Below are 101,988 nucleotides of genomic sequence, written 5' to 3'. Positions count from 1 at the left end.
CAAATATGTGGACTGAACAAATGAGATAAGGTAATACCACTGCAAATCAAAAATCTCAAGTCTACCATTAACCCATCCCTCCCTCACAGAAAAACCCTTTAACACAAACACAACCCACCCCATAGAACTTTTACAGACTGGGGTAAACACAAACCCCAGGCTGCCGCCCACCCTAGTCGTAGTCAGTGACAGTAACATGACAGCCTCTATAACACTGTAGAACACCGCCAATAGCCCTATTTTAAAAGAACAGATTAACTACGAATTCACAGGAGTAGCAAAGTGGGGGTAATACGTGAAGAAACTTTCAGTAAATGAATGACACATGAACTTCTAAATCAGCAAATCAGAAATAGAGTCACTCAGTATCCTCAAACCTTAGTGCCGCATATTCATACTAGGAGGATGAGAGCCGGGAAATTGACGCGCTTCATCCGGAGATTGCATTAATTTAGTTTCACCGTGTTTCAGGATGATCTTCAGCGTAGCTGGATACTGAAGAAAGGTCTGCAGACCTGCCTCTTTCAATTCTTTCCGTATTGCACTGAAGGAGCTCCTCTTCTTTGCCGTCGTGGGAGAGAAATCGGGGAAGAAGCTCAGCATCGCGCCGTCGCTTGCTTTTATCGGAGCGTGGCGTCTAGCTTCATTTAGAATCAGGTTCCTGTCGTTGTAGCGTAGCAGTTTAATGAGAAACACTCGCGGTTTAGAATGATCAGTTGAAGCTCTGGAGTAAACTCGATGCGCGCGTTTGATCTCGATATCTTTACCCGCAAGTGATGGAATCCAGGCCGGCAAAGATCGTTTCAGAAAGCCGGTCGGGTCATCTTTCTCGGCCCCTTCAGGTAATCCTAATAGCCGTATGCCCTTCTGCCTGTGATGCCTTCCCTGTACGCCCTTCTGCCTGTGATGCCTTCCCTGTACGCCCTTCTGTCTGTCATGCCTTCCCTGTATGCCCTTCTGCCTGTGATGTCTTCCCTGTTCGCCCTTCTGCCTGTGATGCCTTCCCTGTACGCCCTTCTGCCTGTGATATCTTCCCTGTACGCCCTTCTGCCCGTGATACCTTCCCTGTACGCCCTTCTGCCTGTGATGCCTTCCCTGTACGCCCTTCTGCCTGTGATACCTTCCCTGTACGCCCTTCTGCCTGTGATGCCTTCCCTGTACGCCCTCCTGCCTGTGATGCCTTCCCTGTACGCTCTTCTGACTGTCATGCCTTCCCTGTACGCCCTGCTGCCTGTGATGCCTTCCCTGTACGCCCTTCTGCCTGTGATGCCTTCCCTGTACGCCCTTCTGCCTGTCATTCCTTCCCTGTACGCCCTTCTGCCTGTGATGCCTTCCCTGTACGCCCTTCTGCCTGTGATACCTTCCCTGTACGCCCTTCTGCCTGTGATGCCTTCCCTGTACGCCCTCCTGCCTGTGATGCCTTCCCTGTACGCTCTTCTGACTGTCATGCCTTCCCTGTACGCCCTGCTGCCTGTGATGCCTTCCCTGTACGCCCTTCTGCCTGTGATGCCTTCCCTGTACGCCCTTCTGCCTGTCATTCCTTCCCTGTACGCCCTTCTGCCTGTGATGCCTTCCCTGTACGCCCTTCTGCCTGTGATGCCTTCCCTGTACGCCCTTCTGCCTGTGATGCCTTCCCTGTACGCCCTTCTGCCTGTGATGCCTTCCCTGTACGCCCTTCTGCCTGTGATGCCTTCCCTGTATGCCCTTCTGTCTGTCATGCCTTCCCTGTACGCCCTTCTGTCTGTCATGCCTTCCCTGTACGCCCTTCTGTCTGTGATGCCTTCCCTGTATGCCCTTCTGCCTGTGATGTCTTCCCTGTTCGCCCTTCTGCCTGTGATGCCTTCCCTATACGCCCTTCTGCCTGTGATGCCTTCCCTGTACGCCCTTCTGCCTGTGATGCCTTCCCTGTACGCCCTTCTGCCTGTGATGCCTTCCCTGTACGCCCTTCTGCCTGTGATGCCTTCCCTGTACGCCCTTCTGCCTGTCATGCCTTCCCTGTACGCCCTTCTGCCTGTGATGCCTTCCCTGTATGCCTTGCTACTGTACCACTGTTCATCCAGCTGGCAAATTGTTTCACTGCCAGCACCGTTGATATTAAACAAAACCATAGTGGTTATGGGCTGAATTGTCCAGGTATGCAGAAGGTTTGGACATAACACCAGTTTTTTTGTGGTGACGTGTTCCAAGATGTAATGGAAAGCCTTACCCAGAAGAGCAGAGACTGTTATACAAACAATGGACCAAGTAACTCCATATTAATACCCTTGTTTTCAGAATGAGAGGTCGGACAAGCTGGTGTCCACATACTTTTGCCCATATAATGAATATGCAGCATTTTAATACATCCAGGTCAGGTGTTCTGAGTCATGAAATGCTACATTATTACTGCATTATGCTAAAAATTATGCTTACAAAAGATCACCTGACGCTAAACACTCCATCGTTCATCACCAGACAGTAGTGTTGTAGTCAAGACCGCCTAAACCGAGACCAAGACATTGCCGAGACCGGAGGGTATCAAGACCAAGACACTGCCGAGACTTGAGGGTACCAAGACCAAGACCAAGACACACTAAGGCGAGACCAAGACCAAGACTGGTCGAGACCAAGACCAAGACCGAAAACAGACTAGGACTAGAATGGACATCATATTACTCAGATCAACTGTAGAGAAAATAGGCATTGCTGTAAAGTGTCATTACTCGTTAAATCAAATTCATGTTATCTTTTCAATTATATTGTCCATATGTCCATATGTCTCTCATTTAAAATCTTCCAGATTTGTCATAGTTACGAGGCCTGATGGAAAATAATACAGTATTCTCAGCAATCCTCTCCTATAACCATTTTATCAGACCTCGTCAAGGGAAAGAGATGGGATATATCAGAAAGATGTTCATATTAAGTCTCTTATACCAGGGAGAGATGCCTCGGGTAAGCTATGAATATGGCTTTGTAATGATCCTCTGCTTTGAATTGAAGAGAATGCTATTAGTGCTGGGCGATAAAACAATCTCAAATTTTTTATCGATAAAAAATAAGGACGATCACGTTGATACACACAGACTATAAAACTCGATCAAACAAATTTTCTCCGTTTTAGAGAATGCGCTGAGACAGACAACTCGATGGCCTATCGAGCAGAGGTTTACTGAACGCCAGCACAACAGCCAATCACCGACGACATTGTAATTTTGCCCATCCTCCCTAAAAGAAGCAATGGGTGCGTTCGACTTGGGCTTAGGTCTGTCTGCAGCTGACGCAACATGGAGCGCGATCTGCCGGTGACTGCAGGGGTGGAGTATAAACTGACTGCAGCCAAGTCGGATAACTTCTACTCCTCGTAGTCTGTGAGACCTGACTGAAATGGCACCACTTCCAGAAGGGTGTAGATAAATCTATACAAATATCACCTGCATGCCTTCTTCACAGATTGGAAGATTAAACAAATAAAGCAGCACAACATTACAGTAACTAACAATAAATAAACCACTAACTTACTTGTACTGTTTGAGCATTTATGTAATTTATTTAAACTTTATTTTACCAGGTAAATGAACTGAAACCAGTTCTCACTGCTTTATGTGCTTTTCGGGAGAAGTTGTGTCGTCATGGAGGCGGTTCCAGTTTGTGCTGCACGGTCTGTCTCAAGTCGTCTTGCTCTCGCAAGGATTTTGTACCATGTGACATGGTGACGCATGGTGACGTTTTGGAACATTTCTTTGCCGACTTCGATATCATGCGATGTGTATGAAGTGTGTGGACTGTGCACTGGCAGTGTCCATTGAGAAAATGTATCCAATGTAACGTTTTTAAAGTAGATGCATCTGACTGGTTGCATTTGAATTGAGGCGTGTAATGAATAATGATACTGTTCTGTGAGGATGTGCTGTTTTCTCTTTTTTTCCCCATCCCATCGAGACCGCTATGTCTGAGACCAAGACAAGACCGAGACCAAATAGGGTCGAGACCAAGACAAGACCGAGACCAAATAGAGTCGAGACCAAGACAAGACCGAGACCACAAAAAATTGGTCTCAAGACCAAGACCGGTCTCGAGAACTACAGCACTACCAGACAGCATCATCAAAGAGGCTTTGAGGTTCTCTAGTGCCTCCCTCAACATCCACTTTGCCAAGGAAGACTTCCTGCTACACTTAGAAGATCAGACTTACTGCATTCACAAGGATGATTCCATTGTTTTTTAAAAAGACCCCACTCCGTTGATTCACCTTGACCCAGAAATTTATGAAGACTCTCTGCTAATATTTCTTGGGGAATAGATGGGTTGAGCATTGTGGGGGTTGAGGTCTCCACCCATTTAAGGGGGTCCAGGGGGTTGTATTGGCTTATTCTGTATATTATAATTGACCTGCAGGCCGCTATGTGTATTAGCCGATATCGGGGCTGTATCGGCTTATTTTGTATATTATAATTGACCTGCAGGCCGCTATGTGTATTAGCCGATATTGGGGCTGTATCGGCTTATTTTGTATATTATAATTGACCTGCAGGCCGCTATGTGTATTAGCCGATATTGGGGCTGTATCGGCTTATTTTGTATATTATAATTGACCTGCAGGCCGACATGTGCGAGGGGTGTCAGAGCGGCATGGATATCCTGGCAAATGCAGTGGGCACAGTAGTTTATATGGGCCCTGAAATTTTACACTGGGGGGTCAGGTCAGCGAAATCTACTGAGGTCACTTTGGGGGGCCCATAGTGACATTTTGCCAGGGTGCTCAGAATTTCTGACTATGCCGCTGAGTTTTATTTAACCATTCAGTGACACAAAGACACTGTGTTTTGTGGCCTGATACATTGTCCTGCTGGAAGTGTCCATGCAATGAAGTCAGGAAGTGATACACCAGGTTTGGACATTCTCTGGTGTTTTAGATGGTATCAGTGGACCTCAGGTGGGCCAGGAGAACATTTCTGGAACCAATACACTACTGATATCATGCTACTTGTGCAAAATGCTGACCTTACGGCAGGTGTGATGGACCAAGATCCTGGATTCACTGGTCTTTTGCATTACATTTATTTATTTAACAGATGCTATTATCCAAAATAACATACTGTACAATTGAGAAAGCAGGTCATCCAGTCCCTGGATCAGTTGGAGGTTAATGGCCTTGCTCAAGGACCCCATGGTGACATCACTGTGCAAACTCTGCAATTTGAACCACCAACCTTCCCCTCACAAGCACAGCATCCTAACCCACTGAGCTACACATCAGGACCAAGAGATATTTTCCCATTGATGCTGTTTCCATGTCCCTACCAGGTTCTCCTTCTGTTCTAGGTGACAGAACCGGAGCCCAGCGAGTTCACCTGCTGCTGCAGCTCACCTGTGACAAGGACCAGTGGGTTGTGACCTCACTTTCAGTAACGCTGCTCTCTTTTTAGGCTAATTGCCACCTGCCTGTTAGCTTGATTCTTTCCATTGGATTTAAATCGGTGTCATAAATTATATCCTTTCATCTATTGGATTAGTGGATGTTTTATGTTTTGTAGCACAAGATAAATGTTTGGTAAACATTTCTTAGGAGGACGTCTTCGGTTTCAGTGACACTGGGACCAGCTCTGACTATTGTGCTAAACTAAAAGTTATTTATTTTGGTCATATTATCAATATAAATGGCCAGTAAAGGCTACTTAGAAACAATATGCCTTTACACAGTACTGTTTTATACAGGTCTGTGATCTGTCTGAAAGCGTATGTGCGGTTATCCTGGTCTTGGCTGCTGCAGTGGTTAGCGCTGTTGCCTCACCCCTCTGGGACTGGGGCTGGAGTCTCTGCCCTGGTTCCATGTGTGTGGTGCCTGCATGTTCTCCCCGTCTCATGGTCTGGTTTCTTCTGGATACTCTAGTTTCCTCCATGGTCCAAAAACACACTATGGAGCATCGAGGCTGCCTTACTCAAAGGGCCACAGACGAGACTATTTTGCTGAGGTCAGACACAAACCAGCAACTTTCCAATCACAGGTACAGAGGCTCAGCCCATTGAACCACACACTGCCCCGGATTCAGATTAACTTTATTGATCCCAGGGGAAATGCTTGTTCATACAGCATCAAGAACATAGAGTACAGAAGAACTTACATATAGTGCAACACAGACAAAGTGTAAAGACATATAGGGCAAACAAGTAAAAATTTGATTCATGTTCCACAAGCTTAGTTGAATTTACAAAATTAATCTCTGCCACTATCGCAGTGAGTGCAGTCCCCTACAGACAGCTGCAGCTGATCTCACTGGACCAGAACCTGTTGAGTTCACTAGTCAACCAACAGAAAGGCTATGGTGTGTCTTTCATGCACTTTTACTTCTGATCTCAGAAATGCACTCACCCTTAAGTTTTGAGTGATGTCATTTTAGGCGATCCATCCATCCATCCATCCATTTTCTGTAACTGCTCATGCTATTCAGGCTCACAGAGGGTTTGGAGCCTTTCCTGGAGGCCAGAGGCACAAAGCAGGGAACAACCCAGGATGGGGTGCCAACCCACTGCAGGACACACTCACACTCACACTCACACCTACAGACAGGTTGGTAACTCCAATTATCCTCAACAGGATAAGCACGTGGGGCGCCCCCTGGAGGCCATTGGGCCCTAAGCAGCTGCTCAGTTTGATTATGCCTTGGGCTGACCCGTGCCTGTAGCAACACGAATAACCAGTGCTGCAAATTCTTTGTGTGGAGGAAGTCTTATGTTGACGCCGCATTGGTCAGTGGCTGCACTGGTTAAAGGACGTGGTGCAAGTGATGTGCTGTATGTGTTTGGGAGTTCTTTCCTTTCCCTTAACTGCACATGGCACCTGAACAGGGCAGAATTTCAGAATTCAAGGGCAAAAACCTAGAGGAGACACATATTGACCCTGACGGTATGAACAAAAATGCAAATGTATTTTGTTGTTTTGTTTTTTTGTTCTGTTGTAGTATGCCAATCTAAATATTTTGTGTGTCTTATTTTTCAGAACAAGTGTATGTGGCCAGTGAGGTATCTGAGAGTGAGGAGGAAGATGAGACAGTGCAACTACAAAAGGAATGATATCAGCCACCATCCATGTCCATGGGTAATCTGGGACTCAGCTAACTGCGCCTGCAGCTCGGGCTGAAGGGCCCTAAAGGCTTCCAGGAGCTGCTCCTCTCCACCCTAAAACTCTTAAAGCCATCAAGAAAGAGTCACTGTTGATATTGGAAAGCACCTCAACGTGGACTGCCCTTGTGGTGAGGCACTTAAAGAGTAGTCCCCAGCGTTTCTCATGCCGACGGCGTATCGGGACCTGAAATGGGCCAAAGCAGTCCATCCCTGTCGAGTAGAAGGCTGGCTAGTGCAACCTGAGGCGAACTGGGGGTAAGTCCGCCATTCTGGGGGTGACTGGTTGGGCCCTCCCCCTCTGGCACTCTATGCAGGAACGCTGTTCTCACCTCACAGCCTCTCTTCCACACAGGATCCAGTATTTCCTCCTGAGCTCTGCAAAGAGACGTTCGGAACCTGGGTGCTTCAGATCACTGTCAGTCTGCCTGATGAGAAGCCTTTTAGTAGGATGACTTGAATCCAAGATGATTGGATGTATGACCTCTGATTCTACGTCGGGGCGATGACACAATCTGCCACCTTCTCTTATTAGCTGCATTTCGTCGTCCAGTTCTGGCTCTAGCATGATCAAGCGGCTAGACTTCGGAACAGGCTTACCGGCAGACAGATACTGGAATTACTCCTGAAAACTGCCTTGTTGTGCCCTTAACCCCATCCATCCATACTGCATGTACTGCATCATGTGACCACTGCTTTATATGATGCATGAGTGTGTTTGCTGTTTTCTTCCTCCCCAGGTCTTCCTGAGGAGGTTCCAGAGAATCAGTCTGAGGGCAGGAATTCAAAAGAACAAAGGGACACTTCAACTTGCAGAGGTAGTTTGATTCCATCTGAATCAGATCACACTTTGCTAACCACTGACCACTTTGTATGTCGTCTCACAACCAAAGTCCATTCGGAAGGAATTCAGAACTTTGCTTACCCCGTGTTTTATCTTACAGAATTACAACAAAATTAATAATTCTTTCCCTTCACAATCTACACAGTAATCTATAATAACAAAATATAAAAGGTATTTACATATTTGTACATTTTATTAAAAATAGAAAACTGAAATGTCACATTATAATAACATAAGATTTGGGGAATTGAATAACTGAATACATTGCAAATGCCAGGAAGGTCATGTCATGTTTTCCTGTTTTCAATAAGATTATTTTACAATATAGTGATAAATATTGACATTGAGAGAATCTCTTAAATATTGTGATATGATTTTTGGCCTTATATATCTTAATATATACATATGTCTCTTATCTTGTTGTAACATCATTGGCAGTGTCTAAACCTGTACGTTTGGGGAACAACGGCTCTGAAAATAGAAGCCAAACCAGTGAAGCAGGAAACTCTTCACAACAGCCAGTATCAGGTCTGTAAAGCATCCTTCCTTTGCGCGTGACTCAGTAGTCAGGCTCATTTCTCACACTCACACAATATAAGATTAGTTAATAATTTAGCTTTAAAGACAGACTCTTTTGCTCTGTACTATACTGTAAGTTACCATAGGCTGCAATAGTGTTAACTTTGTGTTTTATATATTACTGTGCTGTTTGACTGATTACTGTTAGTCTTTCATGACTGCTGACACATGTAACTGGTATATTTGCATATATGTTCTGACAAAGCGAAAATTGTGTATGACTTTATTTAGGTTACAAAAACACAATAAGAAAGAAATGGACAGAAGATGAGGTTAAAGCAGTGGAAGACATGTTGATGGACTACATCACATCTGGCAGGGTTCCAGGTAAGACAGTGTGAAGAATGTATTAGGTCAACTCCGGAAGCTCTCAGAGATAGAACCTGGGAAGTCTTTAAATTTTATGTCAAGAACCAGATTGTGGCGCTTCAACGGGAGTGTAAGGAAGGATGAAAAGATGCAGTGTGGATTTGAGGACTGAATTCCTCTGATTTTTTACAGTGATAATTATCTCCTCGTTTTTTTTCCTTCCAAAGGTATCTAAAGGGGAGTTTTTACCGGCTTTTTATATATATTTATAATAATATTTGACCTCCCAGGATTTTTTTCTCCATTTACATAGATAAATATTACGAAAGGGAAGATTTTTTTCTTTTTTTTACTGTTAACAGTGTTAAAGGTAGTTTCATTAACGGAGATAATTGTTCGTCCATTTTTTTTTTTTACCTATTCACAGTAATACATGTTTGAAAAAGGCAGGTTCTGTTTACTATTTATGGTGTTAATTGTCATTCCAAATGTGTCAAGGGGGGGATTTTTTTGTTGTTTTTTTTTTTTTTTTTGCTTTTTACAGTGTTAAATGTTTTTTTATGTTTATACTGATAGTCAACCTCCCAAATGTGTCAAAAGGGGAAAAAAAGTTTGTTTGTATAACATCACCTGCTGAATGAATACAAATGATTATTAACTTTTGTGGCCCTGTGTTAATGGCATCTTCTGCCTTTCATTCACTATTAATTGTTTCTATTACTATTGTTACCATAATCTTTTGCTTGATTCTTTTTCAACCACTTTATGTGACATCACTGTATAATCACATCATCACTAGAATTTAAATGTCATTTGAAAGGAAATGATCTGATTTGCTTGACTGGGGGGGGGGGGTGATGTCTGTTTGGAACCTGTATAGAAAACTCACCCAACCAATTAAATAGCTGCCATTTTCACATCTTGGTTCTTCAATACCTGCAATGGGTTTGCACCCCATCTTGGGTTGTTCCCTGCCTTATGCCTGTAGCCTCAGGGATGGGCTCTGAACCCCCCGCAACCCTGAATAGGATAAGAAGTTTCAGAAAATGGATGGATGGATGATATTTAAAAATCAACCATCAAACAGATGTAAGGAACTCTTTTCTCTTTTCTTCTCTGAGTTGGAGGTTGAAATGGCCACCAAAGACAGTTTGCTCTGTATCAGATCACGGTGGATTTGAGATAAGGGGTTCAGATTTGTTACCCTGAAGCTGCCAAACACAACAGGGCTTGGGCTGTTACATGGTGCTGATTTCAAACACTTTGTCAAATATCCATCCTCTTACCCAGTACAGGGTTACTGGGAGTCTGTTACAGGAAGGCAGGGGAGCCCAGGAAACTAGGGAGACCATGGAAACCACACACACACAGAGCAGGAGTGGGACTCAAACCCACAACCCTGGAAGTGTGAGGCTATAAGCTACAAAACCAGGCCCTGTACCAGCTGGCTTTGTTAAACATCCAGCAGCACAAATTTCAGAATAAGGACGTCATTGTATTTAGTTAGTTTGGGCTGTTAATCTGTTCTGCTTTAAGGTCTCTCTGTTCAGATGACCTGAGGTCCAGGAGGAGCTGATTAAGGCCTTTTCCAGCTATGATAAAATAAAACTTCTCCTAGTGACAGCCACAGTCCATCTTCATAGTGTTTCTCCAAAACAGAGCCTTCTTCCCAGTCTGTGTTTGTGTGCATGTCTCCAGTTCTGGCTGGAGACTGAGATGGGAAGCAGCTTCAAAGCGGCCTTATCTCCGGCTTTGTGTTTTCTCCACTTGCAGTATTCCAGACATGCCCAGCGTGGGGTATATAGTATTCCGGAAATAAATCTGCCTTCAGATAACTATCTCTTCCTCCCTGAAAGTGCTCCTGAGAAACTCCCTTTTCAGAGCTATAACTCTGTCATTTATGACGGCCATATTCCTGCAAGTGAATCACAAACTATACCCTCCTCAGGTCTGTACCTTGGGCTTCTGATTACTCTGTCTATGCAGGCTGACATGAACTCATAATATCTTCATAATATCATTAGATAGCTGATCTGCAACCAAACACATATTTACACATTTTTTTCTACAAGACTGACAATCAATAACTTTTTCAGGGAGAGTGCAGGTGATCAAAGGGTTGCTGATTCAAATCCCATTGTCATAAGTTTGCTGGAAGGTTGCTTGTTCAAATCCCCTGGTTGGAAAACTGATTTCACTGTTGGGCCCTTGGGCAAGGCCCTTAACCCCAGCACCACCTGACCCTGCTTTCTGAAGTGTACTTCACTGGATAAAAGCATTTGCTAAATAAACAAATATAATGAAATCGCCAGACATCGATTCTACATCCTTAATATAGTTGTGGACACAGAGGCCCCACAGAAGGTCTTATCTTGATCCGTCAAGGCACAGGGTTTACAGGGGGAACAGAACGTTCTGCCTGAGTCCATTTCGGTTTTGGGGGGCTGCATGTGTAGAAGCCTGAACCCCTGTTAGTGTGTTACCTGCCTCCTCTCTTCACGGGACCCCCAGTGTGCAGAACGGTGAACAGGACATAGATATGTGATTCCCATGGCGGTGTTCCAGGGACTGACCGGGGGGGCTGGGAATTACCACTGTCGCCCTAAAAACCCACATCTTGTCTGAGTGGCGAGGAACTGACATACATTCTGAGCCCCTCCCTCTGGGATCAGGGCTGCCATCATATTTCATGGTTCTGTTTAGTGAGGGGAGGCGTGGCCTCAGTCTGGGTCATACCTGAACCCGGAATGTGATGAGCAACCACTTCATTAACAGATAAACTTTAGCAATCACACTTACTGTAATTTAGTGACATATGATTGAGAAAGCAAGTCAGAGCGTCTCTGGGTCAATTGGGGGTTTAAGGTTCTTGCCCCAGGGTGAGTCAGACCTTCATGCAACTTCAACAAAACATGGGGGGGGGGGGGGACAAGGGACGTCGCGATATAATGTAATCATACGATTACGTTTGCAGCAAAATAAAGGGACAGTGAAAATTTCGGAAGAAAGCAGAATTGAATATGGGAGTATGGGAGACGGTCCTTTTATAGCATCCAGATTTTTTAATGTTTGCGAGGCTGAGTTTGTTTATATGGCGAGGAGCCCAGCACCAAGTTACACAAGATAATAAGCTGGAGGAAAGCAGCAGGCAAAAGCCCGACCCAGACGCAGCCCTGATACACGCTGGTTGGCGGCTGGGGAAACTTGCCGCGCATCAGCCCTCCGGCGGCTGTTTCTGTTCACGGCAGGAAACCGCCATCTTGTGGTGGGCTTTGGGAATTGCATGTAGCGCCAGAGTTCCTGGATATTGTTACAGTATCATGGACCTAAAGACTGATTGAGGTTTGACTCAAAACACAATATTGTGCAGTTTGGGGATTTGCGTGGGTGTTTCTGTTTTCATAATCACAGGTCCTGAGGGCCCATACATGCCGGCGTTGAGCTCTGATATTCTTAAGTATTATTTTTTATAACTGATGCGCTTGGACTCGATCTTTGATCCAATGTTTTGCTGTTTTTAATCTTTCCAAGCACTTCGGGTACCGGGGTGACGCCCAGCACCGTATGAATTTGCTTCCTTATTTGTATGTTGATTTGATAAAAGCGTCTGATAAATATGTAAAATGTAAATAAGTATAAATGTAAATACAACACTAAATATGAAAAAAATGCTGGTAGTTTTCTCTCTGGTAGGTCTCTCTAATCTGCCATCCCTAGGAGAAAAGCCTAGTGTCACATGGGGTTAAATGTAAATGTGTAGTTTTCTGGATCTTAATCTGAAAGTCAGTTCATCGTTTACCCAGAAGGTGGCAGCACATGAACACTGCAAAACTGCAAGTTTGGCATGTCGCTTCGTATACAATAGTGCGCTATCCGTATATTAAAAAGACTACATAATTACATGCATAAATAAATATTTTTCCTTCAAAAAAGAATAGAAGCATGTCTAAACAATATACTCAAATATAAGAATCGCCCTTGGCAGCATGTTATGCTGTAGTTTGGTTTTGTTTTCAGCTCCATACTTTCCCAGAATTACCCTGGACTGCTTCCAATACTGAAGACCAAAGAATCAAACACGGAGCTCACATAACTTGGCATGAGGTCCCTGAATTACCTAAAGTGTATGTAGTTTTGACTCCGGCCCATGGGGATTCAGAGCAGATACAAATGATCGCGAACCCATGTCTGATTTACGGTGAAAGGTGGTTGAACACAATGCACAACCTCTGTAATGACTTCACTGTCCAGCAGGGGGTGCCACATGAAAGCTGCACAGCAGGAGTAAACAGGCTTCCAGAGATGATGCACCACAGTCGCACAGTCCTCTAGTCTTAAGTGCTCTAATCTTGTGGTCCCTCTATACCAGGGGTCATCAACTATATTTGTCAGAGGGCCAGAGTTTTACCAGACAGTCTCCTTGGCGGCCGGACCCCCAAAAAGAAAATCAAATAAAAATCTAATTTTGGCTTAACATTATGTTTAATGTTTATACTTTTTCCATTTCATTACAAAACTGAAGGCATTTGATTCAGGCTCCCATACCTATACCACAGTCAACCACTAGGAGTGATAGATATTTTGCCTCAACTCAATTAGGCTAAGTCAACTTTATTTATAGAGCACTTGAAAAACAAACATGGAGGAAGTGACAGGAAAGGGTCTCTTAACGGAGGTAAAATGGCACTCTCAAAGACCATGAAACGTTGTGTTGAAAACAAATGTTAAGTAAGGGCATGAGGAATAGTTATGCGTTCGTTTTTTTTTTATATATAAAAACCTGTTTGAAACAATAAATGCTTAATGCCGCATAGTCTGTCTGAGTCTGTCCTCATTTCGGAGTGTAGCCTAAATATAGTCATAAATGGTGGTTATTCTGACAAGAGACTCAGTTGTTGTTATTTTTAGTTGCTTTAATAGTGTGGACCACTATTTTCTTTTTGATCCTCACAATTTTGGAATCCAGTCGTGGGCCGGATTGAACGGCTCAGCGGGCCGGATTTGGCCCGCGGGCCGCCAGTTGATGATCAGTGCTCTATACCCTAGTCTCATAGTCCCTAGTGCCCAACTCCCCCTTTGCCCCACTTCCATGATCCACAAGTCCCTAGTCTCCTCGTTTCTTAGTCCCCTTGTTCCTAATCCCATAGTCCACTACTCCTTAGTCCCCTAGTTCCTAATCCCATAGTCCACTATTCCTTAGTCCCCTTGTTCCTAATCCCATAGTCCACTACTCCTTAGTCCCCTAGTTCCTAATCCCATAATCCACTACTCCTTAGTCCCCTAGTTCCTAATCCCATAGTCCACTACTCCTTAGTCCCCTTGTTCCTAATCCCATAGTCCACTACTCCTTAGTCCCCTTGTTCCTAATCCCATAGTCCACTACTCCTTAGTCCCCTAGTTCCTACTCCCTATTCCCCTTGCATTGACAAATAGATACTTAAATGCAAAGACTAACGAGGGGCAACAGGCATGAATCATCAGGGTCTCGCTAGGGAGGAGACAGGAGGGTCAGGCAGATGTGATGGGTAGGACATGACAGTGGTCATGTGACACGGGCTGTTGCAGTCGCCATGAGGAACTGCAGGAATGTAAACAGCTTGGAAAAGGCAGCTGGTGTTTTTCTCCTTTATTTCTGTCTGAGCCTATAGTGGGTCCCTTGTTGGATGGGATCCTGTTTCTACTGTGTGTCAGTCGTAAGCGGATCACACTTCTTATCGTCAGGGTGATGCCTGTGGTTTATGGCATTGGCCAGAGTTATTTGGATTTGCTGGAAACTCTACAAACTACACAAACACAATAACCAGTAGCAGGACTTGTAGTCTTTCAGGCACTTGGCCCCAGATGTTTAATTACTTTGACTTTATATCTGAATGTGAATTTTTTGTAATTGACCAATATGGTTCTTATTCATGACAATATTCAGTCAATGTTCTGTTTAAGAATTGCATTGATTAAGGATTGGATAAAATTTATTGATCTCGGGTGGAAATTCTTTTGAAAGCAGCAGATACAAACATACATGTAGTGCATCAGTTGTAAATAACAAATGGAAACTTGCTTCCTTCTGCACCCCCCCCCCCCCCCCTTATGTCACCAGAGGGATAAATATCCCTGTTTGCATGTGTGTCACTGTCTGTAAGTATATCACAGATGTGAGAGAAATGCTTGTGCATATAGGCTGTAAACCCTCATGCTCATGCATTTTAGTCTCTGTAAGTGTTACGTTCCGGCTGCTGTCAGGCGCAGTATAAACGCACTCAGACCCAGGATGGCTCGATTGTCAGGGGTAATTTATTAACAAAGAGCACAAACAGGAGAGAACATAACAGAAAAGGGCAAATAAACACTGATGCAGAGCCAAAGCCGGCGTGGTGGCTGCCACAGGATCGATTCCTCCCCCCTTAGCCGGGAACCCACCTTATACACCCACCCCCAGGGGAACAGGTGCATCACATCTAAATTAGACAGGGGGGAGAGAAACAAACAAGCCACCAGCAGAGGCAGCAGCACAGAATGTGGAGCTCATCACCAGAGGAAGGAGAGGGACGTCAGAGTAAGAATCCACCTTTCCACTGTGTTCAGGGGTATATCTGTATAGCTGCAATGACACTGTGAGTGTATTGTGGGACACATTGTGGCTGACAGTGTCATTCCTAATATATATATATTAGGAATCCTAATGAAACTGAATTTATATTTTTTCTGGTAACTGGTAATCACCTACACTGCATCATTGATGATCAGGTGTTTTTTTTTTTCCAACATCACAAAAATTTTGATGTAGTACTAATGTGATTTATTAAGATTTTATATTATTTATCTTTACTTAGTTAACATATGATTAATTTGATTATATTACTTATCTTTACCTCAGGACCGCTGTAGGTTTTGAGCTAATAAAATGTCTGCCGTCTGCCGCCCCCTGCTGGCCAAAGCATCGCCGCTGCGATATCAGGCTGCTGCGCTCAGTCACCAGAGAGCGCGGATTAAGTGTGTTACTCAGTTACGCTCTGGGCAGCGCTGAACCGGGACATTAATAGGATAGAATATGAAGCCTTTATTGTCAGTGTACAGGTAGCAAATACAATATACAGACAGAAATATATAAAATGTACATATAGAGGGGAGGGGAAAAGCCCCCCCCCCCCCCCCCCCCCCCCACCAATCATCAGGATTGCATTTCATTACATTTTATTTTATTCATAATCAGAATTCACTTTATTGGTACAGCTACATGTACTATGATTTTGTTTTGGCAGTTTTTGTGCATTCACAGTCAACATAGAACAGAAGTCAGAGAAAAACAGTCATATTCTGCATGGGTTTGGCAAGCTGAACAAACATTCATTTTTGTCTAACATACGTCACACTTCAGACAGAGTAAAAAGGGTTATACTGGTTAAAAAGCAGAGATTTTACCTTTTTGCCATGGAGAAGCAGCGACATGTGACACTCTGATAAGGTAAAAATGATTCCTCCAGCACACAGTGAGCTATCCCAGCATGCACAGCGACACGGAGGAGTTATAAACCGCAAACCCTGGATAGAGGGGTTCAGTGAATGAGGAGGTGAAGCTGTACAGGAGGGTCAGTCCATCAGAGGAGACTCTGTAGAAGGACAGAATACCAGCCGCCCAGTCCAGATACACTCCTACTCTGCGGGAGCCTGAGGGCTTTATGGGTATGACAGTCTGTTTATTATTGTGCCAGACAAAGTAACTGTCAGGAAACCAGAACAGCATCCATGACTTGTCATTGACTCCAAGCCAACAGTCATCACTGTCTCCTTTCCTCCTGATTCCTTTATAAGTCACTCCTATCAGGGCGTCATCTCCACTCCACTCAGCCTCCCAGTAACAGCGACCAGTCAGACTCTCTCTGCACAGAACTTGGGGCCGGCATTCAAATCTCTCTGGATGATCAGGATATGGCTGCTTTGCCCCCCATGTCACCTTCCTATTCCCCTCTGACAGAGAAAGGTCTCTGTTTGCTGTGTTGGGGTCCAGCGTCAGCTGGCAGGAGTCTGTAGGCAAGAGGAAGAGCGATTAATCCCATCACGAAGCCCAGCATCTCCATCACCATCACTGTCACACCTCACACACTCACTAACACAGAACTCGCTCCAATACACACATTTTATTCCCAATATACTCATGTAGCCGCCCGAGTCTGCGGCGCTCCGGCTGCCCCCTGCGCTGTGAGACACGCCGCGCTGAGAGACTCGCTGGGGACCGAACTGCACTTTAGCCTGCGCTCTATTATTCTGTACGATACACAAAATATAAAAACGAAGCAGGAATTCAAGTATGTGAAATACCTCAGGAAATGTCGGACGCCCGCGCGCCGCCGGCGGGAAGACGCGCCAAAATGATGCGCGTGTTAAACTAATAGGCATAATTACTGGTAGATAAAATTACAAACAGCATTTATCAAACATGTTAACCATAAAATTATACGACACAGATTACCACTAAAAGTAAGCTTGTCTTTACGTCACAATATGAACTTCTTTCAAACCACTTTGGACACACACCTCTCTCCAGCAGCGAGCCGACGCGATGCTCCCAACGCGGACGCGGACGCATCTAGGCTGGTTCTCCGCAAAGCGCAACACTCGCGTATCTGCACCGCGCATGCGTACACGGAAACGTTCATAGTTCTCCGGTCAAGCTGTGTACTTTGCTCTTGCCATATTTAAGTATTATTATTAGTAAATTATTATTCTGATATTCCCTGCACACGTACCACAGCAGTGAGGTCTGTGCATATTTCCCTACGTTTTACAAATTCTTTTGTTTCCCCTCCACCACCCCCCCTCTGCGGAGGACTGCTTTATTTCTATTTAAATATTTATTTATTTATCTATCTATTTATTTATTTGTTTTTATTTACTTCCTCATACTTCCTCAAGAGAAGGAGAGGGAGCGAGGGGGGGGGGGGGGGAAAGGAGAAGAAGGGGGATAGAGAGAGAGAGAGGGAGAGAGAGAGAAAAAGAAAAAAAAGAAAAAACTGAATCTGCTTCAATGTCTGCTGAAGAGAGAAAACAACAACCAACATCTGTACGAATCCCATCGAAAATCAAACGTTAAATGTTACTGAACAGCACACACACCCAGCATTACAACACATGCCCAGAAGCAACAGCCGATCAAGACAGCGCGCGTCCATGTGCACCTGTCGCACACCTGTGTGCACACCTTTGTGTGTCAGTGCACTGGTGTTCATAAGGTTTCTCCATGTAAATGTCTAGTAGTGTGTGTGGGGAGCCACAGCCCCGCCCCCCCAGGACATGAAGCTGACATGGAGGAGACCCGGGCCCCAGACACCCAGAAAAGGGCAGATGATAGTTCCGGCGGGGGGGTCATCCGGCAGCCACATCGCAGGAGCCCCAGGGGGCCGTGGCGGCGAGCCCGCAGGCTCCGCCGACAGCCGGCCACACCAGGTCAGACCGGAGCCCGGGTCCAGAGATCCAAGGGCCCCCCCACCCCCCAGCCAGTGCCCGACAGAGTCGGGAGGGCCAGGCCCCGCCAGGCAACCGCCGAGAGTGAGCCAGCACACACCAGAGCATCCAACCCCGGACATCGAGAACCACCAACGCATCGGCAGCCGGAGGCCCCATCCACCGGCAGGGAGTGTGGCGGGGGGGAATAGAGCCTGAGATGTTATTCCAGGTGGAGTCTAAGACCCAACCTGACACATGCGTATAGACAAACAGGCGTACACATACACAAGCATGCTTGTGTACGTTTTACAAATTCAAAGCGCCAGTTCACAGGGTTGCCAACTTTGATCAACTGGTTGGCGTGAGATTTTCAATTCGGAACAAGGCTGCACACACATGCATACGCATTTATATGTATGTAGCAGTTTTATCACCTTGTAAATTGCCTGTAGGGTTTGCAAACTACCGTGCTTCGTCTGTGCAGCTACATGAGGTTAACGCGACGCATGCGCAAGGTGCAGTACCACCAGAAATTGGGGTGGCAGTATGGTCACGTTTTGTCACGGGACATTGTCTTTACATACGGTACAGATAGTATTAAGTATACCTGGCTTAAACTGACGTGTATTGAGAAAAGTCTACCTTATATGTAACGTGTATTTTATCTTTAATTGTGGCATTCAAAACAATATTTGTTCATTTTGAGTGACTAAGAGAAAAAACTGATTTGCAAATTTTTATTAGTGTAATCTGAATGTAGTCATATCGCCACTGTGCTGTTTGTAGCAATTTCAGGTATAAAAATACAAATAACTAATATTACTAAATAAATACACTTAAAATATATACTTTAATAAACTAAAAGTGGGCCAATTTAGTCCCAAGAAGTATACTTAATAAAATGAACTTTAAGTATACTTTTTTTTTTGGTAAGGGGAGCCATGTGACCGACAGGGAGCAGGGGAAAACACAAAGACAACAGGAGGGACGGGATGAGCAGCGACACCTGCTGGTCAAACGGGGAAGGGACACAAAAGGCTGGGACAACAGGAGCTGACCCTGACAGGAAAGTACCAAAAGTACCGTACCTGGTGCAGTGGAAAAGCCCCTGAATAAATTTGCTTTGCTTTGCAATTAGATTAAAAGGTTACTGACATAAACAGCTCATGCAAATGTAAATGACCAGGAGGCAGCGGGAGAGAGAAAGAGAAGCTCCACTAGCAGAAGAAAACGAAACACAATAAAACACACTCCACCTCATACAGGGAGAGAGAAGTGTGTGTGTGAACAGACTTACATTGTAAGAATTCTGATCTGGTCCTGGGCACTAATACCGGTAGGATGGTGTCTTTGATAACTAGAAGGAGACAGATTGTAAGTTTCACTTAATACAGATTTTTGTTTCTATAATGTAGAAGAAACATGTTTCATGTGATCTGGGTCTTGCAGCCAGTAGAATGTGGAGCTCTTTCGCCAGTTATCACAAAGATTCAAACTTGCTGAAAACAAACTGACTTGGTCACACAAATGTGAGGCTGACTGTACTGCAAACTCTCTCTGCATGGTCTACATCAGGGGTGGCCAGTCTTACCCGCAAAGTGCCAGTGTGTATGCAGGTTTTTGGGATAACCTTTAGGTCAGCTGTTCGACCCCAGGTATGAGGACTCTTCAGCCAATCAGTCCTCTAATTAGTAATCCAGCAAAAACCAGCAGACAGCAGCCCTTTCTGGGTAAGATTGGCCACCCCTGGTCTATATTAACATGAACAGACTAGAAAATGTATTAACCTGTATGATGGATCTCTGCCATTTTCTTTCTGCAAACATTCTCCAGTTGATCTTTCAGTTCAGAAACCTCCTTCCTTAAATTCCCAAAATCAGATCTTGGACTGACAGAGATTCTGGGTCCAAATCCAGCTTCAGGGGTTACAGGAAGACCCTGGCACCTCTACAGACACACAGTCTAATTAAACAGCTTCATCAAAACAAATGTGTATTGTAATATAATTAACAGGACCATTAACATCTGACAAATGACAGACTAGCTGAAATACAAATGAGAACATGCATCCATTTGAATACTCTGGTTTTCTTATTGTCAAAGTAGCTGTTCTGTTACCTGGAGGAAATGGATGTGATCCTCTGTGTGTGAAAGCTGCTCCAGCTCAGAGTGTCTCCTCTTCAGTTCATCAATCTCCTGCTTCAGTCTCTCCATGTCTCCTTCAGCCTGACTCACTGCAGCCTTCTCCTGATCTATGATCAGCTTTGTCACCTCAGACCGTCTTCTCTCAATGGAGCGGATCATCTCAGTGAAGATCCTCTCGCTGTCCTCCACTACTGACTGTGCTGATCTCTGTTGGTGATACAGGGAGCAGAGGAAGGTAAATTAGAATTGGCCTCTTTTGACAGGAGGTATAAAAACAGCACAGGTCTGGGGTTTGGAGCATCACAATGCTGGATGCCTCAGGTACTGAAACCCAGCCAACACTGATTGGAAATGATCACTCATTAAGCTCATACACTGTCAGCTGCAGGGATTTGGCAGAGACTGGTGGCTGTATGGGGCAGGTTGGTTGTCACCATTGGGTCTTAGTTTAATAGGTGACTTTTTGGTTTATATTTCCATTACACTGGATTGTGCAAAGTTGCATTTTTCTCAAATGGGCCTTTTATGGTATTTTTCTAAATAAATAAGGTACTACTGCTGCAATGCCTGGTTAAACCCTGTTATCTAGCAACTTTGTCCCATTAAATCACTGACCAGAATAACCCACAGCAGCACTAATTTGATTAATACCTACAAGTCTGTAAATCTGCAATCTGTTGAATCTGAAAGAAGATTCAATATGATCACAAGCCAGCTGTTATCTTCTCCTCAGGTTCATACTCACTGTGATTGAAGCCACAGCCTCTCTCAGCTCCTGCAGCTCCTTCTCTCTCATCTGCATTCTCTGCTGAAATTCCCTCTGTGTTTCACCCATTTGTTTCTACAGATAGGAAACAAGATGACGACAAAAGTTTGTTTCATTAGCTGAGATCATATTCATTAATCATCCTGTCCACGGTGGACCCCAGCCTTGGGCCCTATGCTGCCTGGGAAAGGATCCAGGCACTCTCTGTGACCCTGACCTGGATTACTGGTTAGGAGATGGATGGATGGATGGATGGATGGGTGGATGGATGGATGGATATTATTAAATGATTTATTGACTGTAGGTAGGATAAACTGACCATAAACCCTTTGGTCCTGTTTCCATCTGGTATTAACATGCGTCCTGGGTGATCCAATCACAAGTGCACAGCGCTAATTACAGGTGTGAAGGCACCCAGGACACATTGAAGATGCATTGAGATCCAATCACTCAAACTACATTGGGAGGTGGTCTGGGCCGCATATGGCCACATTCTTATAGCAATGTGAAGGCGAATGTGTCCTGGGCTGCATTGCAGGACCGGCTACTCAACTGACATCCTATTTGATTTATGTCAGATTGCATGTCAGTTGATAATGGGCCACTGTGCAGTAAACTGCACTGTGAACAACAACAATAATGCATCTTTTCTCCTGCGACACTAAAAACTCTGAATCTGCTGGGAAGTTGTTTTAATATTGGACTGTTGTGACCCAGTCATACAGAAACCGTGTCATAGTGTGCATCACTGATGTTTCATGCAAATTCAGAAAAGACAATGTGTAAGATGTGATTTATTAAAGATGTTTCAGAATTTGCACAGATCATATGTTTAATGAGCATGTTGGGGCCCGGCCTGGTGCAGGCAGGGAAACAAGGTGACGATCCACTTAAAAGCTCCAAGACAAAGGGATTTAAGGAAACTGAAGAAAACTAGAAAGACATAAAATAAAGGAACAAGAGGTCAAAACTCACCAGGGAAAAAGTAGCTAAGAAAACGACACGCAGACTAACAGAGGGAATGGGGCAGCTAGTGATGTTAAGCTTGACACTGAAGCTCCGAGGTATGTGGCAAAAAAACTATTCACTACATTCTGAAGCACAGCTTGGAGGTTTCCTCCATTCCACCCTAAACATGTGACCATGGTCATCCGAAGCTTTGTTTTGCACTCAACCATCTGACTGCTTTGGAAACCTCATTACCGGTTTCGAATGTCGGCACACACACACTGCAGCATAAGTTTTAATCATAATAATGGTTTAATGATAATTTATCAATAATTAAATAATTTAGAAGTACAATGAACACAATAATGATTATTATTATTAAGGTTCAGTTTAATTGTATGAATACATAATATCAGATATGGGTGAGGGTATTACCCAATAATCTGTATAATTTTCCCAGTATAGAGACCAAGAAACAAATGATTGATGAGGCTTTGGTCAATATGATTGTGAAGGATTCACAACTATTCACCATAGTGGATGATGCTGGATTTAGGGAGTTTGTGGGAATCCTGGATCCAACCTACATTCTCCCATCCAGGCAAACATGAAAGGGTCTGGTGGCAGAAATATTTAAGATAGAAAAAGAGAAAGCAAAGGAAGAGGTGAAAAAGGCCTCCAGAAAAAAGTCTAACATCTGACATGTGGACATCCATACATATGGAAGCTTATTTAGTCAGACACACAACCTGCCTTGTACAGGCACTGAATTTGGTCGTGATGAAGGCCATTGATCAGACACAAGGACCTGACAATATCAGATCCAAGGCATGACAGATTGTGCGTGACAAACTTCAGAACCAGTATAACTGCTAGAGAAAGGCTTTGTGAAATCCAACAGCAGATGGACAGACCCACTCTCAGAATGATTCAAGAAGTGGAAACCAGCTGGAATAGCACCTATTCAATGCTGCAATGATCACATGATCAAGGAGAGCCAGTTGGTGCTGCATTGGTCACTCTGAAGACAGAGCTCACAACCCTGACCTCAGAGGAATATCACATAATTTTTGATTGTCTGGGTGTTTTATGACATTTCAATGAGGCAACTATTCCACATTTTGAAGAGAAGAGAGTATCAGGATCCAAAGGTTGGTAGCCTACTGTTCCAACCTTTCACATTTTAATGATAATGTTCAATTAAACTGAATTGGGATAAATAATTATTATTGCACAGTACAAAATGCATAGTGTATATAATGATTCATGCTTTATCATTTTAGTTCCAGGTCTGTAGGATCTTCTGGACAGTGATGTGGGGGAGAGCAAACGGGTCAAGAGTCCTACAGCAGATGCTACTGTGGAGGTTCAGCAGTACCTCAGTGACCCAAATATACTGCGTTCTGAAGACCCTTTGCAGTTCTGGGATATGCAGAAGGCTGTGTATCCACACTTATATGAACTTGCAGTACAGTTTCTCTGCACTAATGTTCACCATTTAGAAAAGCTTTGATTACAGAATCATTTTTTGACACACTTGCTTCCAAAAGCTTTGTTTTGCCATCACTATGGGCAACTAAGGGAAGATAACCAGGAAAAACAAGCAGGTAGAAAAACAGGCTGTGACTAAAGACAATGACCTAACATTCCACCACCAACACACAAACAATGAATCAGCAACAAACAGGAGGACAAACACTTAAATAAAACAGACAACCAAACTAACGAAGAGGCAGCTGTGACACAAGACAATTAACCAATAACAACGGCGCAGGGAAAACAGGCAACAGGTGCAGTAACTTATACTAATGAACACAAGACTAGGAAAACTCCAACAAACACGGAAGGTAAGAAACACTAATCACACACTAGGAATTCAACACTTAGAAAATACAGAAACATGTGGAACATAATAAAACAAGGCACAAGCTTCACAAGGAGAACACAGAACTAATGAACACTAGGAAGAATAGAAAACCAATAATTAAATGAATAATTAAACCCATGACCAGCTGAGACACAAGGACAGCGATGGCTGCTGGCCACATGGGGAAGAGACACAAGGACAGCGATGGCTGCTGGCCACACGGGGAAGAGACACAAGGACAGCGATGGCTGCTGGCCACACGGGGAAGAGACACAAGGACAGCGATGGCTGCTGGCCACACGGGGAAGAGACACAAGGACAGCGATGGCTGCTGGCCACACGAGGAAGAGACACAAGGACAGCGATGGCTGCTGGCCACACGGGGAAGAGACACAAGGACAGCGATGGCTGCTGGCCACACGGGGAAGAGACACAAGGACAGAGATGGCTGCTGGCCACACGAGGAAGAGACACAAGGACAGCGATGGCTGCTGGCCACACGGGGAAGAGACACAAGGACAGCGATGGCTGCTGGCCACACGGGGAAGAGACACAAGGACAGCGATGGCTGCTGGCCACACGGGGAAGAGACACAAGGACAGCGATGGCTGCTGGCCACACGGGGAAGAGACACAAGGACAGCGATGGCTGCTGGCCACACGGGGAACAGACACAAGGACAGCGATGGCTGCTGGCCACACGGGGAAGAGACACAAGGACAGCGATGGCTGCTGGCCACACGGGGAAGAGACATAAGGACAGCGATGGCTGCTGGCCACACGGGGAAGAGACACAAGGACAGTGATGGCTGCTGGCCACACGGGGAAGAGACACAAGGACAGCGCACTGTGACGAAGCTTCATTATTTATGTCAAAGCTGCTCCACACTTTATTAATATTAGTGAAATGTGCCGGTAAAAATTACATGAAGGTAAAATTAAAGCGTGTAGGTAAGAATGTGTGTTCAGTAGCCTAGAAAATGGATGTGTGAATAGAAACATATAATAACAGTGTAATTGTTTATGTAGTTTTATATTGGGCTGTCAGGGGGCTTGAATTCCTGGTCAGAAACTCAGTCCCACTCCAGCCCTGACTACTTTGCTCCTTTTACTTCACTTGTTCCAAGTCAGACATATAATTCAGCACATGGGCGTTGCTAGAGATTTTGGGCCCCATGAAAGCATATCATATTAGGCCCCCCAGTCTAAACCAATCCAGTTATTTTCCAAATTTTTCAGGGCCCCTGTCACTCAGGGGCCCTTGGAATCGTCCTATAGTTTTCCTCCCCCTTACAGCGCCCCTGATTCAGCATATCATACAAAACAATGAACCTCTTTATTAACATTTTCACAGGCTAAACATGGGAATTTGACGGCAGAAGTTAAAGGGAAATACTACGGCGACTACTTAAGATTCGTATTTTTCTGCACTGGAGATGGTGAGGATTCGAATCCGCACTCTGTCCTGTGCTACGACATTTTGGCCAGTGAAACCGGCGAAACTTAAGAGGCACTAAGAGACGAAGCACAAAGATTCCATTAGCAAACCGTTGGCATTTTTCGAGAGAAAATGCGAGGTACTTAAGTTCCACATGCGAAAGGAAGCCACGCGGTATTTTATCCCTGGGGAAAATGCTAAGGCTACAGAAGCCTCTTTCAAGGTCTCTCATCTGATCGCAAAAAGGGCAAACCTTACTCAATAGGCCAGACTTTAATCAAACCATCTGCGAAATGAATGGTGAATATAATGCTGGGAGACAAAGCAAGTAATGAACTTAACAAAATACCTCTGTCCAATGACACTGTCCAGCGGCGCATAATAGCCATGGCCGAAAATGTCCAAAATCAGCTGATATATCAGCAATGAGGTAAACCTTTTTCTACGGGAGATATATATATGATGGCACTGTACATGATGATTTTCTTTTTTGTCATTCCCTACAAACGAACACCACAGGAGAGGCAATTTTTGATTTTTTGAATACCTTCATTGGCCAGAATGGCCTTGATTGGAGCAGGTGTGTCGGCATTTGCACTGACAGTGCAACTGCGATGACTGCAAAACACAAAGGCCTGGTTACGCGTGTATGCGCAGTCACTGTGTTTGCCGCAGCAACGCACTGTTGTATTCACCAAGAGCAGCTGGCAGTGAAGAAAATGCCAAAGTCTTAAAACAGTCTTGGACGAGGCTGTTAAAATTGCTAACATGATTAAGGGCAAAGCACTGAACACGCACATTTTTAAAGTTCTGTGTGAGGAAATGGGAAGCGAACACACTTAACTACTTTTCCACACAAAGGTTCGTTGACTGTCCCGTGGAAAAGTTCTGACCCATTTTTTAGAGCTGCGCGATGAGCTTAAGCTGTTCATGCATCAGACTGATGAACTCTGTGACAGAATGTATGACTTTCAATGGCTTGCGAAGTTGTCATACCTTGCTGATATTTTCAGTTTCCACAACACATTGAATTTGGCACTTCAAGGGGAAACAGTCACAGTCTTTACTGTACAGGACAAAATTAACGCAGCACGCATGAAGACGGAATTGTGGTGCACTCGCCTCGATCGCTTAAAAATCGACAATTTCCCTACTTTGGCAGACTTTCTCCTCACAGCTGAGGAGGTCCTGGACAGCGATACCATTGCAGCTTTTAAGGAGCACCTGCGTGGCCTTCACACGCATTTGGGAAGATACTTCCCAGAATTAGACATGGACTTTGAGTGGATCAGAAATCCATTTGGAGACCAAACCCACATTGAGCGTGTCAGTCCTAAGTTTTCTGCAAGAGAGGTAGACAGCCTTGTGGACATTGTATCTGATGGATCACTGAAGTCTGCTTTGAAAATATCAATGCCGTTTTCAAACACCTACAACTGTGAACTTGCATTTTCAACACTGGTTGGTTTGAAAACAAAACAGCGCAACCAGATCAATGTGGCCCCCAGTATGAGATTAAGACTGTCCAGTTTAGAGACAGACATTCAGTCAGTGATGCGTAATATGCAGCAGCATTATTAGAGCTGTTGTGGATAGGCCTACCTAATTCCTCACAACCATACTGTAGGTTTTACCTGGATCTTTCAAAAAAAATGTAGTTCCAAACAAATTGACCTCTTTTGAAGTATGTTCCTGTATATATGAGATCATGTGTGTGTGTGGATGTGGGTTTTGTGGGTGGGGTGGGGGTCGGAGGGTAGCAGTACGTGGCTCTGGGAGGGAGCGCCGTCGCAGGTGGTCTCTGAAAAATTTTTTTTGGACAAAGTGGTCCTTGGTCTGAAAAAGTTGGAGAATCAGTGATCTAGGAGGTATATGTAAGTACTGAAAGACCTTTTTTAATACGTACATTTGTACTGTGTTGAGGTAGGTAAGGTAAGGTAAGGTAGGTAAGGTAAGGAGCACACGCTGATTACAGTGCCTTACCACACCCACCACACGACCAACCACCTCAGGGAGGAGATCCTGAGTGCAGCCGTGCAGTGGGTGACGCCTCAGCACCACACCAGTCTGAATGGACCGGTGTGAGTTTTTTCAAGAGGCTGGAGTGTCAATCCTGCAAAACAACTGTGTTGATATAGTTTCACAAGAAATATAATTATTTAAGTAACCACATTTACATTACATGAAATAATATTTTATAATAATGACTGTCTAATAAAAATCGCAGCATTATTATGAAATACAATTTTAAAATTATACAAAGAAGACAAGCGTTATTATGAACTATAATACCTTTTATGGAATTATTTAAAAATAAAAGGACACATTATTGATATATTTATTTATTATTTTATTTATCTTTAGATATAATTTATTCCTTTATTTATTTTTTGATATACTTATTTATTTTATTTGAGTATCATGGCGTTCCATACAAACATCTTAGGCATTTTTATTACCCTAAAATGTGCTAATAGCTTCTGATTTCTTCTTGTCCTTCTTTTAATGTTCGGCAGATTCTGCATACGGAAGTTATTTACCTGCTTACTGTATTTTAATTACTGCGGAAAGTGAGATCCAATTACAAACGGTCAGTCGAGATGCGTGTGGAGACGCTTGTTAATACCAGGTGTGAACAGAGCCTTTGACTCACCACTGTTGTACTGAGCTCATAGTTTTGCATTTGTGGGTTTCCTGTCAGCTTAAACAGGGCTGGTCATTCTCATCAGACCTCTCTAATTAACAAGGTGTTTCAATAAAAACAATAATTGATACCTTCACTGATCCCTGTGGGGAAATTCTCTTAACACCCCCCTACTTGCTCTCTGTAGGTGAGAGTAAACTGGCTGCAAAGGGCAGCCACCCATAGCAGCACCCAGGGAGCTGGGGGTTAAGGGCCTTGCTCAGGGACCCCCAGATGTACCAAGGCCAGGCTTGAACTGGCAGTCTTCTGATCATAGGCAGAGAGGCTTAGCCCACTCAGCCACAGGCTGCCCCAGAACTATCACACTCTGGCTGTTTCATGTTTACTGCACCATTCTCAGGAAACTCTACACACTGCAGTGGCTGTTTCTGAGATGATGGAGCCGCTACTCTTATGCTGAGCTCCATTTACCTCGGAGGTCGGAACTCTGAGCTGGGAATGACGTCACAGACGAGTTAAACACTTTCCAGTGCAGCCATTTAGAAAAACCAGGGACCAGTTTCAAAAAGAAAAATTTCTTGTTTACCCAGATAACTTATAACTTGTTAGATTTAATGTGCCATATTTAAAACATCTTAGCTCACACATCTCAGCCATTCAGATGCTCAGCCAAACAGTAAGTGAACCTCTTCACCCTGTTTGCTTGCTGTATATATTCAGCTGCAGCCACATGATTCGATGTTTGTAGGAGTTTCAGTAGGAATTCAAGCAGAACTTTTTAAACTTGCACTTTCAATTAATTTTTCTTTCATTTTACCAAACCAGACGTGTTCTGAGTGTTTTGTAGCAATTACACTAACATCTCTTAAGACAAAATCCATTTATTTAAAATGAACTTTATATTTATATAAGAAAACTTCTGGTCTGACCTGTATCTCCTCCCTTTGTGCAGCAGCTGAGACTGTATCATGGCCTCTGTGTTTATCCATCGTACAGAGATAACAGATACACTGCTGGTCGGTACGGCAGTAGACCTCCAGGGGTTTGTCATGCTGGGAACAGACCTTGTCCTGCAGACGTCCAGTGACATCAGTCAGCTTGTGCTTCTTAAAAGCTGGAGACTCATAGTGAGGCTGGAGGTGAGTTTCACAGTAAGAGGCCAGACACACCAGGCAGGACTTGACAGCTTTGTGTTTTCTCCCAGTACAGAAATCACACTCCACATCTCCAGGTCCAGCATAATGGTCAGTGGGAGTAGCTGCTTGTAGTCCAGTATTCTTCAGTTTCTCCACCACTTCAGCCAGTATGGTGTTTCTGGCCAGAACAGGTCTGGGTATGAAGGTCTGTCTGCACTGGGGGCAGCTGTAAACTCCACGCTGATTCTCCTGATCCCAGCAGCTCTTAATGCAGCTCATACAGTAACTGTGTCCACAGGGAATAGCCACTGGATCCTTTAGTAAATCCAGACAGATTGGACAGCTGAACTGGGTCTGATCCACTGCAACACTGGCTTCTGCCATTTTACCACAAACACTGATATGATTAAGTTTTGTTTTCTCCCACTTCCTGCTTCTCAGGCTGCAGTAGGTGTGGTTTTGGACTGAGGCCAGACTGAGAAGAGCAGACTGAGCAAACACTGGAGTTGGAGTTTGTAACTAAAATAGTATATTCTGCAAACTATACACACAACAGACATTTATTTAGCTTGTATGAGAATAACTGTTACTTTTCTGTAAACAAGCTATAATCCTACTCTTTGATTTTGTACCGTAGATATAAATTAGGTAGAAAGGTATAAGAAAGCAGTTCAACTGAGAATGAATTTCTGTGTCTGTTTAGAAACATGTTTGGGATCATGTGGTTTCAGGTGAAACATGCAGGTATGTGCAATTATAGACAGACTATGTCAGGATTAGACAGAACAAGCTTTGACAAATACTGTCAATCCACAGATTTGTTTTTTATATTATTCTATATATAGTATTCATGAAAATAAAGGGCGTAGCACATATATGTCATATATCTTCATTTTCTTTCTGTGTGTTTGTGCTGGGAGTGTATTTGTGTTAAGAAGGAGAGTCAGGTGACCAGGTTTGACTGATATTTTTTCCCACCCAAAATTTTTCCATAATCTAATAATGAAAGTTTATTCTAGATATTCATTAAACACTATTAAGTTAAAGTCTCACATTTAAGCCAAAAGTTTCAGCTTCAGCCACCCGCAGGAACAGAAAGATAAAATATCAAAATAGTATCCAACAAATTACAATAACCACGTATCCAGTACAGGGTTATGGGACACACACATCACAGGAAGCACAGGGCACAAGGCAGAGACACCCTGGATGGGAAGCCAGTCCATCACAGGACAAACACTCACTCACACGCTGAGCACAATCAAGAGACACTAATTCACCAAACTGCATGATCTTGGACAGCAGGAGGAAACCTGAGGAAACTCACAGGAACACGGGGAGAACATGCAAGCTGTACATGCAGAACCAGGAGTGGGAACCAGACCCACAAGCCTGGAGGCGTGAAGTGAGAGCAGCTGGTCTGAAGTCCTGAAGGGAGCTGGAGCCCTTTCTTTGGAACAGTGTGGATCCGTCCTCCATTACTGCTTATCCTGTACGGGGGGGGAGCCTGGAGCCTGTCCCAGGGGGCACAGGGCGGGGGGCACGATGGATAGGATACTAGTTTATAGCAGAGCACAAACTCACACATACAGACTCACACTAAGGGCAGCTTAGGGATCCCAATCGGCTGATAGCAGTTTCATGTTTTCCAAAGCAGGAGGAGAAAGTCCACATTGGAAGAACATGCAAACTTCACACATACAGCAGGAGGGACAGGAAACAAGCCCAGAGCCAGAGGTTACACCCTGAGACCCCACAATCACACATACTGTTAGGATCTATTTAAAAGTTACATTTTAATGCTACAAAATTATGACTGACTATGAACTTCATATTCCAGAACTGTGTTGGAATGTAAGCTGACTTTAAAAATGTTACCTTACAGGATTTACCTGTTTCCCCACCCTGTACCTAAGCAGGTGTGATCTTTGTTCCTTCAAAGCAGACACACTCATTGCGTGACATTGCGGCCTTAGAAAAGGTGCAACGTAGGGCCACAAGAATGATTCCTGGTCTTAGAGGAATGTCATACGAGGAAAGGTTAGTTGAGCTAAATCTGTTCAGCCTCAAGCAAAGGAGACTGAGGGGGGACATGATCCAGGTCTATAAGATTCTAACAGGTTTGGATGCTGTTCAACCGAATAGTTACTTCAGCATTAGTTCAAATACAAGAACTCGTGGCCATAGGTGGAAATTAGCGGGAGAACATTTCAAACTGGATTTAAGGAAGCACTTCTTTACACAGCGTGTAGTCAGAGTATGGAATAGTCTTCCTGATAACGTAGTGCAAGCTGAATCCTTGGGTTCCTTTAAATCAGAGCTAGATAAGATTTTAACAACTCTGAGCTATTACTTAAGTTCTCCCCAAGCGAGCTCGATGGGCCGAATGGCCTCCTCTCGTTTGTATAGTTTTTATGTTCTTATATCATTACATTTACATTTCCAGTATTCATCAGATACTGTTGCTGAAAGTGGTGAACAAGTGAGGTAAACATGACATTGCAAACATGCCGCTGTCAAGGTGCTGCTTAGGCACTAGTGCAGCTAGGCTGATATTTCTGGGTCCACAGAGATGTCACTGGCGGTCAGTGTCGTGTCACCGTGATGAAAGACTCGTGGAGCAGGTGTCAGGCAACTAACAGGGACTTATTGGGATCAGGATGGGAGGCTAGAGAACAGGCAACATGTGAGGCACAACATCAATGATCCAACTGGGGAACAGAGGACCAGGAAGCACTTAAATACAGGACTAACGAGGGAACAGACTGGAGGCAGCTGGGAGTGTTTAACATGAGGGCTGGAACGAGACGTGAGACCAACAAGCACCAAACATGGCTTGTTAGAGTCAAGCCAGGGAGGAGGCGGGACATTCAATTCAGTTAATTTATTTTTATATAGCGCCTTTCACAGCAGAGTCGTCCCAAAGCACTTCAGATGAATGTGTTGTGATGCATTAAAACATCATTAGGGAGAGTAATACAGAATGGGACAAAGGTAGGAAAGAAATAAAATAAAGAAAGCCAGATGACAACGGAGGAGAGGAAGCAGAAACTCTGAAGTAAGTATAAAAACAGGGGCACAGGATGCACAAGACAAGGAGAGATACAGGCGGGACAGAGCAACAAGACAAACACTGAGGCACAGAAAGGAATAACATGGGGCATCCGGGGAGTTTTCATAATGCAGGGAAGCTGGGCGAAGACTCGGGGCTGGGGAGCCTCCTAGGCCCCTTTCCAGGTGAGGCTGAACTCCGGTGCATCACAGGACCAGAAGGTCTGGGAGGGCCAGCAGGACCAGAGGGTCTGGGAGGGCCAGCAGGACCAGAGGACGTGAGGGGTCAGCAGAGTTGGGGGGCGCTGAGGGAACTGCAGAGCAGTCGGGCAGCAAGGTGACAACAGAAACTGAAGAGGAGGATGGCAAGGGACCTACAGGGCAAGAGCAGAGACTGGCACCCCCTCTCTGGGAGACAGAGATTCATCCTGGCCCTATCTTGGACCCCTACTGATACCAATGACCACCCCAGACACTGGGACCAGAGCAGCCCGAGTCTGGGATGGAGGCTGGGGCTCACGTAGCTGGACCCAGGGCAAGTCCAGAGGGTCCCACTCTAAGTCCTCCAGCAGGACATCCTCTGGGTCCATCCTCTCTGGGCTGGTGGCAGCCTGGAAGTTGGGCACAGGGCTGGCAGCGGATTGTAGGCAGGCGCTGGTGGGACATCAGGATACAAAGCAGGTACCAGCAGGCAGGAGGCGAGATGGGTGCTGGCTGGACATCAGGGAGCAGTGTGGCAGGTGCCGGCTAGATATCAGGGAACCGTGCCAGATTCAATGAGGGTGTGTACTTCCTGAATAAAGAGTTCAAGTCAATGTTGTCAATGACCTTATCAGGTCCTGATCTTATCTCCTCACTAAATTTAAAAGTGGGATCCAAAGGTAGGTGCTTATACTGTATGCAGAAGTGTCCATGAGCTGCCTTTCTGTTTCATCAAGGTAAGATGACATATCCTGAATAACTATAGAGCCCCCCCCCCCCCCCCCCCTTATCGACAGGCTTAGTGACAATATCGTCGGCAGACATTAACTCACACAATGCTTTATTTACTGAAGACTAATTATTTTACTGTATACTGTGTACTATTAAACTACAGAAGAGGATTAGATTAAAGTCAGAATTCTGACATTAAAGTCAGAATTCAAATAATATTTTCATGGGGGCCCTAATCCTCTTCCGTACTGATGGGGTTAAATGTAAATGTGTAGTTTTCTGAATCTTAATCTGAAAGTCAGTTCATCATTTACCCAGAAGGTGGCAGCACATGAACACTGCAAAACTGCAAGCTTGGCATGTCGCTTCGTATACAATAGTGCGCTATCCATATATTAAAAAAACTACATAATTACATAAATCAATAAATGTTTGTCCTTCAAAAAAGAATAGAAGCATGTCTACACAATATACCCAAATCTAATAATCGCCCTTGGCAGCATGTTACACTGTAGTTTGGTTTTGTTTAAGCTCCATAAATTCCCAGAATTACCCTGGACTACTTCCAGTACTGAAGCCCAAAGAATCAAACACGGAGCTCACATAACTTGGCATGAGGTCCCTGAATTACCTAAAGTGGATGCAGTTCTTACTCCGGCCCATGGGGATTCAGAGCAGATACAAATGATCGTGAAGCCATGTCTGATTTACAGTGAAAGGTGACTGAACACAATACACAACCTCTGTAATGACTCCACTGTCCAGCAGGAGGTGCCACATGAAAGCTGCCCAGCAGGAGTAAACAGGCTTCCAGAGATGATGCACCACAGTCCCACAGTCGTCTAGTCTGAAGTGCTCTAATCTTGTGGTCCCTCTATACCCTAGTCTCAATTCCCCCTTTGCCTCACTTCCATGATCCACAAGTCCCTAGTCTCCTCGTTCCTTAGTCCCCTTGTTCCTAATCCCATAGTCCACTACTCCTTAGTCCCCTTGTTCCTAATCCCATAGTCTGTCGCTGCGATATCAGGCTGCTGCGCTCAGTCACCAGAGACCACGGATTAAGTGTGTTACTCAGTTACGCTTCGGGCAGCACTGAACCGGGACATTAATAGGATAGAATAGGAAGCCTTTATTGTCAGTGTACAGGTAGCAAATACAATATACAGACAGAAATATATAAAATGTACATATAGAGGGGAGGGGAAAAGCCCCCCCCCCACTCATCAGGATTACATTTCATTACATTTTATTTTATTCATAATCAGAATTCACTTTATTGGTACAGCTGCATGTACTATGATTTTGATTTGGCAGTTTTTGTGCATTCACAGTGAACATAGAACACAAGTCAGAGAAAAACAGTCATATTCTGCATGGGTTTGGCAAGCTGAACAAACATTCAATTTTGTCTAACATACGTCACACTTCAGACAGAGTAAAAAGGGTTATACTGGTTAAAAAGCAGAGATTTTACCTTTTTGCCATGGAGAAGCAGCGACATGTGACACTCTGATAAGGTAAAAATTATTCCTCCAGCGCACAGTGAGCTATCCCAGCATGCACAGGGACACTGGGGAGTTTGGATAAACATAAAACCCTGGACAGAGGGGTTCAGTGAATGAGGAGGTGAAGCTGTACAGGAGGGTCAGTCCATCAGAGGAGACTCTGTAGAAGGACAGAGTACCAGCCGCCCAGTCCAGATACACTCCTACTCTGCGGGAGCCTGAGGGCTTTATGGGTATGACAGTCTGTTTCTTATTGTGCCAGACAGAGTAACTGTCAGCATAGTAGATCAGACTCCATGACTTGTCACTGTGTCCAAGCCCACATTCAGCAGTCGCTCCTTTCCTCCTGATTCCTTTATAAGTCACTCCTATCCAGGCTCTTTTTCCACTCCACTCAGCCTCCCAGTAACAGCGACCAGTCAGACTCTCTCTGCACAGAACCTGTTGCCACCAGTCAAATCTCTCTGGATGATCAGGATATGGCTGCTCTGCCCCACATGTCACCTTCCTGTTCCTCTTTGACAGAGACAGCTCTCTATTTGCTGTGTTGGGGTCCAGCGTCAGCTGGCAGGAGTCTGTAGGCAAAAGGAAGAGCGATTAATCCCATCAGGAAGCCCAGCATATCCATCATCACTGTCACACCTCACACATTCACTAACACAGAACTCGCTCCAATACACACATTTTTTTCCCAATATACTCATGTAGCCGCCCGAGTCTGCGGCGCTCCGGCTGCCCCCTGCGCTGTGAGACACGCCGCGCTGAGAGACTCGCTGGGGACCGAACTGCACTTTAGCCTGCGCTCTATTATTCTGTACGATACACAAAATATAAAAGCGAAGCAGGAATTCAAGTCTGAAATACCTCAGGAAATGTCGGACGCCCGCGCAACGCCAAAGTGATGCGCATGTTAAACTAATAGGCTTAATTACAGGTAGATAAAATTACAAACAGCATTTATTAAACATGTTAACCATAAAATCATACGACAAAGCTTACCACTAAAAGTGAGCTTGTATTTACGTCACAATATGAACTTCTTTCAAACCACTTTGGACACACCTCTCTCCAGCAGCGAGCCGACGCGATGCTCCCAACGCGGACGCATCTAGGCTGGTTCTCCGCAAAGCGCAACACTCGCGTATCTGCACCGCGCATGCGTACACGGATACGTTCACAGTTCTCCGGTCAAGCTGTGTACTTTGCTCTTGCCATATTTAAGTATTAGTTTTAGTAAAATATTATTCTGATATTCCCTGCCTCCTCCTTGGATTGCCACCTTATCGTGGTGGAGGGGTTTGTGTGCCTCAGTGAACCTGGGGGCTATGTTGTCGGGGGCAATAGCCCCTGGTAGGGTCTCCCAAGACAAAAAGGTCCCAGGCGAGGGGCCAGACAAAGAGCAATCCAAAAGAACCCTATGATAAAGTATAAAAACAAAGTCCCGTTTCCCTCGCCCGGACTAGGGTCACCGGGGCCCCACCCTGGAGCCAGGCCTGGGGGAGGGGCCCGTTGGCGAGCGCCTGGTGGCCGAGTCTTAGCCCATGGGGCCCGGCCGGGCACAGCCCGAAAGAGGCATGCGGGACTGTCCCCAGGTGGGCCCACCACCCGCAGGGGGAATGTCAGGGGTTCGGTGCATTGTGGATCGGGTGGCGGCCAAGGGAGGCCCTGGCGGTCCGATCCCCGGCTGACAAAACTGGCTTTCGGGACATGGAATGTCACCTCTCTGGTGGGGAAGGAGCCTGAGCTTGTGCGTGTGGTTGAGAGGTATCGACTAGATATAGTCGGGCTCACGTCTCCTGGAGAGGGGCTGGACGCTCTTATACTCTGGAGTTGTGGCGGGTGAGCGACGTCGGGCTGGGGTGGGGCTATTGGTGGCCCCACAGCTCGGTGCATTAACAACGGAGTTTACCCCGGTGAACGATAGGGCTGTTTCCCTGCGCCTTCGGGTCGGGGATAGGTATCTGACTGTCATCTGCGCTTATGCGCCGAATGTCAGTTCGGAGTACCCGGCCTTCTTGGATTCCCTTAGCGGTATGCTATTTGGCGTGCCGCGGGGGGATTCCGTCGTTTTGCTGGGGGACTTCAACGCTCACGTGGGCAATGACAGTGTGACCTGGAAGGGGGTGATTGGGAGGAACGGCCTCCCTGATCTGAACCCGAGTGGTGTTCTGTTATTGGACTTCTGTGCAATGCATGGTTTGTCCATAATGAACACCATGTTCCAGCATAAGGGTGTCCATAAGTGGACATGGTACGAACATGCCCGGGGCTACAGGTCGATGATCGATTTCATAATGGAACACTCGGGTAAAGAGAGGGGCAGAGCTGTCAACTGATCACCACCTGGTGATGAGTTGGCTCAGGTGGCGGGGGAGGAAGCCGGTCAGACCTGGTAGGCCCAAGCGCATAGTGAGGGTCTGCTGGGAACGTCTGGCAGAGGCTCCTGTTCGCTGGAGCTTTAACTCGTGCCTCCGGCAGAATTCCAACTGCATGCCAGGGGAGGTTGGGGACATTGAGTCTGAATGGACACTGTTCCGGACCTCCATTGTGGAAGCGGCCGTACGGAGCTGTGGCTGCAGGGTGGTTGGTGCCAGTCGTGGCGGTAACCACCGTACCCGATGGTGGACCCCAGAGGTGAGGGGGGCCGTGAAGCTGAAGAAGGAGGCTTACCGGGAATTATTAGCCCGGGGGTCTCCAGAGGAAGCTGACTGGTACCGGCGGGCCAGGCGGAACGCAGTTGCAGAAGCAAAAACCCGGGCGTTGGAGGAGTTCGGTGCGGCCATGGAAAGTGACTTTCGGTCAGCCTCAAAAAGGTTCTGGCAAACCATCCGGAGTATCAGGATGGGGAAGCAGCTCCTGGTTCCTACCATTTATAGTGGGGGGGGGGTGCTGTTGACCTCACCTGGGGACATCACCCGGAGGTGGAAGGAATACTTTGAGGACCTCCTCAACCATGCCTCAGATACATCTACGCACACTGCCTTTGAGACATCTGAGGGCACAGAGCCCGAGGGTGCTGGGGGGGGCTTGCACATCACTGGGGCTGAGGTGGCCAGGGTGGTTAAAGAGCTCCATGGTGGCCGGGCCCCGGGGGTGGACGAGATCCGCCCGGAGTACCTGAAGGCTCTGGATGTTGTGGGGCTGTCGTGGCTGACACGCCTTCTCAACAGTGCGTGGAAGTCAGGGACGGTGCCGCTGGATTGGCAGACCAGGGTTGGTGGTCCCCTTATTTAAGAAAGGGGACCAGAGGGTGTGTTCCAACTACAGGGGGATCACACTTCTCAGCCTCCCTGGGAAAGTCTATTCCGGGGTACTGGAGAGGAGGGTGAGATCGATAGTCAAATCTCGGATTCAGCAGGAACAATGCGGTTTTCGTCCTGGCCGTGGAACACTGGACCAGCTTTATACTCTTGCAAGGGTACTGGAGGGGGCCTGGGAGTTTGCCTATCCAGTCTACATGTGTTTTGTGGATTTGGAAAAGGCTTATGACCGGGTTCCCTGAGGTGTTCTGTGGGGGTGCTTCGGGAGTATGGGGTCCGGGGACCGCTGTTGTGGGCGATTCGGTCCCTATATGAACGGAGCAGAAGCTTGGTCCACATTGCCGGTAATAAGTCGGACGTGTTCCCAGTGCAGGTTGGGCTCTGCCAGGGCTGCCCTTTGTCATCGGTCCTGTTTATAATATTTATGGACAGGATTTCTAGGCGCAGCCAGGGTGTTGAGGGTGTCCAGTTTGGTGGCCTCAGGATTGCCTCGCTGCTTTTTGCAGACGATGTCGTCCTGTTGGCTTCATCTGCTGGGGATCTCCGGCATGCACTGGGGCGGTTCGCAGCCGAGTGCGAAGCGGCAGGGATGAGGATTTGCACCTCCAAGTCCGAGACCATGGTTCTCAGCCGGAAACGGGTGGTTTGCCCTCTTCGGGTTGGGGAAGACGTACTGCCTCAAGTGGAGGAGTTTAAGTATCTCGGGGTCTTGTTCACGAGTGAGGGTAGGCGAGATCGGGAGTTGGATAGACGAATCGGAGCGGCGTTTACAGTTTTGCAGGCGCTTAACCGGTCCGTCGTGGCTAAGAAAGAACTGAGCCAAAAAGCCAAGCTCTCGATCTATTGGTCCATCTTTGTTCCTACCCTCACCTATGGTCATGAGCTATGGGTAATGACCGAAAGAACGAGATCGCGAATACAAGCGGCCGAAATGAGGTTTCTCCGCAGGGTGTCTGGGCTCTCCCTTAGGGATAGGGTGAGAAATTCGGATATCCGGGAGGGCCTCAGAGTAGAACCGCTGCTTCTTCACGTCGAAAGCAGCCAGTTGAGGTGGTTTGGACATCTGGTGCGGATGCCTCCTGGGCGGCTACCTGGAGAGGTTTTCTGTGCATGTCCTACAGGGAGGAGGCCCCGGGGCAGGCCCAGGACTCGCTGGAGGGATTATATCTCTCGGCTGGCCTGGGAACGCCTCGGTGTCCCCCCCGAGGAGCTGGTGGAGGTAGCTGGGGAGAGGGAGGTCTGGGTGCCTCTCCTGAAGCTGCTGCCCCCACGACCCGAACCCCGGACAAGCGGTAGATGATGGATGGATGGATGGACAATCTCCAATTTGCCTTTTAGTTTTCAAAGTCTGTGCACAAAAATCCTGCAAAAATGAAAATTAAATTGAAATAGCACCATTTGCATTTTAATTTTCCACTCATGTATGAGCTTCCGACCGGTCGTGCAGAGTTGTCGGAAAACCAGATTTTTGAAAAGAAGATTTCTGTGTCAAATCTCACACAGTCAGACAGCCACAAATCAGGTGTAAGAGGTAGACACAGTCAACTGTGGCTAGTTACTTTTCTGTAACCAACAACGTAATGTCTTCAGCAACTACAACAGCACAACTGCAGCTGTAGTGAACACTACCGTCGGAACATCGAGCACCGAGTGCGACTCTGCAGGGGGAGGTTCTCTGGTGTCTGAACACTGCCGTGCAGCACCACTCATCCGCATCCATTGAAGGTGTTTCTGAGTTGTTCTAGGCAATGTTTATGGATTCAGAAATAGCCAAATCTTTCACCTGTGGAAAAGACAAAACTAGCTACATTTTAAAGTTTGGACTTGCCCCACACTTCAAAAACGAACTGATTTCTACAGCTAACAATGCAGGACCATTTGTACTGATGTTTGATGAAAGTTTCAACCGGTCAACAAAAAATAAACGACTAGATGTCCATGTTCGATTTTGGGAGGCTGGTGGTGTCCAGTCACGTTATCTTGGATCATTCATGGAACATTCAAAGGCTGAAGATCTGCAGCACCATTTAAGTAAGTGTAGTTAGAGTTTTTGTTCATGGAATGTTATTTGGATGATTTAAAGATACAAGATGTGTTCATTTAATTGAAGCTTATTGCTTTTAGATGGAGTTTTAAAATATTTCTGAAATTATAAGCAAATTTGCAATCAAACATGGTGTAATCGTTTCAGTTTTTCTTTCTCATGTCAAATTGTTTAAATAAAATATTTCTATTCTTAGGATTGTGTGTGCCTACTAGACAGGAAGAATCTCCTTTCCATCAGTATGGAGGGGTTAATGTGAACTGGAAGTTTCTTAATAATTTCCAGTAAGAACATGCTGAACTACATGGAGGTCGGCATTTAATTAATGTTGGAAGCTGTGGATTGCACACGCTTCACAATTCACTCAAGACTGGCTTCTCTACATGGAATACTGAGAAACTGTTGAGAGCAATGCACTTTGTTTTTCACAATGTCAGTGCAAGAACAGAAAATTATACAAAACTTACAGGCTCATCTCTTTTCCACTCCCATTATGTGGACACAGATGGGTGGAAAATCTGCCTGTTGCAGAGAGCCATTGAGGTATGGCCACAGCTTAAAGAGTATGTGGAGGCAGTCCATGGAAAAGAGCTACCAAACCCTGCAACCTCCTCTTTTGATACTATTCAAGCAGCAAGATCCCCTGATAGTAGTTTGCTATCAGCTTCTGGATGCTTGATGGTACATGGAAAAACTCCAGGGCGAAGGTGATGAGCTGGTGGGGAACTGAGCCGAAGGCGTTTGCGAGGTCTAACCAGACGACATGCAGGTCCGACTTGCTGTGCCTGGCTCTCTGGATTTGTTCCCAGATCATCGTAGCGTGTTCCACGCAGCCAGGGAACCCTGGGACGCCTGCCTTCTGGCAACCAGTATCGATGTAATTGTTGACTAGGAGGAAGTTGGTTAGGCATATAGCCAGGATTGAGAAGACGATTTTCCCCTCCACATTTAGCAGGGCAATGCCTCTGAACTGGCTGAGGATTTTGGACTCCTTTTCCTTTGGGATGAACGTGGTAACTGGGATGCGGAAATTACGCACACTATGCTGCAGTGCGGCGGGAGTAGGGGCCAAAAGTCGTACTAGGCGGAATTGGCGCACAGAAAAAAAAAATTGATGTTGCGGACAGGAAATGGGAGCCCAATGAACACAATGTGGACTTATCCTATTTGTTCGTATGTCTGAAAGTTCGTAAGTAGAGGAACGTCTGTAAATCCAACATAACGGAATACATATGAACCTTTACTCTTACTTTCACCTACATTAATTTTTGAAACCGGTGGAAACGCAGGCAGGTTCTCAAAAGGCAGCAAGTGAAAACCAGCCCAGCACCAGTTCCGTGTTGGTGGAAATGAGGCATCAGTACAGTGTTCCCAGGTCCAGCCAAATGTCTGCTTAAAATCTACCCAGTGGAAGCTGAAACTAGCCCAATATGTGAAATCCCAGTATACTGTATGTCAAAGAAATAAACCAGTTTGTTGCATCCTTATCATATTCAAATACTGACTCCTGTCTTCTGCAATCCCCCCCCCCTTGTGAAACTGAACAGGTAAGAAGTGTGTGCACATACATTAACACGTAGACATCCCTCTGTATAAACACACTGGGTTAGAGGGCGAGTGCCACCTTCTTTATTTATGTTCGGGTGAGTAAGCCTAGTGTAGTCTGGGTTTTTATTTTCTATTTTTGTTATTAGTTAGAATCTTAACTAAACAGGGTAGGGAAGATGTTTTGTTAATTTCTTTCCTCTGACGCGCCCATGTTCTTTTCCCTGGGTCTGGCCCATCCTCCCGTGTTCCCAGCACCCAAATCCCTGTATTGGTTCAGTTAGAAAGACTGAAAGCTATTGCTCACCATGAAACCATGACACTGAAATCTACTAATCAAGCCAGAAATCAGACCTAAATATCAACAGTTACATAAAGACAATTACAAAATCAGCCTCCAACCCCCTTAAAAACACAGCAAGAATTAGAGGATTTCTCTCTAAACCAAATACAAAAAAGCTTGTTCATGTGTTTATTTTCAGAAGGCTAGACTATTGTAATGGTGTCTTCACAGGTCTTGGTAACAAATCAGTCAGACAGCTACAGCTCATCCTGAATGCTGCCACCAGAGTCCTCACTAACACCAAGGAAGTAATTAATAATAATGCTGATTATTAATCAATTGTTATGCCGAATGGTCGCCTCCTCCAAACTCGATTGCGGTATCCCCGTGAGTCTGTTAATGTGAGACTTAAATGGGATTCACTAATTACCAATATCACTTAGTAACCTGGATTAGAAGGCTCGTCCACCGAGCTGCATCACCAGGTAATGCACACGATAGGTAGCGAAGCTCCCCTCACGGCCAATGAAAGAGAGTCTGTACTGTTCAGGCGAGTTTGAGGTTCAGAGCGTGTAGCAAGATCGCACAGAGGCAGGGACTTAGTGTGAGTACTCAATGACGGAGGCTAAAGTTGTGTAAAAGACATGCATTTATTCCTAGCTAACACATTAACTAACATAAGACAGACATTACACCTAACACAAACAACAAACACGAAATAACGGAATAAAACAAACAATGTAATTATGAAAATGCATTGACCGGATTTAAATGAGTAACCTTAAATGGGAAATACTGTTCTGCAAAGCAAGCACAGTTTGTGGAAACACGACCCTAAAGTCTTATAGCAGGTTAACAGAACAGCTGAAGTTGTTAGAATGAAAGGAAGTTGGTTTACTTGGTTGAAGAGTGGGGGGGGGTCTTGGCAGTTGACGGCAGAGCTGCTGAGCCGATGGCACTCAGGAAGGCACGGCGTTTGGAGCAGTGGAGTGGAGCCCCTTTGGATTCTCTCTCCTGGTGAAGCTTTGTCTTGGGTGCTGTTCTCTGTTCAGCTGGGCCTTCACTGGCAGGCTTCTTGTGGGCTTCTCTTCTCCCGGGCTGATGGTCTTTTCGGTACTGCTGCTGGGTGTTCTCTACGCTTGATGATCTGTTTGCCCCGGCTGCTGTTCTCCTTCGGGCTGGCGGTTATCCTCTGCGCACCTTTGTTCTGAGGTGCTAGATTTTTATGGTCTAAAGTTCATGAATAGGGATGACCAGGAATTCGACTCCTGGCCCAATGGCTGGCCATCCATTTGGCGGGCTTTCGGAAGGGGGTCTGTATCAGTCCTTTTGGGATTTATGGCCCGACTGATTCTCCCTTTACTGATGATTTTCATTAAGCTGTTATAACTTTTGATACATCCACTTTTATGGTAATCACTGACCAGATTTGGGAACAGGAGTGATTTTCCATCAGTTTGACACCAAATATGCCATACCAGCTTCACAGGTACATACCTCATACCATCTGTATTAATTGATTAAACAATTAATTATTTTATCCATGTGACTGATTCATATCAGTATAGGATACAGGTGTTTTGGGTTGCACCTCAATAGATGTTACACTTTGTGCGGATATTACATTAAATATTCATATTACAAACAGCACATCTTATCCATAGATAGACATGGCCATTAGTTTGTGGTAATATCAATATAAGTTGCACATCTGGAAACAACATATTTTGTTTGGTGTGGCTTATGCCAATTGATATTCTCCAGAATGGATAAGATACACCTTAATTCAGTTCTTTTAACATAGCATGGTAGAAACAAAGAAACTTGGTGACTGTCCACCAAGATCAGATAAGGACCACAAAGGAATGTTGGAAGAGAAGGGGGGGTTTTAACAAAGAAGACTCTCTAAAAGTTAGGACACATTGGTTACACTCACTTTCCAGATTCTTCTGGTATACCATGAGAACATATATACAATGGTAGTTATGCCTATCTATTTAAATTTATGTGTTCAAGTGCAAAGGGGTAAAATAGGTGATACTCCGTGAACATGGTTATAAGGGTGGCACACAAAACACTAAGATTGTCTAAGGACACATACAAACATAACATATCTGTATATTGAGACTAGTAGTCGTGAGTAAATCAATATACAGGGTATACAAAAGCCAAACTTAACTGAAATTTCCTTTAGGGTGTTTGTCTGTTGGGTGAGTGAGATGTAAGGCAGAGTGTATGGGGAGGGGGTTGTGTGCCAAGTCGAGGGACCCCTGTCCGTGAAGTCCACTCTGCTTGTCTGTAGATCCCTAAATCTTTGGGCAATAAAAGTTGGAGTGCTAGCCTCCCTGGTTCTGTGTGTGTGTGTTTGTGTGTGTAACCCCCTTTTGGTGCCTCTCGTACCAGGCTCGGCCTTGTCTCAGGCCACCTGGAATTTAGGCCCTGTGATATGTGCATGTGTGATCCTACAAATGTAACTTTTTTTTGACTGTTTGTTTTTTTTTTTTTTGGCTTTTACACTTTTTAAAATTGTCTTTTAAAAATTGATAGTGAACCTTCTTGTAAGTGCCACACCACAGTTCTGAAGTACCTAAAAAGTACCCCAGCTGCGATGGTACTTTGGGTACTGGAGCATTTGGTACTGGTACTCGACCAGAAGTCAATGGAAAAGGGAAAGTGTCAAGGACTCAGACAGCTTGGGCGCGAAGGCAAGGCATGGTGCAGGCAGGAACAGAAATGTGGACGACTCACTTGCCGCTCACAGGAACAGAAGGGGTTTATTAACGAAAACAGAAAACACTAGGAGTACTACAAAATAAATGGACCGCAAGAGGTCAAAACTAAAAGGGGAAAAACAAAGACTAACTACAAATATGGCAGAGAAACAAGGGGCAGGTAGGCAGGCAGGCAGGGTACAAATAACAGAACATTCAAAGTCAGTAACATACATCAAACAATGAACCACTAAGGGACTGAACTGAGGCAGGGACTTACTAAACAGGAACTAAACAGGGAAACTAAGAACTGACAAAGAAACAAAAAAAAACCAGAATCTAACACTGGGAATAACGAAGACCGGTAAAACACAACTAAGGCACAATGCAAGAAACCAAAACTGAATACAAATCACAGGACTAAACTGACACAAATGAAACACTAGAAACAAAATATGAAAACTGAGGAGGCAGAATTCCAACAGTTGACCCTTATGAAAAAGAAGTATATTTAAGTGTACTGTAAGTATAATTTTTCTAAACTAAAAATTAGTATACTCTCATTAAACTTCTTATGTACTTAAAAGAGATATACTAAACAAAGTCTGTGCTTAAGTATACCTGGCTTAAACTGACATGTATTGAGAAAAGTCTAGCTTATATGTAACGTGTATTTCATCTTTAATTTTGGCATTCAAAACCATATTTGTTCATTTTGAGTGACAGAGAAAAAACTGTTTTGCAAATTTTTATTAGTGTTATCTGAATATAGTCATATCGCCACTGTGCTGTTTGTAGCAATTTCAGGTATAAAAATACAAATAACTAATATTACTAAATAAATACACTTAAAATATATACTTTAATAAACTAAAAGTGGGCCAATTTAGTCCCAAGAAGTATACTTAATGAAATAAACTTTAAGTAAACTTTTTCTTTGGTAAAGGGAGCCATGTGGCCGACAGGGAGCAGGGGAAAAACACAAAGACTGACAACAGGAGGGACGGGATGAGCAGCGACACCTGCTGGTCAAATGGGGAAGGGACACAAAAGGCTGGGACAACAGGAGCTGACCCTGACAGGAAAGTACCAAAAAGTACTGTACCTGGTGCAGTGGAAAAGCCCCTGAATAAATTTGCCTTGCTTTGCAATTGGATTCAAAGGCTACTGACATAAACAGCTGATCTAAATGTAAAAGACCAGGAGGCAGCAGGAGAGAGAAAGAGAAGCTCCCCTAGCAGAAGAAAATGAAACACAATAAAACACACTCCACCTCATACAGGGAGAGAGAAGTGTGTGTGTGAACAGACTCACATTGTAAGAATTCTGCTCTGGTCCTGGGCACTAATTCTAGTAGGACGGTGTCTTTGGTAACTGGAAAGAGACAGAGAGAAACAGGGATGTGAGTAAAAGGAATTTACTTGTGCGAGATGGACTTCACTCACTGTGGAGACAGCAGCAATAGGGGAACAATAACAGGCATTTAACAGACTGCAAATCATTGTAAGTTTCACTTAATACAGATTTTTGTTTCTATAAAATGTAGAAGAAACATGTTTCATGTGATCTGGGTTTGGCAGCCAGTAGAATGTGGAGCTCTTTCACCAGTTATCACAAAGATTCAAACTTACTGATAACAAACTGACTTGGTCACACAAATGTGTAGCTGTTTGCTATCTGCAAACTCTCTCTGCATGGTCTACATCAGGGGTGGCCAGTCTAACCTGCAAAGTGCCAGTGTGTATGCAGGTTTTTGGGTAAATAACCTTTAGGTCAGCTGTTCGACCCCAGGTATGAGGATTCTTCAGCCAATCAGTCCTCTAATTAGTAATCCAGCAAAAGCCCGCAGACAGCAGCCCTTGCTGGGTAATATTGGTCTATATTAACATGAACAGACTAGAAAATGTATTAACCTGTATGATGGATCTCTGCCATTTTCTTTCTGCAAACATTCTCCAGTTGATCTTTCAGTTCAAAAACCACCTTCCTTAAATTCCCAAAATCAGATCTTCTGGGTCCAAATCCAGCTTCAGGGGTGACAGGAAGACCCTGGAACCTCTACAGACACACAGTGTGATTTAAACAGCTTCATCAAAACAAATGTGTATTTTAATGTAATTAACAGGACTATTAACATCTGACAAATGACAGACTAGCTGAAATACAAATGAGAACATGCATCCATTTGAATACTCTGATTTCCTATTGTCAAAGTAGCTGTTCTGTTACCTGGAGGAAATGGATGTGATCCTCTGTGTGTGAAAGCTGCTCCAGCTCAGAGTGTCTCCTCTTCAGTTCATCAATCTCCTGCTTCAGTCTCTCCATGTCTCCTTCAGCCTGACTCACTGCAGCCTTCTCCTGATCTCTGATCAGCTTTGTCACCTCAGAGCGTCTTCTCTCAATAGAGCGGATCATCTCAGTGAAGATCCTCTCGCTGTCCTCCACTGCTGACTGTGCTGAGCTCTGTTGGTGACACAGGGAGCAGAGGATGGTAAATTACAATTGGCCCCTTTTGAGACTCCAGAGAGCCTCATTGTACAATAGTGATGTGAGCTGACAGGAGGTATAAAAACAGCACAGGGCTGGGGTTTGGAGCGTCACCATGCTGGATGCCTCAGGTACTGAAACCCAGCCAGCACTGATTGGAAATGATCACTCATTAAGCTCATACACTGTCAGCTGCAGGGATTTGGCAGAGACTGGTGGCTGTATGGGGCAGGTTGGTTGTCACCATTAGGTTTCAGTTTAATAGGTGACTTTCTTGGTGTTTATTTGCATTATGCTGGGTTGAGAAAAGTTGCATTTTTCTCAAATGGGCCTTTTATGGTATTTTTCTAAATAAATAAGCTACTACTGCTGCAACACTTGGTTAAACTCTGTTATCTAGCAACTTTGTCCCATTAAATCTCTGACCCAGAATAACCCACAGCAGCATTACTTTGACTAATACCCATAAGTCTATAAATCTGCAATCTGTTGAATCTGAAAGAATTAATATGATCACAAGTCAGCTGTTATCTTCTCCTCAGGTTCATACTCACTGTGAATGAGCCCACAGCCTCTCTCAGCTCCTGCAGCTCCTTCTCTCTCATCTGAATTCTCTGCTGAAATTCCCTCTGAGTTTCACCCATTTGTTTCTACAGATAGGAAACAAGATGACAAAACAAGTTTGTTTCATTAGCTGAGATCATATGCATTAATCATCCTGTCCAGGGTGGACCCCAGCCTTGGGCCCTATGCTGCCTGGGAAAGGATCCAGGCGCTCTCTGTGACCCTGACCTGGATTACCGGTTAGGAGATGGATGGATGGATGGATGGATATTATTAAATGATTTATTGACTGTAGGTAGGATAAACTGGTTATATACCCTTTGGTCCTGTTTCCACCTGGTATTAACATGCGTCCTGGGTGATCCAATCACAAGTGGGCAGCGCTAATTACAGGTGTGAAGGCACCCAGGACACATTGAGGATGAATTGAGATCCGATCACTCAAACCACATTGGGAGGTGGTCTGGGCCGCATATGGCCACATTCTTACAGCAATGTGAAGGCGAATGTGTCCTGGGCTGCATTGCAGGACCGGCTACTCAACTGACGTCCTATTTGATTCATGTCAGATCACATGTCAGTTGATAATGAGCCACTGTGTAGTAAACTGCACTGTGAACAACAATAATGCATCTTTTCTCCTGCGATACTAAAAACTCTGAATCTGCTGGGAATCCGGACCGTCGAATTGGAGCAACATTGAAATGTTGTCTTTGTATTTTTTAACCTCATATTTTTGCACGTGAATTCAGACCATCGAATTTCCGATGCATATTTCCAATGCATAAATATTCAATGTTAGAATTTCAGTGGCATATAAAATTCAAATTCTGATGACACACAGATTTACTTCCATAAGTTTCAGTACAAATTCAATCAGAACTTTTTAAATGTGCATTTTCTGTTAATTTTTCTTTCATTTTACCAAACCAGTATTTTCATAGCAATTATACTCACATGTGTTAAGACAAAAGTCATTTTTATTTAAAATAAATTTTATCATTTATATAAGAGCACTTCTGGTCTGACCTGTATCTCTGTCCTTCCTGCAGCAGCTGAGACTGTATCATGGCCTCTGTGTTCATCCATCACACACAGCAGACAGATACACTGCTGGTCGGTACGGCAGTAGACTTCCAGGAGTTTGTCATGGTGGGAACAGACCTTGTCCTGCAGACGTCCAGTGGCATCAGTCAGCTTGTGCTTCTTAAAAGCTGGAAACTCATAGTGAGGCTGGAGGTGAGTTTCACAGTAAGAGGCCAGACACACCAGGCAGGACTTGACAGCTTTGTGTTTTCTCCCAGTACAGAAATCACACTCCACATCTCCAGGTCCAGCATAATGGTCAGCAGGAGTAGCTGCTTGTAGTCCAGTCTTCTTCAGTTTCTCCACCACTTCAGCCAGTATGGTGTTTCTGCCCAGAACAGGTCTGGGTACGAAGGTCTGTCTGCACTGGGGGCAGCTGTAAACTCCAGCATGATCCTCCTGATTCCAGCAGCTCTTAATGCAGCTCATACAGTAACTGTGTCCACAGTTGATAGTCACTGGATCCTTCAGTAGATCCAGACATATTGGACAGCTGAACTGGTTCTCATCCAGTGTGGAACTGGCTTCGGCCATTTTACCAGGAACGCTGATAGGATTCAGTTTCGTTTTCTCTCACAGTCGTCTGTGTGTGAGAGTGGGAGGAACTTCCTGCTTCTCAGGCTGCAGTAGGTGTGGTTTTGGACTGAGGCCAGACTGAGAAGAGCAGACTGGGCAAACACTGGAGTTTGAATGTGTGCATAAAATCAAACATCAGATTAACTATAGAGACACACACACAGTTCAGACTACATAATCCACCTGAAGTTAAGCTGGTTAAGGCCTGGCCAGTACTTGGATAGGAGACCAACTAGGAAAGTTAGGTTGCTGCTGAAGAGGTGTTAGTGTGGCCAACAAATTAGCTCAACCTGTGGTCTGTGTGGATCCCAGTGCAGTGATGGGGACACTGTGCTGTATAAATGGTGTGTCCTTTGGATGAGATATAAAACTGAGGTCCTGACTCTCTGAGGTCACACGACTAAAAAATTGCCCACTATGGCCCTGTGCAATCTGGTCTCTTAATCCTTCCCTATATCAAATATTCTTTCTTACCTTAGTTACTGTCTGGTTTGCGTACTGGTGCAGAATGGCTGCTGTCACATCATCCTGGTGGGGGCCACACAGTGGTGGTGATTGAAGTGGCTTCCCTTTGCTTCTGTGAAACCCTTCATTCATTCATAACTGTTATTGACATTGTTTTTCCCTAAACAAGCTATATAATTTAGGTAGAAAGGTATTAGGGAGCAGTTCTATTGAATTAATTTATCTGTCTGTTTAGATGCTTGTCTGTTTACAGACAAGCATCTGAAGCAGATGTACCGCAAAAATTTGAAGCTGTCATGTGGTTTCAGGTATAACATGCACATATGTGCAATTATCGATAAACTGTGTCAGGTTTAGACAGAACAAGCTTTTTTTTTTTGTGTTAACAATTATTTTTATTGTCATTTCAGAATGGTAGAGAATACAGTACATTATTTTAGACTAATATCATACCCCCCACCCACCAACCCACCCACCCGGTAAACTTATTCAGTACAGAGGATATACAGGATATTGCAGTGGAGAATGGTACAGAATGCAATACTCAACCACAAGAAAAGTAAAAAACTATACATCAATACAAAGTAAACTGTACATCAGAAAGAGGTAACAAAAGATTTAACAATATCAAAAGTAGCAGTCCAGGTCTTTAAAGTTTTTGTCTTTGCTCCATGGATGTGGGCTGTAGATAATTCCAAAGCGACAATGTCGAGCAGGGATAAGCCCCACACACGTCTAGACATTAAATGAGGAGGAATCCGGCGACTGACCAACATTTTCTTAGCAGCAGTGAGAGCAGCTAAAAGTAGATTTCTCTGTTGCTGTGACAGAGCCAATCCAGAAACGTTATTTAAAAAAAAAAGATCCAGAGTCAACACCACATCTTTCTCTAACAAGAGTGAAATGTCATGAGCAAGCTGAGACCAGAAACGAGAAAGTGCAGAGCACTCCCAAAAAAAGTGTAAGTATGTGCCGAGGGCCCTCTGCGGACATAGATTACACTCCGGGGAAGGTGACACATGCATATAAAAACGTTTTAAAGGAGATAGATAGAATCTATGTAGTAATTTCCAGTGAATCATCTGATGATTTGGGTTTTTTGACGATGACGTAATTGTCTTCCAAATTTTATCAGAGAATAAAGTTTGTATGTCACCACTGATATCCTTAGACCAGACAGTTGTTATTGATAATGGTTTGTATGAGTTTTTGGAGAGAAAGGAGTAGATATCCGAAGCAGCAATAACAGAGTTCTCAGTGGGAAGAATAACCTTCCGCAAGGGATGTATAGGCAATTGTGCATCCCAAGGGACTCCATATGCGCGAAGAGCTGATCTAATGCGAAGATACATAAAAAAGGAGGTTCCTGGTAGATTGAAAAGAGCCTTAATATCTTGAAATGACTTCAGGCCTTTATCATCATAGATGTCACCAAAGGAATTTACTTTACATTTGATCCATTGAGGACAGTAAAATGGGGATTTGCCTGATAGAAAATTATAATTATTGAACAGGGGTGAATGACGATGCCACTTCCAATTTGGCTCTATCTTTCTGGTCACTGATCTCCAAGTAGAAAAAAAATGTGTTATAATAGGGCCAAAGCGAAGTTTGCATTGTCTAAGTGAGACACCAGAAAAAAACACATACTTTATATTATGAGGAGAAACAAGAGAGTCTTCAATAGCCCACCATGAGGTTGACACATTTGGTTTAAACCAGGTTGATACAGTATGGAGAGTGAAGGAATCAGCATATAACTTGAAATTAGGAAAGGACCAGCCCCCATCTGATCTGCTACGCTGTAAAGTAGATAGTTTAATTCGTGGGCGTTTACCATTCCAAATATAATGGGATATTGCTGAACTGAGTTTTTTCCAATAGCCAACTGGTGGGGGTAAAGGAATCATGGCGGAATAGAAATTAACGCGAGGGAGGATGTTCATTTTAACAACCGAAATTCTTGCATGGAAGGAAATAGGAAGATGCATCCAATTTGCGAGATCTGAGGTGACTCTAGCCAGACTGTTATTCAAATTTTTAGAGGCAATATCCTGTAGAGATGGATAGATATCTACACCTAAGTATTTGAAGGAATGCACCACCGGAATAACCCCCGAGAAAGTCGTGGACCCAACACAAAAATTTAATGGAAGCAGATATGACTTTGTCCAATTAATTCTGTATCCTGATAGGGTACCAAACTGATTAAACAAGTTTAAAACGTAGGGAACTGAAAGAACTGGATTGTCTAAGAAAAGCAATATGTCATCTGCAAATAAAGATATGTGATGTACAGTATTCCTAACCGATATAGGAAGTATAAGTTCGGATTGACGTACAGCTTGAGCAAGGGGTTCTAGAGACAAAGCAAAAAGTAAAGGTGAGAGAGGACAACCCTGGCGGGTGCCTCTTCCAATCGGAAATGATTGTGAACTTATCTGACCAGTAAGAATGGTAGCTGAGGGATTAGCATAAAGAATTTTTATCATATTTATAAAATTACGGCTAAAACCTAGGTGGTCTAGCACTGCCCACAAATAGTTCCACTCTAAATAGTCAAATGCTTTCATTGCATCTAAAGAGAGTATAGCAGAGGGAGAAGTCAATTGTTCAGATGAAGAAATTATGTGAAGTAGTCTCCGTAGATCATCTGAAGCAGAGCGAGATTTAATAAACCCTGTTTGATCCTGATTGACAAGCTTAGTCATAAAGCCTTCTAGGCGGCTGGCTAAAACTTTGGCATAAATTTTAACATCTGTACCAATCAAAGACAGAGGGCGGTAACTGGAACATAAAGTAGAATCTTTATCTTTCTTTTAAAGAAGAGATATAATGGCCATGTTCGTATTTTGTGGAAAAGACCCTTGAGCAATTGAATATTGCATCATATCTAGCATAAGGGGCCCCAAATTGGACCAAAAGGTCAAGTAGAACTCAACTGGTACGCCATCTAGGCCTGGAGATTTCCCTTTGTTCATAACTTGGATTGATGATTCTAATTCAGTAAGAGATAAGGGTCTAGCTAAGAACTCAGAGTCTGATTCTGACAAATGTGGAAGATTAAGAGTAGATAAAAAGAAGTATAAGATGTGGGTTCACATTTAGAGTTGGGGGTATATAGTTCATGATAGAAGGAACAAAAAGTGTCGTTTATTCTCTTCTGGTCAGTCAGAACCTCAGCGGTTTGAGATTTTATCGCTGAAATATTAGCAAATTTCTCATTATTACGTAGTCTTACAGCCAGTAAATGGCTAGGTCTGCTATCTTGAAAATTTTGTTTTTTTGTTCTGTTGTAGTATGCCAATCTAAATATTTTGTGTGTCTTATTTTTCAGAGCAAGTATATGTGGCCAGTGAGGTATCTGAGAGCTAGGAGGAAGATGAGACAGTGCAGCTACAAAAGGAATGATATCAGCCACCATCCATGTCCATGGGTAATCTGGCACTCAGCTAACTGCACCTGCAGGTCGGGCTGAAGGGCCCTAAAGGCTTCCAGGAGCTCCTTCTCTCCACCCTAAAACTCTTAAAGCCATCAAGAAAGAGTCACTGTTGATATTGGAAAGCACCTCAACGTGGACTGCCCTTGTGGTGAGCCACTTAAAGAGTAGTCCCCAGCGTTTCTCATGCCGACGGCGTATCGGGACCTGAAATGGGCCAAAGCAGTCCATCCCTGTCGAGTAGAAGGCTGGCTAGTGCAACCTGAGGCGAACTGGGGGTAAGTCCGCCATTCTGAGGGTGACTGGTTGGGCCCTCCACCTCTGGCACTCTATGCAGGAACGCTGTTCTCACCTCACAGCCTCTCTTCCACACAGGATCCAGTATTTCCTCCTGAGCTCTGCAAAGAGACGTTCGGAACCTGGGTGCTTCAGATCACTGTCAGTCTGCCTGATGAGAAGCTTTTTAGTAGGATGACTTGAATCCAAGATGATTGGATGTATGACCTCTGATTCTACGTCGGGGCGATGACACAATCTGCCACCTTCTCTTATTAGCTGCATTTCATCGTCCAGTTCTGGCGCTAGCATGATCAAGCGGCTAGACTTCGGAACAGGCTTACCGTCAGACAGATACTGGAATTACTCCTGAAAACTGCCTTGTTGTGCCCTTAACCCCATCTATCCATACTGCATGTACTGCATCATGTGACCACTGCTTTATATGATGCATGAGTGTGTTTGCTGTTTTCTTCCTCCCCAGGTCTTCCTGAGGAGGTTCCAGAGAATCAGTCTGAGGACAGGAATTCAAAAGAACAAAGGGACACTTCAACTTGCAGAGGTAGTTTGATTCCATCTGAATCAGATCACACTTTGCTAACCACTGACCACTTTGTATGTCGTCTCACAACCAAAGTCCATTCGGAAGGAATTCAGAACTTCGCTTACCTCGTGTTTTATCTTACAGAATTAGAACAAAAATTAATAATTCTTTCCCTTCACAATCTACACAGTAATGTATAATAACAAAATATAAAAGGTATTTACATATTTGTACATTTTATTAAAAATACAAAACTGAAATGTCACATTATAATAACATAAGATTTGGGAAAGTGAATAACTGAATACATTGCAAATGCCAGGAAGGTCATGTCATGTTTTCCTGTTTTCAATAAAATTATTTTATAATATAGTGATAAATATTGACATTGAGAGAATCTCTTAAATATTGTGATATGATTTTTGGCCTTATATATCTTAATATATACATATGTCTCTTATCTTGTTGTAACATCATTGGCAGTGTCTAAACCTGTACGTTTGGGGAATAACGGCTCTGAAAATAGGAGCCAAACCAGTGAAGCAGGAAACTCTTCACAACAGCCAGTATCAGGTCTGTAAAGCATCCTTCCTTTGCGCGTGACTCAGTAGTCAGGCTCATTTCTCACATTCACACAATATAAGATTAGTTAATAATTTAGCTTTAAAGACAGACTCTTTTGCTCTGTACTATACTGTAAGTTACCATAGGCTGCAATAGTGTTAACTTTGTGTTTTATATACTACTGTGCTGTTTGACTGATTACTGTTAGTCTTTCATGACTGCTGACAAATGCAGCTGGTATATTTGCATATATGTTCTGACAAAGCGAAAATTGTGTATGACTTTATTTAGGTTACACAAACACAATAAGAAAGAAATGGACACAAGATGAGTTTAAAGCAGGTGAAGACATGTTGATGGACTACATCACATCTGGCAGGGTTCCAGGTGAAGAATGTATTAGGTCAACTCCGGAAGCTCTCAGAGATAGAACCCGGGAAGTCTTTAAATTTTATGTCAAGAACCGGATTGTGGTGCTTCAACGGGAGTGTAAGAGAGGATGAAAAGATGAAGTGGATTTGAGGACTGAATCCCTCAGATTTTTGTCCTTCCAAAGGTATCTAAAGGGGAGTTTTCACTGGCTTTTTATATACACTCACCTAAAGTATTATTAGGAACACCATACTAATACGGTGTTTGACCCCCTTTCGCCTTCAGAACTGCCTTAATTCTACGTGGCATTGATTCAACAAGGTGCTGAAAGCATTCTTTAGAAATGTTGGCCCATATTGATAGGATAGCATCTTGCAGTTGATGGAGATTTGTAGGATGCACATCCAGGGCACAAAGCTCCCGTTCCACCACATCCCAAAGATGCTCTATTGGGTTGAGATCTGGTGACTGTGGGGGCCATTTTAGTACAGTGAACTCATTGTCATGTTCAAGAAACCAATTTGAAATGATTCAAGCTTTGTGACATGGTGCATTATCCTGCTGGAAGTAGCCATCAGAGGATGGGTACATGGTGGTCATAAAGGGATGGACATGGTCAGAAACAATGCTCAGGTAGGCCGTGGCATTTAAACGATGCCCAATTGGCACTAAGGGGCCTAAAGTGTGCCACGAAAACATCCCCCACACCATTACACCACCACCAGCAGCCTGCACAGTGGTAACAAGGCATGATGGATCCATGTTCTCATTCTGTTTACGCCAAATTCTGACTCTACCATTTGAATGTCTCAACAGAAATCGAGACTCATCAGACCAGGGAACATTTTTCCAGTCTTCAAGTGTCCAATTTTGGTGAGCTCGTGCAAGTTGTAGCCTCTTTTTCCTATTTGTAGTGGAGATGAGTGGTACCCGGTGGGGTCTTCTGCTGTTGTAGCCCATCCGCCTCAAGGTTGTGCGTGTTGTGGCTTCACAAATGCTTTGCTGCATACCTCGGTTGTAACGAGTGGTTATTTCAGTCAAAGTTGCTCTTCTATCAGCTTGAATCAGTCGGCCCATTCTCCTCTGACCTCTAGCATCAACAAGGCATTTTCGCCCACAGGACTGCCGCATACTGGATGTTTTTCCCTTTGCACACCATTCTTTGTAAACCCTAGAAATGGTTGTGCGTGAAAATCCCAGTAACTGAGCAGATTGTGAAATACTCAGACCGGCCCGTCTGGCACCAACAACCATGCCACGCTCAAAATTGCTTAAATCACCTTTCTTTCCCATTCTGACATTCAGTTTGGAGTTCAGGAGATTGTCTTGACCAGGACCACACCCCTAAATGCATTGAAGCAACTGCCATGTGATTGGTTGATTAAATAATTGCATTAATGAGAAATTGAACAGGTGTTCCTAATAATCCTTTTGGTGAGTGTATATTTACAATAATAGTTGACCTCCCAGGATTTTTTTCTCCATTTACATAGATAAATATTACAAAAGGGGAGATTTTTTTTTTACTGTTAACAGTGTTAAAGGTAGTTTCATTAACGGAGATAATTGTTCGTCCGTTTTTTTTTTTTTTTTTACCTATTCACAGTAATACATGTTTGAAAAAGGCAGGTTCTGTTTACTATTTATGGTGTTAATTGTCATTCTAAATGTGATTTTTTTCGTTGTTTTTTTTTTTTTTTTTGCTTTTTACAGTGTTAAATGCTTTTTTATGTTTATACTGATAGTCAACCTCCCAAATGTGTCAAAAGGGGAAAAAAAGTTTGTTTGTATAACATCACCTGCTGAATGAATACAAATGATTATTAACTTTTGTGGCCCTGTGTTAACGGCATCTTCTGCCTTTCATTCACTATTAATTGTTTCTATTACTATTGTTACCATAATCTTTTGCTTGATTCTTTTTCAACCACCTTATGTGACATCACTGTATAAGGGGGGGGGGGGGGTGATGTCTCTTTGGAACCTGTATGGAAAAATGACCCAACCAATTAAATGGCTGCCATTTTCACATCTTGGTTCTTCAATACCTGCAATGGGTTTGCACCCCATCCTGGGTTGTTCCCTGCCTTATGCCTGTAGCCTCAGGGATGGGCTCTGAACCCCCCGCGACCCTAAATAGGATAAGCAGTTTCAGAAAATGGATGGATGGATGAATGGATGGATCGATGGCTTCTTTGATATTTAAAAATCAACCATTGAACAGATGTGAGGAACTCTTTTCTCTTTTCTTCTCTGAGCTGGAGGTTGAAATGGCCACCAAAGACAGTTTGCTCTGTATCAGATAACGGTGGATAAGGGGATCAGATTTGTTACCCTTAAGCTGCCAAACACAACACGGCTTGGGCTGTTACGTGGTGCTGATTTCAAACACTTTGTCAAATATCCATCCTCTTACCCAGTACAGAGTTACTGGGAGTCTGTTACAGGAAGGCAGGGGAAACTAGGGAGACCATGGGAACTACACACACACAGAGCAGGGGTGGGACTCATACCCACAACCCTGGAAGTGTGAGGCTATAAGCTACAAAACCAGGCCCTGTACCAGCTGGCTTTGTTAAACATCCAGCAGCACAAATTTCAGAATAAGGACGTCATTGTATTTAGTTAGTTTGGCCTGTTAATCTGTTCTGCTTTAAGGTCTCTCTGTTCAGATGACCTGAAGTCCAGGAGGAGCTGATTAAGGCCTTTTCCAGCAATGATAAAATAAAACGTCTCCTAGTGACAGCTGTCATGTTCGGAAGGCAGGCGAGCCGTGGAAGCAGGCGAGAGCAGCCAGGAAGTCAGGTAAACAGGGTTTATTAGGCGAAAGACAGACAGGCACGGACATCTACGGACACTACAATGACGAGTCTGGGGAAGACTGACTCAGACGAGGACTAAATACTACAGACAAGCTAAAGGTAACGAGCAACAGGTGAGAACAATCAGGCAGAAACAGGAGGTAACGAGGTGGGCGTGGCACACATTAGGATCGGACGGAGCGGGGCGTGACAACAGCCACAGTCCATCTTCATGGTGTTTCTCCAAAACAGAGCCTTCTTCCCAGTCTGTGTTTGTGTGCGTGTCTCCAGTTCTGGCTGGAGAATGAGATGGGAAGCAGCTTCAAAGCGGCCTTATCTCCGGCTTTGTGTTTCTCCACTTGCAGTATTATAGACATGTCCAGTGTGGGGTATACAGTATTCCAGACATGTCCAGTGTGGGGTATACAGTATTCCAGACATGTCCAGTGTGGGGTATACAGTATTCCAGACATGTCCAGCGTGGGGTATACAGTATCCCGGAAATAAATCTGCCTTCAGATAATTATCTCTTCCTCCCTGAAAGTGCCCCTGAGAAACTCCCTTTTCCGAGCTATAACTCTGCCATTTATGACGGCCATATTCCTGCAAGTGAATCACAAACTATACCCTTCTCAGGTCTGTACCTTGGGCTTCTGATTACTCTGCCTATGCAGGCTGACATGAACTCATAATATCTTCTATCATCAGACAGCTGATCTGCCACCAAGCACATATTTATAAAAAATTTTCTACAAGACTATCAATCAATAACTTATTCAGGGAGATGCAAGTGATCAAAGGGTTGCTGATTCAAATCCCATTGTCAAAAGTTTGCTGGAAGGTTGCTTGTTCAAATCCCCTGGTTGGAAAACTGATTTCACTGTTGGGCCCTTGGGCAAGGCCCTTAACCCACAGCTGCTCCAGGCCCCAGCTGACCCTGCTTTCTGAAGTGTCCGTCACTGTGGATAAAAGCATTTGCTAGATAAACAAATATAATGAAATCGCCAGACATCAATTCTACATCATTAATATAGTTGTGGACACAGAGGCCCCACAGAAGGTCTTATCTTGATCTGTCAAGGCACAGGGTGTACAGGGGGAACAGAATGTTCTACTTGAGTCCATTTCGGTTTTGGGGGGCTGCGTGTGTAGAAGCCTGAACCTCTGTTAGTGTGTCGCCTGCCTCCTCTATTCACGGGACCCCCAGTGTGCAGAACCGTGAACAGGACATAGATGTGCGATTCCCATGGTGGTGTTCCAGGGACTGACCGGGGGGGCTGGGAATTACCACTGTCGCCCTAAAAACCCACATCTTGTCGGAGTGGCGAGGAACTGACATACATTCTGAGCCCCTCCCTCTGGGATCAGGGCTGCCATCATATTTCATGGTTCTGTTTAGCGAGGGGAGGCGTGGCCTCAGTCTGCGTCATACCTGAACCCAGAATGTGATGAGCAACCACTTCATTAACAGATAAACTTTAGCAATCACACTTATTGTAATTAAGTTGCTTTTAACAGATGCTTTTATCCAAAGTGACATACGATTGAGAAAGCAGATCAGAGAGTCTCTGGGGCAATTGGGGGGTTAAGGTTCTTGCCCCAGGGCCCAATGGTGACGTCATTCTGCTGACCGCGGGATTTGAGCTTCGTGAGTCCATACCTGCTTAGTCACACCGCCCTAAGTTTGCTGCTCAATTCGCTGCTTTCTCAATTGTAAATCGCTCTGCAAAAAAAAAGTCAGTCAGACCTTCATGCAACTTCAACAAAACATCGGGGGGGGGGGGGGGGGGGGCAAGGGACGTCGCGATATAATGTAATCATACGATTACGTTTGCAGCAAAATAAAAGGACAGTGAAAATGTCGGATGAAAGCAGAATGGAATATGGGAGTATGGGAGACGATCCTTTTATAGCATCCAGGTTTTTTAATGTTTGCGAGGCTGAGTTTGTTTATATGGCGAGGAGCCCAGCACCAAGTTACACAAGATAATAAGCTGGAGGAAAGCAGCAGGCAAAAGCCCGACCCAGACGCAGCCCTGATACACGCTGGTTGGCGGCTGGGGAAACTTGCCGCGCATCAGCCCTCCAGCGGCTGTTTCTGCTCACGGCAGGAAACCGCCATCTACTGGTGGGATTTGGGAATTGCATGTAGCGCAAGAGTTCCTGGATATTGTTACAGTATCATGGACCTAAAGACTGATTGAGGTTTGACTCAAAACACAATATTGTGCAGTTTGGGGATTTGCGTGGGTGTTGCTGTTCTCATAATCACAGGTCCTGAGGGCCCATACATGCTGGTGCTGAGCTCTGATATTCTTAAGTATTATTTTTTATAACTGATGCGCTTGGACTCGATCTTTCATCCAATGTTTTGCTGTTTTTAATCTTTCCAAGCACTTCGGGTAACGGAGCGACGCCCAGCACCGTATCAATTTGCTTCCTTATTTGTCGTTTTGATAAAAGCGTCTGATAAATATGTAAAATGTAAATAAGTATAAATGTAAATACAACACTAAATATGAAAAAAATGCTGGTAGTTTTCTCTCTGGTAGGTCTCTCTAATCTTACATCCCTCGGAGAAAAGCCTAGTGTCACATGGGGTTAAATGTAAATGTGTAGTTTTCTGGATCTTAATCTGAAAGTTAGTTTATCGTTTACCCAGAAGGTGGCAGCACATGAACACTGCAAAACTGCAAGCTTGGCATGTCGCTTCGTATACAATAGTGCGCTATCCGTATATTAAAAAGACTACATAATTACATGCATAAATAAATATTTTTCCTTCAATAAAGAATAGAAGCATGTCTACACAATATACCCAAATCTAAGAATCCCCCTTGGCAGCATGTTATGCTGTAGTTTGGTTTTGTTTTCAGCTCCATACTTTCCCAGAATTACCCTGGACTGCTTCCAGTACTGAAGCCCAAAGAATCAAACACGGAGCTCACATAACTTGGCATGAGGTCCCAGAAATACCTAAAGTGGATGTAGTTTTGACTCCGGCCCATGGGGATTCAGAGCAGATACAAATGATCGCGAACCCATGTCTGATTTACAGTGAAAGGTTACTGAACACAATGCACAGCCTCTGTAATGACTCCACTGTCCAGCAGGAGGTGCTACATGAAAGCTGCACAGCAGGAGTAAACAGGCTTCCAGAGATGATGCACCGCAGTCCCACAGTCCTCTAGTCTTAAGTGCTCTAATCTTGTGGTCCCTCTATACCCTGGTCTCATAGTCCCTAGTGCCCAACTCCCCCTTTGCCCCACTTCCATGATCCACAAGTCCCTAGTCTCCTCGTTTCTTAGTCCCCTTGTTCCTAATCCCATAGTCCACTACTCCTTAGTCCCCTTATTCCTAATCCCATAGTCCGTCGCTGCGATATCAGGCTGCTGCGCTCAGTCACCAGAGAGCGCGGATTAAGTGTGTTACTCAGTTACGCTTCGGGCAGCGCTGAACCGGGACATTAATAGGATAGAATAGGAAGCCCTTATTGTCAGTGTACAGGTAGCAAATACAATATACAGACAGAAATATATAAAATGTACATATAGAGGAGAGGGGAAAAGCCCCCCCCATTCATCAGGATTACATTTCATTATATTAAATTTTATTCAGAATCAGAATTCACTTTATTGGTACAGCTGCATGTACTATTAAATTTTTTTGGAAGTTTTTGTGCATTCACAGACAACATAGAACAAAAGTCATTTTGCATGGGTTTGGCAAGCTGAACAAACATTGATTTATTTCTGTCTAACATACGTCACACTTCAGACAGAGTAAAAAGGGTTATACTGGTTAAAAAGCAGAGATTTTACCTTTTTGCCATGGAGAAGCAGAGACATGTGACACTCTGATAAGGTAAAAATGATTCCTCCAGCACACAGTGAGCTATCCCAGCATGCACAGGGACACGGGGGAGTTATAAACATAAAACCCTGGACAGAGGGGTTCACTGAATGAGGTGGTGAAGCTGTACAGGAGGGTCAGTCCATCAGAGGAGACTCTGTAGAAGGACAGAGTACCAGCCGCCCAGTCCAGATACACTCCTACTCTGCGGGAGCCTGAGGACTCTATGGGTATGTCAGTCTCTTTATAATTGTGCCAGACAGAGTAACTGTCAGGAGAGCAGCTCAGCATCCATGACTTGTCATTGCCTCCAAGCCCACAGTCAGTACTGTATCCTTTCCTCCTGATTCCTTTATAAGTCACTCCTATCAGGGCTCCATCTCCACTCCACTCAGCCTCCCAGTAACAGCGACCAGTCAGACTCTCTCTGCACAGAACTTGGAGCCAGCAGTCAAATCTCTCTGGATGATCAGGATATGGCTGCTCTGCCTGCCGTGTCACCTTCCTGTTCCCCTCTGACAGAGACAGGTATCTGTGTGCTGTGTTGGGGTCCAGCGTCAGCTGGCAGGAGTCTGTAGGCAAGAGGAAGAGCGATTAATCCCATCACGAAGCCCAGCATCTCCATCATTATCACTGTCACACCTCACACACTCACTAACACAGAACTTGCTCCAATACACACATTTTATTCCCAATATACTCATGTAGCCGCCTGAGTCTGCGGCGCTCCGGCTGCCCCCTGCGCTGTGAGACACGCCGCGCTGAGAGACTCGCTGGGGACCGAACTGCACTTTAGCCTGCGCTCTATTATTCTGTACGATACACAAAATATAAAAACGAAGCAGGAATTCAAGTATGTGAAATACCTCAGGAAATGTCGGACGCCCGCGCGACGCCAGCGGGAAGACGCGCCAAAATGATGCGCGTGTTAAACTAATAGGCTTAATTACGGGTAGATAAAATTACAAACAGCACTTATCAAATATGTTAACCATACAATTATACGACACAGATTACCACTAAAAGTGAGCTTGTCTTTACGTCACAATATGAACTTCTTTCAAACCACTTTGGACACACACCTCTCTCCAGCAGCGAGCCGACGCGATGCTCCCAACGCGGACGCGGACGCATCTAGGCTGGTTCTCCGCAAAGCGCAACACTCGCGTATCTGCACCGCGCATGCGTACACGGAAACGTTTATAGTTCTCCGGTCAAGCCGTGTACTTTGCTCTTGCCATATTTAAGTATTTTTATTAGTAAATTATTATTCTGATATTCCCTGCACACGTACCACAGCAGTGAGTTCCCTACGTTTTACAAATTCTTTTTTTCCCCCTCCACCACCCCCCCTCTGCGGAGGACTGCTTTATTTCTATTTAAATATTTATTTATTTATCTATCTATTTATTTATTTGTTTTTATTTACTTCCTCAAGAGAAGGAGAGGGAGCGAGGTGGGGGGGGGGGGAAGGAGAAGAAGGGGGATAGAGAGAGAGAGAGGGAGAGAGAGAGAAAAAAAAGAAAAAACTTAATCTGCTTCAATGTCTGCTGAAGAGAGAAAACAACCACCAACATCTGAACGAATCACATCGAAAATCAAACGTTAAATGTTATTGAACAGCAGACACACCCAGCATTACAACACATGCCCAGAAGCAACAGCCGATCAAGACAGCGCACGTCCATGTGCACCTGTCCGCACACCTGTCCGCACACCTGTGTGTGTCAGTGCGCTGGTGTTCATAAGGTTTCTCCATGTAAATGTCTAGTAGTGGGTGTGGGGAGCCACAGCCCCGCCCCCCCAGGACATGAAGCTGACATGGAGGAGACCCGGGCCCCAGACACCCAGAAAAGGGCAGAGGATAGTTCCGGTGGGGGGTCATCCGGCAGCCATATCGCAGGAGCCCCAGGGGGCCGTGGCGGCGAGCCCGCAGGCTCCGCTGACAGCCGGCCACACCAGGGCAGACCGGAGCCCGGGTCCAGAGATCCAAGGGCCCCCCCACCCCACAGCCAGGGCCCGACAGAGCAGGAAGGGCCAGGCCCCATCAGGCAACCGCCGAGAGTGAGCCAGCACACACCAGAGCATCCAACCCCGGACATCGCGAACCACCAACGCATCGGCAGCCGGAGGCCCCATTCACCGGCAGGGAGTGTGGCGGGGGGGAATAGAGCCTGAGATGTTATTCCAGGTGGAGTCTAAGACCCAACCTGACACATGCGTATAGACAAACAGGCGCACACATACACAAGCATGCTTGTGTACATTTTACAGGGCTGCCAACTTTGATCAACTGGCTGGCGTGAGATTTTCAATTCGGAACAAGGCTGCACACACATGCATACGCATTTATATGTATGTAGCAGTTTTATCACCTTGTAAATTGCCTGTAGGGTTTGCAAACTACCATGCTTAGTCTGTGCATCTACATGAGGTTAACGTGACGCATGCGCAAGGTGCAGTACCACCAGAAATTGGGGTGGCAGTATGGTCACGTTTTGTCACGGGACATTGTCTTTACATACGGTACAGATAGTATTAAAGTAGCATCTGATTTTTTAAGAATGAGTGGCCAGAAGACCTGTACTGTATATTTTCAGAGGTAAGAAAGAAAATATTCCAAACATTATTGTGTCCTTCTGTGTACAGCGGCTTCAAAATTTAATGGCAGTATAAGTTTATAAGAAAGCAGTGTCATATGTACAAAGTACAATGGAATTTTAACTTGAAATTCTTACTTGCCTACTTTCATAAGTAGCGCTATTTTTCAATACAGTTCCATCCATCCATCCATTTTGTGCCATTTATCTAATCTAATATATATAACATATAAATAATATATAATCTATAATGTAGTATATATTATATATAATCTCTCAGGGTATATATAATATATAATCTCTGGGTCTGCCCCGGGGCCTCCTCCCAGTTGGACATGCCCTGAAACACCTGAAATCCGAGATCCAGTTGCAGAGAGTGGTGTTCAAGCTTAACCCCCTCAGTTCCACAATCAACCTTTGAGGGACATATTGAAGTCCATGAATAACATTGTAACATATGTGATTCTCTTATCCAAATGTCAGGGAAAGGTGACGGGCAGAGGCTATGGTGTCCCCAGTAGACCTGTTGGACCAGTATGCAGATTGGAGAGGGTCTAGAGAGGTAGGAAGATTGGTCTTTATGTCTGCCATGACCAGTCGTTCGAAGCGCTTCATGATGATTGACGTGATTGCTATGGGGCAGTAGTCATTCAGGCCTGTCACTGATGGCTTCTTCAGCACTGGGATGATGGTGGTTGATGTGAAGCATGCTGGGACAGACGACTGGCTTAAAGAGGTGTTGAAAATGTCTGTGAGGACACCAGCCAGGTGGTCAGTGCATTCTCTCAGCACACGGCCAGCTATGTTGTCAGGTCCTGCAGCTTTGTGTGGGTTGACTCTGGATAGAGTACTCCTCACATCAGCTGTGGACAGACAGAGTAACTTGTCGTCGGCTCCTTATTCTGTACATCAGAGTCTGCAAAAAAGTTGTTTAGCTCATCTGGAAGGGAGACATCACCGCCACTGATGTGTGGGTTGGGCTTGTAGATCGTGATTGGCTGAATGCCCTGCCATATGCGGCATGTGTCTTTGGTGCAATTAAAGTGTTCATTGATCCTCTGTGCATGTGTCTGATTGGCTATCCTCATAGCTCGGGACAGGTTGCCTCTCGGCGTCCTGAGGGCAGCCTTGTCTTTAGGTCTTAAAGCTGCATTTCTGATTCTTAGCTGTGTGCGCACTTCCCTCATCATCCAGGGCATTTGGTCGGCTCTCGTGGTCATCGATCACAGAGTTTATATACTCCTCCAGGTTAATGGCATCACCATTTATAGCAGCCTCCTTTAAAATGTCCCAGTCAGTAGATTCAAAGCAGTCTTGGAGAGCTGAGACGGCACCAGCTGGCCACACTCTTACTGACTGGTTTGTTGAGCTTCAGCAGGGATTTATACGCAGGAACCATGAACACAGTGACATGGTCTGAGTAGCCGAGGTGAGGGGGGGGGGGGGAGGGCCTTGTAGGTCACAAACGTTGTACAAACATCGTCCCGACAGATTCTCTCTCTAGCTGGGAAGTTCACATGTTGGAAGAATTTGGGGGAAACTGGCTTCAGATTTGCCTGATTGAGGTCTAAAGCAATAATAAAAAAGACTCTGGATTAGTTTAACGATCTAGTCATAGGAATGGAACTCGGCCGTTAAGTGAGGAGTGTCTGTATAGAGAATGTTACAGCAGTACCACAAAATTAGCAGCTCACTGTGTAGGCAGTGATTGTACAACATTTCTCCCCCAGTTTTATTGAACGTTGTATGTCAAAACTATGGGAGGTATTTTCTGCAAAAAATAAAATGAAAATGATAAAAAGAAAATACAATCTCCAATTTGCTATTTAGTTTTCAAAGTCTGTGCGCAAAAAACCTGCAAAAATGAAAATTAAAGTGAAATAGCACCATTTGCATTTTAATTTTCCACTCATGTATGAGCTTCCGACCGGTCGTGCAGAGTTGTCGGAAAACCAGATGTTTGAAAAGAAGATTTCTGTGTGAAATCTCACATGCAGTCAGACAGCCACAAATCAGGTGTGAGAGGTAGACACAGTCAACTGTGGCTAGTTACTTTTCTGTAACCAACAACGTAATGTCTTCAGCAACTACCGCGACCACCACAAACAGCACAACTGCAGCTGCAGTGAACACTACTGTCGGAACATCAAGCACTCTTCGAGCGTCATTTGGATCGAGTGCAACACTGCAGGGGGAGGTTCTCTGGTGTCTGAACACTGCTGTGCAGCACCACTCATACGCATCCAATGAAGGTGTTTCTGAGTTGTTCTAGGCAATGTTTATGGATTCAGAAATAGCCAAATCTTTCACCTGTGGAAAGGACAAAACTAGCTACATTTTAAAGTTTGGACTTGCCCCACACTTCAAATTTCCCCACACTGATTTCTGCAGCTAACAATGCAGGACCATTTGTACTGATGTTTGATGAAAGTTTCAACCGGTCAACAAAAAATAAACGACTAGATGTCCATGTTCGATTTTGGGAGGCTTATCTTGGATCACAGTTCATGGAACATTCAAAGGCTGAAGATCTGCAGCCCCATTTCAAAGTAAGTGTAGTTAGAGTTTTTGTTCATGGAATGTTATTTGGATGATTTAAAGATACAAGATGTGTTCATTTAATTGAAGCTTATTGCTTTTAGATGCAGTTTTAAAATATTTCTGAAATTATAAGCAAATTTGCAATCAAACATGGTGTAATCGTTTCAGTTTTTCTTTCTCATGACAAATTGTTTAAATAAAATATTTCTATTCTTAGGATTGTGTGCGCCTACTAGACATGAAGAATCTCCTTTCCATCAATATGGATGGCGTAAATGTGAACTGGAAGTTTAATTTCCAGCAAGAACATGCTGAACTACATGGAGGTCGGCAGTTAATTAATGTTGAAAGCTGTGGATTGCACACGCTTCACAATTCACTCAAGACTGGCTTCTCTACATGGAATATTGAGAAACTGTTGAGAGCAATGCACTTTGTTTTTCACAATGTCCCTGCAAGAACAGAAGATTATACAAAACTTACAGACTCATCTCTTTTCCACTCCCATTCTGTGGACACAGATGGGTGGAAAATCTGCCTGTTGCAGAGAGAGCCATTGAGGTATGGCCAAAGCTTAAAGAGTATGTGGAGGCAGTCCATGGAAAAGAGCTACCAAACCCTGGGACCTCCTCTTTTCATACTATTCAAGCAGCAAGATCCCCTGATAGTAGTTTTCTATCAGCTTCTGGATGCTTGATGGTACATGGAAAAACTCCAGGGTGAACGTGATGAGCTGGTGGGGAACTGAGCCGAAGGCGTTTGCGAGGTCTAACCAGATGACATGCAGGTCCGACTTGCTGTGCCTGGCTCTCTGGGTTTGTTCCCAAATCATCGTAGCGTGTTCCACGCAGCCAGGGAACCCTGGGACGCCTGCCTTCTGGCAACCAGTATCGATGTAATTGTTGACTAGGAGGAAGTTGGTCAGGCATGTAGCCAGGATTAAGAAGAAGATTTTCCCCTCCACATTTAGCAGGGCAATGCCTCTGAACTGGCTGAGGTTTTTGGACTCCATTTCCTTTGGGATGAAGGTGGTAACTGGGATGCTGGGAGTACGCACACTATGCTGCAGTGCGGCGGGAGTAGGGGCCAAAAGTCGTACTAGGCGGAATTGGCGCACAGAAAAAAAAAATTGATGTTGCGGACAGGAAACGGGAGCCCAATGAACACAATGTGAACTTACAATCCTCTTTGTTCGTATGTCTGAAAGTTCATAAGTAGAGGAACGTCTGTAAATCCAGCATAACGGAATACATATGAACCTTTACTCTTACTTTCACCTACATTCATTTTTGAAACCGGTGGAAACGCAGGCAGGTTCTCAAAAGGCAGCAAGTGAAAACCAGCCCAGTCCTGGCTCCGTGTTGGTGGAAATGAGGCATCAGTACAGTGGTCCCAGGCCTAGCCCAAGGTCTACTTAAAATCTGCCCAGTGGAAGCTGAAACTAGCCCAATATGTGAAATCCCAGTATACTGTATCTCAAAGAAATAAACCAGTTTGTTGCATCCTTATCATATTCAAATACTGACTCCTGTCTTCTGCAATCCCCCCCCCCCCCCTTTGTGAAACTGAACAGGTAAGAAGTGTGCGCACATACATTAACACGTAGGTCCTCTCTCTGTATAAACACACTGGGTTAGAGGGCGAGTGCCACCTTCTGTATTTATGTTCGGGTGAGTAAGCCTAGTGTAGTCTGGGTTTTTCTTTTCTATCTTTGGTTTTAGTTATAATCTTAACAGGGTAGGGAAGAGGTGTTATGTTTTGTTAATTTCTTTCCTTTGACGCGTCCATGTTCTTTTCCCTGGGTCTGGCCCATCCTCCCGTGTTCCCAGCACCCAAATCCCTGTATTGGTTCAGTCAGAAAGACTGAAAGCTATTGCTCACCATGAAACCATGACACTGAAATCTACTAGTCAAGCCAGAAATCTTGGTGTAGTTCTGGACTCAGACCTAAATATCAACAGTCACATAAAGACAATTACAAAATCAGCCTCCCACCCCCTTAAAACACAGCAAGAATTAAAGGATTTCTCTCTAAACCAGATACAGAAAAGTTTGTTCATGTGTTTATTTTCAGAAGGCTAGACTATTGTAATGGTGTCTTCACAGGTCTTGGTAATAAATCAGTCAGACAGCTGCAGCTCATCCAGAATGGTGCCACCAGAGTCCTCACTAACACCAAGGAAGTAGAGCATATTACACAGGTCCTTAAATCACTGCACTGGCTTCCTGAGCATCACAGGATTGATTTTAAAATATTATTACTTGTCGTCAAGGCACTAAATGGCACTAATTTCCTTGAACGTTGTGAAGCATCCAGACCCGTGAGGGCATCTGGGAAAGGTTTACTCAGTGTCCCAGAATGAAGACCAAGCAGGTGAAGCAGCTTTTAGTCTCTATGCTCCCTGTCTGTGGAACAAGCTTCCTGAAGACCTGAGGTCTGCTAACACTGTCAGCTCATTACAATCAGGGCTTAAAACGTTACTGTTTGCTGCAGCTTTTCAATAAATTAAATCAGCAGGAGTTTAGTCATACGCTGCCTCTACAATGTAACTTCTTTTCAGTTAACAATTTGTTATTTGGGCTTTTAAAAATGATCTTTTAAATCAACAATGAATGTTTTTGCTATTCCCATCCCAAAGTTCCGAGGTACCAAAAAAGAATGGGGACTTTGTGTACTGGAACTTTTGGTACTGGTACTCGACCCGAAGTCAATGGAAAAGGGAAAGTACCAAATGTACCATACTGTACATGGTGCAGTGGAAAAGCACCCTGAATGAACTTGCCTTGCTTTGCAATTGGATTCAAAGGTTACTGACATAAACAGCTCATGTAAATGTGAAAGACCAGGAGGCAGCAGGAGAGAGAAAGAGAAGCTCCACTAGCAGAAGAAAACGAAACACAATAAAACACACTCCACCACATACAGGGAGAGAGAAGCGTGTGTGTGAACAGACTCACATTGTAAGAATTCTGCTCTGGTCCTGGGCACTAATACCGGTAGGATGGTGTCTTTGGTAACTAGAAGGAGACAAAGAGAAACAGGGATGTGAGTAAAAGGAATTTACTTGTGGGAGATGGACTTCACTCACTGTGGAGACACCAGCAGTAGATTATTATCATTATGAGGGACAATAACAGGCATTTTAACAAACTGCAAATCATGGTAAGTTACACATAATACAGATATTTGGATTCTGTAATGTAGAAGAAACATGAATCGTGATCTGGGTTTTGTAGCCTGTAGAATTTAGAGCTCATTAGTTTTCATAAAGATTTAGTCTTATTGGAAACAGAAACTGACTTTGTCACACCAACATGAGGCTGACTGTACTACATACTCTCTCTGCATGGTGTATATTAACAAGAACAGACTGAAAAATGTTTTTATTTATCAACCTGTATGATGGATTTCTGCCATTTTCTTTTTGCAAACATTCTCCAGTTGATCCTTCAGTTCAGAAACCTCCTTCTTCACATTCTGAAAAGAGCAGCGTGGACTGACGGAGATTCTGGGTCCAAATCCAGCTTCAAGGGTGACAAGAAGACCCTGGCACCTCTATAGACACACAGTCTGATTAAACAGCTTCATCAAAACAAATGTGTATGGCAATCTAATTAACAGGATCATTAACATCTGACAAATGACAGACTAGCTGAAATACAAATGAGAACATGCATCCATTTGAATACTCTGGTTTTCTTATTGTCAAAGTAGCTGTTCTGTTACCTGGAGGAAATGGGTGTGATCCTCTGTGTGTGAAAGCTGCTCCAGCTCAGAGTGTCTCCTCTTCAGTTCATCAATCTCCTGCTTCAGTCTCTCCATGTCTCCTTCAGTCTGACTCACTGCAGCCTTCTCCTGATCTCTGATCAGCTTTGTCACCTCAGAGCGTCTTCTCTCAATGGAGCGGATCATCTCAGTGAAGATCCTCTCGCTGTCCTCCACTGCTGACTGTGCTGATCTCTGTTGGTGATACAGGGAGCAGAGGACAGTAAATTACAATTGGCCCCTTTTGAGACTCCAGAGAGCCTCATTGTACAATAGTGATGTGAGCTGACAGGAGGTATAAAAACAGCACAGGGCTGGGGTTTGGAGCGTCACGATGCTGGATACCTCAGATACTGAAACCCAGCCAGCACTGATTGGAAATGATCACTCATTAAGCTCATACACTGTCAGCTGCAGGGATTCGGCAGAGACTGGTGGCTGTATGGGGCAGGTTGGTTGTCACCATTAGGTCTTAGTTTAATAGGTGACTTTTTGGTTTATATTTCCATTACACTGGATTGTGCAAAGCTGCATTTTTCTCAAATGGGCCTTTTATGGTATTTTTCTAAATAAATAAGCTGTTACTGCTGCAATGCCTGGTTAAACTCTGTTATCTAGCAACTTTGTCCCATTAAATCTCTGACCAGAATAATAACCCACAGCAGCACTAATTTGACTAATACCCATAAGTCTGTAAATCTGCAATCTGCAATCTGAAAGAAGATTCAATATGATCACAAGCCAGCTGTTATCTTCTCCTCAGGTTCATACTCACTGTGATTGAGGCCACAGCCTCTCTCAGCTCCTGCAGCTCCTTCTCTCTCATCTGAATTCTCTGCTGAAATTCCCTCTGTGTTTTACCCATTTGTTTCTACAGATAGGAAACAAGATGATGACAAAAGTTTGTTTCATTAGCTGAGATCATATTCATTAATCATCCTGTCCAGGGTGGACCCCAGCCTTGGGCCCTATGCTGCCTGGGAAAGGATCCAGGCGCTCTCTGTGACCCTGACCTGGATTACCGGTTAGGAGATGGATGGATGGATGGATATTATTAAATGTTTTATTGACTGTAGGTAGGATAAACTGGACATGGACCCTTTGGTCCTGTTTCCACCTGGTATTAACATGCATCCTGGGTGATCCAATCACAAGTGGGCAGCGCTAATTACAGGTGTGAAGGCACCCAGGACACATTGAAGATGCATTGAGATCTGATCACTCAAACCACACTGGGAGGTGGTCTGGGCCGCATATGGCCACATTCTTACAGCAATGTGAAGGCGAATGTGTCCTGGGCTGCATTGCAGGACCGGCTACTCAACTGACGTCCTATTTGATTTATGTTAGATCGCATGTCAGTTGATAATGGGTCACTGTGTAGCAAACTGCACTGTGAACAACAATAATGCATCTTTTCTCCTGTGACACTAAAAACTCTGAATCTGCTGAGAATTTGGTTTAATATTGGACTGTTGTGACCCATTCATACGGAAACCGTGTCATAGTGTGCATCACTGATGTTACATGCAAATTCAGAAAAGATAATGTGTAAGATGTGATTATTAAAGATGTTTCAGAATTTGCACAGATCATATATTTAATGAGCATGTTGGGGCGCGGCCTGGTGCAGACAGGGAAACAAGGTGACGATCCACTTAAAAGCTCCAAGACAAAGGGATTTAAGGAAACTGAAGAAAACTGGAAAGACAAAAAATAAAGGAACAACAAGGGGTCAGAACTCACCAGGGAAAAAGTAGCTAAGAAAACGACACGTAGACTAACAGAGGGAATGGGGCAGCTAGTGATGTTAAGCTTGATTTAATGAAAATTTATCAATAATTAAATCATTTAGAAATACAATAAACACAATAATGATTATTATCATTAAAGTTCAGTTTAATTGTATGAATACATAATATCAGATATTGGTGAGGCTATTACCCGATAATCTGTATAATATTCCCAGTATAGAGACCAAGAAGCAAATGATTGATGAGGCTTTGGTCAAAATGATTGTGAAGGATTCACAACTATTCACCATAGTGGACGATGCTGGATTTAGGGAGTTTGTGGGAATCCTGGATCCAACCTACATTCTCCCATCCAGGCAAACATGAAAGGGTCTGGTGGCAGAAAAATTTAAGATAGAAAAAGAGAAAGCAAAGGAAGAGGTGAAAAAGGCCAAAGCAGTAAGTCTAACATCTGACATGTGGACATCCATACATATGGAAGCTTATTTAGTCAGACACACAACCTGCCTTGTACATGCACTGAATTTGGTCGTGAAGAAGGCCATTGATCAGACACAAGGACCCGACGATATCAGATCCAAGGCATGACAGCAGATGGGCAGACCCACTCTCAGAATGATTCAAGAAGTGGAAACCAGCTGGAATAGCAGCTATTCAATGCTGCAATGATCACATGATCAAGGAGAGCCAGTTGGTGCTGCATTGCTCACAACCCTGACCTCAGAGGAATATCACATAATTTATGATTGTCTGGGTGTTTTATGACATTTCAATGAGGCAACTGTTGCACTTTCTGAAGAGAAGAGAGTATCTGGATCCAAGGTAATTCCTCTTATCCACATGCTTAGACATGCTGTGAATCTGAAACTGTCCCAGATACAGAATGTTAAGGCCCAGCAGTTGTGCAAGAACCTCTTGAAGTTGCTCACTGAGAGGTTGTCAGTCTATGAGACCATGAGCATAATGACACTGGCCACACTGCTGGATCCAAGGTATAAAACCTCAGGTGTCTGTAACCAGTCTAATGCTCAGGCTGCTGTGAAACGCCTTACAGCAGAGTGTGCATCCAGCATAAGATTACAGGAGGCCCAGCAGAACCCATCCACACCAACATGCATCCAGGCACCAGAACCAGAGCCTGCAGGAACCTCATCTGGTACTGCAATACACACTGGTACTGTTCCAACCTTTCACATTTTAATGATAATGTTCAATTAAATGGAATTGGGATACATAATTATTATTGCACAGTACAAAATGCATAGTGTATATAATGATTCATGCTTTGTCATTTTAGTTCCAGGTCTGTAGGATCTTCTGGACAGTGATGTGGGGGAGAGCAAACGGGTCAAGAGTCCTACAGCAGATGCTACTGTGGAGGTTCAGCAGTACCTCAGTGACCCAAATATACTGTACTGCGTTCTGAAGACCCTTTGCAGTTCTGGGATATGCAGAAGGCTGTGTATCCACACTTATATGAACTTGCAATACAGTTTCTCTGCACTCCAGCAACCTCTGTTCCGTGTGAGCAGGTATTCTTTAAAGCAGTGAATAATTGTGAATAAAAAACGTAACCAACTTAGTCCCCACGCTGTTCAACAAATACTGTTCCTCAACAAAAATCTGTAGTCCAATACCCCCTCTTGAGTTACACATGCATCCCTTCCCAGTTAATTCAAATGTTGCCCAATCCACAAGACATTGCACAGCCCAACTTAACCAGTACATTAATGTTCATAAAGCACTACAGACCACTTGAATGTTTGCCTATTTGTATATATCCTGATGCACTACACCGAGTCAAAATGAACTGCTATTTACTTATTTGACCACCTAGCGTCACTAATGTTCACCATTTAGAAAAGCTTTGAGTACAGAAACATTTTTTGACACACTTGCTTCCAAAAGCTTTGTTTTGCCATCACTATGGGCAACTAAGGGAAGATAACCAGGAAAAGCAACCAGGTAGAAAAACAAGCTGTGACTAAAGACAATGACCTAACATTCCACCACTAACACAAACAATGAATCAGCAACAAACAGGAGGACAAGCACTTACAGTAAATACAACAGACAACTGAACTAACGAAGAGGCAGATGTGACACATAAGACAATTAACCAATAACAACGGCGCAGGGAAACAGGCAACAGGTGCAGTAACTTATACTAATGAACACAAGACTAGGAAAACTCCAACAAACACTGAAGGTAAGAAACACTAATCACACACTAGGAATTCATCACTTAGAAAATACAGAAACATGTGGAACATAATAAAACAAGGCACAAGCTTCACAAGGAGAACACAGAACTAATAAACACTAGGAAGAATAGAAAACCAATAATTAAATGAAAGAGGTGAGGTTGGTTCCTGACCAGCCTCAAACCCATGACCAGCTGGTCCCAGCCTCAGTGCTACACACTCAACCCACTGAGCCAAATGCAGCCATGAGGGGAAAAGGAAGAACACACTAGGGCCAAAGACAATGAGACGACAAAGGGGATGGACAGCGATGGCTGCTGGCCACACAGGGAAGAGACACAAGGACAGCGATGGCTGCTGGCCACACGGGGAAGAGACACAAGGACAGCGATGGCTGCTGGCCACACGGGGAAGAGACACAAGGACAGCGTACTGTGACGAAGCTTCGTTATTTATGTCAAAGCTGCTCCACACTTTATTAATATTAGTGAAATGTGCCGGTAAAAATTACATGAAGGTAAAATTAAAGCATGTAGGTAAGAATGTGTGTTCAGTAGCCTAGAAAATGGATGTGTGAATAGAAACATATAATAACAGTGTAATTGTTTATATAGTTTTATATTGGGCTGTCAGGGGCTTCCTGGTCAGAAACACACGAAACTATTTTTCCACACAGAGGTTCGTTGGCTGTAACGTGAAAAAGTTCTGACCCATTTTTTCGAGCTGCGCGACGAGCTTAAGCTATTCATGCATCAGACTGATGAACTCTGTGACAGAATGTATGACTTTCAATGGCTTGCGAAGTTGTCATACCTTGCTGATATTTTCAGTTTCCACAACACATTGAATTTGGCACTTCAAGGGGAAACAGTCACAGTCTTTAATGTACAGGACAAAATTAACGCAGCACGCATGAAGACGGAATTGTGGTGCACTCGCCTCGATCGCTTAGAATTCGACAATTTGCCTACTTTGGCAGACTTTCTCCTCACAGCTGAGGAAGTCCTGGACAGCGATACGGTCATGGTTCCGGGCGGCTCGGACACGAGGACGTGGCATCGGGCACAAAAAGGGTGGACGACCCACTGGCGGCTCTGAGACAGATGGGGTTTATTTAAACAAAACAGAAAACAATACAAACACAACAAAACCAAAAAGACCACGAGGGGTCAAAACCTAAAAAAAAAAAAGGATTAATTAACAAAAACCAGATACACATCTAACATCAACAATGAAACACAATCCACAACAGCACACACACATAATGAACCACTCAGGAACTAAACAGAAACAGGAACTAAAATACTAAAGTGGTAACGAGACTAACACAGGACAGGTGAGACTAGATAGATAGATAGATAGATAGATAGATAGATAGATAGATAGATAGATAGATAGGACTTTATTGATCCCACAGTGGGGAAATTTGTGCGTTACCAGAGCTCTACACAGAATAAGAATACAAGAAAAAAAGAAAAAATAAATAATAAAAAATACAATAAGATCAACACTAAATACAGCAGTAGTGCCTATGTACACCCATACACAGTATGTAATATATGGATAGTGGGTTGTGGGGAAAAGTGCAAGTAATAATAAATAACAACTATTTCACTATAAGGTGCCTTATGTATGAAGTGGTAAGTAGTGGTGACCATAGAGGTAAGTATCTGGGTGACTCATGACATCATGATATGTTATAGAGTCTAACTGCTGTCGGGATGAATGATCTGCGAAAGCGCTCCTTCCTGCAGCGAGGGTGTATCAGTCTCTGACTGAAGGAGCTGCTCAGCACACTCACAGTCTCATGCAGAGGGTGTATCAGTCTCTGACTGACGGAGCTGCTCAGCACACTCACAGTCTCATGCAGAGGGTGTATCAGTCTCTGACTGAAGGAGCTGCTCAGCACACTCACAGTCTCATGCAGAGGGTGATGTGGGTTGTTCATGATGGATGTCAGCTTTGCTAACCTCTCACCCACCACCTCCACAGTCTCCAGAGGGCATCCCAGCACAGAGCTAGACTTCCGCACCAATTTGTTAATCCTGCTTCTGTCCCTTTCCGTGCATCCGCTCCCCCAGCAGGCCACTGCATAGAAAAGGGCGGATGGTACCACAGAATCGTAGAATGTCCTTAACAGAGTCCTGCATACTCCGAAGGACCTCAGTCTCCTCAGCAGGTAGAGTCGACTCTGGCCCTTCTTATACAGGACGTCTGTATTTGTTGTCCAGTCCAGTTTATTGGTGAGGTGAACACCCAGGTACTTGTAAGAGTCCACTACCTCAATGACTTTTCCCTGGATGCTCACCGTTGTTGGAGGGGGTGCCTTCCTCCTAAAATCTATGACCATCTCCTTCGTCTTGCTGGCGTTGATTTGGAGAGCATTAGTCTCGCACCAGCCGACAAAGTCACTGATGACCCCCCTGTATTCCTGATCGTTCCCGTCTGATACGCATCCGATGATGGCTGTATCATCCGAGAACTTTTGTAGGTGGCACTGGTCTGAATTATAACGGAAGTCAGAAGTGTACAGGCTGAACAGGAAGGGTGAGAGAACCGTGCCCTGCGGCGCGCCCGTGCTGCAGATGACCGTCTCGGACACACAGTCATGGAGCCTCACATACTGCGGTCGGTTGGTTAGGTAGTCGATGGTCCATGCAGTCAGCTGCTTGCCCACACCGGCTCCCTCCAGCTTCCCTCTCAGTAGTGCAGGCTGGATAGTGTTGAAAGCACTGGAGAAGTCAAAAAACATGACCCTCACAGTGCTTCCTGCCTGCTCTAGGTGAGAGAGGACTCGGTGCAACATGTAGATGACAGCATCATCCACCCCTATTCCAGACCGGTATGCGAACTGCAGGGGGTCAATCGCTGAGCTCATCAGTGGGCGGAGGTGGTGCAGGATGATCCTCTCCATGGTCTTCATCAGATGAGAAGTCAAGGCCACAGGTCTAAAATGGTTGGGCTCCTTGGGGTGTGCAATTTTCGGCACCGGGATGACACAGGAAGTCTTCCACAGTTCAGGAATCCTCTCCAAACTCAGGCTCAGGTTGAAGATATGCTGGACCACCTGACAGAGCTGGTCTGCACATTCCCTGAGCAGTCGGGCGCAGATTCCGTCCGGACCTGCTGCCTTCCTTGCCTTCGTCCTCTTGAGCTGGCTTCTCACCTGATCGACTGTGAGGCAGATATCAGGCTGGGCTGGGTTGGGGGATGGGGCTGGCTGTCTTGTGGGTAGATATGTAGATGAGGGTGAAACTAGGTGGTGGTGTGAGGAGAGCTCAGGTAACAATGGGATTGCACCAGGACGGAGGGGGGGCAGCATAACGAGGGGGGTTGATGGAAGCTGGGGGGTGGGGGAGGTGGTTGATGGCCCCGAGTCGAATCTGTTGAAAAAAAGATTCAAGTCGTTGGCCCCCCCCTGGTCAGCAGACACTGTGGCTCCTCCAGTGTCTTTGAAGTGTCCAGAGATTTTTTTCATGTTCCTCCAGACTTCTCTGACGTTATTCTGTTGGAGTTGGTTTTCCATCTTCTTCCTGAAGTGCTTCTTGCCACCTCGGATCTTATATTTGAGATCCTTTTGAACTCTCCTCAGCTTTTCTTTGTCTCCAGATCTGAAAGCTCTCTTCTTCTCATTCAGCAGAGCCTTCAGTTCTGAGGTCACCCACGGTTTATTGTTAGAGAAACACCGTACCTTCTTGGTAGGAACAGTATTCTCAACACAGAAATTTATGTAGTCCGTGACGCAGTGGGTGAGGGCGTCGATGTCCTCACCGTGGGGCCTGCAGAGTTCCTGCCAGTCCGTGCATTCGAAACAGTCTCTCAGGGCCTTACTGCATTCCTCAGACCACAGCCTTATTACCTTCCTAGTGGGGGGTTTCCTTTTCACCATAGGGGTGTAAATAGGTTGAAGGATGACCAGGTTGTGATCTGAGTGGCCAAGCGGGGGGAGGGGAGCTGCGCTGTAAGCCTGCTTTGTGTTGGCAAACAATAGGTCCAGGGTTTTGTTGTCCCTTGTCTGGCAGTCCACATACTGGGAGAAGTTAGGGAGAGTGGCAGGTAGTGAGGCATGATTGAAGTCCCCAGAGATAATAATGAGGGACTGCGGATGTGAAGTCTGTAGCTGTGAAACCGTGGAGTGGATGTGTTCACAGGCTGTCGTAGCATCGGCCGAGGGAGGGATGTAGACAGTCAGCACAATAACATGAGAAAACTCTCGGGCCAGGTGGTATGGCCGAACGCTAACCGCTAACAGTTCGATGTCTTTGGTACAGCGCTGCTCCCTCACAGTTATGTGTCCCGGATTGCACCATCTCTCATTGACGTACATTGCTAGTCCCCCACCCCTCCTCTTACCACTGTAATTAACAAAGACCACGGAAACAGGGCACAGGTGAAACTAATAAACTCAAAGGAACTTAAAAACAGGGAAACTAAGAACTAACCAAGGAAACATAATCCAACACTAGGGAATTAAACAGGTAAAGACACAAGCAGGGGCACAAGGAACAAAACCAACTACAAAATCAGACACAAGAACTAGAGAAACTCAAATGAAACACTAGGGAGCAAAATACAAAAACAGAGGAGGCGGGATTCAAACACAAGACAGAAAGGTACACAAACAACCACATGCTCAACACATTGAGCCACATGACCAGACAGGTAACAGGGGAGAACAAAGACTAACAAGAAGGACGGGATGACCAGAGACACCTGCTGGCCAAACGGGGAAGGGACACAGAGTGAGACAACAGGGGCTGACCCTGACAGATACCATTGCAGCTTTTAAGGAGCACCTGCATGGCCTTCACACGCATTTGGGAAGATACTTCCCAGAATGAGACATGGACTTTGAGTGGATCAGAAATCCATTTGGAGACCAAACCCACATTTAGCGTGTCAGTCCTAAGTTTCCTGCAAGAGAGGTAAACAGCCATGTGGACATTGCATCTGATGGATCACTGACGATGGCATTTCGAGAAAAATCCTTGACTGACTTCTGGATCGACATCCAGCCTGAGCACCCTGAGCTCGCGGAGTCTGCTTTGAAAATATCAATGCCGTTTTCAAACACCTACAACTGTGAACTTGGATTTTCAACACTGGTTGGTTTGAAAACAAAACAGCGCAACCAGATCAATGTGGCCCCCAGTATGAGATTAAGACTGTCCAGTTTAGAGACAGACATTCAGTCAGTGATGCGTCATATGCAGCAGCATTATTAGAGCTGTTGTGGATAGGCCTACCTAATTCCTCACAACCATAGGTTTTACCTGGATCTTTCAAAAAAATGTAGTTCCAAACAAATTGACCTCTTTTGAAGTATGTTCCTGTATATATGAGATCATGTGTGTGTGTGTATGTGGGTTTTGTGGGTGGGGTGGGGGTCGGAGGGTAGCAGTACGTGGCTCTGGGAGGGAGCGCCGTGGCAGGTGGTCTCTGAAAAATTTTTTTTGGACAAAGTAGTCCTTGGTCTGAAAAAGTTGGAGAATCAGTGATCTAGGAGGTATATGTAAGTACTGAAAGACCTTTTTTAACATGTACATTTGTACTGTGTTGAGGTAGGTAAGGTAAGGTAAGGTAGGTAAGGTAAGGAGCACACGCTGATTACAGTGCCTTACCACACCAACCACACGACCAACCACCTCAGGGAGGAGATCCTGAGTGCAGCCGTGCAGTGGGTGACGCCTCAGCACCACACCAGTCTGAATGGACCAGTGTGAGTTTTTTCCAGTGGCTGGAGTGTCAATCCTGAAAAAACTGCGTTGATATAGTTTCACAAGAAATATAATTATTTAAGTAATCACATTTACATTACATGAAATAATATTTTATAATAATGACTAAAAATCGCAGCATTATTATGAAATACAATTTAAAAATTATACAAAGAAGACAAGCATTACTATGAAATATAATATCTTTTATGGAATTATTTAAAAATAAAAGGACACATTATTGAAATATTTATTTATTATTTTATTTATCTTTTAATATAATTTATTCCTTTATTTTTTTTTTGATATACTTATTTATTTTATTTGAGTATCATGGCGTTCCATACAAACATCTTAGGCATTTTTATTACCCTAAAATGTGCTAATAGCTTCTGATTCCTTCTTGTCCGTCTTTTAATGTTCGGAAGATTCTGCATACGGAAGTTATTTACCTGCTTATTTTAATTACTGCGGAAAGTGAGATCCAATTACAAACGGTCAGTTGAGATGCGTGTGGAGACGCTTGTTAATACCAGGTGTGAACAGAGCCTTTGACTCACCACTGTTGTACTGAGCTCATAGTTTTGTGTTTGTGGGTTTCCTGTCAGCTTAAACAGGGCTGATCATTCTCATCGGACCTCTCTAATTAACAAGGTGTTTCAATAATAACAATAATTGATACCTTCACTGATCCCTGTGGGGAAATTATCTTAACACCCCCCAACTTGCTTTCTGTAGGTGAGAGTAAACTGGCTGCAAAGGGCAGCCACCCATAGCAGCACCCAGGGAGCTGGGGGTTAAGGGCCTTGCTCAGGGACCCCCAGATGTACCAAGGCCAGGCTTGAACTGGCAATCTTCTGATCATAGGCAGAGAGGCTTAGCCCACTCAGCCACAGGCTGCCCCAGAACTGTCACACTCTGGCTGTTTCATGTTTACTGCACCATTCTCAGGAAACTACACACTGGAGTGTGTGAAATTAAAATCCCAGGACGGTGGCTGTTTCTGAGATGATGGAGCCGCTACTCTTATGCTGAGCTCCATTATCCTCGGAGGTCGGAACTCTGAGCTGGGAATGACGTCACAGACGAGTTAAACATGTTCCAATGCAGCAAGTCGGACAGTCATTTAGCAAAACCAGTAACCTGTTTCAAAAAGCAAAATTTCTTGTCTAGCCTGATAACTTGTTGGATTTAATGTGCCCCAGTTTAAATGGCCTTTTTCTTCATTCACTTATATTTAGTCCAGACTACCTTAAATACGTCTGGCTGAGCAAGACATCCTGCTTTCTGAAACGGGCCCCAGTTCCAGCCCAGTTAATTGTTAGCCACTATGTGTGATCACCATTTTTAAACCCTCTTAGCTCACACACCTTAGTACAGTTACCAACCATCCCGAATTGTCCGGGACATCCCGAAATATGGGTGATTTTGATTTGTCCCTTCAGGGGCAGCTCCAGTCCCGTATTCCAATCACAGCCTCGTCGGCCAATAATAGACCACTGTAAGCATGGCAAAACTCATGCAAACGTTGCTATGAGACACGGTTGTTGGTGTGCGTGTGTGCACTGGCCACTAGTGGCTTGTCCTTTTACACTGTGAAATGTGTAGATTTATAGTATGAAACCTTTTTCCACTATTGTTGGTCAGCTGCTCTGCGCGCACCTGCGAGAAAGTGTCCCTCATTTGGGGTTGAGAAAGTTGGCAACCCTACATCTTAGCCATTGAAATGCTCAGCCATACAGTAAGTGAACCTCTTCACCTTGTTTGCTTGCTGTATATATTCAGCTGTAGCCACATGATTTGATGTTTGAAGGAGTTTCAGTAGGAATTCAATCAGAACTTTTTAAACTTGCACTTTCAGTTAATTTTCCTTTCATTTTACCAAACCAGACTTGTTCTGAGTGTTTTGTAGCAATTACACTAACATGTATTAAGACAAAATCCATTTATTTAAAATTAACTTTATATTTATATAAGAAAACTTCTGGCCTGACCTGTATCTCCTCCCTTTGTGCAGCAGCTGAGACTGTATCATGGCCTCTGTGTTTATCCATCATACAGGGATAACAGATACACTGCTGGTCGGTACGGCAGTAGACCTCCAGGGGTTTGTCATGGTGGGAACAGACCTTGTCCTGCAGACGTCCAGTGACATCAGTCAGCTTGTGCTTCTTAAAAGCTGGAGACTCATAGTGAGGCTGGAGGTGAGTTTCACAGTAAGAGGCCAGACACACCAGGCAGGACTTGACAGCTTTGTGTTTTCTCCCAGTACAGACGTCACACTCCACATCTCCAGGTCCAGCATAATGGTCAGCGGGAGTAGCTGCTTGTAGTCCAGTCTTCTTCAGTGTCTCCACCACTTCAGCCAGTATGGTGTTTCTGCCCAGAACAGGTCTGGGTATGAAGGTCTGTCTGCACTGGGGGCAGCTGTAAACTCCAGCATGATCCCAGTAACTCTTAATGCAGCTCATACAGTAACTGTGTCCACAGGGAATAGTCACTGGATCCTTTAGTAAATCCAGACAGATTGGACAGCTGAACTGGGTCTGATCCACTGCAACACTGGCTTCTGCCATTTTACCACAAACACTGATATGATTAAGTTTTGTTTTCTCTCACTTCCTGCTTCTCAGGCTGCAGGAGGTGTGGTTTTGGACTGAGGCCAGACTGAGAAGAGCAGACTGAGCAAACACTGGAGTTGGAGTTTATAACTAAAATAGTGCATTATTGCAAACTATACACACAACAGACATTTAGCTTGTATGAGAATAACTATTACTGACATTGTTTTTCTGTAAACAAGCTATAATCCTACTCTTTGATTTTGTACCGTAGATAGAAATTAGGTAGAAAGGTATAAGAGAGCAGTTCTACTGAGAATGAATTTCTGTGTCTGTTTAGAAACATGTTTAGGATCATGTGGTTTCAGGTGAAACATGCAGGTATGTGCAATTATAGACAGACTATTTCAGGATTAGACAGAACAAGCTCTGACAAATACTGTCAATCCACAGATTTGTTTTTTATATTATTCTATATAGTATTCAATAAAATAAAGGGTGTAGCACATATATGTCAGATATCTTCATTTTCTTTCTGGGTGTTTGTGCTGGGAGTGTATTTGTGTTAGGAAGGAGAGTCAGGTGACCAGGTTCCGATTGATAATTTTTCCCACCCAAAATTTTTCCATAATCTAATAATAAGTTTATTCTAGATATTCATTAAACACTATTAAGTTAAAGTCTCACATTTAAGCCAAAAGTTTCAGCTTCAGCCACCCGCAGGAACAGAAAGATAAAATATCAAAATAGTATCCAACAAATTGCAATAAGCGCTTGTCCAGTACAGGGTTACGGGACACACACATCACAGGAAGCACAGGGCACAAGGCAGAGACACCCTGGATGGGAAGCCAGTCCATCACAGGGCAAACACTCACTCACACGCTGAGGACAATCAAGAGACACTAATTCACCAAACTGCATGATCTTGGACAGCAGGAGGAAACCTGAGGAAACCCACAGGAACACGGGGAGAACATGCAAGCTGTACATGCAGAACCAGGAGTGGGAACCAGACCCACAAGCCTGGAGGCGTGAAGTGAGAGCAGCTGGTCTGAAGTCCTGAAGGGAGCTGGAGCCCTTTCTTTGGAACAGTGTGGATCCGTCCTCCATTACTGCTTATCCTGTACGGGGGGGGGAGCCTGGAGCCTGTCCCAGGTGGCACAGGGCGGGGGACACGATGGATAGGATACTAGTTTATAGCAGAGCACACACTCACACACACAATCACACACTAAGGACAGGGGACACGATGGACAGGATACTAGTTTATAGCAGAGCACACACTCACACACACAATCACACACTAAGGACAGGGGACACGATGGATAGGATACTAGTTTATAGCAGAGCACACACTCACACACACAATCACACACTAAGGACAGGGGACACGATGGATAGGATACTAGTTTATAGCAGAGCACACACTCACACACACAATCACACACTAAGGACAGGGGACACGATGGATAGGATACTAGTTTATAGCAGAGCACAAACTCACACATACAGACTCACACTAAGGGCAGCTTAGAGATCCCAATCGGCTGATCGCAGTTCCATGTTTTCCAAAGTAGGAGGAGAAAGTCCACATTGGAAGAACATGCAAACTTCACACATACAGCAGGAGGGACAGGAAACAAGCCCAGAGCCAGAGGTCACACCCTGAGACCCCACACCTCCCCACAATCACACATACTGTTAGGATCTATTTAAAAGTTACATTTTAATGCTACAAAATTATGACTGACTATGAACTTCATATTCCAGAACTGTGTTGGAATGTAAGCTGACTTTAAGCATGTTGCCTTACAGGATTTACCTGTTTCCCCACCCTGTACCTAAGCAGGTGTGATCTCTGTTCCTTCAAAGCAGACACACTCATTGCGTGACATTGCGGCCTTAGAAAAGGTGCAGCGTAGGGCCACAAGAATGATTCCTGGTCTTAGAGGAATGTCATACGAGGAAAGGTTAGTTGAGCTAAATCTGTTCAGCCTCAGGCAAAGGAGACTGAGGGGGGACATGATCCAGGTCTATAAGATTCTAACAGGTTTGGATGCTGTTCAACCGAATAGTTACTTCAGCATTAGTTCAAATACAAGAACTCGTGGCCATAGGTGGAAATTAGCGGGAGAACATTTCAAACTGGATTTAAGGAAGCACTTCTTTACACAGCGGTCTTCCTGATAACGTAGTGCAAGCCGAATCCTTGGGTTCCTTTAAATCAGAGCTAGATAAGATTTTAACAACTCTGAGCTATTACTTAAGTTCTCCCCAAGCGAGCTCGATGGGCCGAATGGCCTCCTCTCATTTGTATAGTTCTTATGTTCTTATGTTCTTATATCATTACATTTACATTTCCAGTATTCATCAGATACTGTTGCTGAAAGTGGTGAACAAGTGAGGTAAACATGACATTGCAAACACGCCGCTGTCAAGGTGCTGCTTAGGCACTAGTGCAGCTAGGCTGATATTTCTGGGTCCACAGAGATGTCACTGGCGGTCGGTGTCGTGTCACCGGGATGAAAGACTCGTGGAGCAGGTGTCAGGCAACTAACAGGGACTTATTGGGATCAGGATGGGAGGCTAGAGAACAGGCAACATGTGAGGCACAACATTAATGATCAAACTGGGAAATACAGGACCAGGAAGCACTTAAATACAGGACTAACGAGGGAACTGACTGGAGGCAGCTGGGAGTGTTTAACATGAGGGCCGGAACGAGACGTGAGACCAACAAGCACCAAACATGGCTTGTTAGAGCCAAGCCAGGGAGGAGGCAGGACATTCAATTCAGTTAATTTATTTTTATATAGCGCCTTTCACAGCAGAGTCGTCCCAAAGCACTTTAGATGAATGTGTTGTGATGCAATAAAACATCATTAGAGAGAGTAATACAGAACGGCACAAAGGTAGGAAAGAAATAAAATAAAGAAAGTCAGATGACAACGGAGGAGAGGAACCAGAAACTCTGAAGTAAGTATAAAAACAGGGGCACAGGATGCACAAGACAAGGAGAGATACAGGCGGGACAGAGCAACAAGACAAACACTGAGGCACAGAAAGGAATAACATGGGGCATCCGGGGTGTTTTCATAATGCAGGGAAGCTGGGCGAAGACTTGGGGCTGGGGACCCTCCTAGGCCCCTTTCCAGGTGAGGCTGAACTCCGCCGAATCACAGGACCAGAGGGTCTGGGAGGGCCAGCAGGACCAGAGGACGTGAGGGGTCAGCAGAGTTGGGGGGCGCTGAGGGAACTGCAGAGCAGTCGGGCAGCAAGATGACCACAGGACGGGAAGAGGAGGATGGCAAGGGACTTACAGGGCAAGAGCAGAGACTGGCACCCCCTCTCTGGGAGACAGAGATTCAGCCTGCCCCTTTCTTGGACCCCTACTGATACCAGTGACCACCCCAGACACTGAGACCAGAGCAGCCCGAGTCTGGGATGGAGGCTGGGGCCCACGTAGCTGGACCCAGGGCAAGTCCAGAGGGTCCCACTCTAAGTCCTCCAGCCGGACGTCCTCTGGGTCCATCCTCTCTGGGCTGGTGGCAGCCTGGAAGTTGGGCGCAGGGCTGGCAGCGGCTTGTAGGCAGGCGCCGGTGGGACATCAGGATACAAAGCAGGTACCAGCAGGCAGGAGACGAGATGGGTGCCGGCCGGACATCAGGGAGCAGTGTGGCAGGTGCCGGCTAGATATCAGGGAACCGTGCCAGATTCAATGAGAATCCTGGAGGCAAGCAAGGCCTCACCTGTGTTGGACGCTGAGGGTGCGGGCTGAGCGGCCCTCTCTGGGCCGGGTGCCTTAAGTGCAGATGTAATAACAGGCTTCCCGGGCCAGATGCTGTGCATATGGTGCCAGGGGCAGCCAACTGCGGGGAGCCTTGGGGGAGCTGATTGCTAACTGCAAGGAGCCAGTGAGGAGACTGGCGGCTCACTGGGGAGAGCCCTCCACCAATAAACCCCCAGAAATCAGCGTAACATTATCAGCAGTGGAGTGAGAGTGTTGAGTCTTTCATAACTGCTATACATACGCTCGCAGAACATTGTCAGTTCGGTGTTTGTTAGAGTGGAAAATGTATTACTTTTATCATATTAAGTATGTGTGTTAGCAATATGTAATATATATGTATCAGCCCCTGCGTCTAGAGACAGGGCAGAACGAAGTGGTCCCTAGACGCCAAAGGATGAGAGAACAGGAACTATAACTCTGGGTGGGGGATAGGCTTGTCAACATGGCCAAGGAGGCCTACCCTGGGTTGTGTAGCGTTTCCTGATAAACCTTTGTCTGTAAAGGTACTAGCAGTATTAACAGTTTAAACTACGCCCCATGTAAGCCCCTCCCGCCAAGTATAAATAAAGAAGCCAAGGGACTGCCCGGTGTGACACTGAACTGAGGCGCAGATACTGTCTGTTGCATCTAAGTGAGTGGGCACCCTTGCGCAAGTAAAAGATAAGAAGTGTGCTGTCTCTTTAAGTCCTGAGTCCAAGAAGTGCATGTGTGGAGTGGCAAGCGACAGCGCTTCCTCCACATAGGTGAGGGTGAGAGGGGGTCAAAGCTACGGCGCTTTCCTCCAGCTCCCCAACATAAAACTTGGTCCTTCGAGCCGGATCCGAGAGGAAACCAGAAGACGCCGACCAGTCCGCCGACGAACAACACCGAAAACTGTCGACAGTCTCGCTCTAGAGAGTGAGTGAAAGACCTGTGACGTGAATTCGTCTACAGGCCGGTGGTTAGGACCGTTCCCGACGGCTGGGGCGACGTCTGATGGGCCTCCGGACAAGAACTAGAAGCACTTCGCGAAAGGATCAGGTGAGAAGCACGACGCTGCAGCGTGAATGAGAACAGACGTGTATTAAGAGACTAGTAGAAGGTCTGCACGTCTGGCCTGGGTGCAACAACATACTGGTGACCAAGGGAGAAAGGACGGGTTTCACCCCTGAAAACTGATACCGCTGTCTCCATAGGAGACAGTAGAAGGCCGTGTCAGTGTCCTCCTGAGGTCTCATGCCAGGGACTTGCACCTAGGGGTTGTTGTTTTTTGTAGAAAAAAAATGGGACAGAGTCAGAGCAAAGTAGAATTGGCGGGAGACGAGAAATTTATGGAAGCATACAAAGTAGGAGCAGGAGTTGTGAGTAATCGGAAATGGCAGAAAAGATATAAACTTCCTGGAAATCTGAATACAGGGGACATTCTAAAACTGCAGACCGAGTTAAAATTAGATATACTGGCTAGTTGCCGTTCAGAGAAAGATAAAATACAGAAAAATAAAAAAGAGAAGTTACAAGCAGCATTGGTTAAAATAGATGAGGAGACATCGCCCACTGCTCCCCCGCATGTGCCTGTGGCTGCGCCACTAGGGCCACAGCCACCACCTTATCATAATCAAAATAAGCCTGCACCTTTGCAAGCGGCTCAGGGAGCGGAGGGAGAGAGACCAAGGTTACATCAGACCAGGGCGACAGATCCACAATTGCAAAAACGTATAAACCCTGAAAATCGGAGAGTTCAGTGGCATGCAATAGAATTAGATGAGGAAGATGAGTTCCTCGCCCCAATGGTGGAAGTGGCTAATCCAAGAATAGCCCTGGATGATGATGGCATAGCCCCACCAGCCACCATATTAGTTTACCGCCCATGGACAGCAGAAGATAGAGCAGCCGCCCTGAAAGGCATCCCTGCCGTAGAGGACGGTGTGCCTGAGTTCTGGACAGCTATGACGGAACTACAGACCAGCTTTCACCTTAATGGGAGAGAATTATTCCGCTGTTTTAGACAGGTCCTAAGTCACAAATGGGGACGGGTAGCTGGTGACTTTACGGGTCAGGGAGCAAGAAACCAGCCCCTAGCACATGACTCCATGGAATTACAGCAGGCTCTAGACCAGTTGAGAGGAAGGTTAGAGGCCACATTCACAAGACGAGCTGATTACGGGAAAATAGCGCAGTGTAAGCAGAAAGAAGGAGAGGAGCCAGAGGATTTCCTGGACAGATTACGGCCTATGTTCAGGACGAACTCAGGAATTCCTCATGCGGAAGATGAGAACGGGGTATATCAGCAACAATTAAAAAGAGCCTTCCTAACTGGGTTGCGACCAGAATTAAAGCGAGACATTGATAAACACTGGGTGCACCAGAATACAGGAACTGTGCAACAAGCAATAGAATATGCACAACACGCTCAAAAAGCCCAGAAGACAAAACCAGAAACTGTTTTCTTAGATCAAAGCGATCAGTTAGTGGCCTATACGCAGATCCAAGGAAGGGGTAGAGGAGGTTTCAGGGGTAGGAACAGAGGAAGAGGTAGAGGGGGATTGGGAAGAGGCCAACCAGGAGTAATAGACTGCTGGAATTGTGGGAAGATAGGACACATGGCAAGGGATTGCAGACTAAGACAAAAAAGGGACCCCACAACCAATCCCGATAGAAGGTCCACCTCCGGTGAGCCACCCCAGTGACTCCCAGCCACGGGGGACTCTATTTCAAATACTGAAACAGAGGAATGTGCCCCCGTGACCCTAAGACGCTGTAAAGTTGAAACAGTGCGAATAGAGGGAGAAGAGGAAGTAGACCTGCTAGCAGTGCAACAACTGTTAGTGTCAAAACAATGGTGTGAATTACCAAGCAGACAATTGTCTATAAATGGGGAAACTTATGAGTGTTTGTGCGACACTGGAGCCTGCAGGACGGTGCTGACAGCAGCACCTCCTAAAACTACCTTTTCAACGGCTACAGTGAATATGAAAACAGCAGGAGGCCAAACAGATAGCCATAAACTTACCAACCCCCTGCTGATAATAGATGTCGAGACCAGAAAAGAGTGCGAAGCACAAGTACTCATAAGCCCTGCTTGCCCCGTAAATCTGGTAGGGAGAGATGTAATGCAAGCATTAGGAATAGGCGTGGTGCCAACCCCAAATGGAATGAAGGCCATAATAGAGGAGGATGTTTGTGTGTTACAAGGACATAACACCCCAACCTATTATTGGTCCTTAGATTTAGGAGACACGAACCAAACTAGAGAAATGTTGAGGAAAACTAGGCAGCAGCAGAAAGCACCACAAACGCAATATATGCTGAGTGATGCGCTGCACGTCACAATAAGGTACAAAACAGTACCAGGGCCAGACCCAGCATATGACGCCTTGTTCCATGCACAAACTGATAAATGCATTACGGTCCCATATCTGTATGTGGACACAGTAAATGGGTTAGCAGCAGCATCAGTCACCCTGACGAATAGGCAATGGAAATTGCTTCTAGAAGACACACCACACATTTCTCTTTCAAAAGGGAAAAAGCATAGATGGAAAGATTTGGGACAGTTTGTGAGCTGCGCATCACACCCAAAACTTAAATATACGACGCAGCCAGGGACAGAGTGGAGCTATAACGAAACACAAAACATATGGAGATTCCCTTTGGGATGGCGAGTGCCTGTGACCCCTGTCACACACATGGAGGACCCAGCCTGATTGATAGCTACGGTTGAGAGCCCAGAGCTGTCAGTAATACCTAAAGGGCTGTGGTCTTCCTCCCCCACTGATGTAGGGCTAGTAAAAGACTTCCCACCATATAAGGTACAGATACGAACACAACAAGAACCGATAGTGAGACAATATCCATTGAAACCCGAAGCTGAAGCCGGAATAGCACCGGTGATACAGGACATGTTGAGGTCAGGGATCTTGAGAGAGGCACCTGAGGCTACTTGCAACACCCCCATATTCCCAGTGCAGAAAGGTCAAACGGGAAAGTGGAGGATGGTGCAAGATTTAAGGCCAATAAATAACATAGTTCAGCATGCGGCACCAGATGTGCCTAATCCACATTTACTGCTTAACTCCCTTACGGGAGACAAGAAGTGGTTCTCAGTGATAGATTTGAGTAATGCCTTTTTCTCAGTGCCACTACATGAGGACTCGCAACATTTATTCGGGTTCACCTACAAAGGGAAGAAATATACTTACACTAGATTACCGCAAGGTTTTTCTGAAAGCCCACATGTGTACACAATGGCCCTCCGCTTCTCTATGCAAACGTGCCCAGTGCTGGAACACAGCCAAGTATTGTTGTACGTGGATGATATCCTAGTTGCAGCTGATACTAAGGAACATTGCCGGCAGACGACCTTGGCTGTGCTCCAACATTTGTACAAGACAGGACATAAGGCCTCGAAAGAAAAGCTACAATATTGCCAGAAGAAGGTCATATATTTAGGTCATTATCTTACGGGGGAAGGGAAGGCGCTCCTAGAAACTCGTAAGCAAGCGATTAGAGAGGCGCCTAAACCAAGGACAAAGCAACAGATGATGTCCTTCCTGGGACTGTGCAATTACTGTAGGGAATGGTTACCAGACTATGCAACCTTAGCACAGCCTTTGCAGGAATTAATATATGGGAAGGAGATGACACTAAAAGACCAAATACAATGGACCGGCAAGGGAGAAGCAGCATTTGAGAAACTGAAACACATGCTGCAGACAGATGTAGTCTTGGCCTTACCAAACTATGAATTGCCTTTCATGCTATGCGTAGATGCACAAGAAGGGTATATGAAAGCTGTTTTAACACAACCGTTTGGAACTAAACACAGACCATTAGCGTTCTACTCTAAAAGACTAGACGCTGTGGCAGCAGGGTTTCCAAGCTGCCTGCAGGCATGTGCAGCAGCAGCGGAAGCAGTGAAAATATCAGCAGAGCTAGTGTTATGCCACCCCCTGACCCTGAAAGTACCACATGCCGTATCGCTGATATTGCTCCAGACACCACTACCCTTCTTAACGCACGCTAGACACCTGACCCTGGTCTCACTTCTGCTTTCACAGCCTAATATAACCTTGCAGAGGTGTGGACCATTAAACCCCAGCACCCTCCTGCCGTCTCAGGCAGAGGGAGACGCGCATTCTTGTAAAACCATAATAGAAGAACAAACAAAACCCCGAGCTGACATCTCTCAAACGCCCATACCCCAGACTACAGTCCTATTCGTGGACGGGTCTGCATCTAAAGATCAGTATGGCAAAAACAGAGTAGGGTATGCGGTAGTAACCCAAGACAAAGTGATAGAAGCAAAGGCGTTGCCGCCGACATGTTCAGCACAAGCTGCAGAACTGTATGCCGTCATCCGAGCCTGTGAAATACATGAGGGGAAAGAAATTACGATATACACAGACAGTCAGTACGTTTTCTCAGCAGTGCATCATCATGCAGCTGTGTGGAAAACGAGAGGATTCAAGACGTCCCAAGGGACCACATTAACTCATTCGGCATTACTACTAAGACTGTTAGAAGTCGTGCAGAAACCAAAACTACTAGCACTCTGCAAATGCAAAGCGCATCAGGCCAATGAAACTGAGGAAGCGAAAGGGAATGCTTTCGCTGATCAAACGGCTAAGGAAGCAGCCCAAAGCGCACCGCTCGAAGAGAGCGATGGGCTCTTCCTCATAGAAACTAATGTACTACGAGACGCGCAGCAGAATGCCCCAAAGGCAGAAAAGCAGAGATGGACAAAAAGGGGGGCACAAGAAAAAGATAATGTGTATGAAGTGGACGGGAAGCCAGTCCTTCCGCGGAGTCTGTATAAAACAGCAGCTTTAGTGAGTCATGGGAAGACCCATGTCTCAACAGGAGGGATGGTACATATAATACAACAACACTTTTACACAATAAATTTTTCTGATTTTGCAAAAAACTATTGCAGAGCGTGCATGATTTGCTGTAAACATAATGCACAAGGGAACATGAGACCTAAGCGAGGCCAGTTCCCCATGCCGGAGCAGCCGTTTCAAGCAATACACATGGATTTCATAGAATTGACGTGGTCACAAGGTGCAAAATACTGTTTGGTAATAATAGACACCTTTTCAAAGTGGGTAGAAATATACCCAGCAAAACGCTGTGATGCAATCACAGTAGCTAAATGCTTAGTGGGACAATTCTTTCCGACATATGGAATCCCCGAAATAATACGATCAGACAACGGCTCACATTTTGTAAATAAAGTACTAGACTTATGCTCACAAGCACTAGGATTTACACTAAAAAATCATTGCGCATACCACCCCCAGAGTGCAGGTCTAGTGGAGCGAACTAATGGAACAATAAAAAATAGGCTAAAGAAAACCATGGAAGAAACAGGCAGACCATGGCCAGAATGTTTGTCACTAGTGAAACTATGGATGCGTATCACGCCTGCGGTCAGTGGACTGACCCCCTTTGAAATAGTATACGGGAGACCGTTTCCGTTGATAGGGGAAACCACTGACGTAGGGAAGGCGGGACATGAGCAAACGCTTGCGGATTGGATGAGCAGACTGCTCGCTAAACAAAGCGCTCAACATCCTAGTAATGTGCCAGAAGCATCTGTGTCTGTGTTACAGGATTCTGTGAAGCCTGGAGATTGGATACTGATTAAAGTCCTACAGCGTAAGGATTGGACTACGCCCCGGTGGGACGGACCATATCAAGTACTCCTGACAACACCCACCGCACTGAAGATTGCGGAAAGACCGTCGTGGATTCACAAAAGTCACTGTAAGCTCATAAAGCCCTTGCCAGACGCCTCACTCGCGGAGTAGCAGTGGAAGTCCGCTACAAAGGCACGAAATACAATAGGTTTTCGCTGTCTCAACCCGGTGAAGAAACCAACTGAACTGCACTCCTTTAGGATGGCTCTGACAGGGTGTTCTTGGTGGGCTAAAGGTCTGATTACAGGTCTTTTCGTTATACTAATTATACTGATATTACAATTTGGAGATGAGAATGTGGATGTAGGGAAAAAGTGGACCCCGGATGGGATTCACCTCACCCGTATAAACGGAGATGTACAACATCCGTTCCTACAGAATTACTGGTACAGATATGTACATGACGCTGTGAAACAAAAGAATCTGTCTAACTGTTATGTTTGCTCTGTCATGCCACACCACAGTGAAGGCCCAACTTTAACCGGGAAACCTATGAACAGATCCCAGGCTAAATGTGCTTCCTCATTCGGAGGCGTCGGATACCAGCACATAGGTATTAAAATAAATGACACAAACCCATATGCCCCAGGGATTGACAATAACACTTGTGATCGACTATTTTGGATTGACTTCAAGGTCACCAAGTCCAATAGTTCATTCCCGTTCCCGGTCCTTATGAATAAAGACCCGAGAACATTCAACCATACTATGTGCTATGACCAAATGAATGGCACAAACCCCCTAGGTAACACTACAAACTGTGATCAAATTGTTGTTTCAGGTGAAGGAGCACCAGTCAACATGTCAGGCCCCAGCAATGGGTCCTATTGGGTGCAAGGCGTAGCCTGGTTGTGTGGTAGCCGTGCTTATTTTGTGTTACCACCCGGCTGGTACGGAGTTTGTGCACCCATTTATGTTTCAGATCACACCTATATAATAAGCACCGAGGACACAACTAAACGACGTAAACGCAGCACGGAAGAAACCGTGAAACAACATGATAGCGTGTGGGGAACAGATGTCCCCGACGATCAAAAGTTGTGGTCCGAAGGGAAGAAAGTAATACTTGCCTTGTTTCCACAAGTAGGAGTAGGAAAACTACTGCTCCGCGTAGAAACTCTGACCTACAGATTAGGTTTGTTCATGAATGCTTCCATAACAATAGAGCAGCAACAAAATAAAGAATTGGATATAACCCGGCAGATGGTGATACAGAATAGAATGGCACTAGATCTCCTCACTGCGGCGCAGGGAGGGGTGTGTGTATTACTGAATCAAACCTGCTGTACTTATATTCCTGACAATGTACATTCTTCCAACATGACGAATGCCTTGCAAAAGCTGAAAGATCTACGGACGGTGATGACCGAAGAAAAGAGCCAGCAAGGGTTCTCTTGGTTGTCCTGGTTCACCACCGGAGCATGGTGGACCATTCTGATGAAAATATGTGCACCATTTCTGATGTTTTTTATATTATTTTTCTGCTGTTGTATCACTGTGATTCCATGTTTGAAAATGCTGATTAATTCTGCTCTACATTCCGCGTTTCGAGCTCAAGACAATACGTTGTTGTCCCTTACCCAAAATATGGAGATGGAAGAAGAGCCCGGAGAGGTGTAACTCACAATGACGGACGGTCCGAAAACCTAAAGGGCGTGGACCACTCCTGAAGCTCGAGGAGACCCTCAGTGTGATTCTGCTTTCTTACAATTAACATGATAAACAGGAGGGACTGTTAGAGTGGAAAATGTATTACTTTTATCATATTAAGTATGTGTGTTAGCAATATGTAATATATATGTATCAGCCCCTGCGTCTAGAGACAGGGCAGAACGAAGTGGTCCCTAGACGCCAAAGGATGAGAGAACAGGAACTATAACTCTGGGTGGGGGATAGGCTTGTCAACATGGCCAAGGAGGCCTACCCTGGGTTGTGTAGCGTTTCCTGATAAACCTTTGTCTGTAAAGGTACTAGCAGTATTAACAGTTTAAACTACGCCCCATGTAAGCCCCTCCCGCCAAGTATAAATAAAGAAGCCAAGGGACTGCCCGGTGTGACACTGAACTGAGGCGCAGATACTGTCTGTTGCATCTAAGTGAGTGGGCACCCTTGCGCAAGTAAAAGATAAGAAGTGTGCTGTCTCTTTAAGTCCTGAGTCCAAGAAGTGCATGTGTGGAGTGGCAAGCGACAGCGCTTCCTCCACATAGGTGAGGGTGAGAGGGGGTCAAAGCTACGGCGCTTTCCTCCAGCTCCCCAACAGTGTTCTGAGAGAAGAATTGATAAGGGACAGAATAGTGGTCGGAATACAAGATGCTAAGCTGTCAGAAAGTTTACAGTTAGACCCAGAACTGACACTAGCAAAAGCAATGACCAAAGTCAGACAAAGTGCAGCAGTAAAGAAGCAACAGTCTGTGCTGAGGGGGGCTGAGCCAACAGCAGGACAAGTTGAAGCAATATACAAAAAACAACAAAAGGGGAAAAAAGTTTTATGTGAGAAAACAGACAGTCAGTCGACAGGATGTGGCAAACGTGGTAATGTCAAGAGACACCTCTGGAAAGACTGTCCGGCCCGGGAGGCGGAATGTAGGAAATGCCATAAAAAGGGACATTTTGCTAGAAAATGCAGGTCAGCCAAGACTGTGCATGACATTACACAGGGGTACAAGAGCGGTGAAGATGAGGAATTTGCTTTTTTGGGAGAAGTGAGCTCAAAAGGAGAAGAGGAATGGATTGGAGTGTTGCAGTTGAACGGGGAGGACACTGCATTCAAACTGGATATGGGAGCTGCAGTTACTGCAATCCCAAGCAGCACTTACTCCAGTAAAATATATGGAGCACTGAGACCATCTAGTTTGGTGTTGTACGGACCGGGGCATCACAGACTGGATGTTGAAGGGTGTTTTGAAGGGAACCTGACCAGTAAAGAAAGAGCAACTAAACAAAATGTCTATGTTGTTAATGAACTGTCAAAGCCTCTTTTAGGTCTCCCTGCAATAATGGCTCTCAAGCTGCTGAGTCGCGTCCATACAGTGGAAGCCCAGCAAGAGGACCTCAAAGCTCAGTTCCCCAATGTATTCTCGGGGCTAGGGGAATTAATTGTGCTAGAACCAGATACTGTCCCATATGTCCTGTCTTCTCCAGGGCGTGTGCCTCTCCCTCTGCGTGACAAAGTAAGAACAGAGCTGGACCGTATGGCCAGTATGGGGGTCATCTCCAGGGTGACCCAACCTACACCATGGTGTGCAGGCATGGTCGTAGTGCCCAAGTCTAACGGAAAGATACGGCTGTGTGTGGACCTAACACACTTAAACAAGTGGGTTCTGAGGGAAAGACACATCCTCCCAGCAGTAGACCATACACTGGGAATGCTGGCGGGGGCGAAAGTCTTCACAAAGCTGGATGCCACCTCCAACTTCTGGCAAATATGCCATTGGCAGAAGAAAGCAAGCTGCTAACAACTTTTATTACCCCGTTTGGGCGGTATGCCTTTAATCGCTTGCCTTTTGGAATTTCCTCCGCACCAGAACACTTCCAGCGCCGCATGTTTCAGATGCTGGAAGGATGTGCAGGCGCAGTGTGTCATGCCGATGACATTCTGGTGTATGGGGAGAGTAAGACTCAGCACGATGAGAGACTGCGTCAGGTCCTAAGGAAGAGGGTCTGACATTAAATGGTGAGAAATGTGAGTTTGCAAAAGACTGCATAACATTCCTGGGCCACCGCGTCACTGTGGACGGTGTGACGCCTGACCCAGGGAAGGTTAGAGCAATACAAGAGATGCCGGCACCAACAGATGTCGAAGGGGTGAAGAGATTGATGGGAATGGCGAACTACCCCAGTAAGTTTTTGCCACATCTTGCATCTTATAGACGCCCAATCAAAGACTTGCTCTGTTGAAAGAACGAGTGGTGTTGGGAAGCACCACAGAAGGAGGCATTCCAAAGACTGAAGATGGACCTGAGTTCCACACAGGTGTTGGCTGCCTCATCGTTTGGACTGGGGGGCGTCCTAAACCAGCAGCAGTCAGATGGAACATGGATGGAACATGGAAACCGATTGTCTTCATCTCAAGAGGTATGTCAGATACTGAAAAACATTATGCTCAGATCGAGAAAGAAGCTCTGGCAGCTACGTGGGCATGTGAGCGTCTGTCATCCTATCTCCTGGGACTGAAATTCAGATTGGAAACAGACCACAAGTCACTAGTGCCATTGTTAAGCACCAAGGCTCTCGACGAACTTCCCCCAAGAGTGCTGAGATTCAGGCTGAGGCTGCTAAGGTTCACTTTTGATATTGTACATGTGCCCAGTAAACGTCTGATAACCGCAGACACTTTATCAAGGGCCCCGGTGGAACATACTTTCACACAGGAGGAGAAAGAGAACGAGGCCGAGGTCAAAGTGTTCCTGGACGCAGTCACTCAGAGCCTTCCAGCCACAGAGGCCAGATTAAAAGAAATTATAGAGAAACAGAAAGCTGACCGGGTCTGTGCAAAGTTAGTCAGATACTGTGAGACTGAGTGGCCAGAAAGACATGCGCTCCCCCTGGAGCTGGCCTCCTACTGGCATGAAAAAAATAACCTTACCTTGAATGGACAGCTGCTTCTCAGAGGTCAAAGGATTGTGATTCCGCGAGACACGAGACGGGAGATTCTTCACAGGCTTCACAGTGGACACCAAGGGGTTGTCAAATGCAGAGCAAGGGTTCGTCAGTCAGTCTGGTGGCCAGGACTGTCAGTCCATATCAGCCAAATGGTGGAAAACTGCAGCACATGCTCTCAGCATAGGGCAGAACAGAGAGAACCCTTGCTGTCCACGCCTGTGCAAGATAGACCCTGGCAACGAGTCGGCTCAGATTTGTTCTTCTGGGAGAATAGATCATACCTTCTTCTAGTGGAATACTTTTCGCGCTACATAGAGGTAGCTCACCTCAAGGTAGCTTCTGCCGAGACTGTAGAGGCTGCTCTCAAGGACGTATTCAGTCGCCACGGGACACCAGAGACTGTCATGTCCGACAATGGGCCGCAATACAGTGGTTCACTGTTCAGGACCTTTGCCATGGAGTATGGATTTACCCATGTCACGAGCAGCCCCAGATACCCGCAGGCCAATGGGGAAGCGGGGCGGGCCACAGTCAAAAGACTGTGGAAAGGAGGAGGCGACAAAGCAAAGGTGCTACAGACATATCGTGCCACACCTCTGAAGAGTGGCTACTCCCTAGCGCAACTCCTCATGGGGAGACAAATTCGCTCCAATATTCCACAACTTCCAGCAGCACTGCATCCTCAGTGGCCGAACATCAAAAGCTTCCGGAAGGAAGAAAGGCAGGCTAAGGAGTACCAGCAACGCCGCTACAATCTGCGTCACAGAGTTCGCTCCCTGCCACAGCTGCAGACAGGTCAAGTTGTATGGCTGCCAAGAGAGAATAAACAAGGGACGGTCATGCAGAAAGCGACAACACCTAGGTCTTACATTATTCACACTAACAAAGGACCAGTCAGGCGTAACCACACTCATATGCGGTCAGTACATAATACACAGCTCCAGACATCTAGGCCTGACACAACTGACACACCTGATGTAACCTCAGTACCAGGTGACACAGATACACACATTCACACCACTAAAGAAACGGATAGCCACACACATACAGATGCAACTGACATATATGTGACATCTTCAGGGCGAGTGTCACGCCCTCCCAGTCATCTGGATTTATAAGAGACTGTTGTGAAGAAGAAAAAACAAAGAGAGAGAGAGAGAGAGAAAAGTGAGAGGAAAAAAATGGAATTGAGTTCTATTAATGTTTTGGAAAAAAAAAAAACAGAGTAATACAATTCAGGTTTATGCTTTTGGGATACCTGTTAGAGTGTGTCACCTGTAAACCCTGTTTTGCTGTTTAGAGGGATTTCTTACTTAAGGGGGAGGTGTTCTGTAAAAGATATAATTGTGTTATATTGATGTTGCAATGGGGACCCATTAGGAGGGGACACACGGGGCTGGTTTTGTCCTGTTATGTGTGGTGCTACAGTAAAGCGTATGAATGTGACTCTGCTCTCCGTCTATTTCTTTCGAGATATAATTACCCGATACTTACCCGTTTGGTGATAACATAACACATACTACAATGCAATTCTTAATTGAATGCCTCCTTCACAGACTGGACGATTAACCAAATAAAGCAGCGCAACATTACAGTAACTAACAATAAATAAATCACTAACTTACGTGTACTATTAGAGCATTTATGTCATTTATTTAAACTTTATTTTACCAGGTAAATTAATTGAAAACGGGGCGGCATGGTGGTGCAGTGGTTAGCACTGTTGCCTCACACGTCTGGGACCTGGGTTCGAGTCTCCGCCTGGGTCACATGTGTGTGGAGTTTGCATGTTCTCCCTGTGTCGTCGTGGGGTTTTCTCCGGTTTCCCTCCTCAGTCCAAAGACTTGCTGAGACATGCTAATTGGAGTTACTGAGTGTGCCCTGTAATTGTGAGTGTGCCCTGTGATGGGCTGGCCTCCTGCCTCATGCCCATTGCTTCCAGGATAGGCTCCAGACCCCCCACAACCCAGTAGAATAAGCAGGTTGGATGATGGATGGATGGATTAACTGAAAACCAATTCTCACTGCTGTACGTAATATTCGGGAGAAATAGCAGATTACACATCGGAACTGCCAGGGATACAAATGTCATGCAGGTAACTAAACTCTTCAGTCAATAAGGGCAACGGTGTGTCATCACAGAAGCGGTTCCAGTTTGTGCAGCCGGGTGAGAGCCTGAGAGGTTGCAATGCATCTAACCGTAATGCATTGCGTCAGGATCAGAATGCATTGCTTTAAGCCAGCGCTGTAATCAACTAGAATGCACCAGACTGGAGAAACAAACTGAAACGCGGACTTAATCACATGAGGTTAACGAGGGGGTGTGGCACACAGAGCAGACAGACAGGACAGGGGTAATGTTGGGATAAGATCTTTATCATTTTGGAAGCCATTAAGAAAAAAATGCTGCTCTTGTTTTATCCTGTTCATTTTGTGTTTAAATGCTAAAAAACAAAAAACATATTTAGGTGTAATTTTGGGGGGCCGGGAACCAATTAATTGGTTTTCCATTATTTCTTATGGGAAAAATTCAGTCAGAACTCAAACTTTTTAGGATTGTTTCACCTGAGTTGATTTATATAACAAATAACATTACTTTACTGTATACAGTTGTTAAAAAGCGGAAACTTCAAGGAACATCACCTGAAATCACCTGAAAGAGAGGAGAGTTGCCTTTTGGCTCTATACACTAAGAGAATTGTAGCCTTGGGGTAATTATTTTGATGTTGAAAATGCTAAAATAGAATGGTTGCACTTCCTGCTACTGATAGCCGTTGAGAAGTATGTTTTCAATATTTGGATTTTTTTTTTCTTCAGAATGGGTTTAAATCCCTGATACCATTATTGGTCTTTTTCTTTGACCATATTTGAGAATTTCAGGTGAAACATTAAACAGCGACCAATAGCAAATATTACAAATATTTGTTTTTATATTTTTATTTTAATATTCAGAGTGAGGCCTGGTGGCTTTATTGCCAATGCACTATTTCTTTGAAGTGATTTTATTTTTGCACTAATGGCACTACTGATTTTACAGTACTCAGTTTCCGGGTAAATAAACATATGTTTGTGTTTCCAATAAGAGTGAAATCTGTGTATTTGTGTACTGCACAGTCAGACCTTAACACCATTCCTTAACATTGGTTTCATTTCGTCCTGGTGAGCATAATGACTTTCAGAAATCGAACGGAAACGTTAAACATTACACTTTGCACTTTTAATTTTAGTCGACTAAATCAACTGTAGATTTAGTCGACTGTAATCTTATGATATTTAGTCGACTAAAACTAAAATAATTTGGATGACTAAATTATGGCTGAAACTAAATTACATTTTAGTCAAAAGACTATAACTAAAACTAAATAAAAATTTGCTGTCAAAATTAACACTGCTCAGAACCTGTGAATGTAATCAAACAACGAAATTATCCAAAAGTCTTATATTTTGTTTGGTTACTTTTGGTTCAGGTTAGAGCTGGGTAAGAGATAGAGTTATCTTAATTAGGATTAGGGATATGCCCAGAGAAACGACAATGACAGTCCTGTGACTGTCAAAGGACAGTTTACATGTGTGTCACACGTGTGTGTCACAGTAATGGGACAGAACTGTGATAATATGTATGCTTTTGAAACAGAAATGTCTGTGTTTGTGTCACCAGAGGGATAAATATCCCTATTTGCATGTGTGTCACTGTCTGTAAGTATATCACAGATTTGAGAGAAATGCTTGTGCATATAGGCTGTAAACCCTCATGCTCATGCATTTTAGTCTCTGTAAGTGTTACGTTCCGGCTGCTGTCAGGCGCAGCATAAACGGACTCAGACCCAGGATGGCTCAATTGTCAGGGGTCATTTATTAACAAAGAGCACAAACAGGAAAGAACATAACAGAAAAGTGTATGTGTGTGTGTATATATATATATCAGGATTACTAATGGAACAGAATTTATGCTTCTTTCTGGTAACTGGTAATCACCTACACTGCATCATTGATGATCAGGTGTTTTTTTGCAACATCACAAAATTTTTGTTGTAGTACTAACGTGGTTTATTAAGATTTCATGTTATTTATCTTTACTTAGTTAACACATGATTAATGTGATTATATTACTTATCTTTACCTCAGGACCGCTGTAGGTTTTGAGCTAATAAAATGTCTGCCGTCTGCCGCCCCCTGCTGGCCAAAGCATCGCCGCTGC

General features: G+C 44.8%; 3 protein-coding genes and 1 long non-coding RNA gene across 4 annotated transcripts; 1 reads left to right on the top strand and 3 right to left on the bottom strand.

Annotated features, from left to right (window-relative positions):
* Positions 1-16,093: 16,093 nt before the first annotated feature.
* Positions 16,094-29,633, bottom strand: LOC140589090 (tripartite motif-containing protein 16-like). Its single transcript, XM_072711699.1, has 6 exons — positions 29,011-29,633; positions 21,165-21,260; positions 20,393-20,626; positions 20,062-20,221; positions 19,572-19,631; positions 16,094-16,855 (listed from the first exon to the last, which is right to left on the bottom strand). Exons 1-6 carry the CDS (start codon positions 29,599-29,601, stop codon positions 16,326-16,328), a joined length of 1,671 nt encoding a protein of 556 aa, XP_072567800.1. The 5' UTR covers positions 29,602-29,633; the 3' UTR covers positions 16,094-16,325.
* A 4,677-nt stretch (positions 29,634-34,310) lies between these two features.
* LOC140588913 (E3 ubiquitin-protein ligase TRIM16-like) lies at positions 34,311-82,733 on the bottom strand. The gene is made up of 6 exons (XM_072711570.1): positions 82,152-82,733; positions 47,591-47,686; positions 46,779-47,012; positions 46,463-46,607; positions 45,864-45,923; positions 34,311-35,281 (listed from the first exon to the last, which is right to left on the bottom strand). The coding sequence occupies exons 1-6, from the start codon at positions 82,731-82,733 to the stop codon at positions 34,749-34,751; spliced, it is 1,650 nt and encodes a 549-aa protein (XP_072567671.1). The 3' UTR covers positions 34,311-34,748.
* LOC140588965 (E3 ubiquitin/ISG15 ligase TRIM25-like) lies at positions 48,600-49,220 on the bottom strand. The gene has a single exon (XM_072711613.1). It carries the CDS (start codon positions 49,218-49,220, stop codon positions 48,600-48,602), a length of 621 nt encoding a protein of 206 aa, XP_072567714.1.
* Positions 53,258-55,123, top strand: LOC140589026 (uncharacterized). The gene is made up of 4 exons (XR_011990208.1): positions 53,258-53,444; positions 53,927-54,004; positions 54,470-54,559; positions 54,842-55,123. It is a non-coding gene; the product is annotated as an uncharacterized lncRNA (long non-coding RNA).
* Positions 82,734-101,988: the final 19,255 nt, after the last annotated feature.

This window comes from Paramormyrops kingsleyae, chromosome 4 (assembly GCF_048594095.1).
Source record: "Paramormyrops kingsleyae isolate MSU_618 chromosome 4, PKINGS_0.4, whole genome shotgun sequence".
Lineage (NCBI taxonomy): Eukaryota > Metazoa > Chordata > Actinopteri > Osteoglossiformes > Mormyridae > Paramormyrops > Paramormyrops kingsleyae.
This window is presented reverse-complemented; position numbering and strand designations above follow the sequence as displayed.

Excerpts from the sequence above, each read along its gene's own strand:
- LOC140588965 (XM_072711613.1), bottom strand. The coding sequence starts at position 49,220 with ATGGCCGAAGCCAGTTCCACACTGGATGAGAACCAGTTCAGCTGTCCA.
- LOC140589090 (XM_072711699.1), bottom strand. The coding sequence starts at position 29,601 with ATGGCAGAAGCCAGTGTTGCAGTGGATCAGACCCAGTTCAGCTGTCCA. Across the intron at positions 21,261-29,010 it reads CACAAAGGGAGGAGATACAG|AAACAAATGGGTGAAACACA; the intron begins GTCAGACCAGAA and ends TCCTATCTGTAG. Across the intron at positions 20,222-20,392 it reads ATCACATCCATTTCCTCCAG|AGGTGCCAGGGTCTTCCTGT; the intron begins GTAACAGAACAG and ends GTGTGTCTGTAG.
- LOC140588913 (XM_072711570.1), bottom strand. The coding sequence starts at position 82,733 with ATGGCAGAAGCCAGTGTTGCAGTGGATCAGACCCAGTTCAGCTGTCCA. Across the intron at positions 46,608-46,778 it reads ATCACATCCATTTCCTCCAG|AGGTTCCAGGGTCTTCCTGT; the intron begins GTAACAGAACAG and ends GTGTGTCTGTAG. Across the intron at positions 35,282-45,863 it reads CAGAGCAGAATTCTTACAAT|ACTCCTGCCAGCTGACGCTG; the intron begins GTGAGTCTGTTC and ends TTTTGCCTACAG.